This window comes from Lynx rufus, unplaced genomic scaffold, assembly GCF_022079265.1.
Source record: "Lynx rufus isolate CCGP_SWC_20201006 ecotype Redwood Valley unplaced genomic scaffold, mLynRuf1.p SCAF_1, whole genome shotgun sequence".
NCBI classification, from domain to species: Eukaryota; Metazoa; Chordata; class Mammalia; order Carnivora; family Felidae; genus Lynx; species Lynx rufus.
In genome coordinates, this window is record NW_025814823.1 from 119003819 (window position 1) to 119147997 (window position 144179).

At 39.6% G+C, this 144179-nt stretch overlaps 1 protein-coding gene across 7 annotated transcripts; it reads right to left on the bottom strand.

Moving 5' to 3' along the window:
• Window positions 1-252: 252 nt before the first annotated feature.
• On the bottom strand, window positions 253-118009 carry NR3C1 (nuclear receptor subfamily 3 group C member 1). Of its 7 annotated transcripts, XM_047086403.1 has the most exons (10): window positions 115976-116396; window positions 112299-113513; window positions 28469-28635; window positions 24185-24301; window positions 19534-19812; window positions 18384-18528; window positions 14365-14495; window positions 4995-5152; window positions 4277-4446; window positions 253-2374 (listed from the first exon to the last, which is right to left on the bottom strand). In XM_047086403.1, exons 2-9 carry the CDS (start codon window positions 113495-113497, stop codon window positions 4294-4296), a joined length of 2349 nt encoding a protein of 782 aa, XP_046942359.1. In that variant the 5' UTR covers window positions 113498-113513; window positions 115976-116396; the 3' UTR covers window positions 253-2374; window positions 4277-4293. The 7 variants fall into 7 exon arrangements, with proteins under 7 accessions (XP_046942359.1, XP_046942346.1, XP_046942329.1 ...); XM_047086390.1 differs by lacking the exon at window positions 115976-116396 and adding an exon at window positions 117942-118009 and having other exon boundaries at window positions 253-4446; XM_047086373.1 differs by lacking the exon at window positions 115976-116396 and adding an exon at window positions 117170-117278 and having other exon boundaries at window positions 253-4446.
• Between the last annotated feature and the right edge of the window lie 26170 nt (window positions 118010-144179).

Below are 144179 nucleotides of genomic sequence, written 5' to 3' on the forward strand. Positions count from 1 at the left end.
AGCACCCTTTGCAGTAATGGGTGTAGGACCATTTGAGGCACGAGTGGGATAGTCTTTGGCGCCAGGGTTAAGCTCCCTTTGGACTTATGCCATGATTGCATGCAGACAGGGCCACACTGACCTGTAAATGCCCACTTCAGCGTCCTAGGTTTCCTGACGTGATGACGCTACCTTCTGTAGAGGAAGGAGAAAAAAAAAAAAAGGAAAACTGGGAGTGCATGAGTTCTACAAATGCATATTGGAGTCACATAATGAAAAAGCAGGTTTTTTTATTATGATGTTTCTCCATATTTGGCATTGCTGTAAATGGCTAACTAACATTTACTGCCAATTCCATACAAATGTGTGGTTTGGTAATACCAGAACAGCAAATTTAAATGAAAAATAAAAGTTAAACATTTCCACACGAGATTTTACAGTCTGACATTTCACTGTGTAGGTAAAAAGACATTTTTTTTTCTTTTACTACAGATTATTCAGCATGAATAAAAAACTACAACTTTTATTTTTAAACAGGAGTCACTGGTTTTAATTTTTACACATTTTTAAAATTACTGTGATAAAAAATAATGAAAAAGCTTCTTAATAATGCCATACACAGTATAATATAGATTTGTCCCCATTATATAGCATTTGTTTAATATACAAAATAGAATATTGACACACTTGAATCTATATGTAGTTAAGCAAGTTATTGGAGGAGGGTATTTTCATACAGCCTTTCATCAGAAAATAGAATCCTTCTTTCAGGCATTTTCTAGAGAGAAGCTAATCCTTTCCTGAAAACCTGGTCACTAATCCCTGGGGGACCAGGCTGACTGATCATAGTCTGGAAAATGATGAAACTTGCATTCAAAGTGGTTAAAGCATCCTGCTTACACTCCTATTCTCCCATCCAACTCTCAAACCAGGCACATGAAAACACATTCATTTACTGCTACAGCCTTGACGGCGATGGGCCAAGACTGAAATCTCACTGAGGGCTGCCATGGTTCTTGAATTTCGACAGATCAGAGTATAGTAATCTTGTTCATTCCACAGTGATGTGGTTTTAGGGTGTTTGACACGAAACGAAGATAAGGCTTATCAATAATAGTAAAATTATACAGAAGTAAAATCGGAATTGCCCCTCCCCTCCCACCCACCAGTTCTGAAATGAGGCTGGCTTTCCTTTGCATGCACATCCCGAGCTCTCTGATGCTAATTATCAAGCTCTTCACAGACCCTGGTCATGTCGGTCTTCCCACTGGTGTGTCCATTTCTTTTTCTCTCCAGGAGAAGGTAGATGATCTTTTAGGTTCCCTTCTCCTAGTTTTAGACAGTTGGCTATATGTACCCCACAGGCTACTTGTAAGGTGTCCCACGGCAAGGCCTTAAAACACTGAGAAGGTCCTATTTTTCTACCGCTAATGAAAAATACTTTTCAGGATCTGCGGTGGCCAGTTCTCACTGAAGTTAGTACAAACTTAATCTGGGATGGCAAGATACCACATACACAGAAAATGAAGTTGCTTTCAAATAGCACCATATCTTTTCTCCCTTAAATTGTTAATTGTACTCAAAGGTAGTTAAGATAACCTTCTTCTTTCCCACTTACTCTAAAAGGGCACAACTTCTTTTTCCATTTAAGGTACAGCCTCCTACTTCCACGGATGTCAGTTGATTTTCTTTTCACAAAGTGTACATTTTTTTCACTGAGTTCTATTTTTTGAGAACCGAGATTGGGACTGAAATAAGATTAATGTGTGATGTGCTTTCTGGTTTTAACCATATAATATTCTATATTATATGAATAATTTACCTTTCATAAGCTCTTTTTGAAACTTAACACTGTCATTGATAATAATATCCAAGCGGTATTTCTTAGGCACCAAAAATTTCACATCCATCTGGGTTACAAACCATCTTAAAATACTCTGAGCTCAATTTATACCATTACAAAAGGAACATTCCCTTTTAGAGAGCATTCAAAAAGCAAATGATTACACTTGTTTATTAAATAATTTCTCCAAATACTGAAAAATAACAAGTAACATTCAAAAAAGCATTCAAAGAAAACACAGACGTGTACTCATTCTGTTTGGAAATGAACTCTTGTAGGATAGAAAGGAATTAGTGTATTATTTGGCAACCTAGGAGATTCTGCACTATTTACATATTGCTGGTACCTCTACGCATATTATTGCCAAACTTCTGAGGCCTCTGTGTTGATGACACCGCTGGAGAGGCTGTCTGGGAAAGGAACCGTGCGATCACGTGGTGCTCGGACTCGCGCGGGCACCACCTTTCTGTCCCGTTCGCTCGCACGCCTGCCCGCCAGGGGCCAGGGGAGACTCGGCAAACCGAACCGGCACACTGACCGACAGGCTCCCTGCTGGAATGAGAAAGGCGGTGGTTGCGGGAGGCAGAGGATCCGAATGGGAGGGAGCCTCAGCCGCCTCCCCCGCACACAGGGCCGGTTTCCATCCCCCTCTTCCCCTAGAGCAAACCCGTTTGGTTTCTGAGACCACTGCTGCCTGTATGAATGCTCACCCACACTAGAAATCATATAGGTTATCCGTCGACATTTCTTTGACCCCTACAAAAAATATATAGCATGTCGTGATAAAACAATCTCATCTAAAAATCGTTCTTATTTTACACTATACAAGCTATTTTACAATCATTTTAATAAATTGCATGTAAAGCTGCAGTAGCCCTTCCCTTCCCAGATTAGTGAATACCAATATGATATATATCTGAAACTATAACTAAATATAAAAATATATTAGAAGTTTCGTATGTTTAATATTAGATTTTCAGTTTTCTATTACACAAATAATTTGGCCACTTTGAATAGAAATCAGCTTTCTTGTGGCTTAGTAAATAGAAGTTGAGTTTACAGAAAGTTGGTAAGGTGCACACAGAAAGGGCTACTACAGCTCCTACTTTGTTTAAAATGATCTTTCTCAACAGCGAGGAGGAGAAGTTCACAAGACTTGTGTTAAACTCTATGGCACACGGAGGGATGTGAGGCATGTGGAGTTGCAAGAACATGGAAGTCTGACAGACAGTCCTAAATCACAAAAGTCAGTAGCTGAACTTTCCTGTGCCGCCAGGAAAGGTAGACCAATTGGTGACGGATGGGAATGTGAAAATGGGTGTCTGGCTACTTTTTCCACGTTGGAGATTTATTTTGGGGGTGAAGTTTAGTGACCGGAAATACTTGGTCTGATTCCAATCTCTCAGTTGTGTCTCAGCTGGTTCTTTGGAATCATCACTTTTAAGCAGGTATACAAACTACAGCGAAAGGTCCTGAAAGACAGTTTACCGACTTTCTTGCCATCTAACCATTGCAGAGACAGGCCATTAAGTACAAACAGGGCCTCTTGGTAGTTTTCGTGTTTGTTTGTTTTTAATTTCTTTTGCAACCATCATCCACGGTTTACGGAGCAGGTCACCGGACTAGGTGCTCTACGCCAGTTAGGACAGTTAATTTGCACAACCTATATATAATTCTCCACTGAAGCAGATATATACAAAATATGAGCTTTTTTTTTGACGAGAATACTGGAGATAGGAGTCAATTTTTGTGGTCTTCTGATAGCTAAGTGCCATCAGGTTAGAAGCACCAACCCATTTTCACACAGATGATTAATGTTTAGAGTTTATTTTGGAAAGCTATGAACTAGCTGCCCATCTTAAACAGCTGTACAATAACTTGAATACAAAAATTATGTAAGAAAAAATGAGCAAGCGTAGTTCACTGGATATAAAGGAAATTGTTAAAACCAGACAGTAATAGCTATAAAAGGCACAGCTTCCCTTTTCTGATAGACACTTGTAAACTTTTTTCAGGTTTCCATGCATAAATCAAAAAATGCTATCCTAACTATACAGGGGAAAATACACCAACAAAAAGTCTAGGAAATTTTGTCCAGCCAACTGTGAAAAGTATGAGCAGAAAGTTTGTCACGCAGACTTCGGGCACTGGCGGTTTAGGCGCCGTCCTTCTCTGGCAGGTGGGGGCTCCCCCACTGCGACCGCTGCTGATTCCCAGGACCCACCAACCATCACTCTCTACTTGGCCCACCACTGAAGAGTGATGGCCAAGGGCCTCTGTTGCCAAGTCTTGGCCCCTCTATAAACCACATGTAGTGCGTATTTAAAACAAAACAGAACAAAACCAAGGACCAGACGAAAACAAAAGAGAAAAAAATAAAACAGCAAAACTGCTACAGGACAAATTGATAGTTTGTACAACAAAAGCTATAAATTCAACTTTCTTTAAGGCAACCTTTCTTATTAAGGCAGTCACTTTTGATGAAACAGAAGTTTTTTGATATTTCCACTTGAATATTTTGGTATCTGATTGGTGATGATTTCAGCTAACATCTCTGGGAATTCAATACTCATGGTCTTATTCAAAAATGTTTGGAAGCAAAAGTTAAGGAGATTTTCAACCACCTGCAAGAGAAAATAGATTAACAGTTATTCTTCAACATTACTAGCAAGATCTCATGCTTGTTGGCTTCTAATTTTAAAAAACATATCTGACCTAGAGTATACCTGTCTTTGCTGGAATCCGCCAGATACAGAAGTTCAGTTGGATAAAGTGAGCATTCAGGTTACCAAAGACATTTTGGGGTCTTTAAAACTGTATCTAGAATCATACGGCCTTCAGCGCATCACTGTGACCCACACAGCACCGTGACATGTGAAGGACACATGCTGGTTTAATTGATTAGTCATATAGAAGAGAATTTGACTTAAAAGAATAGTGCCATTCTGTACTGGCATCATGCTGTTCTATGCACGTGACTAGATGAAATATTTCATAACTGGCATGAGGAGAGATGTGTGCCAAAGTGAAGCTGTCACAACGTGAACTCAAACCATCCACCAAATCCACCAACAGAAAGAACAAAAACAAAAACAATTGGCGTATAATTACATACACTAATCAGAAGTCCCAGAAAATGTTTCGGATATCTGGATTTCAGTTTGACACTTACATCATGCATGGAGTCCAAGAGTTTTGTCAGTTGATAAAACCGCTGCCAGTTCTGACTGGAGTTTCCTTCCCTCTTGACAATGGCTTTTCCTAGCTCTTTGATGTAGGTCATTCTAATTTCATCAAAAAGCTCTTGGCTCTTCAAACCTTCCTTAGGAACTAAAAGGTAAAGATGTTGTCACATAAAGAATTTTCTTACGGTGACTCTGCCATAGGTGCCAGCAGGGCCTTTTATGATTAATAGCACGCTTCTTGACATGACATACATTGTATATACACTCTGAATATATTCCATGTAATTACAAGCATTTCACAGGATCACGAGAGTGCGGCCAAGAGAGGTTAGGGGATAACAGAAAATTGGAGGATTTAACCTGGAGTTATAAGCCTTACTGGGGAGCAGGTATCTGCCTTCCCTTAGGCACTTAGAAAATATGTCACGGATGCTATAAAATCAGTTGTTTTATATTACTCTTCAAAATGTTACTAGTAGGAAGGACTGTGAACAGAAGGTTAATCATGCTTTCCATTAATCTTGTAGAGACAGACTTTTGTACACTGCTCAATTTTCTTAAAGTGTGCACCTAGGAACTCTGGTTCTGTGTGAATGGTTAGGGAAAAAAGGATTTGGTCAACATTGAAGCAAACCTAAAGGTTAATACAAAGTTAAGGAGATTTCTGGATTTCAGGATGTTTCAGAGCCAAAATTAAGCACTTTCTAGGGAGGGGGGTGTGTTGTTTCCCAAACTTAACTTCATTGTTGCTGGTATCTTAGAAAATGCTGGAATTCAGGAAGAGCAGTGGCTTTAGGAGCAAGAAGTTTTAATTTTTACTTGCCCTGTGGATTTGAGTATAACCTGCCTGAGCTGTGTTTCCTACTCGTTCTCATTGAACTGTTTAAAATTGGTTTACAAATTTAGATATAATTGACATATTAGTTTCAGGTTGTACAACATAATGATGAAATATTTGTATATATTGCAAAATGATCACAATAAATCTATAGTTAACATCCATCACCATATGTTACCATTGTTTTCGTTTGTGATGAAAACTTGTAAAATTTACTCTGCAACTTTCAGATATATAATATAGTATGAATAACGATAACCACCATGCTGTACATGAGATCCACATGACTTACTCATTTTATACCTGGCAGTTTGTACTTTTTAACCTCCTTTACCCATTTCTCCCACTCCCCACTCTCCCACCTCTGGAGACCACTAGTCTGTTCTCTGTGTACTTGAGATTGTCTTTGTTGGGTTTCCACATTCCACAGAGAAGTGAGATTACATGTTTATTTGTACTTGTCTTTCTCGGTCTGACTAATGCCCTCTAGGTTGATCCATGTTGTTGCAAGTGGCAAGATTTCACGATCTTTAATGGTGGAATAATATCCCATTGAATATATACACACCACGACTTCTTTATTCATCCATCCATAAATGGACACTTAGGTTGCTTCCACATCTTGGCTATTGTAAATAATTATGCAATGACTATGGGGCTACATACATTTTTTTTATGTCGTGTTTTCATTTTCTGTGGACAAAAACCCAGAAGTGGAATTGCAGGGTAATGTACTAGTTCTATTTTTAATTTTCTGAGGAATCGCCATGCTTTTTTCCACAGTGGCCGCACCAGTTTGCACTCCTACCAGCCGTGCACAGGGTTGCCTCTTTTCCACATCCTTGTCAACACTTGTCTTGTTTTTTATTATTACATATTTTTTAATGTTTGTTTATTTTTGAGAGAGAGAAAGACAAAGCATGAGCAGGGGAGGGGCAGAGAGAGGGAGCCACAGAATCCGAAGCAGGTTCCAGACTCTGAGCTGTCAGCACAGAGCTAGACGTGGGACTCGAACCCACGAACTGTGAGATCATGACGGGAGCTGAAGTTAGATGCTTTACCGCCTGAGCCAACCAGGAGCCCTTTATTTCCTGTCTTTTTGACAACAGACATTCTTTTTTTTTTAAATTTTTTTTTTCAACGTTTATTTATTTTTGGGACAGAGAGAGACGGAGCATGAACGGGGGAGGGGCAGAGAGAGAGGGAGACACAGAATCGGAAACAGGCTCCAGGCTCCGAGCCATCAGCCCAGAGCCTGATGCGGGGCTCGAACTCACGGACCGCGAGATCGTGACCTGGTTGAAGTCGGACGCTTAACCGACTGCGCCACCCAGGCGCCCCGACAACAGACATTCTAACAAAGATGAGGTGATCTCTCATGTGGTTTTGATGTGCATTTCCCTGTTGATTTGTGATGACAAGCACCTTTTGATGTGCCTGTTGGCCAGACAACTTGCAAGTATTTTCTCTCATTCTGTAGGTTGCTTTTTCATTTGATCGTTTCCTTCTGTGCATAGTTTTATAGTTAGACATGCTGCCATTTTTATTTTTACTTTTCTTGCTTTTGCTTTTGGTGCCAGATTAAGAAAATCCCCGCCAAGACTGATGTCAGGGTGCTAACTGCTTATGTTTTCTTCTAGGATTTCTATGGTTTCAGGTCTTACGTTCAAGTCTTTGATTCATTTTGGGGTTAATTCCTTTGTATGGTGTGAGATAATGGTCCAGTTTTTTGCATATGTCTGTCCAGTTTTTTCAGGGTTGTTTACTGAAGAGACTGTTCTTTCTCCATTATATGTTTTTTGGCTCCGTCATAAATTAATGCTCTCCTATCTCTCATTCATCTATGTGTCTCTTTTCTTGCCCATACCATGTTGTTTACAGGACTACAGCTTTGTAATAGAGTTTTAAGCCAGGGAGTTTGATGCCTCCAGGTTTGTGCGCCATTCTCTAGATTTCTTTGGTTATTCTGGGTCTTTTATAGTTCCGTACAGAATTTAGGATTATTTGTTCTGTGAAAAATGCCATTGAAATTTTAACAGTGATTACAGTGAATCTGTAGATTGCTTTTGGTAATATGGAAATTCTAACGATATTCTTCCAGTCCATGAGTATGGAGTATCTTTTATTTATGTCTTTTTTAATTTCTTTCACCCGTGTCTTACAGTTTTCAATGTACAGGTCTTTTGCCTCCTTGGATACATTTATTAATTTTTCTGCTAGCTTGTTACTGGTATCTAGAACTGCAACAGATTTTAAATAGTGATTTTGTATCCTGCAACTTTACTAAATTTGTTTATTAATTCTAACAGTCCTTTTGTGGAATCTTTAAGGTTTTCTATACATAAAATCATGTCATCTGCAGTGAGTGTTTTATTTAGTCCTTTTAGATTTGGAAGCCTTTTATTTCTTGTCTAATTGCTCTGGCCAGAACCTCAATAGTGTGTTGAATAAAAGCGATGATAGTGGATATCCTTGTGTTACTCCTGATCATGAAGGACAAGTTTGTCGCTTTTTCACTACTGACTATGACGTTAGCTGTGGATGTGTCATATATAACCTTTATTTTGAGACATATTCCCTCTATCCTAATTTTAAAAGTTTTTTTCATAAATAGACATTGAATTTTGTCAGTGCTTTTTCTGCATCTGTTGGATTATTATATGATTTTTTACCTTTCTTTTGTTAATGTGCTATATCACTCTCCCTGGATTTTGATTAGGGTTAGGCCAAAGAACACATACGAAAACGTTCTGATTCTAGAAAGCACTACTTGGTACTTCTAAGATGTCTGTATTACTGTGAAAACAAAGACTACTTAAACAGGAGTGGTAAGAGCCTACCATGTTAAAAATGGGCCTACGTCAATATATTACACATAACCTAATTATTGCTAATTTTTTAAATATTGAAATTTAATATTTTCATTGATTGCTTAACTTTAACTTTCTCCTGCATGTTACCCAAATTCTAAAAGTAATTGTGGGTGGAGCCCTATTCACTGCTTATGTTTAAAAGAATCTCATCCATCTCAAATTACCCCTAATTATCTTTGTAGCTCTGTCTTTTTGCTTTATGTGGTTGGGCCATATATTTAGAATTACTTTCCTGATAAATAAAATGTTTTATTTAAAGAGTATCTTTACATAAAGAACTGTTTTTCTTTCTGCTTTAAAGTCTGTGCTGATAGCAATGTAGCTGCTACCAATTCCTTTTAGTTTAAGCAGTGGTCAGCAAACCATGACCAGCAGTCTGTGTTTGTAAATAAAGTTTTATTGGCACACAGCCCTGCCTTCTCTCCTTACATTGTTGAGGACCCTGTTCATGCTGCAGGGAGCAGGGCTGATTAGCTATGACAGGGAGTGTAGGCAAAGCTGAAAACATTTACCATCTGACACTGTCCTGCACAACTTTGCCATCACCAGGTTACTCTATGCATAGGCTAGATGGTCTTGTATTTCAGCCACTCAGTATCTTTATTCAGATACTCTCATGTAAACAGCCTAACATTGGATTATTATTTTTTTAATCCAGCCTTGCACTTTTTTGTGTGTCTTTTCACCTTGGAGCCTTGTAGCTTTTATCCCCTCTTGATGTAACGAAATTGCTAATACATTTATTTGTACGATTTGTTACTTTCCCTTACCATGCTTTAGTTTATGCTCCCCCCCCCCCCCCCCCCGCTCCTTCTCATTCCATTTTTTTGTATTGCTTTTCCTTCCCATGTTTTCCTCAGCTGCTGCCACCCTGCGACTCAGGGCTTTGGTCCTTTGTGTAGTTTTTCCGTCTTTAGCCATCATTACTGAAATGTAAACACTCATTCTTATCAAACTCCCCTTCTTGTTTATATGTAATTATTGTGTCCTTTGGTTCTGTTTTTTAAACCCTCCAAATTGCTGTTATTTTATACAGTAAATGTTAGCTTAAATGTATCTACATATTTTCCACTTTCTTTGTTCTTTTTTCCTTCTTAGAGATGGGATTACTTTCACTTATCCTAAGTATATCCTTTAATTACTTCATTCAGGATCTATGATGGCAAACTTTCCTTTAAAAAATAGATTACTGGTACATTTAGACTATTGAAATGTAAGGTGATGTTTGGATTAATAGCTACCCTGTTTGTAACCGTTTTCTACTCAGTGCACTTGTTCTTTTTTTCTTTCGTAAGCTTCCTTTTTCTACTTTCTCTGGTTTTCACTGAATATTTCATATGATTCTATATTCTTTCTTATCAATTAATGCTCATTTTTAAAAGCTGTTTTCAGGGGCACCTGGGTGGCTCAGTCGGTGAAGCGTCTGACTCTGGATTTCGGCTCAGGTCATGGTTCGTAAGTTTGAGCCCCGTGCCAGGCTCTGCGCTGACAGCACAGAGCCTGCTTGGGATTCTTTCTCTCCTCTCTCTGCCCTTCCCTCATTTGTGCTGTCTGAAAATAATTTAAAAAAAAAAAACCAACCACCAAAAAACTTTTCAGTGGTTGCCCTACCCTTCCCCCTATACATAGACGACCAATCTACATCTCCTTTACATCACACTATTGTACTCGATAGGGAGGGCAGGTACCTGCCAGCAGTATTCCTAGCCCCTCCCTCCCACTGGTTTGAACCCTGCTGCCATTCATTTCACCAGTATACCTTACACCCATCCCGTGCACGGCTGCTGTAATTACTCCACAGTTGTGTTAAGTTACATCAGCGAAGAAGAAAAAGGAAATCTTATCTTCGTTGCTTCCTTCTCTGATGCTCTTCTTTCCTTTATGGAGACCCATGTTTCTGGACTGTGTCATTTTCAATTCCTCTGAAGAACTGCCTTAAATGTTTTATGCAAGGCAGGTGTTCTAGTGACTAATTGTTGGTTTTCGTTTGAGACTCGCTGTTTCGCTCTCAATTTGGAAGGATAATTTCCCTGGATATATAATTCTAGATTTTTACTTTTTTAAGCACTAAATATTTCACTCCACTCCCTTCCTGCTTGCATGGCTCCTCTGTGGGTAAGCTGCTTTATTTCCTCCTCGGGCTTCTTTCAAGATTTCTTCTTGATTTGGTTTTCTGCATTTTGAGTAAAACATGTCTAGATGTAGATGTTGTGGTATTTATCTTTCTTGGAGTTTGGGAGTTTCCTGGGTCCGTGTTTTGGTGTTTGTCATTAATTTTGGAAATTTCTCAGTCGTTATCACTTCATATATTTCTTCAATTCCTTTTACTTTGGATATCCCCATTACTTGTATGTTACACATGTTGTTATGGTCCCCCCACAGTTCTTGAATACTCTGTTGCATGTTTTTTTTCACTCTTCTCTTTGCATTTGAGTTTGGGAGTTTGCCACTTCCGGTTTACTGATGAGCTAAATATCCCATTCCATTACAGTAATTCTCATCTTTATAATATCTCCATCATATAATACTTTTGTTTCTTTCCTAGAGTTTCCACTTCTCTGCTTACATTACCCAGGTGTTGTCATCTTAAATTCTCTGATAATGACAACATCTGTGTCATGGCTGAGCTGGATGCGAAGCTTGACTCTTCAGACTTTTTTCTTGCCTTTTAGCTTGCTTTTTTTTTTTTTTTTGCTGTTGTCAGAACTGAGGTAATTATGCTTTTAGCATGAGGTTTGATGTTCATCTGGCTAGGAGCTATGCTGTGTTTCATGCTAGCCATAGGTGTTTAATGGAAACTAAACCTGTTTCCTTGTTTTTCCCCTCTTGTCTTTGGGTTTCCCTAAGAACTCCTTCTCAGATGGTTGTGTTCTACAGTTCTAATCCAGTGGAGCCCTACTGATATGGTGGTAAGGTATTGGTGATGTGGGGTGTCTGATCCTTTTTGATTAAATCTGTTTTGTCCTGAACTTTAGAAGTGTTTCCGAACCACAACCTCCACCTTATATTCCTGTTTCCCTTGCCAGAGATACAGGAAGGAAAAGGGGGCTGCCCTGACCTATTTCCCCTTTTCCTCAGGTCAGATAAATTTCTTTTACAGAGGCTTCCCTCAGAGGGCAACAAACAGAGGGGATCTTTTCTCTGATCTTCACTGTGAAAACCTGGTGGGGCTTATGCAGGTAAACCCCCAAAAAGTGTGGGGAGGCAACCCCCTTAGTTTTTAATTCTCAAGCTCTTCCTAGGTCTCCAGCAATTCATCAAAATTACAAGTATTCCTAACCAGGTACTGGCTCTAGAAGTTTCTTTTCCCAGTAAGCTGATCATGGCTGTGCTTCTCTATATCTGTCTGTCTCTACAGATTTTGACATGGTCATTTGCCTTGTGACCTCAATTCATTGATGGCTCCAAGAAAAGTTAACTGATTTTTAGTTCAGCTTCTTACTGTTGAAGATGGGAATGGCAGTGTCCAAGCTGTTTACTTGTCAGAGATGAATGGAAGTCCACCTTCGTTTCTCAATATTTTTTCCTTAGCATTACGAAAAAATCCTTCCATTGTCTTCACTCCTGCTACATAGGTTATTAAGTTGCTTCTCCTTTGAGGGTTTTTTTCAGTCAGTTGGATTTTACTTTAGGTAGAATTCATTGAACTGCCTGGATAGGGCAGGAGAGTTTTCAGCCATTCTTTGCATAGTTCCCTTCCCTATTCTCACTCCCTTTCATTTTGGATCTCTGGTGATTATGTGCCACCAGAGCTTTTGTCAACTGGCATACCATGAATGGTCACCCATGTGTCAGGATACACATTTCATTTACTCTCAGTCTGCTTTACTGTAGAAATGATTTTTATGTTCATTAAAGCACTCTTTCAGCTCTCCTCCCTCAGTCATGCCTCTTGTTACTTATGTACGTGATACACACATATACATATCTATGCATTTAAAAACTTGTATTCTGGCTAATTTCTTCTCTCTCCAAATGGGTCTGATCTGCTTTTACAGACATCCCTTATTTAAAAAATTTCACTTAGGTTTCCAACCCCTGTCTTTAAACTTATTAAATATACCCTCTTAGTACGGCTGACTTCTTTGGGTTCCTGCCTGCACTTAGTTTTTCCTGCTTTTAGTCTAGCGTTTTCAGTGGGAGGTTAGGGTACCTCTTCTGGTATTCTGATAGGCTAGAAGTCTGACTGTATCTTATGGTATCTATTTTATTCCTTGTGATTCTATTCCTTTTTTAAAAAAGAACCAGTGTAAGGTGCCTGGGTGGTTCAGTCGGTTTAGTGTCATGATCTCAAGGTTCATGGGATCAAGCCCTGTGTCAGGCTCTGGGCTGATAGCGTGGAACGTGCTTTGGATTCCTTCCCTCTGTTCCCTCCTCAGTTTGCACTCTCTGTCAAAATACACATTTTTTTAAAAATTGAAAAAAAAAGGACCAGTGATATGTACTAGTTCAGTTTACTTTTTGTATTCTCTGCAATGAAGAATCTGATATGTATAAAACTTAAATCACCAGTGTTTACAAATAGGATTGCTTAGTGTTTGGTGCTGATCTGTACCTGGAATTATGATCAGAACTTCAACAGTTTATTGAAATAACGTCAAGCTCATTTCTTTAACACATGTGCTGCATTAGGTAACGTCAAAAAGTCTCTAGCAAATGAGTTGTGGAAAATTCCTGTCTTGACTAAAATGTTAATGGATTTAAATATTAATAATATAAAAGAACTTTCTGTAGAACAAGGTAGTATGAAAGCATTAATGATAGAGGTGTCTTGGAAAAGCTGAAACAGATACAGTCACATGCAACATCCATCACTTCGAATTACTTGGCAGCTTTGAAACCAGAATTACTCATGGAAAGACTTTTTGAAACCCTGCAACTTTATTTGTATATGAAAGAAGGGTTCAGTCATCAACTTAGTATTTTATAAACACTACCTTCATATGGGATTTTTATTGGTATCATACAATTTTAGCCTATTCCAACTATTCACACACCTTCTACTGGTTGTTGAAAATGCCACCTTTTTACAAATCAGATACGTTGTATTTTTCACAAGCTTTCTAGGTTTACTGAGTAGTGCCTTCGCCAGTCAAAAGTAGTCTGACTCAAGTTGACATACCAGTAACTTTAACTAAACTTTGAAGACGGTTTCATAAACTCTTGCTGCTGTTTTCCAGATAGAACACCTCTGTCCAACAGTCTGGCAACCGTGCTGCATCATGGGATGTTCTAACGGTAAGCGCGATGTACTTTTGTCTCAATTTCTTAGACACAGGAGTATTCCTTGGGTAACTAAGTTGACCAGGTTACAACAGAGCACAGAAACTAAAATCATTCTAGCTGGCTTTGTTTCTCCCTGTTTCCCCCGGGGAAGGAGGTGTGTACACATTCCAGACCCACAGAGGCTCCTGCGTAGCTCATGTACTTCTCTGTTTCCCAATGGTACCCAACTGTCTTCCTAATCTTAGCATCACTGGCTGGGCCTTTATAAAATTTTACATTTATGAACAGGCTCAACTATTTGAGTAGCGGGAAATAACCGTGGACTTGGTGCTATGTACACAAACAAACATTTGTTTCTGTATTTCCTATTTTTGACATACTTAGAAGTGAATTTTAGACGCAAATAGGTGTTCTACCAACCTGAAGAGAGAAGCAGTAAGGTTTTCATACAGAGATACTCTTCATAAGATACCTGAAGCCTGTGTAACTCAGAGGAAACATACAGCATATGTTTACATTGTTCATACATGCAGGGTAGAGTCATTCTATGCCTGTGAAAGACAAACATCAGTGTTTGAGTTAGGAAAGAAATAGTGCTTGTTCCCCTGCCCGAAGGTAGACTTCTTTGTTTTTATTTTGAAAAACTATGAACTTAAAAAGGAAAAGCTAACTGTTGCTATTAATGCTAATTCCCTACAGTTAAGAACCACGACAGCACCTAAAGAGACTGCGGAACAATCTATGTTTACACTGGAGAAATTATTCTTCTGTTGTGCATGCCACTTACTAAGTGTTTAGAATTGATTCATGCAGAACTTTACCAGTTGCTCCTTTAATTCAATGTTTCTTTTAATCCAAAGTTTTATGGCAGCATTTGCATTCAGGCCAGTTACACAAGACAGTTTTAGGTCTTACCCATTCAAAATCAAAATTTTTTTTTTTTTTTTCACAGCATCACATCCTGAAAACAGTTATGTGTGATTCTGTTTATAGTTTTGCAGAGGGTCAGAAGTACACTAGAACTCAACTCTGGGATTTCTGAAGTTTCTTAACTTTTTTTGTTTTTTTAAAAAAACTTATTTTGAGAGAGACAATCTCAAGCAAGCTCTGCAGTATAGCTCCAACCCACAACCCTGAGATCATGACCTGAGCCGAAATCAAGAGTCAGACACCTGACTGACTGAGCCACCCAGGCGTCCCTGAAGTTTCTTAACTACTTTAATGACACTAAGAGCCTGAAACTGTGCTTGGTTCATGGTTTTTCCAGTACCTCAAGATTTTTGTTTGTTTGTTTCTGACAGAGAGCGATCTTGGATTTAGATTAAAAAAAGGTCACTATTTTTTTCTACTGAAGATACAGTTTGTTTCTTTATAGGATAAAATAATTCTGACAGGAACGGTATGCTGTGACAGTGATGACACAGGAGCTCACAGGACTCTTCAAATTTAAAATCTTCTCTTCCCAAAGAGGTACCTTCCCAATCTCCCAACAGGAATTAAGCATAAAATAATTCAGTAGGCTGTTAGAAACTATTTTTTACAACAGTAAGCCCTAAAAACAATGGTGAGGCTACGTGATAGCTACACGGGCAGATTTGGGGTGAAGTGTACCTTCAAATTGTGCCTGTCAGACGATGCACCAGGATGGAAACCAGCGGGCAGAGGGAACAGAGCAGCACAGACCCCAGAATGGGGAATAGTAAGAACGCCCTCTACAAAACCACTCTTCCCGTCTGCTGTCTGTCCTCCAGCATGGCAGAACCCTGAGAAAAAGTCTGCAATTCCCACCTCGTGTAACAAATGCGTGCAGCACTCTTCAGGTTATGCTGTGACTGCTTACCTCTAACTTTGAGTACCCCCCACATAAAAACCCTGAATGAATTTCCTAAAATAGAAGGATAAGTTGGTGTTTCATAGAAGTCTCAGTTCACAGTTTTAAGCCCAATACTATGAGTTCAAATTACTTTTTTTGGGAAGGGACCGTAAATAGCAAATGTTGCCAACATGATGTTTTTAAGTTAACTGTGGTTGGATTCCGAAATGTGCAACCAGTACTCAGGGAGTTTTGGTGTCTGCATTAACTCACAAGATTTCATGTATTCATTTGCTAATTAAATATCTGATCAAACAACCAAAACCCTGTTCCACTGGGATACAGGAGTTTGAACAGCCCTCTTGCTGGCAATTGAAGGTGACGTCCTTCTCTGACACAGATTCCTAGGAGTGTGGGTCTGTCCAGGTCTGATAGGGCCCGGGGAGGGGACATCTGGCCCCTTCTGGGAATACGAAGAGGCGGGTCACTGCATGTACATTCCCCATGCCTCCTGTCCTGTTGCTTCTCAGTGTGAAGCCTTGTCCTTCCCCTTTAGGTTTAACTCACCTCTAATTACACTTCCTCCCAGAAGCCATTAGCCACTTTATCTGAAATAGACCCCTCCAGTATAAACTATCCCAATCTGAAATTATTTTATTTGGTAGTTACCTGTATGGAGGATATAAGCAATACAGGTCGGGAAAGCTTGTCTGTCTTGTTCTCAGCTACTCTGTCCCAGGCTTATTAGGAAGGAGGAGTCAGTGGTGTTCCCTCTCATCCATCCTCCACCATGTTATCCTGTTTGAAAGCCTCCACTGGCCGCGGCTTCTCCTAGAATAACATCTAAACTCTGTTTCATGGCCTACAAGCCTCATATGGTATTTCCAGCCTTTGCCCTCACTTCTTCTGTCTGCAGGGCCCCACCTTTCACACACCCTGTGCTTCTGTACTGTGTGATGCCCACTCCCTGGACCGGTCTTCTACGGTCCCTAAATCTAAAGTAGCAGGTGCCTGTCACTGCTCCCTTTGCCCAGGCACACTTTTAGACCATGGTTCTCTAAAGTAATTTTGGTTATCTATTTCATTTTCCCCATTGGAATGTGAGCGGGTGCCACATCTATTGTGCTATTACAGCTCAAGCTCCTAAAAGAGAGTCTGGCACTTGGTAAGGACTCCTATCACTGAGAGAATACTGTGCTGGAAAATAAGTATCACCAATAGAGAAAGAACACCAACTTTAACTCAGGATTCATTTCAGCCAGGATTTCTAGACTGGTTTTCTATGCACCTAGCTAGCCTGACGGCAGAAACGTGAAATCTCTGCTTTAGAGATTTCTGTCACAACGCCCAAGAATATCTTCAAAACTACCTGGAGCTAGTGTTATCCAGTCTCCTCTAAAACACTTAAAATAATGTGAGCTCACCACATTGTAAGGCAGGCTCTCCCACTGAGTACTGCTCAAATAGATGTTTTTCTTGAGCTCCTACCCATTATTTCTGTGCCTGGCACACCCATAAGACAAAACAGTATGTCTGTAGGCTGCCCTCCTCCATACCCTCCCTGTTCACTGACCAATGTCAATTTCCATTCTCCTTGCCCTCCTGGACATATTTAAAGTTGTCACTCCTAATTTTAATATGGCATCCAGTTCTTAACACAAATTGCTCACGATGGGTTGACTCATATAGGGTGCAATGGGATTATTCTAATAACAGGGTTTAAGGTTTACATTGATTCGTCTGACCCCTGGTCAAAAGCACCCAGAGCTCACAATTAAAGAAATCTTCATTTCTTACTCTGCTCTGACCATAGGTATGTGTGGGAGAACTCCCTGTTTTCATTCTCATAAAAGAGAGAAGCTGTAGGCACAAAAATTGTACTACAAGGTGGACAGTGATAAGAACTAGGGATATATAGCACAGAGGTCTTATAAGGTGCTAAGAACATCATGAGTTAAGGGTATGCTTGAGGAACAGGTCATCTGAGTGGGGATGCCGTGTCAATGAAAGAAAACAGAGAAAAGAAGCCAGGTTCTGGAAAGCCAGTAACCATGCTGAACATGCATGGCGTGGGCAGGGAGGACATCTGGGTGTTGCGGAAGTATGTGATGTGATCAAACTGTACCGTAGGAAGAAAAAAATCAGAACATGATGGAGGGCACATCAGAGGCAGAAAACTAGTCAGGAAAAACTGCAATGAGGTCAACAGAACAGACACCCGAAATAGTTCACAGATAGAAGCATAGGCCTAGAAAAGCATAGTTGGCTGATTTATCAAATCCTACAAGTCATAAACATGGAGTAGGCCTTGCCTCTGGGTCTGTACCTCCCACCTCCTCGGCCAAGATGTCCTCATCTATAGTCGTCCCTATTGAATGTGAGATCAACTGACCCCAGAGATGCTCACTGTATTCAAAAGTACCCTTACATGTGTCCTGCCCCATGTACATCTGGTCTGCCAAAATGTACTGATAAACCACTCTCTTTCAAGTGTGCCCTGTTCCAAGAAACCTGATAGAATGGATTCAGTTCTCAATGATCATGATAGCAATCCATCAGGAAAACATCAGCGGGATAAAAAAAAAAAAAAAAAAACACAAAACAGACAGACTCCCAAATAACTTACTCATTAATAACCAGATCAGGAGCAAAACACAGCATGTTTGCACTTGATTGTCTATATGATCTCCACCCCAGGGCAAATGCCATGAGGAACATCCATGAATATTGCAGTAGGGTCATTTGGTCATCCAGGTGTAAGTTCCTGAATCCTGAATTAAGAGAAGTAAAGGTTATGAGGAAACACTCGGTGCTGAAGATCATCTCTTTGGGAACTGCCACAGACCAGAACCCCTAAGAGACAGAGGAAATGAAGTAACACCAAGGGGGCACAGTTCTCCTTTGTCATCCAACATGTCAAGACCAAAGCCTTTGGTGCTTTTTAACAGCATCCGGTACAATATAACTTACTGTCACTTTTTCCCTATTTAAACAATATGAACTAAATAGTAAAACAGAAAGCCCAGAGTTCTGACTTGGTACGTTACACAGTCAATGAATTTAATTTTAAAAACTCCCCCTGACAGTAACACCTCTTTCCCTCTTGACAGAGTAGAGATGACGGAGGTCAGGTGACTTCATTCTTGTCCTGTCTCTTTTCTGTGTGAACATAAGCTTATTGATTCTCCTCTAGCTGTAAAGTCTGGGCTGACACTAATGTTGACCTCTTATGTCCCATCTACATCAAGTTCCCATAGGGGGACTTTTATCTCATATGATCCTAAAAATGAGACTAATGAAGATTTACATTCAACATATATCATGTTACATAGTTAAGAGTTAAAAATCATTCTACTTTACCTTGAGAAAGGGTCACGATACCGGATTTTTACAGATTTTACAAATAACCTGATTTTTTAAAGTGACACACTGAAGGAAAAGCAACTGAGTTCTTACAAGTACGCATTTCCCCCCCCCACTAGACCTGGGTGTAAAAGGAATTTCTGAGTAAGTCCTGTGCCCCTAGTTCTGATATTACACCATCCTGCTTGAAACTGCTCTGAGCAACAGTGTGAAGAAGCTGGGAGGAGCATACAAGTTTTATTATAAACTCTCCACTCCCAGCTTTTCCAGCCTCTCCCCTTGTTAGGCCCCAGAACTGAGGAAGAGAAAGCAGGACGCACAGTGGGAGCTGGCTGACAAACAGCCAGAGCGCTGCGTCTGTTTAAGACCATGCAAAGCTTTATACCTTAGCTGTGTCCTCCCCTGCATCTTACCTGGTATCGCCTTGGCCCATTTCACTGCTGCAATCACTTGCCTCCCGCCTAACATGTTGAGTGTGGTCATGATCCGCCAAGTCGAATCTGGCATTGAGCTATCATACCCTGCGTATAACACCTCGGGTTCGATGACCTCCAGCAGGGACACCAGGGTAGGGGTGAGCTGTGGTAATGTTGCAGGAACTACCGTTTTATTAGCAGGGTTTTCAGAAGTTTCTTGGGACACTCCTGGGGTGGCCTGCTGAATTCCTTTTATCTTTTTCTTTGTTTTTCGAGCTGTGGGTGTTTAAAAAATACATACACAGAGTCAGTTTTACTGGGAAGGTCTGGGTGACAGAGTTTATTCAATAAGTATTTTAATTTCTGAAACTATTCAGCAATTATAAAGTGAAACAGAAGGGGAAAAAGCAGAGTCAAGAGGAACCCATTTGTATATGAAGCCACGTCATACCGGATACAAAATTAAGTGTCTTTTGGGGTGCCTGGGTGGCTCAGTCGGTTGAGCATCTGACTTCGGCTCAGGTCATGATCTTGCAGTTTGTGAGTTTGAGCCCCACGTCTGGCTCTGTGCTGACAGCTCGGAGCCTGAAACGGATTCTGTGTCTCCCTCTCTCTCTGCCCCTCCCCCACTCACACTCTGTGTCTCCCTCTCTCTCTCAAAAATAAATAAACATTAAAAAAAATTAAATATTGGGGCGCCTGGGTGGTTCAGTTGGTTGAGCGTCCGACTTTGGTTCAGGTCATGATCTCCCAGCTTGTGAGTTTGAGCCTGCACCGGGCTCTGTGCTGACAGCTCAGAGCCTGGAGCTTGCTTTGGATTCTGTGTCTCCCTCTCTCTGCACCTAACCCACTGGCATTCTGTCTCTGTCTCTCTCAAAAATAAATAAACATCATAATTAAGTGTCTTTCAATGTTATGTGAAAACAATCTAAACAAATCACCTACATAGATTCTTATATGAATTTCTCACTCTCACTCCTAAGTGGAAATTCTCATCAGTTTGATAAGGCAATACTTTTACCAGCAGTTGAAAGAAAAATCCTAAGTTCCTAACAGCAGACTAGAAACTGTGGCTAAGGGTTCATCTACATGATGGTATATATAATGAAGACAGGCATACTAAAACCTAGCATAAATTCCCCTTCTTCTCAAGATAGTATTAAGATGACACTGCAGATCATATGCTAGAAGCACTATTAATTTCAATAGCAGAAAAGTCCGGTTTTTACATTTATATGATGGATACTGCTTAGGTCTAAAAACAGCTGGGAGATGAAGAAAAGAACTTTATATTTCTTTACATAAATTAGCAGGGGGGGATTTCCCTTTTGTAAGAGATTTATATTGATGACCTGATAAACCTAAAGCATCTACTTTGATATCATATACAAAGTATATACAAAGTAAAGATATCTTTCCATCTTTGACTTAGTCTGGAATAGTGCAATCAAATTACAACATGGATTCCATAGATTATTTAGTAAACATATACGTACTCTTAAACTTACGTGTTGTATGAAATTACGTGTTTTAGTAACAAATAAGAATTTCTTTTTTGGTGCACCTGCTGCTGAAGGGAACACAGTATTGTTCAACAGGAAGGTCTCAGAGATCCAAGGAAGGGCAATGAATATAATTCATATGAAAGAAGAAATGTACCTGCCTCACTTATCAGGGATACAAAACATTTTTGCTCAGAGAAAAGTAAATACTAATCACCTTTTGAAATAATTAGTAGATTCTTTGCCCTTAAAATGATAGAATGGTCTCATTATTGTGCATTGTGTTGAATATGCTAGTGAGAAATTAGAAATTTTTGTGTCACATCTCAAAACAGAGAAGGGATTGGGACAGGTCCATTCTTATTTTACCACGCTCTGTTGAAACACACTATGGTGTAGTAGTAAACAGCATAAATCTGAAACAATCATGGCTGAGTTTAAACCCTGGCTCTGCCATGCAGTAGCTGGGATCTCACAGTTACTCCCTGGGCCTTAGTTTTCCTCTTCTACAAGATGAGGGTAATATTGGTACCTTGCTCTGAGGGTGGTTGAGAATTAAATCAGTTAAGACACGTACAATGCTTAGAACAGGTGGTGGCACACACCAAGTGCTACCGAAGGACTATCATTACCTCAACTGGTGGCAGAATATGGCTTTAGAGTATTCTCAATGTAGACAGTAAAAGTACACAGAGGAGCAGTACAGTTTAAAAAAGCAAGTGCTACAATACATAAGGAAACACGTGAAACAACCAAAGGTTTAGGAAACCCACATTTCAAAATCCTGGCAAGTACTCCATTGAGAAGATAATGACAGAGAACATCCTTTCCCAAATCACACTGAAACAATAAGCTGAAGACCTCAATTAACCATGGCTCAGAACCTACACTCCGGAGAACAGGAGAAAGGACAGTGACAAACTGGTGGATTTTTAAAAATCTTCTGTGCTCAGTTGATAATTTCTTACTGTTTAGCTATTGCCCTAAATGAGAGAACTAAGGCTTTTGAATAAAGCTCAAAATACTGACTAGAGCAAGAATGCGTGCTAATATGTTTTCATAGGACTTTAGCAAGAAGTTGTTAATTGAATTAGTTAAGCAACCACTATTGTCAAGCACTTCGCTAAGATTTCTACTCTATATAATAAAGTTTGACTCCTTGTTATATATAGATTATCAGTCAATTTCTGATCTCTACAGAAGTGTTCAGAAGTCTGTGACAGTTGAAAACTTAGCTTAAGTTTTAAGTTTGGGAACATGTGGGTGGCTCAGCTGGTGAAGCATCCAAACTCTTGATTTTCGCTCACATCATGAATTGAGCCCCACGCTAAGTGTAGAGCCTGCTTACGATTTTCTCACATGCGCTCTCTCTCTCTCTCAAAAAAAAAAAAAGGTATGAAATCTGATAATGTCACAAACCTCCTTGCCTGTTAAGTTCCACCTGACTCTTCATACCAAAAATAAAACTAGGGGCGCCTGGGTGGCTCAGTTGAGCATCTGACTCTTGGTTTTGGCTCAGGTCATGATCTCAGGATTAGTGGGATCGAGCCCCATGTGGGGCTCTGCATAGGCTCTGTGGAGCCTGCTTGGGATTCCCTGTCCCTCTCTGTCTACCCCTTTCCCTGGTCACACTAGCTTTCAAAATGGATAAACTTAAAAAAAAAAAAAGACAACTATAATTTGGAATGATTACGATATACTTTAAAATGAAGTTAAGAAAACATTAAGGATTACCCTTAAAAAACTTATCTGTACTCAAATGCCAGGAACTTTAAGCACTGAAGAAGGCTGCTTTATAGCAAATCTTGAGAATTACTTGGTATAGGAACAACAGTACCAAAATACACCACTTCTGGTATTAAGTTACATTTACGAATTTCATCTTTTTTGCTACTGAAGTGCTATGAAAAAGTGAAGATGATGCTGTGTATGTGAGTTGAGGAATTTAGACTCTTCATAGCCATACCCATGAATCTACTTCATATTTAAAAACAGGTGCACACATGGCTTGTGCAGATCATGCCAATGGTCAGTCCCTCTTTTACCAAAAGAGCCACACACTTGCTGTTCTCCCTCCAACATCGCAGTGTGTTATTTGGATTACTTCTACAGTCATTCAATTGGTCCCTCTCTCTCTGAGATCAGTCTTTCTAAAATGTGAATCTGATTGTGTCCCACTTTGGTTTTTACATAACTGCTTCTAACTCAGCTTTTCTAGATTGAGTCTTGCTTCTTCCAAGGAACCGTTCTCAGCTTTCCAGGACAGAAGGAGGTGACCCTCCTCTTGCTCCTGCTCCAGTTCCTTCTGTAGCGTGCCACACCATTTTGTGATGGACTCTGCAATCTAAGTCGACAGTGACTCCTTAAAACAGGCACCACTTTATTTGACTGATGTGCACCGCCTGCCTCCTTGGCAGGTTCGAGCAGGAAAGTGCTACTGTCACAGCAAATACGAAGCACATGTGTGATTCTGGCACCACCACTACCTTCATGGAGTTTGCCCTGTCAACTAAAGGAGAATTCCAAACATTTTTCAAAGGGAAGTTTTCAAATGCTGAGACCAATGTTAATCATACAACTTTATATAAACAGGGCTATGAAACTCAAACTTACAACTAGCTTCGGGTTTCTTCTTTACTTGAAAAACAAAACAAACAAAACCCATCCAACACCTCCTTGAGGAGTTTCCCTCAGCCCAGGCAGATTTATCATCTACCTGCATCTGTCTAGCTATAGAGCCAAGTAAAAGGTAAATGATACAAAACGCACATGTAAGTACATCTGACAGAGAAACATTTTCAACTCTCGGGAACAGTTTTGAGGCCGAAGAAAGGGAGGAGAGAAAGCTGTAAGTAATGTTGCTTCACGTGTTTAAGTTTCATTTTTTTACCTAATTTACTTGCTCAGTGGACAGTCTGGCTATAATGAATTCCCTGTGTGTAGTACGAGCTGGTGAAAAAACTCAAGTGGAATATGAAATATTCACAAAAATCCTACTTAATAAAGCAGTAATATAAAATGATGTTAGCCAAGCACATATATATTGCAACGACTAAATTATTACTTTTGCTCACTTATATCTTAAAAAGGAAAATGACGCATTTTTATATGATGCAGAGACATTTCCTTTCAGGCGTTTACATTACCTTCCAGGTTCATTCCAGCCTGAAGACATTTTCGATAGCGGCATGCTGGACAGTTTTTTCTTCGAATCTTATCAATGATACAATCATTTCTTCCAGCACAAAGATAATTGTGCTGTCCTAGACAGAAAACAAAGGCACTGTTAAAATTTCCCAGGTTATAAGGGATCTTTTTATGGTGAGACTCATTGCCCTTTTGTTTTGGGCTGACCACGGGCAGGGACCACAGGCAGTGATGAAGAAAGATGTACTTGCTTCCACTCCCATTACAGAGTTGTGAGGTCACCTTAAAAATGTCTCTTTCTTATTCCGCTCAACAAATAAACATAGTTCATGAAAAATACTGCAGTATCCATAGAGAAACATGCACAGATTGTTAAGTGCAGCATCTCCTATGTTTTCACAAACTGAACACCGCCATGTAATCGGCTCTCTGGTCAAGAAGAACAGTACCCCACCAGTAGTCTTCTAGGCCCTTTCCAGTCACTACCCTCCTCCAAGGCAACCCTGTTCTGCATTACAGGAGAAACTGTTTAAAGTACAGTTTGACAGAGAGGATGTCTGAAGTCACTATTTCATTATGACTTCTGACTTAATGCTAAGGAAGGTTAAACAAAGAGGAAACTGCTTTCAAAATACTCAAAGAACCCCACACGGAAAATGACTTTCCCTCAACATTATGCCACCATATGCAAATGGAGCGTGCTCCCCCTTCAAGTCTAAGTGACAGGGAACAAACTTCATCTTGAATGTTAAGACTGCCAACAACTAGTTAGGGAAATCACACACCTGGCAAACTAACTACCGTATATAGATCTCACAGATATTTGTTCATTACGTCACATGCACTGTAGAATGTAAGTGTTTAAATCCACCACCGACTCCAAATATTAGACTGTCACTGTCCATACAATCTTCTGGCACCTAGTATTTAATAATGCGTGGTAAGAGGTACAAAGTGCAGTTTTCACCTGGCAAAAAAAACTAAAATGGAAAGACTGATACCCTTACCTACCCCAAAAAGCGCATTCTTGTAGTTTTCTCTTAATCTGGCTATTGAGTGTCAAAGAAAATATCGCAGGATCTGCTGGCCCGGCAGAAACTGAAAAGAACCTCCTGCACAACACCACTGTGGCTATGCACAGGACCACAACAGGGCATTTCTCTTCTCAAACAGAAATCGCATTCAGAGAAAAGAGAAAAATCATCAGCTCACTAGGTTGAATGTATCTTGTTCTGATTTCTGGGAAAAGATCCCTTCTGCACAGGACTGCCTACTACTTGGATGGAAACAAACCATATTCCCTTCTTCATAAGAGGATAAATCTCAGTGCTATGAGGCGTGCATTTTGAGTAGATGGTTAACTATATCAGGTTCAGTTCTTTGTGAGGAGTAGGCCACCGGGCTGACCGATGGCCTACAGTTGAGCTTTGTTCCAGAGCTGCTCTGCTCCCCAATGCCCAATGTCTTATACCAGCTGTCACCGCCCCTGGAATCCCAGCTCTACCACTTGAACTCTCAGCCTCAGTTTCCTTGATCAAATAGGATCAGAACAGCATTTAAGAGCTCACAGAGCCCTTAATTCAATGGTATGATGTACATAAAACATAATGCTTGGTCTATGGGACATTAAAGGTAATGGATGCCTATCATCATTATGACCCACCAACAAAGATTACATGTACTTTTGCGTACAGGGGATATAAGTAAAAGGGACTTGGTGGAAGGGGGGACATCACTGAACTAGTATACATGAAAAGACATGAAGCTACCCAAAGTTTTCTTCTGTATGTAGAGAAGTGACTCCCAGAATACAGACTTAAAAAAACTCAAGGTATCTATCCTTGATCTGGGTTGTATGGATAAAACTTCTTAAAAATTGTTGAAATGTTCAGGTATTTTATCCTATGCCAATTTGGGGGGGGGGGGTAACCTAGTATTTCCAGCAGGTGCCAAAAATGGACTGCTAAGTATGATACAGACTTTAGAAACTACATCTCTGTAATGAAAACATCTCCATCCTGTGTAGAGAGGAAAAGTAGAACTGCTCCGAGTTAGGTTGTCAAAGGATTACAGAATTTTAGAGCTGGAAGGGACGTTGGAGAAAATGAAAGTCCAAATATAGGATTTACTTAACATAGTTCACAGTTAAACCTTCCCCTACTAATTATGTAATTGTTAACTGAAATACTTAAACGCTAAGTAAACATTTTGAAATGGGACAGCTCATATTCTATGAAATTTTTACCTAAAAACAAGCATAAGAATTTAATTCTAAAGCAGGGGGAAGCCCTGAGGGCATATGGCCTGCAGTGGTATTTTATTGGGGAGTTAGGTTTAGCTTTTTTCCTTTTTTTTTTTTACTTTTCTTTTTTACCTTTTAAAGGGTATTGAAAGCTTTCAAAGTAAGCTTGCACTCTCTAACCTTCCTTGCCCCAAATGTCTTCTATTTGCCAGAAGGACACATACTTGGTCCGTATAGGCATTTACATTTATAGTCCTGTTTTAAAGAATTTTTCATTCTCCTCCATTTTAATTAAAATATTTTTTTTTCTTCTAAGGTTCCACAGTCTCTTTCTGAATTTCACTTGCAGAAATTAATTTGCCAGTATTATTATATATTGGATTACCTCTATCACTGCATTTATATCATGGAGATAACTCAGGACTTAAAGTGCTGAGACAGGGGCACCTGGGTGGCTCAGTCATTTAAGCATCTGACTTCGGCTCAGGTCATGATCTTGCAGTTCATGGGTTTGAGCCCCACGTCTGGCTCTGTGCTGACAGCTCGGAACCTGGAGTCTGCTTCAGCTTCTGTGTCTCCCCCTCTCTCTACCCCTCCCCTGCTCCCATTCTGTCTCTCTCTCTCTCCTCCTCCTCTCAGAAATAAACAAAAACATTTAAAATAAAGTGCTGAAGTAAAGTGCAGACAAGAAAAAGCTTCATTCTCTTGGGTCCGTGGTGAATAAGGTCTACTTTGTTAGAGGCAGTAGAGTGTGCAGGGGTGGGCTTTCCTTAGCGCTACTCAACAGTTGGGGGCTCCTACCTGGTCAAAGCCTGCCTCCCTGTGCTCCATGTGGGGTAACAGGAGGAGTTTTAGTTTGCTCATGGATTAAAAAGTAATCCAAACAAAAGAAAATGACTCATCTAACTCTTAAGGATATGCAAACAGAACTTGAGGCAAATAATAATAATCTTTCTCATACTGTGGATGGATAATTACACTTCTTTAAAAATTAACATACTCAGAGCTTTAGGTAATCCATTCATGCGACACCACCTTCAAACAGCTTTATAAATAACTAAAGTACATGATTTTTTTCCCAAGAGGATTTTAGAGTAATTTCCAACACTAATTTGCTATGGAATGAATTTCTCTTTAAGGAGTTGATGTGACTGCCCTTGTCAGCAGACTGAATCTATAACCAGGGTACAGTTTTTATTAGTATTCATATAGTGAAATCAGCTTCTCTACATTACCTTCTTTCTCGATCTCCTCAGGCTGTTTATCACTTGCTTCTTACTACCACCTCTTTCCTGGAAACTTTGAACTCCTCTCTCACTTCAAGCAGACCGTGACCACCCAGAGGGTGGGGACCACATCTTATGTGGACTTGATACCACTTAGCACAGTGCCTGGCTCAACAGGAAGAGAAACCCACCCAGATTTTCCCCTCACAGTTCTTACTGACCTTCATTTTTTGTCAGACTGGAATAGTTGGTGGTTTTAAAACCAACTACTTCATGAGAGTTAAAGCCCATGATTCTCATACAGTGAACATTAGGTTTGGGCAGTAACGTAACACCATTTCCCATGACAGCACTTTCTTACCGTTACCTTCTGTTATCTGACCAAACTCCCTCTCCTTAATTTATACTTTTCTATTTTATTCTAGTTCTGCTTGTGTTGTTGTTTTATTCAAGTTAGTTAACATACAGTGTAGTCCTGGATTCAGGAGTAGAACCCAGTGATTCATCACTTACGTGTAACACCCGGTACTCATCTCAACAAGTGTCCTCCTTAATGCCCATCACACATTTAGCCCATCCCCCCACCCACCTTCCCTCCGGCAACCCTCAGTTGGTTCTCTGTATTTAAGAGTCTCTTATGTTTTTTGTGTGGGTTTTTAAAATCTCTCCATTTAGAAGGCCTCCGAGCCAACCCCCTGCACCTGACTTTACTGACTTCCAGCCTTAATGGGGTTCGCATATACCAGAAACTTCACAATCCACCTTGAGAGACAAGAACCAAGTAGAGGAAAAATAAAACTCTTCAAAACACACACTACCTTCCACTGCTCTTTTGAAGAATACTTTACAGCTTCCACAAGTCAAGACCCCGTAGTGACACCCCGAAGCTTCATCAGAGCACACAAGGCAGAGTTTGGGAGGTGGTCCCGTTGCCGCTGCAGAGCTGGATGGAGGAGAGCTTACATCTGGTCTCATTCCAGGGCTGAAGGAGGAGAGAAAGCAGTGTCAGGATCCACTGTCATGACCTTCAAAGAAACATCGAACTACAGCTCTCTTACCTCCTCACTCCCTAGGGAGCATGTTCACACTGAACTCTGGCTTCAAGTACTAGCAAGCATTACAACAGTCTATTCAAATATTTTCAAATCATGTTTTAATCTTCTTTTAGACAAAATTAAGAGTGAGGTAACTTTAAAAAAATTTTTTTTTAAATATTTATTTTTGCGGGGGGGGGGGAGAGATAGAAGCAGAGTGCGAGTGGGGGAGGGGCAGAGAGAGAGGGAGACACAGAATCCAAAGCAGGCTCCAGGCTCCGAGCCGTCAGCACAGAGCCCGATGCGGGACTTGAACCCACGAACTGTGACATCATGACCTGAGCAGAAGTCAGACGCTTAACTGACTGAGCCACCCAGGCACCCCAAGAGTGAGGTAATTTCCTTTTAAGCATTCCCTAAAAAGAATGATGAATACATGCTTCACTTTGAAACTGTCATCTGTAGTTGCGTAGCATTTGTTTACATTCATGATCACCTTTATAAAGGGGTCGCTTCAATATCATTCACCATTTGTAAGTGAACCACTGACGAGTTTGGCTAAACGGATAGTAGTGCAACTACCACCAGGATCCAGAGATAGTAGAGACATCTGTCACCTCAAGAAGATGCGTCCTACCCCTTTAATTGTTTGGGACATCGAGTTAATTTTTGTCATTTTAAGACCTTGTACAGGCCTCTCTCTAAACTCAGTGTCTAAATTCAGTCAATCCACATCCTCCGCTAGAGTCAAAACTTCATAGAGTATTCGAGTTTGGGCCTACATCTCTCAATCCCAGTGCTGTCAGGTTTCTCATTATGGCCTACAAAGACTGATGCGAAACATCACTGTCTGTCACCTTCCTGTGTGGCTCACATCAAGAACGGAAAGGGCAGTGGGCTTTCAACAGGAAGGAGCATTCTGTCCTCTGCACCGAGGCCGGGTGTGGCCTCAAGAAAAGGACAGGAATCTGCTTCTCCTACCCCATCTCGTGGTTCATTTTGCAGACTTCTCACCACAGTGAGTGCTGTTGTTGTGTCTCTAAAGATACTCTAGGCCCTAATTTGTTTTGAAACCTTTCAGCAAGCCCAAAAGCTCCCCTAAATCCTGTCCTCGGATGAAGCTACTGCACATTGCCAGTCTTCCATTCGAGAGGCTTTGTCAGGTGGACGGTGTTGCCATCACCCCAGTTCTGGGAACAGGCCTCAGGGTTTTACATGTTTTCTGAACATGGCCACAAAGTTCTGGATGCTTCCGTATCACAAGGTGTTGGTTCCCTGCTAGGTGGGGGACAGCGGACGATGGGAGAGGACAGACTGAAATGACCGTGCTGTAGGTCTGGCGTGAGCCACCCGTGATGAATGGAAGCTTGTGACTAACGCGGAGGAGCTGCTCTAGGCAGTATTTTTACAGAAAGGTAGGAAGGACTTGGTGTGAGTGAACAGAGCGATGTGTCAGGGAAGCAAAAACTTCCTTGGCTTGTGGCCTGAAGATGCGCCTATTCCTGCTCAGCCCATCTCTGTCATCTGACATCTATTTTTAGGGACCAACCAGTTGTTTATGGAAAATGAGTATAATATTTAAAGATCTGAAAGGTTACTTCTGAAATGCTTCCTCAACCAATTATATATATATATTTATATACAATACACACAAAAACATAGGCATATGTAAGTGTTTAAAAATTTTTTAAAGTGGTACTTTGTAGTAAAGGCATACCTCACTGATACTACAGGTTTGGTTCCAGACCACAGACAGCAATAAAGTGAATATCGCAATAAAGCAAGTCAAATGACTTTTTTGGTTTCCCAGTGCACATAAAAGTTATATTTACACTGCTTTGCAGTCTGTTAAAGTCTGTAAGAGCTTTATATTTAAAAAAGAATGTGTATACCTTAGTCTAAAAATACTTCATCTGTGTTTTCAGCGAGTCGGAAATCACAGTAACAATAATGAAAAAATATGAAATACCAAGAGAATTACCAAAATGTGACACAGACACACACATAATGAGCAGATGCTGTTAGAAAAATGGTGCTGACAGGCTTGCTTGAATTAGGGTTGGCACAAACCTTCAGTTGGTAAAAAATGCAAAGTGCAATAAAGGAAAGCACCATAAAACTAGGTGTGCCTGGACTTTGTAGCTGTGAAAACACTTTCGTGAGTAAAATCTCGTCTAGCTGCTCACCAGCCCCGTGACAAGATGGTATCACCTCCAGATGAGGCCAACGCAGTAAGAGGAGGGTGATCGGGGGGGTCTATTTGCAGTCAAACTGACGTGCTTCAGATCCCTGCTCTCCCCATGGAAAGTCTGTGTGACCCTGGGTTGCTGTCTACCACTTTGAGCCTCAGTTTCCTCATGAGTGGGAAGGACATCATCTGTGTGTGTGCTGTGAAAACAGGAGAACACACAAAATGTAGCATGTAGTTCCTGCATAGAACAAACACCCAATACATTTTCCTCCTTTCCTATTTCAGAAAAAGTAGAGATTTTATGAGACAGCATTATGTAAGTAGAAAGTTAGTATTCAGTCTGAAACCCAGGATGGTAATCACAAATTCTAGCTTATAAATGAGAGCATTGGCAAAATGCATTCAGGCCACTCAACCATGAGCTACAGATGGCAACAGGGAAAGCTAGGAACCAATGGATGGATACAAGTGTAGCTGAGCATCTGTAATTTAAGTCAGCCTTTTGAAATCCCTTCAGTCATTCCAGGCTCCATCAGATAAGAACGGAGTACATGGAAAACTGCCAAGTATACCACAGACATCGGTGGGAAAAAATCCATTTCTGTCACACAAACACGAGGACTAGGATAGCCTAGGACGAACACCATTGGGGAACACGGATGAGTACAGCACAGTTTACAACCGCAAATGTGACCCTGTGCTACTGCTGAAGGGCTACAGGCCAACCAAACTGCTAGAACTACAAGGAAAATCATATGGAATCACCATCTTTTAATATGGATACATGGCAAACACATGACAGAAAGAAAGAGAAAGCACACAGGAATGAGAGTGTATATGACATCTCCTTGAATGGAAAAGCTGAAAAGTCTGGGTTCTTTGATCAGTGTGTGCGGATGGCTGTGCCAAACTTGGAAGACAGTAAGAGGTTCCATTATGAACTGACCATATCCACGGTGAGTGGAGACTCATAGGAACAAAATGCCTTGCTCCAAGTGAACACTCAAATGCTGTTCCCCACTTACAGTGGACAGCGTGCTAAACACCAGCTTATTCCTGAGGCGACGGAGTTTCCGTGAGAGTTGAGAAAGAAAAAACAGACAAAAAACAACGCGTTCAAAGCTGGGTTTTTCTGTCGAGTTCTACAAGAAAAGCAAGTGCTGAGAGGGGGCTCCCGGACGGATAGTCATGGATGGACTGTGAGAATTCATCCCACCCCTTGAGGAGCTTATAAAATGTACAGGTAAATGACATCCTTTCATTTAGCACGTGCTCACGAATCCGGATTGTCAGGTGTTGTGACGACACAGAAGTCATTTCATGTATGTAAGTCTTATTATGCGTGGAATACATCACTGAAATAACGAACCTTGAAACTCTTGCCAATATTTTTTACCTGCCTCCTGTGACATGGGACCACCTGGAGGATCTCAGGTGAAGGCAAGTGCCATAAATACCCTTCCCTCTGAGCCAGCTGAGGGTTAATGATCCTCCAAGAGCTTGAGTTCAGGTAAATGTAGATATTCTTTGTGATTCTACCCCAAAATAAAACATTCTGGTTTTTTAAAGGTCAGTATTGCAGTGCAGAATCTGAAACCCTATCAGGGAACTTTTTGAAACACTGTTACATTAAAATCCATCTGTCTGTCTTGCGCTTCGAATGGTCCTTTTACCCGTGCATGATTTTGTACTATCCTGCATTAGTCATTTGGAAAATATTGGCTCACTGAGTTGGGCAGATTTTCTAAATGTTGACCAGTCCATTATACAATATAACAGTCACATCTATGAAGCTCATAGTGGCAGACATAAGTCTTTCAAAGTTCTAAACTGTCTTCCTTGAAGTGATAAGCTCACTTCAATCATTTTTGAGATAACATCTGGCAAACACCAAAGGCTAAAGACCATAGTTTATCCATGGTATGTCATGAAAAAGGTGGCTTGTTCAATGTGCAACATAAACAGTCTTACACCTACTCCTCTTTGACAGAAACCTAAATGCTATGTGCAGCGTAAGTACGTAATAAGCTTCAAGCATCTTCCCATTTTGTCACACAGATAGTAAAAGGACATTGTCAAAGGTGGAGATTTAAAAGAATATTTTGCTTCCTCAAGGATATCCTTTTTTTAAAAAAAAAAAAAAACTTTTTTTAAAGTTGAGAGAGAGAGAGAGAGAGAGAGAGAGAGAATATATCCCCAAGCAGGATCCTTGCTGTCAGCACAGAGCCTGACACAGGGCTCAAATCCACGAACCATGAGACCTTGACCTGAACAGAAACCAAGAGTCAGATGCTCAACTGACTAAGCCACACAGGAATCCCTCAAAGATATTCTTAAGTGGAATTGGCTTTCCTTAACTTGGGAGTGCAAGGCAGTGAGTACACTTACTACTGTACCCTATGAGGCCAGCAGTTTTACTCATCATTACTTTTGTACCATCTCTGCAAATGCCAACACAGTGAGAAAGGCAAATGAAGACTGTATATTTTTATTAATGTACTTCTGAAAGGGTCCTGGGGACACCCAAGTGTCCATGGACTACATTCTGAGAATTGCTGTTACAGAGAATAGTAAGGACTCTAAGTCAGGCAGGCTAGAATTCATAACCTAACTGCAGTGTAGTAGCTTGGTGACCTTTTAATCTCTCTAAATCTCAATTGCCCTATTTCTAAATGGGGACTGTAATGTACCTGGCAAGATGATACAGTATTGCTTAGTAGAGGCTTTCTCCCAAAGACAAAGAAGCAGAGATGATAAACATTACAAATCCAAATGGTGCTGTTGGTTTAGCCTCCAAGTTAAGTGAATTAAATCAATGAAATGCAAGGAACCCATTTGGGAGAAAACAAAACAAAACAAAACAAAACAAAACAAAACAAAGCAAAAAGGGTATCACCTCAGAAAACAAGTATAATTAACATGGGGAAAAATCCTGAAAATAAAACTGGATTAATTTTTATCAAGTACACATGGAACAGGTGTTTTCTCATTGGCCAAATATTGTAAACCAGTGGTTCTTTGCTCCTGGGGAAGAGGGGTGTGTGTAGGTGGGTGGGGGGAATACTTGGTAATGGGTGGAGACATCTGTGATTGTCAAACTGAGGAAATGCTGCTGACAGCTAATGACAAAAGACTGGAGTGCTGGTCCACCCACATGCCATGGGTACACAGGACAATCCCCCACAACAAAGAGTTACCCAGAGTTGACTGTCAATAATGGTGAGGTTAAGAACCCTTGCTATACACATAAAGCTTTAGGCAACACAGAAAAGAAAACAATCCAACAAGGTCCAGAAACAGATTTTAAAACCTTTGAACTATCTTTAAAGGGAGCAAGTGTCCTACTGAAACAGGCTTAAATATTCTTTGATTCAAGATGAGTCCAAAAAGAGATTCAAAACAGAGCTGACACCAGGGACTACAGAGGTCTAGTGATTACTTTGAGTCAGTAATGTATTTGTCCCTCTAGGGCTAGCCTGAAAATGTGGTTTTTACACATTAAAATCACCTGCATTTTTCTTATCTTTTTTCATTAGGCAAAATGTAAATACTCAGCTGCACACACCAGGTGATTATGTTTTCTGACTGTCCATTTATCCCTGCATTAGCTAAAGGATTACTGATTTGTCTGATAATAAGCTATGGAATAGTTTTTAAATCAAACAGAAAAATACTCTGAGGCAAGGCTTTCGTGATATTTCTGTTAAACGGTTCTACCAGAACACATGTTCTTGAAGAAGTCGAAGAAACACCGATTATTCTCTTTGCTTTGCATTTGTTCAGAGAGGTTTCTAACTTGTTTTAGCTTTAGGTGCATATTAAGACAGTTCCCCCAAACCGTGCATCATTTATCCTCACTCATCTTAGGGAGAAGGTTAGACAACACAAACTCTAATAAGACAGGAACATTTTCAGTAAAGGGTAAATGAAGGAGGAAATGCCTTTTTCACATCTCTGAGACACCAAGGGCCTGCCACCTAATGTCTCTGGGCTTAGTTTCTGTCTGTAAAACGAAGGTCTTCCATCACTAGACTCCAAGAACTTGTCCACATTTCCCAAGGTGGCACAGGGGGTATAGGCAGGGAAGAATACATCTGGGCCTCTAAAAGGCTTCTTTGGTCCTGTGTATTTATTTCTATGAAGAGAGAACATGGTCACCTTATCTGAACTTGTTTTCTAAAGTCTGATCTAACATGTTTCACAGAAGAAATGTATTTCTTTCTCTTTGGAAGGATCAGTCCTCAGTCTGGTCACTGTATTAGCTAACTTGAGACCTTAGGCTGCAAGTCCTCTGCTCTGTTTGCTCAGACCTGCATTAGGGGACATGAATTTTAACAAGTACTGATGCTGTGGAGTGAGGATGTGTGTTCCTCACTTCTTGAAAGCACACAAGGATAATTATGGTTTGATACACACGGAGTTAGGAATGCCACATCTTTCAGGAATACAAGAACATGTCTGAGACAATGGTACGCTCATACCTTCTTCTAATGTATGTCCCACTATATATCTAGGGGTGAAACTGATGGCTGTGGAGCTGTGGTTCTGAGCTCAAATCTCACCTGTAATGTTTTTCCGTCTTTTCAAGACTTGATTTTTCACAGACGTTGATCCAGTAGGTATCCTCCGTGGCAAGTCCATAGGTGAACGCCATTGTTATTACAATTATTTGTGACCCCACGTAAGCTTGAGTTTAAGCTGGTACCAGCATCTTTGGGAACTGTCTCGGGTTTCAGTAATGTACGTCTAGCTTGCAAGATTAAGTAGACTTTATCAGCTACGGTCTACCTGGGGTTTGTAGTTTAATTTAGAATTGTGGCAAACTGATGATTTGTATTTGTCTTCATTTTACATTAGTTTTAAGTATTTTTGATTATGGAATTTTTGATTATGGAATCTGGGGTTGCAATGATATATAACGAAAGGGAGCAAATTCCCTGTGCGTGCTTCCAATCAGGATCTGCAAATCCAGATTTTTGTCCAAGTAAGGGTTGCCAAATAGAGGGAAATAGGGAAAAACAGCTGCCTTAAAATTGTGCAACAGTGTACTGTTGGACTAAATTTTCAAATGATCCACAAATTCATACTTATCTCATTCTGTACAATGAACACAATTCCTAAATCCTTACAAAGATGTTTTGTAAAATCACACAAATTCAGAGCAGCTGGGTCCTTATTCAACTTTATATTAGTATAAAGGAAGCAACAAAACACTCAGAACCAACCTCAATTTGATCTATGGCCACACACTTCCTCCCTGACCTCAGCCAAAAGTCAAGGATTGATTCTTCAATTCTCAGGTTCTTTTATTACTGTGAAAACTTCTTGGTTTCTCTGTCATGCCCGTCTACCCGATGAGAGGTTTTTTGGTTTTTTGTTTTTTGGCTGTATGCATTTCCCTTGGGTTTTGGTGATGATGCTCTCACTTCACACCCTGGTTTCTAAACATCCACTGAAATAGCTTAGAGGAATAATTCTAAGTATTGAATTAATAGCAAAAAGAATGGGAAACTTATCTCCTGAAGAGGATGGAAGACAGAAGAAGTCTTATCAGGCAGGCAGACGGAAACTTTAAGACGAGAGGTTCTTAGGAGGGGACACAAAACACTCCCATCATAGTAATGACTACAGGGTACACTAGTTAAGTGATATTTTAATTCTACATGCCAAACTCCATGGCTAGGAACTTTAATAAATACATGACCTCTAATAATCCTTCCTCCTAGTCCATTTTACGGATGACAGTTAAACCATTTGTCTGCCCATAGTCACATGAGCAAAACCTGGATGTGAATTCAGCATTGCCTTATTCCAAAACCTGTGTTCCTTACCTTCCTAACTGTGCTGCCTGTCAGGGACCTGCAGGGTAATATCCATTCAAGCTTGACACAATTTTTTAAAACTTGTGTGAGTCATCAAGTAGATCGTCTTGAGGTAGGGTTAAACTTTAAAAATAATTTCTGATTTTCTTTCTTCTATCATTACTATCACAGTAGAATAGAAATTGCCTATAATTAAGACATTCGAGGGGCAGGAGGAGTAGGGGATCCTGGTCTCATGTCCTCCCTTGGACACACCAAAGTGTGCACCTACAAGTGGAACAAGTATCTCAGAGTGAACTAAAGACAAGCAGAAAAGATCATACCCAACTAAGGATGGGAGCCAAAGTGAGATATATAGGAGGTGCAGACACAGTTTAGTCAGGACCTGCATGCTTAGTGGGGAGGCCCACAAGTGGGAGGGAAATCACAACCACAGAGGCCTCACTGATGAAGGAGGGGTCTGAGCCCCACACCAGTCTCCACTGTTCAGGCGAATGGCACCAATAATAACAAGCTTTGAAAAGCAATGGGGTTTATAGCCAAGGGAACCAGAGGACAGTAGGAAATAGAGACTCCACTCTTTTTTTTTTTTTATAAAGTGTTTATCTCTTTATTTATTTATTTTGAAAGAGAGAGCATGTGTATAGGGGAGGGGACAGAGAGAAAAGGAGAGAGAGAATCCCAAGCAAGGTCTGCAGCATGTAGCCCAATGCAGGGCTCCAACACACAAACCGTTGAGATCATGACCTGAGCTAAAATCAAGAGTTGGACCCTTAACTGACTGAGCCACCCAGGCGCTCCTAGGGACTCCACTCTTAAAGAGCATGTGTGCATTCTCACTTGTGTGGAAGCCCAGTGCAGAGGCAGCAGTTTGAAAAGCACCTGGGTTACATGTGAAGGAAGTACTTTCACTAATGGCTGGGGTGTGTGCCAGAGACACAGGGATCACTTGGAGCATTCCCCAGGGACAGTGGCCCTGGTGGGCACCATTTTGTTCTTGTCAATTCTACCCACCTGGACCAGCATTGGTGGGCACCATTTCTAATACTTTCTATCTATCGTGCTAGCACCATAACTAGCACCTGTGTTATACCCCAGTGTTTCTGGGGAAACATAGCCCCAGTGTTTCTCTGTGAACTCACTCCATCCAACCAACTTGGAGCCCTTCCCAGGAGGCTTACCACCCCACGTCTCCAGCAGGTACTACAGCTCCTCCCAAGCATCCTGCCCTGGGGTGCCAGCCCAGCAAAGTAAAATACTTACAACAGGTGTAGCCAGCTGTGCAGGAGGCCTGCCCTGCCTACCAGCCTGGCCGTACTGCTGCCATCGGGCATTGCAGTCAGCTCCTGCAGCCAGCCCCACACACATCAGCAAGTCCATATGGATTGGGACCGACCACAACAGGAGGTATACACAGCCCACCCAGGCATCAGTCCTTGGGCACCTGGGTCAGGTGACCAGAGCATGTTAGACTCCTGGGCCCCACAGGACACCTTCTGCATAAAGCCACTCCTTCAAGACTAATAGATGTAACTGATCTAGTACCACATAGAGAGCTAGGCAAAATGAGGACACAGAGGAGTATGGTGCAAATGAAAGAACAAGATAGAAACTCAGAAAAAAAAACTTAAATGAAACAGAGATAAGCAACCTACCAAATAAGGAATTCCAAGTAATGCTTATGAAGATATTAACTAAAGAGATGAATGGATAAACACATAACTTCAACAAAGAAACAGAAAACATAAAAAAGAACCATTCAGAGCCGAAGAATAACTGAAATGAAAAATATACTAGAAGGAATCAGCAGCGTATAGGATAATGCACAAGAAGGGATCACTGATCCTAGAAAGATTAGTGGAAATCACCCAACAGAAACAGCACAGAAAGAAATTTAAAAAGCAGGAAAGTTTAAGACTATCCTCTAGGATGACATCAAACATACTAACATTTGCATTGTAGGGGCCTAGGAGAAGAGAGAAAGAGACAAAACCTATCTGAGGAAATAATGGCTGAAAACCTCCCTAACCTGGTGAAAGAAACCTATATCTAAGTCCGGAAACTAACAATCCCAAATGAGGTGGACCCAAGAGACCCATATCATGACACTTTACAGAGAATCTTCAAAGTGGTGAGAGAAAACTTGTTATATACAAGGGAACCCATGTAAGACTACCTGCAGATTTTTCAGCATAAACTTTACAGGCCAGAAGGGAGTGGTATTAAAATATTCAAAATACTAAAAGGAAAAAAATATACAACTGAGAATATTGTACCTGGCAAGATTATCATTCCAAATTGAAGATGAAATAAGGAGTTTTCCAGAAAAGCAAAAGCTAAAGACATTCATCAACACCAAACTGGCCTTCCAATAAATGTTAAAGGGACTTCCTTAAGTGGAAAAGAAAAGGCGGTAACTAGGAATAAGGAAATTATGGGAAAAAAAAAAACCCTCTCACTGGTAAAGGTAAACATATAGTAAGGGTAGTGGATCAACCACTTCCATAGCTAGTATGAAGGTTAAAAGACAAGAAGAGTAAAATCATCTAGACCTACAGTACTTAGTCTGACAGTGAAAACATAAAAGGGAGATAAAAAAGGTAGTGTTTTAGAACATGCTTGAACTTAAGTGACCATCAACCTAAAAGAGACTGCTGTATACAGAAGATATTATATATGAACTTCCTGATAACCACAGACCAAATACCTACCATAGGTACACAAAAAATAAAGAGACAGGAAATCAAACACAACACTAGGGTAAGTCACCAAATCACAGGGAAAAGAACAAGAGAAGAAGAAAAGAGCAGGGAACTATCAAAACAACTGGAAACAATGAACGAAGTGGCAATACTTCGATACTTTGATACTTACTTATCAATAACTATCTTTTTTAATGTTTATTTCTGAGAGAGAGAGAGAGAGAGAGAGAGAGAGCGAGCAAGCGTGCCTGAGTGCCCCATGTGGGGCTCCAACTCACAAACTGTGAGATATGACCTGAACTCAAGTCGGATGCTCAACTGACTGAGCCACCCAGGTACCCCTATCAATAACTATGTTAAATAGACTTAATGCTCCAATCAAAAGACACAAAGTAGCTGAATGGATTAAAACAAAAAACAAAAAACAAAAAGCAAAAAGACCCATCTGTGTGAGTCCATGGAAATGGAAAGAAAGTCAGGGAGCAATACTTATGTCAGACAAAATAGACTTTAAAACAAAGAGTGTAAAAAAAGGACATTACAAAATGATAAAGGGATCTATCCAACAAACAGGTATAACACTTGTAAGTATCTGTGCACCCAACCGAAGGTCAGTCACCTAAAGAAACAAAGCAATTATTAACAGACATAAAGGGAGAAGTTGACAATAATCCATTAATAGTAAGGGAGTTTAACACCTTACTTACATCAATAAATAGATCACCCAGACAGAAAATCAATAAGGAAACACTGGCCTTAAATGACACATTAGACCAGATGGACTTAACAGACAGATACAGAACACTCCATCCAACACCAGAAGAATATGTATTCTTTTCAATTTCACATGGAATATTCTCTAGGATAGATCACCTGTTAGGCTACAAAACAAGACGCAATAAATTTTAAAAGACTGAATCATAACAAGCGTCTTTTCACAATGGTAGGAAACTAGAAATCAATTATAAGAAGAAAAGTGCAAAAAACCCCACAAACCCATGGAGGCTGAACAACATGGTACTCAACAACCAATGAATCAAAGAAGAAATCAAAGAAGAAATAAAAAAACATCTTGAGACAAATGAAAATGGAAATACAGCAGTCCAAAATCTATGGTCACAACAAAAGCAGATCTAAAATGTATATAGCAATACAGGACTACTTCAAGAAGAAAAATTTCAAATAAACAATCTCACTTTACGCATGAAGGAAATAAAATCAAAAGAACAAATGAAGCCCTAAGTTAGTAGAAGAAAGAAAATATATTAAAGATCAGAGTGGATATAAATGAAATAGGGACAAAAAAGCAATAGAAAGAACAATGTGGGGTGCCTGGGTGGCTCAGGTGGTTAAGTCTCCAACTGTTCATCTTAGCTCAGGTCTTGATCTCAAGTCATGAGTTCAAGCCCCGCATTGGGCTCTACACTGGACATGCAGCCTATTTGATGACTTTTAGCCAGCATTATCAACATCAAAAAAAAAAAAAAAGAGTGGAGGGCCCAAATAAAATCAGAAATTAAAGACGGTATGTTACAACCAATACCATAAAAATACAAAGGATCATATAATAAGAGTTCTACAAACAATCATATGCTAACAAACAGGATAGCCTAGAAATGTTAAGTCCTTAGAAACAATCTTCTAAGACTCAATTAAGAAGAAATAGAAAACTTGAACAGATCAACCACTGGTAACAAAATTGTTGGGAGGTTTTGATTATTGGTTCAAACAGAAGTCCAGAACAAGACAGCTACACAGGTGAATTCTACCAAATATTTACAGAAGAGGTAATACCTATTCTCAAACTCCTACAGAACACTGAAGAGGAAGAAATGCTTCCAAACTCATTCTATGAGGCAAGCATTATGCTGATCCCAAAACCAGACAGAGATACTACAAAAAAGGAAAACTGGAGGCCAGTATTCCAGATGAACATTGATTCAAAATCACCAACAAAATACTAGCAAACCAAACTCAATAATACATTAAAAGGATCGTATACCATGACCAAGTGGGAATTACTCCAGGGATGCAAGGATGGTTTCAGTGTCTGCAAATCAATGTGATACACTACATTAACAACAACAAAAGGGTAAAAATCATATGATCATCTCAGTTGATGCAGAATAACTGTTTGATAAAATTCAACATCCACTTATAATAAAAATTCTCAAAAAAGTAAGTATAGAATAAAGATGCCTCAACATAAAAGGCCATACATGATAAACCCACACCTAGCATCATACTCAACAGTGAAAAGCTTAAAGCTTTCCTCTAAGATCAGGAACAAGATAAGGATACCCAGTGTTACTACTTTTATTCAACACAGTAATGGAAATCCTAGAGACAGCAATTAGACAAGAAAAGAGAATTAAAGGCAAGCAAATTGGAAAAGAAGTAAAACTGTAAAACTATCTGCAGACAACATGAAACTACATATAGAAAACCCTAAAGGCTCCACCGAAAAGCTAATCAGAGCTTATAATAAGTGAATTCAATAAAGTTGCAGGATACAGAATTAATATACATAAATCTGTTGCATTTCTATATACTTCTTAGAGAAAACAAGAAAATAATCCCATTGACAACTGTATCAAAATGAATAAATTACCTAGGAATAAATGTAATCAAGGAGGGGAAAGGCCTATATGTTGAAAACTGTAAGACACTGATCATGGAAATTGAATATGTCATGACATAAATTGGAAGATATATGGCGCTTATAGCCTGGAAGAATTAATATTTAGTTAAAATGCCCATACTACCCAAAACAATGCAATGCAATCCCTATCAAAATATCAATAGCATTTTTCATAGAACTAGTACCACCTAATCCTAAAATTTGTATGGAACCACAAAAGACCCCAAGTAACTAAAGCAACTTTGAGAAAGACCAAAGCTGGAGGTATCTTGCTGCCTGATTTCAAAGTATACTACAAAGCTGTTGTAATCAAAACAGTATGGTTCTGGCACAAAAACAGACACACAGATTAATGGAATACAATAGAGAGCTCAGAAATAAACCCCATGCTTATACTGTCAATTAATTTATGACAAGGGAGGCAAGGGACAAAAGATAATCTGTTCAGTAAATGGTATTAGGAAAACTGAACGACAGGCGAAACCATGAAAGCAGACCACTTTCTTACATTATACCCAAAAATAAACTCAAAATGGATTAAAGACTTAAACGTAAAAACAGAAACCATGAAATTCATAGAAGAAAACATAAGCAGTAAGCTCTTGGGCATCAGTCTGAGCAACATTTCTTTGGATTTGTCTCCTCAGACACATGGAACTGAAGCAAATAGAAACAAATGGTACTATGTGAAACAAATCCTTAGGCACAGTGAAGGCAACACAAAGACAAAAGTAAACAAAACAAAGACAGCCTACTGTATGGGAGAAGGTATTTGTAAATGATACACCTGATAATGGGTTAATATCCAAAATATATAAAGAACTGACACAACTCCGTATGAAAAACCAAACAATCCAATTTAAAATGGATTCAGAGGACCTGAATAGGCATTCTTCCAAAGAAAACATACACATAGCCAACAGACACATAAAAAGATGCTCAACATCACTCATAGTTAGGGAAACAAGTCAAAACCACAATCAGATATTGCCTTACACCTATCAGTTTGGCTATTATTAAAAAAGACAAGAAATAAGTGTTGGCAAGGATGTAGAGAAAGGACAACCCTGGGACTCAGCTGTCGGGAATGCAAGATGGTGCAGCTACTGTGGAAAACAGTATGGAGGTTCCTCAGAAATTTAAAACAGAGTGACCATATGATCCAGCAATTTCACTTCTGAGTATTTATCTAGAAAAAAAATGAAAATGCTATTTCAAAAAGATATAGACACCCATGTTCACTGCAACATTATTCACCATAGCCAAGATACGGGAGCAAACTAAGTGTGCAATGATAGATGAATGAATAAAGAGGCTGTGGTGTATGTATATATGATGGAATATTACTCAGCTATAAAAAGAATGGAATCTTGCAATTTCCAACAACATGGATGAACCTGCCGATTACTATGCTAAGTGAAACAAGGCAAAGAAAAGACAAACACTATATGGTCTCATTTATATGCAGAATCTAAAAACCAGAATGAACAAACAAGACAGAAACAGACTCATACAGAGAATAATCTGATGGTTGCCAGAGGGGCGGAAGGTAGGCACATGGGCAAACAAGGGGAAGGGGATTAGGAGACACAAAATTCAAGTTATAAATAAGATAGGGGGATGCAATGTACGGCATAGAGAATATACTTAATAATATCGTAACAACTCTGTGTGGTGACAGATGGCAGTTAGATCTATCTTGGTGATCAGTTCAAAATGTATATAAACATTAAATCACTATGTTGTATATTTGAAACTGACATAATATTGTGTTCTAACTATAATTCAATTTTTAAACTATGTTTATTCATTTATTTTTGAGAGAGAGAGCCACAGCACAAGCAGGGAGGGGCAGGAGACACAGAATCTGAAGCAGGCTCCAGGCTCTGTGCTGACAGCTCAGAATTCATGAACTGTGAGATCATGACTTGAGCTGAAGACGGACACTTAACCGACTAAGCCACCCAGGTGCCCCTATAATTCAATTAAAAAAATTTTTTTAATGTTTATTTCTGAGAGAGAGACACACACAGCATGAGTGTGGGAGGTGCAGAGAGAAAGGGAGACACAGAATCCAAAGAGGCTCCAGGCTCTGAGCTGTCAGCACTGAGCCCGACGCAGGGCTTGATTCGAACTCACAAAGTGTGAGGTCATGACCTGAGCCGGATTAGGAGGCTCAACCGACTGAGCCACCCAAACGCCCCTATAATTCAATTTTTAAATTTTTAAATAATTCCACATTACCTCCACTTTTTTAGATTCTAGTTGCATTAATTTAAATCTCAAATTAGCATATTCACATTCTAAATTGTTAAGATACTGTAACAGTAACCATTAAAGACTAAATTACCTGGCAAAATATTAAAAAATATGAAAACAGAAACAGAAGTGTTTTATATATTTGCAACCATGTATGAAAAATATGAAAATGATATGGGGCGCCTGGGTGGCTCAGTCAGTTAAGCCTCCCAATTCGGCTCAGGTCATGATCTCACAGTTTCTGAGTTTGAGCCCCATGTCGGGCTCTGTGGTAACAGCTCAGAGCCTGGAGCCTGGTTCGGATTCTGTGTCTCCCTCTCTGTGTGCCCTACCCCCGGTCGCTCTCTCTCTCTCTCTCTCCTTCAAAAATAAACATTAAAAAAATTTTAGAAAATGATAGAAATAGGAATGTTTTGCATATTTATAATACCATTCTTGCCCTCAGAGGAGTTTTGAAGACATTATGTTTTAACTTAAATATAGGAGACCTTAGACTGAGATATATTTCATTTTGTCCCAGGACACTGCTCCATCAAAGTATCCTGTTGGAGATACATGATGTCATAAATAGTAATTATCGTAGTTTTTGGCAAATGAGTAAGAGTTGCTTTTAGTAAAATGAACTTGTTATTACACTGCCTTAACTAGAAAGGTGCTATCTAGTCACACTACCACTTTTATAGATGGAAGGTTTATATCTATTGGCTAGAATAAATTATGGGTGTAAATTAAATTGTCAACCAATGTTTAAAAGACAAAACCAAAAAAACTGTAGTTATTCAATTTAAGAGCACTAAAATACTGTAATTATATATTTAATTCAAGTTATATAATAACAGCTACTACTTATTTAGTACTTTTTAGGTGCTAGGCACTTTTGATATACATGGTTTATAATCTTCATCACTATCCTGAAAGATCTCGCTAATCCCATTTTATAGATGCAGAAATTAAGATTCACAAATGTAGAGAATTAGTCCCAGGGCCCTATAAAATACTAATGAAAGGCAAAGTCTAAGTTTGAATTCAGGATTCCAAGTCTACTACTTTTTTAGCGCATACCAGTAATAACTTTTGGGCTAACTATATGCTAGATTAAATTAGAGCATTAAAATGTTGGAGCCCCTGTTTCATAGAAACTAATGTCCAGTGAGGCCCAAAATAACAGTTATCCTAGATCTAGGATTAGTACTTTGCATCAATAGCCATTTATTATCTATGTATCTTGCATTCTCCACATGCAGATAACAAGACTGACTACATTTTTTAAAATACATGTGAATTGTTTAAATTCTGTACTTTCCTTACATCGAGAAAACCCCTTTGTATATTATACAATTACATCAGTCAAAACAAACTAAATGAAAAACATACTGGGGTAGTGCACATTGTGTATAGGTACACCAATTTAAACATATTTGTACACATGTATTTTCTCAACAAAATTTTATAAAAACAGTGATGAGCAACAGAAGCTATCACGTAGTTCCACTTTTGCTAACGTTAGCAATAAAAAAACCAGCAAGCTTTGGTTTTCCACAGTCCAACTAAGTGTAGATTACTGTATTCTAGAATATTCATTAGAAAAATAAGTTCTGTTTCTTTTAAAATGGTATCTTCTAACATTTTAGAAACTATATAGGAATGGAAAAGAAACTTTGAAAGCAAGTGATGACATGATGTTTGTTGTAAAGTCTTGGGGATATTTGGAATGTAAAAATTTCAAGGGCACAAGCAGCACTTTTTGGAGGATGGATAAATGGTAACTACTGCAGTGGGAAATTTGCACTCTGGAAGCTTTGAAACTGATAAGCATTTATGATCAAATAATACTAGTTCTATTTATAAAATAATTTGCAGATTGAAAAACAACACCAATACTGTATTCTCTCAAATTTGTCTTAAATGCTCTGTCAAAGTTTGTATTTTCACGGAAGTGTTAAATCGTTATTTTAACGAAACCAAATCCCTTGCTTCAAAGAACTCGAATGTGAATAGTCAGCCATTAAGAAAGCATCTTAAAGTTGAGTTCTTATGTAAGCAGTCGGTTGTGTATGCAGGAAACAGAACCTGCTGAATACCACGCAGATTTGACATTCCCGTCAAAGGACAGCTCCAAAGTCTAAGAGAAATGCAACTTCTGAAACTAAAGTCCTCAGTTTAAAATATCTAAGTAGTTTTCAGACTTGTTAATTTCAATGAAATCATCACTTCAAACAGCTTCACAATTCAACCAACAGGGAAATGGCCAGGTTTTGAGGAAGGCAGGGGAGAAAGCGAACCCATACAAACAATGACTGACAAAATTTTCACACAGTTTAAAACAAAACACACAAAAAAATCTATCTGCCAAAAACATCAATCGCAAAATTGATAAAGTCATTAATTTATAGCATAAATATCTGACAATTCTGAACTGAGGGTTCCATTGTTGATAAAAGATTCTCGAATCCTAAAAGCTGACATGTTGTAGAGCAGTAAACAACACGTCACAATGTGGACCGTTGACTGTTAAGTAGATAATCAATGCGTGAGCTGAGCTGAATCAGGCTTATTTTAAGACTGTTTGGACACCCTGAGTGTTCATTTTGGTTTCTGTACTTTCTCTAAAAACCACAGAGTGAACTTTAACACCCGAGCCATAAGAAGTATGGCTGAGAAGTACTGAGAGCAAGATGTTATAGCCAATCTCTTGAAATTAAATGGAGGTGGTTGGCAAAAGTATGCCTAGTTAGCTGGAATAAGAAATCGGCACCTCTCCCAAAAAAGGGGACAAACGGGCACACACGAATAGTAGTTGAGAACATCTGTTTGAAATTTTAATTTTTCTCACAGTACTCCAAAAGAGTGAAACAAAATAAAGTATAACTTTTTGTGATTTCTAAAATGTAGTATAAACCCTACACCTGTAAAGAATGAGAAATAGCCACTAAGGGAAACTTACAAGACAGAAAACAAGGAGGGTTCGCACTTTGTTGCCACTGTAGTGGGTAGCTGACATGACTCAACGACTGTTTATGGGCCTGAGGCTCTCATTTGGGATAGGAAGCCATTCCCTTCTCTCCCTGCTAGAATGTTACGTACTAAGACAGCTCTAGATGTGGGCTGCCCCATTTTTCAGTCATGGGGAAAAGAATGTAATTATTGTTACCATACTGGGGAAAGCTCATTACCATGTCGATAAAGACCCAACTATTTTTGTCCTGGTTCATTTCTTTATCTCTAATCCATCACCTACTCCAAGATCATTGTTTTATAGTCCCTTAGAAATATACAAGTAGATATAATAGAAAAGTAATCTGGCAAATAAAACTGAAACACAAGATATTTTTTAAATCATAAAAGTAATAAATATTTAGTTAGAAAATTTAGAAAATACTAGCAAACTTAAATTAGAAAATAAAACCATCATACTTTTATCAGAAAAAAACAGGAAATACTTTTATATATATCTTTAATCTTTTAAAAGATTATATATATTTATTCTGGGTATAGTATTCTACATAACTCTTTTGTATCCAGCTTTTTGTAAGTGAGGCACTGTGCATTTGTTCATTACTTAACAACATTTTGAGAAGATTTCCTGTGTCAATAGTTTATCTCTTATTACATGATTCTTTGATGGTTACAAAATACTCAGCAGTAACTTCAGCATTCCCTCATTATTGGCTATTCTTTGTTCCTGTTTTTTTTCACCATAATAAATTTGCATAAACCTTTGCAAACATTTTTGATTATTACTTAAGTTAAAATCTTAAAAGGACAAGGAAAGCCAATAGACAGTTTTGGGACTTTCCATACATACTGTTAAACTGCTCACCCCACCTTGGTTCAGAAAAGGAGATACATGCATTTCCCTACATTTGTTCCTCACAGAAAACACATCTGGTCAACTATCACTTGATGAACACTATTTCCCTAGTGGGGTGTTGGTCCTCTTTGGATTTATAAGAACATTTTGGACATTAAGTATTTCAACACTTAGTCCAATGAGGACATATCTACAAAGCCCTGAATTTTAAATCAAATTTTAAAATATTTCAAGTCTGATGAAATAGCCCGTGTTGTTCAGAGCCCTCAATTATATTGCTCGTGTGATACTTCTTTTAGCCACATTACTGCTACAAGTGTGATGTGAGTTTGAAAATAAAATGACCAGCCACATGTAGTTCTGCTTAAAGATGGTGCCTGTAACACATGCTTTAATTTCAGCTTCCTCTGGGAAGTAAAACGAGAGTAATGACATTTGTTTTCCAAGGCATGAACCTCTAAGACTTCAGACAACAAGAGAAGTGGTGTTTTGTCAACTAAAGCACAATAACACAGGAGGAAAAAACAGAGATGATAACTAGCAAAATTTTACACTGGAATGAGCATTCTGGGGTCTATTAAGTTACCAGTGGGGAAAGCTAAGAAGCAACCTAATATGACAATTTTCAAAAGGCTGAGAAATTGGGGATAAAGGTAGGGGTCAAAATCAGGGGGAATGGTTCAAAGTCTGCTTAAGAACATTTACAGGTTTCTTTTTATAGAAATGACAGGCCAGGTTATGGGGGGCAACGTGCCTGTCAAAATTGAAATGTTAGCTAAAAAATGTATTTGAAAAATCCTTAAAAGCACCAATGTGCTGACAAAATGACAGGGTTTTAGGCTAAAACCGAAGGGAAAGGACCCTAGCCACCTGTGCTCTGATAATATTCACAAATTTAGACAAATGTAGCTTTCAAATAAAAGGAAAGAAAACCCATTGGAAACACGGACAAAAATTATACAGCTATTTTAGGAACTAGAACTCCAAATGGCCAATAAACATACAAAAAGTTACTCAGCTTCATTAGTGATCAGGGAAATGCAAACTGAAACCACCACGCAATATCATTACACACCCACCAGACTGGCAAAAATTAAACATTTGACACTAAAACGTGTCTGAGTTTAAAGAGCACATCGCCCTGGAAGACCGTGCGGCATTATCCAGTAAAAGGCAAGACGAGAATATCCTGCGATCCAACAGCAACACTTGACATACACTTAAAGAAACGTATACTCTTTAGGAAAGTGATGTGTAGATACAGTAAAATGTGTCAGAATGACAGTTTTTGTAGTAAACCAAAACTAGAGACTAAGTCAAGTGTTCAAAACAATGGGAAGGATGTATCAACAGTGGTACAACTGTATAGAGCAGTGAACTACAGTTATATATAATAACAGGGATGAAATGTACGGGTTAGAGGGAAAGCAACAAGATACAAAATAATACATACAGTTTTTTTCATTTCTATTCTATTTATTAAAGTTCAAAGCATGAGAAGTAAGCTACAGTGTTTAAGGATGTATATACAGGTGGTAAGGAAAGAAAGAAAATGATTATTCAGTCAGGATAGTGGTTACCTCTGAGAAGGGGGAGCAAAATGGGACCGCAATATCGCAAGGTCACACTGGAGGCCTCCATGGTGCTACCACGTTATATGAATAGTTACAAGAGTGCTAGTTTTGTAATTATTCATTAAATTGTGTGTGTAGGTTATTCTTATGTATTGCTTTGTGTCACAAGTAAAGAGTTTTCTTAACTCTAAAAAAAACCAATAGGAAAAGAAGCAGATAGCTCATCCCTACATTACCTTTTCTTTTCCAGTCACTTATGATTTCCTATACTGGTCCTCTAACTTTCTTATTTTCTCTCCTATATTCCAGCTGTGTGTCTTTCTGCTCTTATTTCTGGGTTATTTTCTTACTTTTACTTCCCAACCCTTCTACTGAGCTTTTCATTCATGCTATAACCTTTTTAATTTCTAATAGTTTGGTTTTACTGCCTAAAAATTCCCTTTATATTTTTATTTTTTGTCCTCACCCACCTTTCCCTGGAATTCCCTTTTTTAAACACCTTACTCTTATTTGGTGGATACACTATTTTTCTTATCTCTAAGCATAGCAACAGTAGGTTTGGGAGAAATTCCTTCTCTCTGCATATTTTCTATTGCCTCCAAGGTGGGTTTTTCTATTTTTTGTTTTGATCTTTCATTAGAAGCTATCCTTCCTTTCACCTTATCCATCCCCTTCTTCTAGGCAGAAGGCTGGAGACCTCTCTCTGGGAAGAGCAAAACAGAAGGACCCTGGACAAGAATGCTAGACACAGTTGAGGGTAGAGGTATCTTTTAAAAAACAGGAGGATTAAGTGAGCTGTTCTATATCCAGTATCAATGTAATTCATGTGGCCTGAGGAACAGAGAGGAAGAAAAGACTGAAGGAAAATTAATAGTACTTCAAAGACCTGAGAGACAATATTTAACGGCCCCACATAAGTGCAAATGAAGTTCCAGCCAAAGACTGTGAGAAAGGAGCAGGCAGATATTAAAAACAAAAAACAAAACTAAAAACTAAAAGGAAATTAGAATCCATGAATTCAGCATGGTCACTGGGCACAATCTTAAAAAAAAAAAAATCAACCTTCCTTCTAGATACCGCAAACAATTCAAAAATGATATTTCCTGTCATTCATGATAGCAGCAAAACACAAACACATATACACGTAAAACAGGAATAAATGGGGGAGGGCAGGGATGCAAGAGCTCTGAGGGAAAACATAAAACACTGGTGAAATTAGGTAATGAAGATCTAAGCAAATGGAGAGACAGCCAACATTAGTTTTGCCCATTCTTCCCTGACCTGCAAATTCTATTACTGGTTATGATCCCAACAGGCTTTTTTTGTGTACAGAAACTGACAGGCTGATTCTAAAATTTACGGGAAATTGCCAAGACAGAGAAGATCTTAAAGTTTGGCTCTGTCTTCTGGGGGAGGTCTAAATGTCTTGAAAGATGGTATCATTCCTTTACCAAATATGTTAGAGTACCAGGCATTAAATATATACAATGAATGCAGCTCATCCATGAAAACAGCAACAATTCTGGGGCACCCGGGTGGCCTCAGTCAGTTAAGGGGCTGACTTCAGCTCAGGTCACGATCTCACGGCTCATGAGTTCCAGCCGCATGTCAGTCTCTGTGTTGACAGCTCAGAACCTGGAGCCTGCTTCGGATTCTGAGTCTCCCTCTCTCTCTGCCCCTCCCCTGCTCGCATGCTCATTTTCTCTCTCTCTCTCAAAAATAAATAAAAACATTAAAAAAAATAAGAAAAACTGAAACAATTCTTCAACCTGTGGGCATACGCAAACTCTTCTTTCGGATGTTTTTATACACGCTCTTAGAATTTCAAAATAATAACCTATATTCCTTGGTTTGTTCAAAAGCCTGAAATATATTAAACAAGTCACTGCTCCAAAGAACCAGCAAGTGAATAAAGGAATGTTAAAGGAAAACCAACCAGCTTAAAAAAAAAAAAAAACTTTTTTCTTTGCCAAAGGCTTAGTTGGATGTGTTAACTCAGAATTAAAGGTATTCTTTGATTTATGAGGTTCTCATTTGAGTACTTTTAAAAATTAAAGGTAAATATTCTGATGCCTTACAGCAAAATGAGAGGCTTTACTTAAGCAGTCATTAGGACAATAACGAGTTGGAGAAGAAGAGGTGAAAACAGAAGCCAATACTCGGCAATCAGAATGCGGGGGGCGGGGGTGGAGGGAACGAAAGTAGAAAGAACTATATCCACCATTGGTCTTTCTGGGGTCATCTATATACACCGTCCACAACTGCCCTGAGGACCAGGACTTCCCCATGTGAGAAGTCAAGTCTTCTAGTTGCCAGAACTCTTTTGACAAAACACATGCATCACATCCTTTAGTTTTTGCCTCTAGTTATTTTGTTTTACAATTAGAATGTTAATAGTAAAAGGACATTAAATATTTAGTATAAGCCTGTTCTTAAATATTCTTAGATAATTTATTCTTTCATTATTAAAGTAGAAAGAAAAGATCTATTTCAAACAAATTGTGACAATACAGAATTATTCAGTGTGCGCGACAGATAACATATGCAAATGCCCTCAATTTTTATTATGAATTGAACTGAAACGTTACTTCTATGGGCTTGACGTGAATCAAGTTTGTGGCAAAGAAAACACAGAGAAGGAAGAGGGGAAAAATGAATGCCTTTCATCACATCATGTCCTGGCTCACATCCATTTGATGCCTGTCCAGGATGACGTGATTGTTGAGTCATACGCTATTCCACTGACACTGTGTTCAAAATGACAAACTGGTCTCTCAGACCTTCAACAGGAATCCAGAACAGCCACAGTCAAAACACTATGAATAACAAAAAGGTGCCATGCAGGTGTTCCACAGGGGGGAAAAAAAGCCTGAAACATACTATGTTTCAAGAATAACAGAACTTCTTTCCTTTTCATTACCTCACTTAATTTGTTAATTAATTTACAATTAATTGTTGCTGACTTCCATTTAATATGTGCCAGACACTGAATCAAATGCTGTATCACAATTATTTTGGTTACTTTCATCCTGGAGACATCTCTGAGAATGGGTTCTCTTACTGTCCCCACTCTCAGGATAAGGAAAGAAATGCAGGGTGGCAGCTCACAGAGAATGAGAATCCAGATTCTCAGACCTCTGGCAGAGGAGTTTCTTGACGGGATTCTGTTGCTGCTCTTTACTTTGATGACATATGGGTAACATTTCCTGTGGATACACTTTGAGGAGGTGGAAAAGCCATCAAAAGGCTCACAGCAGTAAGAGAAAATGTTGGCAGAAACCACGAGAAGGAGATGCTCCAAAATGTTTGCAGAAGGAACATGAATGTCCTGAGCGAGGAAGGAAGGATGGTAAACTAAGTTCTCAACCAAGACCTAGGAAATGTGCTGTGTACTTAGGATTGTAATTTTAAGATGGACAGACACAAATTAGGTTTTCATAAGGCTTCTACAGTCCATTGTAGGAGAGACATACAAGGATATGGGCAGTTATAATACACTGATCACACTGCCATGGGAGAATACGGAAGGGTCTTTAGGTAGAGACAGCAACCAGGCAAGTCTACCTGGAGGAGATGGCATCAAATGCCAAACACTGGAAAGCTAAGCAAGAGAGGGAAGTTGAGGGAGACAGGATAACATGTACAGAGGGGTTTTGGTACACAGAGTAAGCTCTTCTGGGAAACTGAAAGGCACCAGAATAACACCAACAAAAATATTAAAGAACATCAGAAAATTTTGTCCAACCAAGGTTCCAAAGTGACCTTTAAGTCATAGGTTAAACTTTATAAGGTGCAAATTTAAGACAGCATCTAGGGAAGGGAAGGTAATACAATAGAAATTTTAGTAATACAGTGGTCCTAGCGCTATTTAGAATAGCACAGCATTCTAGTGCCCAGCAGACCCCCACCTCCACCCCACACTGACTAGAAATGGGCAACTAGAGAGATTTCAGATGTCCTACCACCAGCTCACTGGGGGACCACCAAGAGCTCACTCAGCATCCCTAGACTTCAAGATCCCTCTCCCGTTAATCCTAAGATAAAGACACTTACATTGCAGGGGACAGGATGCTGGACCTCGTAATTTTCTCAGGATTCTTTTAATTCTAACATCCATGATTCTCTAACTCAGTTACATGATGGCACATAACCAGGGACAACGACAATAACATGAGAACCAGTAACAGTAGCGAACACAACCTGAACGACATGGGCATGAACTGCACGGGACCACTCAAGCATATTTTTTTCAATAAGTTCGTGTGAAAGTTTTTGGAGATTCACAACAATTTGAAGAAACATGGAGATGAACTGTAGGGTTTACAAATATCAAAACAATTCAGAAAAAGGGATGTCATGAATGCATAAAACATATGTAAATACCAGCCTATTTTATCATTTACTACCATAAAATATATACAAATCATAACAAGTTCAAATTTCTCAAATTCGAGAAATACGCACACGCGGACTTACAGCTCACACATGGTACCACTGACAGTCGAGAGAAATGCAAACAAATGCAAAGATACCGTATTCAATCATAACTGCATGAAATTAACTGTAATTCATACTGTACTACTGTAATAATTTCACAGCCGCCTCATTTTTCTATTATCGTCCTAAAACACCATGTGCCACCCATCATCTCTATGTGAGAAGCTCATCTCTCCAATAAACCGTGTGTCACAGTAGAAAGTGAGGTCTTGTGGTTCCCACGTATTTTTCATTGTGGTTTGTACAATACTGTAAACCTTGAATAACATCACAGAACCCATAGAGTACCACTAGCGATGCTGGAAGTGCTCCCAGGAAGCAGAAAAAGTCAGACATTGTAAGAAAAGTTGGGGACGCCTGGGTGGCTCAGTCAGTTAAGCTTCCAACTCTTGATTTCAACTCAGGTCATGATCTCATGGTTTGTGAGATCGAGCCCCACGTTGGGCTCTGCACTGACATCAAGAAGCTTGCTTGGGATTCTCTCTCCCCCCCGCCTCTGCCACTTCCCCACTTGCACTCTCTCTCAAAATAAATAAATTAAAAAAAAAAAAAGAAAAAGTGGAACTGCTGAACTATAGATTGAGGTCTACGGCTGTGGTTGCCTACCATTTCAATACATGCGAGTTCGGCATTAAGGACCACTGAAAAAAAAAAAAAAGAAAAAAGACAAGGCAAGGAAATTCATGAAGCTATCACTGCAGCTACTTCAGCGGGCACAAAAACCTTGTACTTTTTATGAAATGCCTTTTTATCTCATGTTGAAATGCAGCTTTTATGTAGGTTCAGGATTGCTACAATAAAGACATACCTATAGACCCCATTATGGTTCTGGAAAAAGTAAAGTCATTATACAACAACTTAGAGCAAAAGGAAGGTGAAGGATTTAAAACTAGAGAATTTATATATATACAATGGAATACTACCTGGCAATGAGAAAGAATGAATTCCTGCCATTTGCAGCAATGTGGATGGAACTGTAAGGTATTATGCTAAGTGAAATAAGTCAGTCAGAGAAGGACAGATATCATATGTTTTCACTCATATGTGGATCTTGAAAAACTTAACAGAAGACCATGGGGGAAGGGAAGGGGGAAAAAAAGTTACAGAAAGGGAGGGAGGAAAACCATAAGAGACTTAAATACAGAGAACAAACTGAGGGTGGATGGGGGGTGGGGGAGAGGGGAAAGCGGGTGATGGGCATTGAGGAGGGCACCTGTGGGGATGAGCACTGGGTGTTGTATGGAAACCAATTTGAAAATAAATTATATTAAAAAATAAAAAATAGTTTAAAAAAAACTAGATAATTTAATGCCAGCAAAGGATGGTTTGATAATTTTAGAAAGAGGTTTGGCTTGGGGCGCCTGGGTGGCGCAGTCGGTTGAGCGTCCGACTTCAGCCAGGTCACGATCTCGCGGTCCGTGAGTTCGAGCCCCGCGTCAGGCTCTGGGCTGATGGCTCAGAGCCTGGAGCCTGTTTCCGATTCTGTGTCTCCCTCTCTCTCTGCCCCTCCCCCGTTCATGCTCTGTCTCTCTCTGTCCCAAAAAAATAAATAAAAACGTTGGAAAAAAAAAAATTAAAAAAAAAAAAAAAAAAAAAAAAAAGAAAGAGGTTTGGCTTAAAAAATGTCCGGATAACGGGAGAAGCAACTTCTGCTGACCAAAAGTCAACAGACAAGTTCCCAGCACCATTAAGAAAATCAATAAGGAGAAAGGGTGTCTGCCTGAACAGGTTTTTATTGCAGACAAAAGTGTCCTATTCTGGAAGAAAATGCCAAAAAGGAAATGTATTAGTAAGGAAGAGAAGCGAGCATAGAGGATGCGAGGCAGGAAAGGGCAGGCCAATTCTACTTTTTGGTACAAATGCAGGGGGGTTTATGATCAGAGCCGCCCTTATCTATGCCAAGCCCCGAGCCTTGAAGCAAGAAGATAAACACCAGCAGCCAGTCTTTTGGCTGTGTAATAAGGAGGCCTGGACAATGAGAACCCTTTTTCCTGGATTTGTTCCACTGATGCTTTGTCCCCGTGGTCAGGAAGTACACCTTGACAGTAGGAACAACCTCTTAAAGTTCTCTGTATACTGGACAATGCCCCTGGTCTCCCACAATCTCATTAGTTCAACATCAAAGATGCCTAAGTGGTGTACCTGCTCCAAACACAGTAACTCTAATCCAGCCTCCATATCAGGGAGTCATAAGGACCTCTGAAGCTGATTACACAAGATACTTTATGGAAAGGATTGTCAACACTATGGGAGAGAACCCTGACAGAGAGATCACGACTCTTGTCAGTCTGGAGGACACCACGGAAGATGGCATCGTTGTTACAGAAAAAGCCGTGAGAGCCATCAAGCCCAAAACGATAATTCTGGCTGAAGAAAACTGGGGTCCAGATGTTGTTATGCCTGACTTCACAGGATTTACGACAGAGCCAGTCAAGGAAAAAAATCATGAAAGAAATGGTGGATATGGGGGGGGGGGGGGAAGGAGGGGATGAAGGGTTTCAAGATATGGATATTGCAGAAGTTCAAGAGCTAACAGACAGCAGAGGAATAAACAGAAGACAACTTGCTGGAGATGAGTGTTTCCAAACCAGTGCCAGACAGTGAGGCAGAAGAGACAGAAGAAGCAGTGCCAGAAAGTAGACGGACGTTAGACAGTCTGGCTGAAGCATCCTGATGATTCAAGACTGCTTTGAACTTTTACGACAAGGACCCTTCCATGATATAAGCACTGACACTAAAGCAAGTGGTGGAAGATGGGCTGGTATTGCAAAGAAACACTTATTGATAAACGAAAAAGCAGAAGAGTCAGACAGAAATCATGAGGTATTTCCGGAAAGTTACACCAAGTGTGCCACGTCTCCTGCCTCCCCTTCTGCCTCCTCTGCCCGAGACAGCAAGACCAACCCCTCTTCCTTCTCCCCCTCCTCAGCCTACTGAACATAAAAACAACAAGATCAAGAATGTTATGGTGATCCACTTCTGCTTAATAAATAGGAAACAGTCATCAGGCCGCACAGTTAATAAACTTATCTGTTGTGCCTGTGAGTGTCCTGGTGTGGAAAAATCTAGTAACTGTACGTCAAGAACTGGAGGACAGGTTTCTGCAACATCATCATCACCACCTAAGTATTCAGTGTGGAGAACATCACATGTAAGACCTGTATGGAATTGGTTAGCCTATCCTTACGTATAGGCATTAGGTGAGGGATACTTTTTTAAGATGTATTTGAAAGAGAGAGAGAAAGCATGAGTGGGGGAGGGCCACAGAGAGAGAGAGGAGCGAAAGAATCCCAAACAGGCTCCCCACTGTCCATGCACTGTCCAACACTTGGCTCGATCTCACAAACCTTCAGATCATGACCTGAGCTGAGATCAGGTCAGAAGCTTAACCAAATGAGCCACCCAGACGCCCTGGCAAGTGATGTTTAATATACAATTAACAATGTGTTAGTTTTGTTACTATTTTATAGCTTTGCTTTCAAAGAACAGCATTAACATACAGTATGTGTCTGTCTCTTTCTCTCTTGCCATCAGAGAAATAGAATACGAGCCTATCATCACAAATTTTTTTTAATGTAACATTTCCAATACTGTGTTATGAATATGACTGTGATACTGAATGCCACTAAAATTTTATAACCAGTCATTCATTAGTGTGTAGGCTAGCCTACCATGAGGCAATCTTATCAATTATGCTGGCATACTATAAAGACATCACATTGTTGCTTCTTCATTACCAATGCACTAATTATGATACATGTAAAGAAGCATGAATTTCTTTTTTTTCACATTAACTTTTCATTTTTATCGTGTAGTGTTAGTAACATATAAAACACCTACCTTGTTCTGTATCATGTAAGACAGTACTGACGTAGATAGTGACAAATGATTCATCTTGTAAACAGATGATGTACACTTATGATATTAATACAGGATGATATTGTAAATATGTTTTCTTAATTGTTAAAGATTTTATTTTTAAGTAATCTCTACATCCAATGTGGGGCTTGAACCTACAACCCCAAGATCAAGTCACATCCTTTTGATTTATAAAAGGTGGCTTATGCTTTATTTACCTTTATAAATCAGTAATTTTAGGCTAGCATTTTTCTAAATTATAGTTTTATGATGCTCTTGAAGATAAACATGAGCAATCTTTAAATTACTTTCCTGTGATATAGTACTTAGCATTTGAATATTATATTTTGCTACTTCTCATTTGGGGAATCCAGGCTTTAAGCAGACTAAGATAAATTAGACATGAAAGAGAGAAAAGCAGACTCCTGACACAGTCTTCTATATCTGTAATTGTATAAAACTCTGGTTTTCTCTAACACGAACTCATTTCTTTTTTTTTTTTCTTTTTCTTTTTAGAGAGAGAGCACATGAATGAGGGGAGGAGAGAGGCAAAGGGGTAGAGAGAGAAACAGAGAATCTTAAGCAGGCTCCACACTCAGCGTAGGGCCAGGGCTTGACCTCATGACCCTGAGGTCATGACTTGAGCTGAAATTAAGAGTTAGATGTTCAACCAACTGAGCTACCTAGGCCCCCCCTCTAACATGAAGCCAGTTCTTGAACTTCATTTCAGTATGTCCTGGTAGTGCACAGGCGAACCAAACAAGAACTACATCAAAATAATACAATCAGTAATCAATACTAAGTATTTACTATGTGTTATACACCAGTCTAAAATACATTGTAAGTATTAGCTCATGCTAATCTATAAAAATTCTCATTTTCTTCAATCCTCACTACAACCACTTGAAGCAGATATTATTATTATCCCCCAACAATCAACCAAACTGCAAACTCAGAGAAATTATCCATCCAAGGTCAAAAAACTAATACGTTTTGTAAGTAAGTTATAAATCTAGGAAATTAAAACTAATAGTTAGCTTTTTAATTTCTCATATGCTTTAGCCCCATTTTTTGGATGAAGAAATTTAGGCTCAAAAAGGTAAGAAAATTTTATGAAATAAAGCCACACGACTAGGAAACAGCTGTATCTGGAGCCCAGATGAGGCAGACCACTGTGGATGCCAAGCTCTTAACAGCTACGCTAAACATACGAGGTTAGGCCTTTAATAAAAGGCAGATTATTGCAAGGCACGTACTGCAGGCTGTCAGAATCCCGAATCTGGATTATCAAAGTTACTGTAAAAGCTAGAGATAATTGGCAAGTAAGTGACTGAGCTATATCCACTAGGTTAAATGACCTACAAGCTGTGCTCAATCAAGGCACTGGGTCAGGGTCACGGCTTCACAGTTTCCTTTCCCTCTCCCTTACAATTCCATGGCATCTGCCATTTCAAACATGACACAGCCTCCTAATGTGTTCCTGCCTAGGTCCCACAGACCTCAGACCCTCCATCTGTACACAGCAATCTCCAGAAGAAAAGATGAGACAGGACAGAAGAGGAAAATAGGCCCCTACCCAGCTACTTAATGAAAGTCAGTATTTTTGCCTTATTGTAGTTCATGATTTTCCCATCTATCATGCCATCAGTACTTGAAAATAATTTGACAAGAGGCCTAGGACCTTGAAGAACACATAGGAAAAATGTTTTCTGTGGTTTTGTAAGGAAGTTATAAATCTAGGAAATTAAAATTTCCCAAATTAGAACAATTTCTGGATTACTAGGAAAAGATCACCACCAAAATGCTTTTCAGATCCAAGGAGAAACCAAAATGAAACATTCTTATAAGATGTTAATAAAGTACAACAGCAGGGCGCCTGGGTGGTTCAGTGGGTTAAGTGTCTGACTCTTGATTTCGGCTCAGGTCATGATTTTGGCTCATGTCACGATCTCACGATTCTTGTGATTGAGTCCCATGTTGGGCTCTATGCTGACAGTGTGGAACCTGCTTAAAATTCTCTCTCTTCCTCTCTCTCTCCTCCTTATGCTCTTTTGCAATCTTTCTCTCTCTCAAAATAAATAAAAAAAACCAAATAAACAAACAAACAGAACATATGGTACTAAAATGTAGCTTTTATGCAACACCTGAAAAACCAAGAGCTTTATTTTGTAGAGGACAAAGTCTCAATTTCCTCACTTAGCAAACACAGCTCCCCCCAGTCTGTGCACAGTGTGCCTCTCCAGGTTGAGCTCTTTCTCCTTTAAGTACACACTGCCGTGTCAGCTTTCAACCTCTGTCCTCCAGCCAGGTTATCTGAATCCCTGTGTATCTTCTGCCTTGTGGGTCTGAGGCCTGGACCCTCAGAATACAGGTCGCCTGATAGCATTATCCTGTACACAATTCTTCAGTATTCAACTATAATATCAGGGCCTCCGTGAATGTTTAAAATTCACTTGTAACTCCAACATTAATACTCATGTTGCTTTTTTCGCCATGTGTGGGGAAGCACAGAGTAAGAAAAAAACTTGACTTGCCTGATGTGCATGCTCCCAGCTGTGGTCAAACAAAGTGACATTATGCCTTCTTGCTTCAGTTCTTATACTGTAAACAAGTGTCCTTTCAGTGGTACACTTAGGGCCATGTTGTTTGCATTTTTGTGCTTTTTGTTGGTGATTTCCCTCTTTACAATGGCCCCCAAGCATAGTGATGAAGTGCTTCGTATTCCTCAGCAGAATGAGGGTTTCATGTACCTTAGGGAGGAGGTGTATCACACAAGGTTGGATCAGGCATGATTTAGGGTACTGTTGGCTATACGTTCAATGTTAATGAATCAAGGATATTTATTAAATAAAGAATCTTTAAACAGAAACACATGAAACAAGATTGTATAATGATGGGCTGGCAAAACTACTATGACCAGAGGCTCTCAGGAACCTAACTTCATATTTCCCCTAGGAACAATAGCTCAGTATTTACTAATTCAACATTCACTGAGGTTACTGTAGAACATAACAGAGTGAAAAACAGAACAGCCTATATATCCGTCTGATGAATACTGTACACTACCTATTAAAAAGGATGATGTGGGTTAGGGGTCAGCAAATTTTTTTCTTGTAAAGGGCTAGGTAGCACATATTTTAGGCTTTGCGAACCATGTGTCACATATTTTTGTTTCTTTGTTTTTACAACCCTTTAAAAATATAAAAGCCATTCTTGGCTCATGGCTTCTGAAGGGCTGGGTTTAGCTTGTGGGCATTAAGTTGCCAGCCCCTGATGTGGTACCTAGATGCATTATCCCTATCCATCCATTATCTATATCCATTATGTTTATCAGTGCATCTATTCATAAATAATATATATATATATATATATATATATTTGCAGAATAGTAATTGATTTTCCTTTTAAAAAAATTCCAAGAGCTCAATTTAAACATTTTATATAAGTATAGAAAGAGAGTGGGTCTTACTATATTTGTACATATTTCTATATAAATGCACCTTGGAAAGTATCCAAATAATTACTTTTCTCTCCATACATGCCATCCTAGTGAAATTTTATACAAATTCCTTATTATTGCTGAGTAAGTGGGGGTTGGGTGGGGGAAGAAGCCTCGTAAGTTTTTCTCTTCTTAGCTCTCCAAATCCTTGAGAAAGGATGGGGAGAGTCAAAAATGATTATACTGTCTTTCTGTGGTGTTGGTTACAAAATGATAGTACAGTTTTTTTTAAATTTTTTTTTAACATTTATTATTGAGAGACAGAGCGTGAGTCGGGGAGGGGCAGAGAGAGAGGGAGACACAGAATCCTAAGCAGGCTCCAGGCTCTGAGCTGTGAGCACAGAGCCTGACATGGGGCTCAAAAACACAAACCACGAGATGATGACCTGAGCCGAAGTCAGATGCTTAACTGACTGAGCCACCCAGGTGCCCCGATAGGAAAGTTTTCTTTGGTTGCACTGGTCTACAGAAGACCCGCTTCCCCACTGTCATCATTTCCCCCACAACCCTAAGGATGGCTGCTCCTCTAACTACTTCAGTCTGAGAGACTCAAAACCAAGAAGAGGGATCAGAAATCTCCTCCCTCACACAACCACTGCTGTTACTCTCTTCCCATGGTGCATCACCCCGCAGGTGTGGGGTCTACACATGCAGTAGGTTCATCTTTCCATCCCCTAATTCTTCCAGCTGCCATTTCTCACTTTAGAGAAGTCTGGAACCTGACTCTCTTCCTCTCCATCCTGGTACTCATGACTATCCATTCTTTGGTGATTCTACTCACACCCAGACCTCGGTTTTTTGCTTCACATATAGTGGTCTAAAATACAGTGTTTCCTAAAACAAAGTCAAGTATTTTTTCACCTCCTAACCCGGGCCTTTCCTACATAGTCTTGTTTCCTTGCCTTCAAACTTCATCCCTCACCATTCCTGTTATTCATACATTTAACAAATATTTATGGAGTACCTATCCTATGCCAGGTTCTGGGTTTAACTCTGTGAAAAAGATAGCCAGGGTCCTCTACTCTCAGAGAACGTCTAGAATGGACGGACACAGAGACAAGTCAACAGGTGGTTGCACTACAATGAGATAAATGCTAGGATAAGGAAAATGCTTGGTGCTGAGGAGAGGCCTGTAACCCAGATGCTGTGGCGGGGAGAGGGTTTCAAGGATGGGCTTGCTTGGGGATATGATGTTTTAGTTGGGCTTTGGCTACTCAGGAAGAAGAGCTGGCTCTATAGGTGGAAAGGTCAGAAGTGGGCTGAAATATAGGCAACAGCATTATGCAAAGGCGCAGAGACAACAAAGAGGGAAGGAAAAGCAGTTTGGAAAGGTTACACAACGAAAAGCTTACCAGGTCATCAAAGTCCTTATAAGCCACAGTAAACTGTTAGACTGTCCAGAGGCAGTGAGGATGCTGAGGTGTTATAAACAGGGGAATGATCTGATCATTATCTGTATGTCTGACAGCTTTAGCTGCACTACAGAGTGCAGACTGAGGACGACAACAAGAGAGTCAGTCAAGATGATGTTGCACTTAGCCAACTACAAGGTTACAGCAGCTGGAACTTAAAGTAAGAAAAGGGAAGATACTAAGTAGATGGGTTTGTGAGGTATCTGTCAGTCACATCTACAAGCCTTGACAACTAAAATATGGGGTTAGAGGGGAAAAAGGGGTAAGTGGGGATTATGTCCAGATTTCTACATTGGGGAACAGGACTGACCAAGTACCGTACTCAGGAAGCATGGCATGGAATAAGCTGATGCATCACTTTGGACATGGAAGACTTTGGAAGATACTCAGTAGCTGATTGGAACTAAGGGTCAGGATGTCAAGAGCACATGTCTGACCTAGAGATACAGAAAATACGGGCGTCTGGTGCATACAGGCACGCTGTAACGGATGTGTCAAAAGAGGGTAAGATTATTCAGGGAGAGGGAGAAAGTGAGAAGAGAGCCCAGGACAGAGCTCCGAGAAACTCTAAAAGGAAGAGGAACTTAAAGAGGCCAGAAAGGTAGATGGAAGAAATCTCAAGAGTACTCTGTTAACAAAACCACAGGAAGAAGCCATTACCAACAGGATCCTGGTGTGGGCTGCTGCACAGTGGGTCACTGGACGGGTCCACTGAACTAAACAAGAAGGTATCTGGTAACCTTGGAAAGAGGTCAGTGGAGTGCAGACAGAAACCAGTGATTTTCCAAGCTCAAACAGGTGCCTCGTATCTTCCAAATGGCTCTCACATCTATCCCTAGATTTCCTTCTCCACTGCTACCATTCCGGTTCATGCTTTTATTCCTACTTGCCTTGACCTTTGCCAATGGCTTATATACCTACCTTACTATGTAGTCTTTTTCTGCAACGTCCTCTTCCTTAAATAAAACACAGCAATATTTAACATGTTCTCCACATGACTGCCAGAGTGATTTTTTTAAGATGCAGCTTCAAACAAACCAATCCTTAGCTCAGAAAAGCAATGGTTCTCCTTAGCAAGGGTACTCCAAGGGTACTCCTTAGCAGGACAAAGACTTCCATTATCTTGTTCAAATCTGTGCATCCAGCCATCTTGCCTACACTTACTTCTAACAGCCCATGCTCCACACACATGACTTTAAAAAATGCTAATCCTAAAAACATTTTTTTTAACATTTAAAAAGTCAACAATTATGGGCATGTAGGTGAGAGTAATTTCTTCTTTATTTAAAAAAAAGAAAAGAAAGGTCCACAGTTGTCCTTTATTTTTCCTCCACGAGTAACATCTGACAAAGAACTGTCATATAACACAGATACTTCCTGTTGTGTTACGGCATGAAATACATAGCTTAAAGAGAGAAAAATGCATTTTATAAATACTAATCTTTTATAGAAAACATATCCATCCTATTATCAGCTTACTCATTCAATTAGGTTCTTAGCTAAGTAAAATGACAAGGAAAGAAGACAAGAGATAATGGCTTTGCTTTTTGTTTTGTTTTAAGGATTCCTCTTACCAGCCTTGCAGAAGCTATCCAGGGGTTTCTAACTGGAAAAGGGAGCTTGTACATACAATGTCCCCCTTATCCACTGTTTTGGTTACCTATGGCCAACTGCAGTCTGTAAGCAGATGATCCTCACGCTGATGTATCATCAGTAGGTCAACAGCAGCCTAACCCTACTGCATGATGCCTGTGTCATTCACCTCACTTCTTCTCACGGAGGCATTTTATCCCCTCACATGATTGTAAGAAGGGTGAGTATAGTAAAGTAAGGTATTTGGGGAGAGAGAAAAACCACACTCACATAACTTTTATTATAGTTTAGTGTTATAACTGTTCTTATTAATTGCGGTTGTTCATTTCTTACTGTGCGTTATAAATTAGACTATCATAGGGATGTCCCTTACAGGAAAACATTCTTTTAGGGTACTATTTGCAGTTGTAGGTGTCCCCTGGGCATCTCAGAACACATACACTGGGGCTAAGGGGGGACTGCTGTACTGCACTAAGCCAGCAAGTGTCCTAGCTTTCCAGTTATACACATGCTTATTGCAAGTAAGTATATGGGTCAAAAGCCATTTAAGATTTTCAGATTAGTTTTAATCTAAACAGATCACAGAGGGCTGTGACACATCTGAATGATATGTTGAAGATGACCCAACACATCGAGCAGGTTATGTTCTTTTAGGCAGAGCTGCATCCATCACAACATTCCTGTTCCTTTTTGTTGTTGTTGTAGTTTTCTAAGATTTTTACAATCACATATATGGACAAATAATGCAATGCAGTGATGATAAAATATGCTTACCAAAGATGTTGCCCTTTTATAATTTACCTGCTAGCTTTGGTGCTACATTATAATACATGAATAACTTATATGTAAATATATGTGTGTATTATATGAGGATATATAAGTGATATATAAATGCAAAGATCCCAGGATCAATCATCAAAAGATTACTGTTCACTTTATAAATCCTACACCCAAAATAAATGGTATTATGAAGAATTTTACTAAGATTGATAAAGAAAAAATTTACCACTGTCAACTTAAAATTTCAATTACAGTTAATACTTAGATAACTTCTGCCCCCAAAACTAGTAATAGCTTGTTGACCAGAAGTCTTACTGGGAACATAAAGTCAATTAACACATACTTTCTGTATGTATTATATATTATATTCTTACAATAAAACTGGAGAAAAAGATACTGTTAAGAAAATCATAAGGACAAGAAAATTTATTTGTAGTATTCCACTGCATTTATCAAAAAAAAAAAAACCCAAAAAAACAAACAAGCAAACAAAACAACAACAAAAAACCCCTGCTTATAAGCAACCTGCCCAGTCCAAAACAAGTTATTCAAGGGTCAAGTGTAGTAGCGTGAGGTGATGAGTTGATTATCCCAGACACATCTTTCATGTTTGTGGAGAAATGCCATGAAGTCTGTTCCCCTTCTGTAGTTGTAATTTACCATCAATCCTAGGCAAATGGAAGTTAAAAAAGTTTAGGGTGCCTGGGTGGCTCAGTGGGCTAAGCATCTGACTTCGGCTCAGGTCATGATCTCATGGTTTGTAAGTTCAAGCCCTGCACCAGGCTCTGTGTTGACAGCTCAGAGCCTACGGCCTGCTTCAGATTCTGTCTCTGTCTCTCTCTCTGCCCCTCCCCTGCTTGCTCTCACACACACACACACACACACACACACACACACACACACACACAGTCTCTTTTTCTCAAAAGTAAATAAACTTTAAAAAAAAAAAAGAAAGAAGTTTATCACCACTAAAACAGCCTTAAACAAAGGGAAATTCTTTAAATGGAAAACAAAAGGCCATAATTAGAAGAAAATTATGGAAGGAAAAACTTTCATGAGTAAAAGTGAACATACTGTAAAGGCAGTTGTGTTTTAGTAAAGACAGACATACAATAAAGGACTAACAAAGCTAGTATGAAGGTTCAAAGACAAAAGTAGCAAAGTCAACTATACCTAAAAAAAAATTAGTCCAGGGGGCTCACAAAATAAAAAGATGTAAAATAGAACAAATACATAAAATGTGGAGGGGGGGGAGTAAAAACGAAGTTCTTTTAGAATGTGTTCAAACCTAAATGACCATTATCTTAATACAGACTGCTGCGTATTTACGATGTTACATAGGAGCTTCGTGGTAACCAGAAAACAAAAACCTGTAATAGATACACAAAAAATAAGGAGAAAGGAAGCCAAATGTAACACAAAAGAAAGTCATCAATCATAAGAGAATAGGGAAGAGGAAAGGACAGAGAATGACGAAAACCAGAAAACTATTAACCAAAAGGCAGTAAGTACATGGCCATCAATAAGTACTTTAAACGTAAATGGTCTAAAAATGCTCCCCAATCAAAAGACAAAAATAGAGAGTGTTTGGGGAAAATGGCAGGAGTAGATGATCCTGAGCTCACCTTCTCCCACAGACAACTAGGTGATAGCTCCGTATGTGCAACGGACAATGTCCTGAAGCTGCCAGAACAGACTGTCCACAGTAAACTGAAGACAAGAGACAGCACGGAAAAGGGTACAAGGGCTGGTGACATAGTTAGGAACCAAAGCCCCAGCTGGCTCGGTTGGCTAAGTGTCTGACGTTGGCTCAGGTCATGATCTCAGGGTTCAGGAGTCTGAGCCCTGCACTGGGCTCTGCCGTCAGTGCTGAGCCTGCTTCGGATCCTCTGTCCTCCTCTCTCTGCCTCTCCCCTGTTCACCTGCACACGCTCGCTCTCAAACATAAATAAACTTTATACATAAAAAAAAAAAGGACTACCCACAATCAGGAGGAGCACCATAAGCACAGAGAAGCAGGAGGTTCAGAACCCACACGAGGCACCCCAGGTACTGGAGACCTGTGGAAGAAGGTCTGCATAGCATCTGGCTTTGAAAACCAACGGGTTTAACTCCAGGAGCTTTTAAAATCTTAACTTTTAAAGTACTTAACTGCGTGCACTTTAAAAATCAGGAGGCTCGATGAAACAGAATACTGAGCCCAGAAACAAACCCACAAGTACATGGTTCATCTATGACAAGTGAGGCAAGAATATACAATGGGGAAAGACAGTCTCTTCAATAAATGGTGCTGGGGAAACTGGATGGCTACATGCAAAAGAATGAAGCTGGATCACTTTCTCAAACCATACATAAAACTCAACATGGATTACAGATCTAAATGTGAGACATGAAACCATAAAACTTCTAGAAGAAAACATAGGCAGTAGCGTCTTTGACATTGGCCTTAGCAACATTTTTCTAGGTATGTCGCCATGGGCAAGGGAAACAAAAGCAAAAATAAGCTATTGGGACTACGCCAAAATAAAATGCTTTTGCACAGAGGAAGAAAACCATCAACAAAACAAAAAGGAAATGTACTGAATGGGATAAAATATTCAACAAATGACATATCTGATAAGGGGTTTATAACCAGTATATATAAATAATTTCTACAACACCATCCCCCGCCAAACCAAACAGCTGGCTCAGTTGGTACAGCACGCAAGTCTTGATCTCAGGTTCATGAGTTCAAGTCCCACACTAGGTGTGAAATCTACTTAAAAAAAAATAAAAATAGGGGCGCCTGGGTGACTCAGTTGGTTGAGTGTCTGACTTCAGCTCAGGTCATCATCTCGCAGTTCATGAGTTCGAGCCCCACATCAGGCTCTGTGCTGACAGCGAGCCTGGAGCTTGCTTCGGATTCTGTGTTTCCCTCTCTCTCTGTCCCTCCCCCACTCACATGCTGTCTCTCAAGAATAAACATTAAAAAATAAATAAAATAAAAATTTTAAAAAAATTTAAAAAATGGGCATAGGACTTGAACATTCTTCCAAAGAACACACGCAGATGGCCAACAGGCACATAATAAGTGCTCAACACTGCTATCGGGGAAATACAAATTCAGACCATAATGAGGTGGTATCTTACACCTGTCAGAATGGCTAGTATCAAAAAGAAAAGAAACAAGCACTGGTGAGGATGGAGAGAAAGGGAAGCCTTGTGCACCACTGGTGGAAATGTAAGTTGGTGCGGCCACTTTCCTCAAAAAATTAAAAAAAGAATTACCATACGGGTCCAGTAATTCCACTACCTGGTATTTAACCAAAGAAAACAAAAACACTAATTTTTTAGTGTGTAAACACCTCTGTTTACAACAGCATTATATACAATAGCCAAATATGGAAGCAACCCACATGTCCATCAGTAAATAAAGAAGATGTGTATACACGTACAATGCACACGTACATGCACACCCATGTGCGCGCGCGCACACACACACACACACACACGAATATTACTCAGCCATGAAACAGAATGAGGTGTTGCCATCTGCCACAACATGCACAGACCTAGAGAATATTATGCTAAGTGAAATACATCAGACAAGGAAGGACAAGTATCATATGATTTCACTTACATGTGGCATCTAAAAAACAAAACCAACACACCAAAAGCAGAAACAGACCCATGATTACAGAGAACAAACTGACAGTTCCCAGAGGGGGTAGGCTGGGGGTTGGGCAAAATGGGTGAAGGGGAATAGGAGGTATATGTTTCCAATTACATGGGTATGGAAAGTACAGCATAGGGAATCTAGTCAACGGTACTGTTAAAGCATTTTGTGGGAACAGGTGGTAGCGACACTTGTGGTGGGCATAGCCCAAATATGTTGTATATATGAAATTAATGTAAGATTGTGTCAGTTATACTTCAATTTAAAAAAAAAGCATGCTCTCAACTAGAGAAAAAACATTTCATTCAGATTGCTGAAATCTCAACATCTTCTATAATATACATTTATCTCTTTTATGTGCTGCTATGTTTATTTTTCAGCTATGATATATTAATATCAAACTACGATAGTGTACTCTTCTATTGTCTGCAGCTATCATGTTACCAATGGTTCTCAGAAGCATTTGGAGGGCTTTATCAAAATATAAACAAACAATTCCAACCCCCAAATTCAGATTCAGTAAGTCTGGGACGAAGCCTGAGAGATGATTCTGATTTGCTGATTAGTACCCATTCTGTACTCATCATAGTCTTTGTGGCAGTCCAAGGGGACAGAACATGTAATTTATGTGTTACATACTTGGGGGACACAACATAATTTCTATTTGGAGCCTTTGTCATTGCTAATTATTTAGTTTAATTCAAAGATGAATGTGTTGGCTTAAATTTTTTTTGGTAAACTGCCATGGATACTTTTTAGAGATAACAGCCAATTTCTTAGTATTGTTTATATAATGAACTGTTCTAATTTTTAGCCTGGTGCTATAATTTAAATTAAATAAAGCATCACTGTATGAAATGGCAAATGTTAATCCCAGTTTTGACTTCCTTTTTTAGTTTTCATGAAGAAAGGAAATTCACATTGAGTTGCTTAAACACTGGTAAAAATAGAGATATTCAAACCTAAACTTTATAGGTTTTATTCTGTCTGCAACATAGAAAGCACCGCTACTTACTAAGTTCAACTAGGCCCAAAGAGTTTTCCTCAAACGTAACATTAAAATATTACAAGTATGTGTGTTTCATGCATTTTTTTTTCCCTTGGGGAAAAAGCTACTTTCATGGTCCAAAAAGCTTAAAAATACCGACTCAGGAACCAGAATTAAACACACAAAAAATTATTTTTCTATTATAACAATAAAAGAAGGGCAGGCTATCGAAAATCAAATGTCCTTCTGTTTTTGGCTTGCTATCAGTTTTAAACTTGCTGAAGGAACAGACAGGGAAACACATGTCAACTCAGTAAATGTCTTTTGCACCTACAAAAAATTTACATTGTCTTAATCATAATCAGGTTTTACATCATGCAGGTAAACCCTCCCCTGAAAGACTTTCAGATATGGAAAGGTATTTAAAGACATAAACCATTATATTACTGTATTCTCAAGTGACAGTATATAAAGTTTTACTGTTAAGAAACAAAAACATTTTTCTTACAATTTTTAAAATGAATTTTAATTTGGATAAAATTCCCTTCTTCATATAATTTACAAGTAAATAAAAATCTTCAAGTATCGTTTAGAAACCTTCTCCAACCAGTAATCTGACCCCACAAAACTGTTCTAATCTTAATAAAGGAAAAAAAAAAAACAAAACCCTAAACACAGGCATTTGAGTTGTGAATACAAAAGAATACTTAAGAAGACCTTTAGGTCTCGACCAGTTTTTCAATAAAAAATTGTACAGAATTCGGCAGCCTCCAGTCCTCATGCAGGGGTGACAGCTGGCTCAGGTGGTTCAGTGATTCACCAGCTCCAAACAAATGCTTGGGGCAGAACACACACTGAGAGATAATATATTTTCTAAGTTTTTTTTTATCTTATATAAATAAAAAAATAGAATAAAAATAATTCAATTTTAATATCATACAACATTTTTCCTGCAAACAGTGTTGGACAGTAAATACTTTGACAGTAGGTCAGAGGAATTCCCAAATATAATCTCAAATAAATCTGACAAGGTAAGGGCAAGCCAGTTTGAAAAATTCCTTTTAATTTAATTAAAACTGTCTTTTAAAAACTTGTCATTATTATAGGAAAGTCCGGGATATCAATACTAATGAAATAGCACTAGTAACTTCTGGGGATTGCTAAAAGATTTGTAAGCCCTAAAAGATCTTATGCAGTCCTTAATAAGTGAGTATAGCTGTGCCTTTTTTCCAAGCTTAAAAGAAACGGAAATGAACAAGTTAAAAGGCATTTTCCTAACCCTGACTGCGAATCACAAGCCTGATGTTACTTGAAGCCAGCTGGCATGGTGCCCATTTACAGTAAGTTGTTTACTCCCTGTCCACCAATCACAATCACATCACAGAGAAAAAGTGCCTCCAGCCACAGTCAGGGTGTCTTTTCAAGACAGAGTGACAGAGAAAGAAGTTTATAAGCTTTATTAAATTCTTAGAGGTATTATTTTTAACGCTGTTCCCAAATATTCCAATCCAATTTCCATAACCTCAGCATTTTCAACTCACATAATTGTCTCTCCACAGCCAATCTGAAAATCACAGTTCATCAGTGGAATGGGCAGTGTCTTCTTATCATTTTTAAGTGCCTTACTAACTTTTAAAGGCCACAATATCTCCCTTAAAGTGGATTTTAATTTAACTAGACTGAAACTTTTAAATGAGCAATATTTAGCATAAAAACTGAGAACAGTAAAAGAAACAATATCCAGGGGAACAGAAAACAGAAAGAGTGAACTCTGATCATCAAAAGAGAAATGAAGAAAACACAATGATCCAAGTAAGTGATGCCTGGACTGCCCCCAGAAATCACGTTTGGTGCTTAGCCCTTGGAGAGCCTCTTGTCATCCATGCTGGCCAGCTCAGGGGAAAACTAGGTAGTAAAATACCTATTTTCATGGACCAAACTTGTCTACTATAGCTGTTCCCTAAATGACTTCCTAAGTGACATGCCGTCACTGGTATCAGCTGCTTTGAAAAGTTCAGAACCTACCTTCCACTCAGTGTGTTCAATGAGTGTTCAAATGAGCAAAAGATAAAAAAGGGAATGTCTCAGGCTTTCTCATCAACATCTACTTGATCCTAGAATCAAGTTGAGATCCTTTTTTTTTTTAAACCAATAGCAATACGATTTTATTGGAATATGAAATGTAAACAAATATTTTCTCACAATCTAACCTCATAAAAATGTATGGCATTACTAAATAGTTAATAAAGAAATCCTAAAGTATGATGTGGGCAGACACCTTCAGCTCTAGCCTAGCTGTGCAAAGTCCCCAAGGCTGTGGCAGGGCTCTGCAGCTGGGGAGAGGGGGCTGCTTGCAAACTACCTGGTGACAAGTCCCCAAAATGAAATCAGCCCTATTTTTCACTTTTTAAAAAGAATCTAGCTTCCTTTGCTAACATGAATTTTGACCAAAGCTCAGCTCAAAGGGCACTAGGAACCAAAACTTCTCTTTAAGCCACACATCTGGGTTGTGTTTCCCCCCACACCTTGTGTTTCCCCCCACACCTTATTATGCCCAATAATCTTGGACTTTTAGTTGCTGCAATGTTTGCTTGTATAATTAGTATTTCTTCCGTTACATCTTTTACTTTTGTGTATTTCTCATAATTCCTGTTTCTTCAAAAAAAAAAAAAAGATGATGTGCATATTCTATCAAATAAATTAATAAATTATCCTATACTACTTTTCAAATCTATTTTTGGGGGTGGAGGTGCAAGTTCAATGTTAATGATCATCACACTTAGTTTAATTTTCTTTTTTTGAAGCCCAAACAACAAAAAATATACACAGTACTGGGAGTTGTTACAGGTCAAAGGGCATGTTATTTCTAAGGGTGTAAGGTTTTAATTAGACTTCATTCGGAAAGTAAAGACCAAAAATAAAATTCTATCTTTGTTATAGCAGTTAAAAGCTGGAAAGGTGCCAGACTCATGGCCTTGGAGATTATTATATAGTTTATAAGCAGGATTTCAAAATAATGCTAAAGCAGTAGTGCTTTTTCTCTTCCTCAGTCACTTCTGGGTCCAAAAGGGGAAAAATCATCAACTATTCATTAAGTTGTATGTTTTATTTTGTAAGTGTAATGTACTCATAGAGCTTTTGCTACGGGAAAGCAAGTTGATTTGTCAACACAATGACAAATATCTTGAAAGTAAGATTATACACAGTACTGACAAAGGAAATTCAAATTTAACAGGTTGATAATGGTCATAAATTATAATTAATAACTATTAATTAATAAATTTTACAGTAACAGTTCCATTTCTCAAATTTCCAACCTCCACTTTTCCTTTCAATTTTAACCAGTGAAAAATACAAAAACAAAAAGCACTATTTTGTTAGTTTAAGAAAACTATTCTATACAAAATTGAGCATCAAAGCATGAGAAAGGTGAACTCCAAGAAAACCAAAAGATGCTCATTCTACCTATGAAATGAAAATTCTTGAATTAAAAAATTCAAATGCTCGGGGCACCTGGGTGGCTCAGTCAGTTAAGCATCCCACTTCAGCTCAGGTCATGATCTCACGGTTCGTGGGTTTGAGCTCTGCGTTGGACTCTGTGCTGACAGCTCGGAGCCTGGAGCCTGCTTTGGATTCTGTGTCTCCCTCTCTCTCTGTCCTTCCCCTGCTCATGCTCTGTCTCTCTCTCTCAAAAATAAACATTAAAAAAAATTTTTTAATGCTCAACACAATATTCCAAACCAAATTCAACAATACAGTAAAAGGATCATATATCACAATAAAGTGGGATTTATTCCAGGGATGCAGGTTGAACATTTGCAAGTTAATCTATGTGATTCATCACATTAATAAAACTTAGGATAAAAATCATATGATCTAGGGGTGCTGGGGTGGCTCAGTCAGTTAAGCGTCCAACTCTTGATTTTGGTTCAGGTCATGATCTCAAGGTTCATGTGATCAAGCCCCGCCTCGAGCTCTGTGCTGATAGCGTGGAGGCTGCTTGGGATTCTCTCTCTCCTCTTCTCTCGTCTCCTCTGCTCATGTGCATGAGTCTGTGCACTCTCTCTCTCTCTCACAATAAACATTTTTTTTTAAACAGTATGATCATCTCAATAGATGGAGAAAAGCATTTGACAAAATTCAGCATCCATTCATGATAAAAACTCAACAAACTGGGTAGAGAGGGAACATACCTCAACATAATAAGGGTCATATTTGACAAAGAGCTAACACCACACTCAACCATGAAAAGCTGAAAGTTTTCCAAGATCAGGAACAGGACAAGGAGGCCCACTCTCCCCACTTTTACTCAATATATCAACTGAACTCCTAGGTAGAGCAATTAGGCAAGAAAAAGAAAGAAATGGCATCCAAATGGAAAAGAAGTAAAACTGTCAATATTTGCAGTTGACATGATACCATATATAGACAACTCTAAAGACTCCACCAAAAACCTACCAGAATGTATTCAGTAAAGTCCCAGGATACAAAATTAACATACAGAAATTGGTTGCATTTCTAAACACTAATAAGAAGCTTTCATAAAAAGAAATTATGAAAACAACCCCATTTATAATTACATTAAAAAGAATAAAATACCTAGAAGTAAATTTAACCAAGAAGGTGAAGTACATGTACCCTGAAAACTTTAAGACACTGATGAAAAAGTTGGAGATGACACAAATAAATAAAACGATATATCATACTCCTGGACTGAAGAATTAATATTGTCCATACTACCCAAAGCAATCTACACATTCAATGCAATCACCATCAAAATGTCAAGATCATCTTTCACGGAACTAAAACAAAGAATCCTAAAATTTGTATGGAACCACAGAACATCCTGAATAGCATAAGCAACTTTAAGAAGAATAGGTGGAGGTATAACAGTCCCAGATTCCAAAGTATACCACGGAAGTGTAGTAATCAAAACAGTGCTGGCACAAAAACAGACACATAGATCAATGGAACAGAACAGAGAGCCCAGAAATAAACTCACACAAATATGGCCAATCAATTTATGACAAAGGAAGCAAAAATATACAGTGGAGAAAAGATAGTTTCTTCAATAAATGGTGCTGGGAAAACAAGACAGCTACATGAAATAAATAAAACTGGCCCACTATCTGACATCATATGCAAAAATGAATTCCCAATGGATTAGACTTGAATGCAAGACCTGAAACCATAAAAACCCTACAAGAAAACGCAGGCAAGAAGATCTCTGACAGTGGTCTTGGCAGTATGTTTTGGACCAGTCTCTACAGACAAGAGCCACAACAGCTAAAATAAACAAATGGGATTACATCAAACTCAAAAGCTTTTGCATGATGAAGGAAACTATCAACAAAACAAAAAGGCAACCTACTGAATGGGAAAAGATACATGCAAATCACACATCTAACTATGGGTTAATATCTAAAATACATAAAGAACACACACACAGTATTTTTAAAAAAACCTTATAATAAAATTGGCAGAGGACTTAAACAGACATTTTTGTAAAGAAGATCTATAGATGGCCAATAGGCACATGAAAAGATGTTCAACATTACTTGTCATCAGGGAAATACAAATTGAACCACAATGGAATACCACCTCACACCTGCCAGACTGGTTATCTTCAAAAACCCAAAAAAATAACAAGGATGTAGAGAAGAGGGAACCATTATACACTGGTGGTGGGAATGTAAATTGATAGAGCCACTGTGGAAGCCAGTATAGAGATTTCTTAAAAAACTGAACACAGAACTTGCATATGATCCAGCAATTCTACTCCTGGGGATATATCTGAAGAAAACAAAGTCACCAGTTCAAAAAGATATATGCAGTGTAGCATTATTTATAATAGTTAAGATGTGGAAACAATTAAAGTGTGCACTGACAGATGAACGAAGACAATGTGATACATATACACAATGGAATATTATTCAGCCATAAAAACTAATGAAATCTTGCCATTTGTGACAACAGTGATGGACCTAGAGGCTATTACACTAGGTGAAGTAAGTCAGACAGAAAAAGACAAGTACCACATGATTTCATTAATATGTGGAATCCAAAAAACAAAACAAACAAAAAGCAGAAAAAGATCCATAAATATAGAGAACTGATGGTTGCCAGAAGGGATGGGGTGGGGGATAGGCAGAATGGGGAAGGGGAGTGGGAAATACAGGTTTCCAGTTATGGGATGAATAAATCACAGGGATGCAAGGGACAGCAAAGGGAATAAAATCAATAACATTATAATTTTTTATGGTGACAGTAACTAGACTTATTATGGGGGATTACTTCACAATGCCTAAAAATACTAAATCAGTATGATGTACATGTGCAACTAATAGGATACTGTATATCAACTATACCTCAAAAAATACAAAAAAAATTTTATTTACTTTTTAATTTTTTTAAATGTTTGTTTATTTTTTAGAAGGGGCAAGCAGAGAGAGAGGGAGACACAGAATCCAAAGCAGGCTCTAGGCTCTGAGCTGTCAACACAGAGCCCAACACGGAGCTCCAACTCATGAACAGCAAGATCATGACCTGAGCTGAAGTCAGATGCTTAACCAACTAAGCCACCCAGGTGCCCCCAGAAAAAAATTTTAAAAGCATTCTGTAATCTCCACCTTGTAGATGAACTGAGGAAAGGTAATGTAGGTAGACACCATGAACTACAAATAAAGGAATGCCATGCTTCCTTTCCTCCCTTTTTCTTTACCTCTTCCATTATTTTAAGTTTTCCAGAATAGTAACTTAAGAATGGCATTTTTAACATTCAGTAAAAAAGAAAATTCTATGGCAATATATTAGTTGCCCTCACTAATATATAACCTTATGATTTCATTGTCCTAAGTTGGTACTTCTATTCATCTTTTTTTTTTAATTATTTATTTTGAGAGAGAGTGTAAGAGAGCTTGTGAGCCTAGGCAGGGAAGGGACAGAGAGAGAGACAGAGACAGAGAGAGAGAGAGAGAGAGAGACAGAGACAGAAAATCCTAAGCAGGCTCTACACTGTCAGCACAGGGCCCAACATGGGGCCTGAACCCCCAAATCATGAGATCATGACCCGAGCTGAAACCAAGAGTAGGACGCTTAAGCGAATGAGCCACTGAGGCACCTCTGGTACTTCTCTTCCTCAAAAATCCTCTCATCTTTCCCCCATTCCTCACCATCCCATACACAGTTGTTAGACTTCCCAAACTAAAACTAGCTCTGAAATTTTGGTTAATAGTTAACCGAAAAACCTGAGGTAAACAAGAAAAAAAACTTAAGCAGATATTTTCTTGAACAAATATCTGTTCAAGCCAAATGAACAGTTCTTTCATCCAAAAACATTTAAGTTAAGATGTCTCAATCTTTAGGTTATTACATGCTACTGAACAGGACATTTATTTTCACTGAAGTATGTCAGGACTTGACTAAACGGGGCTCCAAGAAAATGAAGGTAGGTATCTCTTCTCTTTACATCCTCTTTGACCATTCCCCATACCAGCTCTTCCCATTCCCCGCCCCAGTGAACAAAACATGTACGTAACTGTTGTTTTGCTCTTTCCTCTTTATTCATCCTTTGAAATGTTTTGCTGCCATTCTCCAAAAGCCATTATTATTTAACATTTGCTATACAGAGAACTCTCCACCACAGATGTTTTTCTTAATCACATTCAGTAAGACCCATGTTAGCTCAGCAGTGTACAGGGCCCAAGAGGATACTAGAAAGAAACAAAGGTCTGGGGACATCAACATTAACAGCAAGTATGCCAAACAAGTTAATGATTTAGTTCTGAAGGGGAAGAGCCTTAATGTCACTTTGATCACGAGTCATGAATATGATACCTTGGCCATTATAACCATCTAATATCAGACACCAGGAATTTTACCATGTAAATAAATGTTGGCAAAGAATTCCAAACACAAGAGCCTCCTAACAGTTTTCTTCGTCTGAAGTTTTAATCTGCTCTAATGAATGTCTTCTAGCAGTTTTCAAGCCCTTAGCAGCAAAATCCTTTCCTTTATGAGATTAAAGCTTATGCAGAACCCTCCAATACATTAAAAAGATAAAGGGTTATTATACTGGGAAAGCGTACCTTTTAAACACATACTTACAATATTAATTTTGTACAGGAAGCAATCAGTGAGATCTGTAAAGTTTTGATGAAATCAGTGAAACTGAAATTGGAAATGTCAAGCATAACATCAAACTTTGTATTTTACACAGAGTTTGGAAACCACTGCCCTAAACCCTCACTTTATCCCCATTATCAGCCCCAAGCCCCGTTTGCAAACTTTAATCAAATTTTCTGATAAAAACCAAGCCCAAAGGTTAACAAGGCCCACCTAAAACTCAACTACAACATTATCCCTCACCAATTTCTTGCAGGAACTGTCTTCCTGTCAGTACGTTTTCTCAGTGTCCCTCAATACACCACTTCATTCATTCATTCATTAACAAATATGTTCTGTGTACCTTTAATGGGCCTCTACAATTTTGCTCATTCTGCCCTTCACTGCCTTAGAATCTTCCTCAACCATCCTCAACAAAAGCTTTCTCCTCTTCTTTCTAAAATACTCAATGATTCCTGCCACTCAGAAATCCTGAAGTCACTGTCTTTAATGAGGAATAGGCCACATGGTATACAGTCACGACCACTAAGGGAGAAATGTAGTAAAATACACAACTGTTTCCTCAGTTTGGATTTTTAAAAACCAAGCTATTATTTCTACTGAAGAAAGTAAAACTCATTTCTGGCCTTCAAAACTGAAGACTTTAGTCCTATGTATTTTATAGAAAAAGAATAAATGAGCACACACAATTTAAGTTGTATTTGTGGTTTCAGTTTTTCCTGTTTAATAACTAAAAATTTAATTTTTTTAATGTTTATTTTATTATTGAGAAACGGAGAGAGAGCATAAGCTGGGCAGAGAGAAGAAGAGATACAGAATCCAAAGCAGGCTCCAGGCTCTGAGCTGTCAGCACAGTGCCCGACACAGGGCTCGAACTCACAAACCATGAAATCATGACCTGAGCCGAAGTTGGACGGTTAACCAACTGAGCCACCCAGGTGCCCCCAAAATTAAAAATTTAAAGGCACAGTTTGGCATACAGAAAAGTTCCCAGGTTGGCGTTGGGCGAGGGGGGGGGGCACATTTTTCACATACATGATTAAAGAATAATCATCTTAAGTGTTTTTCACAGCATAATATTTGACCAGAATTTTGAAACATACTAAATGCATGAATTCTGATCTCTACCACTATCTATAAACTTAGTAAAACTACTTCTATTGGCTTGTATATGATTCAGTTTTGAGAGATGTTTAAGTTCTTTCTTTGCAACATTATGTACCTTTAAGCTTTTAAAAAAAAAAATTCACAAGTGAGCCTGTGATATGTTTCAGAAAGGACTTGAGTCAGCTTTAAGAGATATACAAAATTCAAGATGGTAATTTAAAAGAGGAAGAAATTTTCAAACTTCCCAATTACACTACTATAGGAATACATTACTAGATCACTGTGATTTGCAAGCACAAAATATTTGAGATATCCTCAGACTTTCACCTTTCTTTACTGATTAACCTAAGTCGAGTCTACAGTTTTCAACTGCTACATAAAAGGAACAACGTCAATATAAGAATAAAGTAATATGGATGTTTCATCACAATGATGCCAAAATTGGTACTAGGCTTTGCCTTACCTATAACATTTAATGAAACATTAATGACACTGCTCCACCTACTGACGTTTCTATGGTTTCTGTTATCTTATTAAAGGACTCCTGTAAAGCAACTGATAAATAGTAAGCAGAGCGACTTCCAAGTTAGATACGTGTAAGTGCACAGCCTAGCTCCATTCTAAATCGTCTCCACTCTAAGCTGACAGCTACTGCTGTAGGGAATCCTTTAACGTTTTGTCAGAATCTATCCACTGAGAAAAAGAAGTCAACAAAGCACACCAAAGTTACAACATACTGAACACAATTTAAACTGAAAGAAAATATTCCACGGGAGGAGGAATGGGAATGAGGAAAAATAATCATGTTGCACGCTTGTGCACTGAGCAGACTTACAGCAACTGGAGAGTGTACTGGGTATTAGTTTGAAAAGAATTCAAGGTCATTTTTCTAAACTTAGGCAATTTCCTTTTTGACTGTTAGATTAAGCTAGTTTTAATTACTGTAAGTAGGAAGCACTGCTGAACGACAGAGGACAAAATAGAGAGCAGCAAGACAGGAATTAACTTCAGTGGATTAAAACCTTGCTCTGGATTACAGCATAACTAAAAAGTGTTACATTTTAATAGCTTTATAGAAGGAAAGGAAGTGAAAGATAGGTTAATTAGCAAAACTTTTCTATGAATTATTTCCTAGACAATGGAGAGTCTTGATTCAGTGATAAATGTAGGCATTCCCTACCGCTCTAAATGACACATTCTTAAAATCACTTGTGACAAGCTTACAAGGAGAGTGGGGGAATGTTCTATTCCAAGAAGAGTTAAAATACATTACAGAATCCTTCTGTGTATTTCATGCTGAAGACACAATATTCGGTGATGCACTTCTATACTTCACAGATGTTCTATGATCTTTTCCCCCTTTGTTACTGGACAAACATTCCACCTGATTAAGTATATGGGACCACAAAGGTGAAACTAAAGATTGACTGTTTCGTGCATACTCATAATTTGTATTGCTGTCCTAATTGTATTAAATATAGGAACCCAACATTAATTTTTCTATTTCCAATGAATTTCTATAAAAACCATATAAATGCAATAAAATATAACAAGTAGCATTTTAATTAATTTTTTCAACCCCAGAATGCTTTCTTCATAGGAAAGCATTGCTGGAAATGTGGTATATAGTTAAGAGCTGGATAGAGTTCTCTGTGCTTAACTCCACCTCTCCAGGTTACACTAAAGTTCCCAGTAGCTCTTCAGAGTCATCTGAAAACCACTGTAATAAAATCATCACTTGCTCAAATGCCACCGTCCAGATAAAGATGCATACTACCGAAGCTGTTGGCTGGCAAGTAGTACCACCATACAGTGACTTGAAATGTTTGTCAGCTGCTGTAAGAAATTTCTAGATTTACTATGAAAAGTGTTTTTGTGGATAGCACATCAATATATGCTTTTCAAACAATCACAACTTCGTTACCAAGAAACTCATTTGTTCCGAAGTTGAACTTCTGACAGTTCAAGACCACCTGTACGTTAGACAGTATGGTAAGACTCAACAGATTCTGAAGTTAAACAAACAGTCAAACAGTCTGCCAAAGCTCTAGTACTGGGTTTTAGCCAATATGAATTCATTTTCCAAACCAAAGGGCCATAATAGTATTTTTCATTATTCAGAAGTGGAGAGACTTTGGAAAGAAAACATTTGGGTTTTATAAAAAGTGCTTTTAATATAAGAGAGTAAAGTCAGCAAAAATGGTGGAGTAAGGAACTCCAGATTCTACCCTTCCATAAGAGCAAAGCAAAAGGCAAAAACTGTCAGAATCAACTTTTTTGGAACTCTGCAAATCAACCAAATGCTTGCGGCAACCCAGAGAGTGCTTATTCCATTCAAGACCCCCTTCCATTGGCCTCCAATACATACAATGATTCTTGGTAAGAACAGTGAACTTTGTGGTGTTTTAAGTAACTCAGTCGTAACCCCTACTCCCCAGGCTCAGCAGTAGCTATTAAACTAAGAGCCCACATTCCTGGTACCAGAGGTAGCAGAATGAAACTCACCTGCAAGGAATTATAATTAACTATTTGTCTCTACAAGACCACCTCAAGAAGAGCGTCTTGATTTTGCCTAACTCAGAACTGGCCTAGTGTCAAAGTGCTACACTTTTGGGGTGGGGTGGGGGGTAATTTTGTTAAAAGCATTCATGATAATATCTTAGTTTGCTGCTGCCTGAGGTGATGGACAGAGGTACAGTTGGGGGCAAACAAGAGACTAACCAAAAAGCTCAGGAGGAAAGACTGGAGCTTTGAAAAGGTCTCACATGTTCCTGGGAATCTAGAAGGCCATAAGCTGAGTAGCACTGAGTATGTGCTCTGGAAAGATCTAAGAAGTCACTAGGCTTTCAACTCCTGTTGACCTTGAGGTTCTATTTGAGCTGAAGGTAAAGGCTTAGGCAGAGTTGCAAACTGCAGGGATGAGAATTAAAGACCTGTCCTAACACACAATGAGCCCCTGAGCAAAGACTGTGAAGATATTCTGGCTTCCCGATATTTAATAAAATCTCTTTGTAACCATCAGCTGACCACTAAGCCAATGGAACAGAGCCTTCGGGATCCACATGGACAATGAATACAAACTTTATGGAATTACTTCAGAAAAGTCACACAACAAAACAAACAACATTCTATAACACACGACAACAAACACTTCAGAGGGGAGAAAATCTGATTTCCAGAGTTGTTACATTATAATATTCAAAATGCCCAGTTTTCAACAAAATATTTGTAAGACACGCAAAGAAGTAAAAAAGCATGGCACATGCACCGGAAAAAAAAAGAAGCTGCTGGAGGAAGCCCAGATATTGTACTTTCTGGATAGACTTAAAATCAGGTATTTTAATGTGCTCAGTGATGTAAACAATGTCTTAAGAATTATAGGAAAGTTAAAAATAAAGTCTCATTTATTTGAGATTAATAGAAATATATTCTAAAACTAAACTACAAAATTTTGGTGGAAAAGTACAATAACTTAAATGAAAAATTCACTTGAGAGAATAGCAGAGGTGAGCAGGCAAAAAAATCAGCAAATGTGAACATAGGTTAATTGAGATTATCCAGGCTACAGAATTCAAAGAAAACAAAAAAGAAAAACCCAGAGTATCGGAGACCTATGGAACACCATCAAATATACCAACATATGCATAATGGGAGTCACATAAGATGGAGAGAGAGAGAGAGAGAAGGGGGCAGCAAGAATATGTCAACAAATAATGGTCAAGAATATGCCCAATTTCATGCAAAACATCCAAGAAACCCAACACATCCCAATGGGAGAGATTAAAAAAATTCCAGACCTAGATACCATAATCAATCTAGTGAAAGATGGAGAGAGAGAATCTTGAAAGCAGCAAAAGAGAAGCAACTCCTTATGTGCAGGTGATTCTTAATAAGACTAATACATTCCTCATCAGAAATTATGAGGGGCAGGCCAGAACACAGTAGAATGACACATTCAAAGTGCCTAAAAAATTAAATGTCAACCAAGAATTCTCTCTCTGGCAACACAATCCTTTAAAAATGAAGCGAAAATTAATGCATTCCCAGAAAACAAAAACTGAGGTAGTTCATCATTAGGAGACTTACCCTTCAACAAAAACTAAGAGGAGTCCTCCAGGCTGAAATAAGACAACACTCAACAGTAACTCAACTTCACATGAAGAAATAAAGAACACCAGGAAAGGCCACTCACTACTTAAGTAAATGCAGGAGACAGTATAAATATATCTTTTGTTTTCAACTCCTTTTTCCCCCTATGTGGGTCAAAAGACAATTGCATAAGTAATAATTATAAATCTAGGTGGATAGGCACACAGTGTATAAAGAGGAAATCTATAACAATAAGAGTGTAAAAGGGAGGGAGCAGAGATGTATAGGAACATTTCTGCATACTACTGAAATTATACTGGTATTAACCCAAACTAAAGTATCCTTATTAAGAGGTTAATGTAATCTCCAGGGCAAACAGTAAGAAGTAATTCAAAAAATACAGTAAAAAAAAAAATAACAAGGGAATTGTAATTGTCACATAAACACTATTTAATACAAAAGAAAGGAGTAAGTAATTTAGAAACAAAAAAGACACAACATCAAGAAAACATACAGCAAAATGTCACAAGTCCTCCTTATCAATAATTACATATCAATGGATTAAACTCTCCAGTTAATAGGCAGAGACTGGGAGAACAGATTTTAAAAAAGAAGAAGAAAACATGGTCAAACTATATGTTCTTTAGAAATATTTACCCTGGATTTAGACACAAATAGACTGAAAGTAAAATGATGGAAAAAGATATTCCATGCAAACAGTACACAAAAGAAAGCTAGAGGAGCTAAACTAATAACAGATAAACCAGACAACACAAGGATCACATGGGTAGCTGAGTTGGTTAAGTGTCCAACTCCTGATTTTGGTTCAGGTCATGATCTCATGTTAGTCAGATCCAGTCCTGCATTGGGGTCCACACTGGGCATGGAGCCTGCTTAAGATTCTCTATCTCCCTCTCCCTCCTCCCCTCCCCTGCTCACGTATATTCTCTTTCTCTAAGGAAAAAAAAAAAGACAACACAAAAATCATTCCGAGACACAAAAAGGACACTATAATGATAAATGTGTGACTGTGAGATATAAACATATATGGAATAGCAAAGCCCCAAACTATATGAGGTAAAAACTAAGAGAATTAAAAGAAAAAAATAAACAATCAAATAACATTAGTTGGAGACTTTAATACTCCATTTTCCATAAGAGAGCTAGATAGAAAATCAGCAAGGAAATAGAAAACTTGAACGCCACCATATACCAATTGGATCTAAGACATATCTATCGAACACTTTGCCTAACAAAATAAGAATACTCATTCCTCTCAATTGCATGTGGAAACTGTCTACAATAGACACTATATTAGGCCACAAAACAAATCAGATAAAATTTAAAAGGCTAAACTCACATAAAGTATGTTCTCTTGACAAAATGGAATGAAGTTAGAAATAATAACAGAAAAAGATTTGGAAAATTTACAAACACACAAAAATTAACACACTCTCAAATAACGAAATAGATTAAAGGAAAAAAAAATCATAGGGAAATTAGTAAATACCTTGAGACAAATGAAAAGAAAATTACCATACACCAAAAGTTATGGGATGCAGTGAAAGCAGGGGTAAGAGGGAAATTTGTAACTATAGATGTCTACTTACCTTCTAAGGAACAAAAAAAAACTCAAATCAGTAACTTTATTTTTCACCTTAAAAAACTAGATGAAGAGCAAGCCAAATCCAAAGCAAGTAAGAAAATACAGATTAGAGGGAAATAAATGAAATAAAATAGATAAAAGAGAAACAATAGAGAAGATTGACAAAATCCAAAGTGACTTTATTAAAAATTAACTTTAGGTAGATTGACAAAGGAAAAAAACAAAAGATAGAGGACTTAAATTACCAGAATCAGAAATGAAACAGGGAGCATTACTACTGATCTTGTAGTAGTAAAAAGGATTGTAAAGAAATACAATGAATAAATGTGTGCCAAGCAATTACACAACATAGATGCAATGGACACATTACTAGAAATACATAAACTACCAAAGCTGTCTCCAAGAAAATTGAAAAAATTAAGAGACCTATAACAAGTAAAGACAATGAATTTAGTAATCAAAATCATTCCAACAAAGCTCAGATGGCTTAGCTTGTGAATTCTACCAAATATTTAAAGAAGAATTAATAATTACCCTTTACAAACTCTTCCAAAAAATAGGAGAGGAGGGAACACTTAACACTTTCTAGCTCAGTCTGAGGCACTATTATTCTGATATCAAAGCCAGACAAAGGTATCACAGTGAAACGAATGACCAAAATATCTTATGAGGATAAATGCAAAAATCCTCAACAGAATACTGGCAAACTGAATCCTAAAAGTACACAAAAATGATTATAAACCATGAGAAAGTGAGATTAACCCCAGGAATACAAGGTTGGTTCAATGTACGAAAATCATTTAATTTACCAATAGATTCAAAGACAAAAACCACATGATCATCTCAACAAATGCAGAAAAAGCATTTGGCAAAATCCAACACGATTTCATGATAAGAACACTCAACCAATAAGGAAAAGGATATTTCAATCCGATAAAGGACATCTGTGAAAAAACCAAAGCTAACAACATACTTAAACTGAAAGTATATCCCCCCCAAGATCAGGGCCAATACAAGTAGGCTTCATTACTCTCACCACTGTATTCAGCATTCTAGTGGGGGTTCTAGCTGAGGCAATTAGACAGGTAACAGAAGTTAAAAAAACAAAACAAAAAACAACAACCCAGATTGAAAAGAAGAAAGTAAAACTACCTCCATTGGCAGAAGACAAGATCTTATATATGGAAAATCCTATAGCATTCACCAAAAAAACCTATTAGAGCTAATAAATGAGTTTAGCAGTTTAAGGATACAAAGTAAACACACAAAACTCAAGTGCAAAAAAAATCAGTTGCATTACTGTGGAGGAGCAATGAACCATCTGAAAACGAAATTAAGAAAACAATTTTTTAATAGCTTCAAAAAGAATAAAACTTCTTAAAATAAATGTTTGTTTAGGAATAAATTTAGCCAGAGAAGTATAAAACTTGTACTCTGAAAATAATAAAACTACACTGCCGAATAAAATTAAAGATGTACACAGATGGAAAGAAATCCTGTGTTCACAGACTGAAATACTTAATATAGTTAAAGACTGCAATACTCCTCAAACTGATCTATAGATTGAATGCAATCTCTACCAGAATTCCAAGTGCCATTTCCCCAGAAAAAGAAAAGCTGAACCTAACATTTATATGGATTTGCCAGAAACACAGAATAGCCAAAATGATTCTGAAAAAAGAACACAGCTGGAGGACTGACATTTCCCAATTTCAAAATGCAGAATGAAAATACAGGAATCAAAGGAGTGTGGTACTGGCTTAAGTTAAACATATACACCAGTGGAACAGAATTGAGAGTCCAGAAATAAACTCATACGTTATGGTCAACTAATTTCTGAGAAGGTATTGAAATCATTCAATGAAAACAGAAGTCTTTTCCACAAATGGTGCTGAGACAACCAGCTCTACACAAGCAAAATAATAAAGTTTGACCCTTGCCTCTCACCACATACAAAAATGAACTCAAAATGGATCAAAAAACAAGTGTAAGAGCTAAAACTTAAAAAATTTTAGATGGAAAATAAGTGAAAACTGGTGACACCGGATGAGACAACCTTTTTTCCCTTAAAGATACAATACCAAAAGTACAAGCAATCAGAAAAGAAAAAGATAAATTGGACTTCATTAAAAATAAAAACCTTGGAGTCAAATAACACTCTCAAGAAAGTGAAAAGACAACCCTTAGAATGGAAGAAAACATCTGTAAATCTTATCTGGTAAGGTTAGAAAAACCCAGCCCAATTAAAAAATGAGCAAAGGATTTGAAAAGACATTTCTCCAAAGATAAGCCAACGACCAAGAAGCACATGAAAAGATGCTCATTATTATTAGTCACTTGGAAAATGCAAATCATATCCACACGGAGATATCCACACTCATTCAGACGGCTATTACAAAAAGAAAGATAACAGCAAGTATTGGCAAGGACATGGAGACAATGAAATTCTCACACATTGCTGGTGGGACTGAAAAATGGTACAACCACTATGTAAAATAGTTTGGCAGTTACTCAAAAGGTTAAATGTATGGTTACCATTTGACCCAGCAGTTTCCCTCCTAGGTATATCCACAGAAACACCGGTATATGCATGTTCATAACAGCATCATTCATAATAGCCAGGGAGTGGCAACAAGCTAAATACCCAACAGCTGATACGTGGATTAAAAAAATGTGGTGTATTTATACAATGGGATATCTATCATTCAGTCATAAATAGGAATGAGATACGGTTAAATGAGACAACACAGATGAACCTTTAAAACATGTTTACTGAAAGAAAATTCCAGAATAAATGAATCCATAGAGACAGAAAGATGAATGATTACCAAGGATGCTACCTCCTACAATGGAGCCGAACCTCCCAGGATTACTGAGTTCAAAATGTCAATGGTGCTGAGGTTGAAAATCTCTGCTCTAAGGTGAAGTTCAATTTATTAAATGGGAAAAAATAACCAATCTGGTAAAATTATATTCATATAATTTTCAAACACAGTACTCCAAACTTATTAGAGCTGTAGATCCTTGCTCATTTTGACAATATGAAATAGGTTGGTGAATGAGTGTTCTCTTCTGGGGGCAGTCTCAAGTTTAGCGTGTACCTTAAAAGTTGCCTATTTTAAGACATCTTTAAGATCTTGCAATTCAAATAAATTTCTTTTCTGAAAAGAATTCAATCAGATTAGGTAAGAGGATTTTGGGAAATCCAAATGTCATCACACTGTTATGAGAACCTGTTTTAAGGATGTTTCTTTTCTAGATATCTCCTTCCTGGAGTACATTTACATCCAGTCACTGGAGAAGATGAGATGACGGCTTTTGAGACTGGGATCGAGGTCTTCAAAACCGGGTTGGACATATAAGGTCAGGTGTGTTGCTGTAGATGCTCTACACAATAACGTGTGTAACTGTTAAGAAAGCTGTGAACATGCCGGTACTTGTGCGTCTTTTCTGATCTTTTCCCCAGTACTGGAACCTGACCAATCACTAGTACTTTTATTCTTCTTTGAAAGATGAGATAAAGGTATCATTCACAAAAGCTTTCAAAGGGGGCTCCTCGCAAATGAAGGTGTTTGAAAACCAGGAACATGGGCAGAAGTGCGTTAATTTACACAGATGTGCTTGCAAAAAACAGGAGAAGTCAACATTCACAGGTCTGATTCCGGGAAGCAGAAAGCACTGAAGTACAGTGGGAAAAGGTACAGAATCGGAAATCATGACCTAGTTTCAAATCCTGTCTCTGCTGAATTAACATCCAAGTCACTTAAGCTCTCTGGACTTGTTTTCTTATTCCAAAAAATTGGGATAATTTTATATTTGCCCTAAGTATTTCACCAGATTAGACAATCAAACAATAATAACATTAGTAACACAATTTGTACTTACCTAATAAAAAACGCATTTCACTGTAGGTTTTTTTTTTTAATGAAAAAAATAAAAATTCATGGAAGAGAAAACTGAGATGGAATCTGGGTCTTCAGTTTATTATAATACTGAAGCAGCTCAATGGATCTTCCTAAGAGTAGTCCCTCTGATCCTTTTCTCCCAATCCCTAAAACAATGGTTTCTGGTATCTCTTAAAAATTAAGAGCTCCAAATAAGAGCTCCAAATAGGTCTGATCATCTTGAGGATGCTATCAACTTATCAAGCTTACTCTTTTGAGTGGACTTTATGTCATCTTGGGCTGGCAGCCAGGGGTCAAAAATAAGATGGTTCCCCTTGCAGAGCCACCAAACAGAGGGAGCCTACTGAACTTTTGTTTTTTAAAGACCTGAAAATGTTAAGTCTGAGGAATAATGTGCATTATCATATTTCTTCTCGAAAGCCACTGACTGTAAATATATGATTATTATTTAGCCAGCTTTACTTAAAGTGAGGGGATAAATTAATTTTGAAAATCTCTCTTCTGGGGCAGAATGGTAACTTGAATTTCTTAAGCTGTAAATTTAGGGAAGGGAGTCTTGAGACATGACACCAATATGTTGAGAACACTGGCTACAGATCTGTATATTACAACACCCTGGTCCTCCCAGGCTTTAGCAGTGACTGGCATTTAGCTGAGGGTGTACCGGTCTGACTTTAGGTTATTACTGGGTCTACCCCTACTCAAACACCTACCTCGTTAAAAGAGTAACTGAAAAAGAAAACCTAAAGTGTAAAGAAAGTGAAATGAGGTCTGCACAAAAGGAACTTGTCAGGAACAAATAAATGCTTGGAAGCTTAGTATCTGATAGTGAAAGCAAAGTGACACTAGAGGTGAACAACTTAGAATAAAGCTATTAAGTGTGTGCACGGATTCTTTAGACCACAGCCAAATGAAAAGTGAAGTGCAAGGCATAGAGGGCTATTAATAAAAATAAACAAATATAAGAAACTAAAGTTTTCTAAGAGTCCCACTCTGATAATTAAATGAGATTCTAAATGACCAAAGGCCAGAAAGGGGAAAACTTAAGATATCGTAGTAGTCTCTAAAAATATAATGTTTGGCGGCGGTGGGGGGGGGGAGGGCTGGGTGGCTCAGTAGATTGAGCATCTGACTCTTGATCTCGGCTCAGGTCATGATCCCAGGATCGTGGGATCGAGCCCTGCACCCTGCGTTGGGCTCTGCGCTGAGTGTGGAGCCTGCTTAAGATTCTCTCTCACCTCTGCACCTCTCCCCTGCTCGCTTGCTCTCTCTAAAAATAAAATAAAAGATAAACAAAATGTTTGGTTTTCTTCCATTATGTGGATAGCCTCAATTACTTTAGGTAGCCACCTGACGTTATCAGACAAATTAGCCATACCTTAAACACCAGAATGAAAGAATGAAAGGGGGAGTTTTTTTTTTTTTAAAAGAAAACCCAATTCGAATTTTGAACATTACATGTCATTTCAACTCTCACGTTTTTATTGTTATGAAAAGCGCCCTTGCTTCTGACAACAAAGGTAGATTCTTAGTACACAGTCTAGCGTTCCACAAGAAACCATTTTGATTGCGTCTTATTTCATATCATTCTCTCTCGCTGTTCCCTAAGACTGTGAGCTCCCGGGCAGGAATCTGGCTTCCTCATTTTAGTCTTTAGCAGGCCATGAGAGTGTTCAGAAGGCTTGCTGGACAGACGTTACTCTGATAGCAGACACTGCAGCTGTGATTATCAGGAGGCAGCAAAATATGAAGCAAGTTCTGGGGGCGTGGCCAGAAGAAACCTGAGGACACACTCCATCTGTGTCACTTGCAAGATGGGTGTCTTTGGTCAACCTGCTTCACCTCTCTTACCTTTGCCTCTTTATCATTAAAGCAGTAGGTAGATGATACTTTTCCTCAAGCATTATCATTAAACAAGATCACAAACGGGAATGTTCTGTAAATGTTAAGAGTTCTGTGTGACTGTAACTTACTATCTCTGCTTGCTCTTGCTAAGGTAAAACACAAACCCCGTTTTTTGTGTGCTTTCCCAGTAACTGGTTGCTTACCCTTAAACTGCGGAAGTGACCCTCTCCAATGCTTTTTCCACCTCTCTTACTCAGCCTTCTTTCAGCAAGCACTTAACAGTAAATCTCAAAATTTCCTACACAAGTTCCTGATGTTCTGTCACAGCTGGTCAGCATCACACTCATCTAACATGAGTCTTTTAACTCGGGGGCAACCACCGGCATACAAAAGTTGGGGAGACTGAAACTGACCCACAATTATCTCTAGTACAATCATTCAGAAAAAGCCTACTGTCACTCTATTCAACAAGCCAGCACAAAAACTGCTCTGACTTTCAAACCACACATGCATAATTTAGCACACTAGTTTTATTCACTGAGGCAGAGTAGCTCCAGAAAACTGAAAAAATTTTCCTTTTAGGCACTTTTGTAACCAATGTTTATTCCAAGTCCTACTCTCAATTTCTACATTAAAACAAAAAAACCCTACTTTGATTTTTAAATATATATATATATATATTTTTTTTTTTTTAAATCGACTTAAAACAGTACTGTGAAAAACCGAAATGTAATTACTTGACACCCACCACATTGGCACAAAAGGAAGAGCAGCACACTACCACACTCTGGTGAGGATGTGGGGCAAAAGGAACACTTCTAACACTGCTTGGTAACAATTTCACATTCTCTGTAAATTGTAGGTACATGCATATGCCTTATGACCTGGTTATTCCACTTCTAGATTTAATTCCCTAAGAAAACGCTCTTACAGTATACACCAAGAGACATTTTCAGAGCAGCGCTGTTCAAAATAGCAAAACAACAACAACAAAACCTGGAAACATCCCAAATGTCCATTAACAGAAGACCAAATAAATGTGTGTACTACTATATTCATTCAGAGGCATAGCACAGATCTGTATTAATAAACTTCAGCCTACATGCATCAATCTTACAATGCTGAGTAAAGAAAGAGAAAAAAATAGGCACTCAACATGAACAATTATGTGAAGTTACAAAACATCTGGAACTAAGCAGAGTGATATATATTCAGTGATATATTAAAAGGTAGTCAAGTCACAAAACTAGGCAAAAGAAAGATCAACACAAAAGTCAGTATTGCAGCTCCCACAGGTTGGGAAGCAGAGGACGTGCTGGGAAGGGACAGGCGGTGAGCTGCAGAGGTAATGTAACAACCTCTTCCTCACGTTTGGTGGTGGGTACAAAGAAGTGCCTATTTCATTATTAGGTAAATCATGTATGCAAGTTATAGATATTTTCTATGCGTATGAAATAATTCATTAAAAAACACGGTGCCTATGGTAGAACGAGATAACGTGTTTTCAAAATAGTTCATCAATTCACTTTCTCTTTCCTGTCTTTCGGCTTCTACAACTGTCTCATTCGGCCACTCTATTAACATATAAAACATGCTACTGCCTTTATAGGATGTTCCCTATTCGGTATTTATATTGTTTACCTTCCCATACTCTAAACTGTTAATAATCAGCCTCAGCCTCATATCAGCCTGGGGACTATTTTTCAGAGCAGTAAATGAAAACCAAAAGATGAAACACTGAGGGACTGAGGGAGAATCACAGAGAAGAATGGAGCTGAACTGGGGGCCTGAGAGTTGAATTCTCCAGTCGTGATTTATTTAGTATGTAGATTATGCTAGCTTCTTCTCTCAAGCTCCTTGGCTCCATACCCTATCTTCACAGGTGCCATCTTGCAACCTGGGATGGTTACCGTTACATGAGGAAAACCACAAATCTCAGCAATGAGACGTGGGCACACAGGCAGTCGCTAGACTCAACACCCCACCTCGCCAGACTGCAGGCTTACATCACGTCAGCAGCTATATTTGCACACCCGTCTCCAAAATTCTTCACAGGCCCTCACTCTTTCAGTAAGGAAGCCTAGTCAGCCCACCTAGGCTTAAATTGAAGATTTCGGGAATTTTACCCAAAAGTACTGAAAGCCAGTCACATGGATAACACATAATTTTAAGTTTATTTATTTATTTATAGACAGAGGGAGTATGAGCAGGCTGACGCACTGCCAGTGCAGAGCCTGACATGGGGCTCAAACTCACGACACCATGAGATCAGGACCCGAACCAAAATCAGGAGTAGGGCGCCTCGCTAACTGAACCACCCAGGTGCCCCAGTGTAACGCCAGTCTTGATGGATTCACACTCTGGGACTTCAGGCTTTCAGGGTTTGGAAGCAGTGGTGGTGTGGAAGACTGGAGATGAAGAATGGCCAGGGGAAGAGGAAAGCAACAAGCAGGCTTAGTCGGCTCAGTGAGAAACACAGGGAGGACTGGCTTCACGTTTATGTGAAGCAGGTGCCGTGACTGACAGACACGGGGAAGGCTCTTTCGCCTCAAGTTATCTCACTAGCATTTTTACTAAAAGAAAGGAAAATGTCTTAAATCCCACCCCTAGGATTTCACTCCTTCGTTAAAGTTGTGTCATTTGGTAAAATACAAATAGCCCTCAGTATTAAATTTTCGCTGATGGAGCTAAAATTCATTTGCTTCTTTTTTAATAGGTCACTAAAACAAAGCAGGTTTGAGGGCAGCACCATATCCCTTGTTCTGGAGCGGGGGAAGGAAGGGTGCGCCCCCACCCCCCTAAAGGCCATGACTCAGTGTGGTGGATTTTGCCACGTGCCTCAGGCCAGCTTTAGGGCTGTATCTAGAAGCAGCTGTGTGCCTGGGACAAGACTTGACCCGCAAGGAAGGAAGGATCTGCGTAAGCAAGAACCAGTGATGATGTACTAGGATGACCCTTCTCCCACACTTGCCTGACCAGTCTGTGACCTCCTAAAGATGCTTCAGCACCTGTCACAGCTAACTGTTTCTTAATTATTTCATGGATCTGGCACCATGTCTCCCCAGCCAGATGCAAGCTCCTCTGAGATCAGGAAGAACGTATGATTTCTCTTTCCTCGCCAGAGCACAGACTCCCACACTCAACAGGTGGAAAGTCCTCAGTAATACCTTTGTCGACCCGCCATATGAGCAGGTGATACTGGGGAGAAACACTCTTCTACTGCCATCTTTTGACGACCCCTCCTTCTGAGCACTGAACTTGTCAAATTTTTCTCCTTTCCAATTAACTATCCTTGTAAACTAAAGTTCCTTTCTCAGCATGATCTATTTTTATTGGTTTTTGCAAACATGTAGGAACATGAAATTAGCACTGCACATTCTGGGAAAATATCCCTGCATTTCAAATATGTTTGGAGAAGATGAAGTTCACCTTTTTTTACAGTTGAAAATGGTCTTTGTAAGGAATGGAACGGGAAATGTTGATCAAAACAAAAACAAAAAAAAATGCCGCAAAAAACGCAAACAACAACAAAGATTGAAATCCATAAAAACCAATATAATCTTTAAAAAAAAAACAAAACCACTAACGGCTTCTAAGCCACAGACTTTTACTGTCCATACTAAAATATCTTATTTATCAAAAATGTGTACCCAACCTTTCTGAGAATAGAGTATAATTATCAACATGAAAGGGAACTACGGGGCTAATAGCAACTGACTTGCTTGGGTTCACACAATTAGCTAACACCAGAGATGGTTCAGTCAGTTCTCAGTTCTTTGAGAACACCTACCTAGGACCTCTCCTGAGAGAGGCAATAAGAACTCCAGTTAACATTTCTGATTACCTGCATTCTGGAATATGAGGCTCTTTGTGTGAGTATTGTACGTGACCTTTTCCATTTCCTACTAGGAGGATGGAGAAAATTAAGTGATTTCTAGGTGTGACAAACCCCCAATCTAGTGTTAAGGCACTTAGTATGTCTAAGAGGGGCCAGAATTCTTAAAAAAAAAAAAAAAAGACAAAATCTAGATTTGGATTATATCTTATGTTTCAACTCTCATCCCATGAAACATAGTGAATCCTACCCAAGGAGACCCAGGCCTTTTTATTTCTTAATAAAATGGGTCTCAGCCATTCTTTTCTTACAGGAAAATACCCAGCGAGGAGTCAGTTCATTTTGAGGCCACTATTAGTCAATTTCTCCTCTTTCCTAACACACTTTTCCTTTCTTTTAATTCCAAGGAAGGGACTGAGTCTTGCACCTTGACTAGAGGGGGGGGGAAATAGGAATAAAAGCAATTTCTTCTATTTTGCATGAATAAAAGCAAATTTACATACTTAACAGAGGCCTAGCCCTTTCTTTTTAATAAATTACACATGAAGAATCTGAGGTTCAGGCGCAACAACCATTATGAAGTGCTTACCAGGGAGGTTAAATAACTTGTGCAGAAATAAGTGATGGAGCTGGAATGTGAACCCCAGTTAGTCTCTAAATTCCAAGCTTTTATCCTTTTGGTCATACTGACTCTGCTTTTCCACCCTAGGAAAGTTTCATAAGCAATCAGAATATCAACAACTAAAAGGTTCAGAATTTCAAATGCACCCAATTCCTATAACTACAGTGACAGATGGCCAAAAAAAAAAAAAAAAAAAAAAAAAAAGACACCCCCCAAGCCCTCCCAATAGTCATGCCTTTGCCACTCCCTCCATCTCCTGAAAGCAGACTGGTTATGTGACCTGCTTTGACCAATGGAACCTGGTGGAAGTAAGACTTGTTCCAAGCCTACATCTTAAGAAGCTCTGCATGCTTCTGCTGGTTCTTTTGGATTCTTGTTGTGTACTGTGAACAAGCTCTGGAGAGCCTGCTGAAAAATGACACGTGGCTGTCAGCCTTCACCTCCACAGTCAACCAGCCAGCTGCCACAGACACACTGGGCCTAGCTGACATCAGGTGAGCCTTGCCAGTTCAGGAGAACCACCCAGCTGACCTGTAGACTCAAGACGCATACTAAACGGTTATTATTTAAATCTCCTAAATTTGGGGGTGTTTTGTTATAAAGCAAATACTACCTGACACAACCACCAAACACTTTGAACAAATGGAGAAAGTTGAACAAAAAAAATTATTTCTAAAAGATGGGCCTCAACATGGAAACTCCTGTTGATATTAAAATATGAGAGATGTAACTGAGAACTGAAGGTTGGTGGGGGGTAGGGGGGGGTAGGTGATGGGTATTGAGGAGGGCACCTTTTGGGATGAGCACTGGGTGTTGTATGGAAACCAATTTGACAATAAATTTCATATATTGAAAAAAAAATTTTTTAAATAAAAAGTAAAAAAAAAATAAAAAAAATAAAATACAAGAGATGTTCAACGAATCCTTAATTACATGACTTAAATTTGCAAAATAAGGTTAAAATATGTGACTTGATCAATTCAAGAACTTGCAAGGCGCTTCAGTCACATGTAGCAACTTCAGATATGGACACGAACAATTGTGTATTTGAAAATCTACATCCAGAAAGTCCTTTTCATGGTGGGATTTAATTCAGACTAAATCATAAAAAAAAAAAAAAAAAAAACAAAAACCAACTAATTTTGAGGTCCTTCTGTGAAGAGGTAGAAACTGTGTATTGTAATAGGACTCTCAGAAAGCTAATGTTCTCTTTAAGAAGAAGCCAACGATAAACAAAGAGATCAAATAGGAGCAATGAACTCATAATACCCCCAGAGTTTGTCAAAAAATAAGATTGCTCCTATTCAGACATTGACTGCAATTTACCTTAATCAAGGTCCTAAGGGGTTCAAGTAGTAGAACAGGAACACTGGTGAGGATGCGGGGGCAGGCAGGAGTGGGAGAAAGCCAGACAGGAAGCACTCAGGAGGCTTCTTAGCAAAACATCAATCACGTACGCATTTTCCAGTTCCTCCTCAAACTTATGGTCAAAAAAAAAAAAAAAATCTGATAATGGTTCCAGAGGTTAAAGTCACCATTACATAAGCATAATTACTTAGCATGAAAGATCATGATGAAGCCAGTTAAAGAACTATCAGTTAATGAAAAAAAAAAAAAAAGCTTAAGAATAGGGTGGTATGGGAGCACTTGGGTGGCTCAGTCAGTTGAGCATCCAACTTGGCTCAAGTCGTGATCTCACGGCTCGTGAGTTCAAGCCCCATGTCAGGCTCTCTGCTGACAGCTCAGAGCCTGGAACGTGCTTTGGATTCGGTGTACCCCCCTCTCTCTCTGCCCTCCTCCACTCATACTCTTTCTCTCCTTCAAAAAATAAATAAACCTTAAAAAAAAAAAAAAGAATAGGCTGGTATGGCACAATGGACAGAGTTCTTGAGCATCAACTTTGACAACAAGGAGTTATCTCATCCTGTAACTGCCAGACACCTGCTAAAGCAGTTTATATACATTATTTCACTGTGTTCATTTCAAAGGTAAGGGAAACAAGGATTTATAGGATTATGAACTTGCTCAAGGTCACAGAACTGTTAAACAGATTCATACCCAAACACACTGACTGCCATTCCTAATTATGACCCACAGCCAAGTCAGAGAAGAGAAAAGCCTCCAGAAGCCCCACACCCCTGCACTTCCCCATCCACACATGCACACCTGTCATCTGCCTGCAGGGCCCCTCAGGGCGCACCCCCTAGCCTCTCACCCAGGCACTGCATGCAAACACCATGCTAGCTGCCCCTTCCTGACCTGGGCACCCCTGGCCCTCCCCCTTCTCTCACCTCCTCTGTCTGTTCGGAGCACCCCCCCCCCCAGGAGAGGGGGTGGGGAGAGTGAGCTTAGCCAGGAGCAGGGGGGAGGGGTGGTCCCAGAATTCCCTTTCTCCCCTTCCCGAATAAAGATGAGGGTGCTCAAGTTGTCTTGGTTTTTATTTTTTTTCCTTTTTCCAGTATACTAGTCTTTTAAGAACTGTACCAGGCCTTAGTTTCCACAGGTGAAAAATAAGGATGGGATATCAAGATTGGCTCCAGTTAGAATTCTAGAATTCTGTGACAGGGACAGGAACACACTCCTTAGTGGTCTGTGTGTTGGATAGCAAGTAGGATTGCCACCTTTTCCTAAGAAGGAATATGCTAACATTAACCACTCTATTCCCCTTTGCTTCTATACTCAGGTACAGAAACGGTTTGGGAAACAAGTCTGCTATGCACAAGCAGTTACCCTGGTCCATTCGCCACCTTGCAACAAAGGTCTGGCTGCTCCTGGGCTTTCTGTCAAGTGCCTGGCCGAGCAGGCATTGAACAAATGGATAAATACTCCATGGCCTCTGTTGGAAAGAAGCTGAAATCCCTTACCACTGTTTTAATGTAACCTACAAATCTTTAAATGTAACATCCACAGACCAGAAGGTCTGCAAGGACAGAGGTAACACAGCCTTGTGCACGGCTCCATCCTTTGCAACAGCTCAACACAAGGGCTGTTCTTATTGCTGCTACAGGATTCTTACAGTTCCAATTTGCCCTTAAATGGCTAAAATATATGATTAAAGGCAAGGCCATGCTATTTGCTTCCTCTTCTGTAGGAGTTCTTTGTTCAAAGAGCCAACCTAAATTGACTATCTTAAGTGCCAGTGGTGTGGTGAAAACAGTCCTTGTCCTTATGAACACATCTAGTACAAGAGTTCAAGAAAAAATATACAAGGAGAGGTGCCTAGGTGGCTCAGTCAGTTAAGCAGCCAACAACTCTTGATTTCAGCTCAGGTCATGATCTCATGGTTTGTGACATGAAGCCCAGCATGGGGTTCTGTGCTGACAGCACACAGCCTGCCTGAGATTCTCTCTCTCCCCCTCTCTGCCCCTCCCAACTCATGCACATGTGTGCTCTAAAGTAAACATTTTTTTAAAAAAAATATACAAAAAAAAAACAGTATTAACAAATATTTATTGTGTATCTACTATGTGTTAATCACAGAGTTAGGTATAAAGAACTGTATGGTGAGCAGTATATAACACACAGCACATAAAAGTGTAGAAAGTGGGGGTTAAACTGGTCTAGAAGGCTACACAGTGTTAAAAGCAGAGAGAAGGACTCTGAATTTCAGACCACAACAATCCTCAGTTCCATCATACAGCACACTGGTATGCTGTGATCAATTTTAGGATTTGTAGCAAAAATGTTAGTAGTAACCACTTGTATTTTCATTGTAAAAAATATATACATAAATGCTGCCAGTTTAGACTGTGCTTTGCTGTAATCCCTGTGAAAAGCAATTTAGAGATAAATATATACGGGGGGGGGGGCGCCTGGGTGGCTCAGTCGGTTAAGCGTCCGACTTCGGCTCAGGTCATGATCTCATGGTACGTGAGTTCGAGCCCCGGGTCGGGCTCTGTGCTGACAGCTCAGAGCCTGGAGCCTGCTTCGGATTCTTTGTCTCCCTCTCTCTGACCCTCCCCATTCATGCTCTGTCTCCCTGTGGCTCAAAAATAAATAAATGTTAAAAAAAAAATTAAAAAAAAAAAGAAAGAAAGAAATATATACACCACTGACTCTGCAACCAGACCTTGGTAGGAATCCATGCTTCAAAACAAAGTTGCTACACGTTAAGTATTCACAGAAAAGGGTGTTTATTGGAGTCCTGTTTGTAGTGGCAAAAAATCTTTAAACAACCTGCATTGAATACTGTACAACGATTAAATAGAACAGGATCCATATCTGATCTGGAAGGAAGTTCAGGGTGTACTGCTGGGTGAGCACAGTAACCCGCAGACAAACTGGTGTGTGAGGATTCTGTACTTATTTACCAGCAAACAACCCAGAATACCTTGCATGTGTGTGTTTACGCTTCTAAGATTACACAGACATGTGCCAGATAAGGGGACACAGGCAGGATGGGAGGAAGAAAGACGAAAAAAGAGGTGATAGAAGTTTATTTATCCATCAGTGTTTTCTTGGTATAATTTTACTCAAGTTAATGAACACATTTTCACAAATTTTGGAAGCGCTTTTGGAGAAACAATAATGACTTTTTAAAGTTTATTTTGAAAGAGAGCAAGAGCAGGTGAGCGAGCGGGAGAGGGGCACAGAGGAGGAGAGACAGACTCCCAAGCAGGCTCTGTGCTGATGGTGCAGAACCCGATGGGGGGCCCAAACTTAAACTGTGAGACCATGACCTGAACGGAGATCACGAGTCAGAAGCTTAACTGTACCACCAAGGCACCCCACAAATGATAATAAATAAAAACTATTTAAAAAGAAGCAGTCCACAGACTCTCCCTGTGAATTCACTTACTTGCACTCACATACGCTTTCCTGGAGAAGACAGAACAGCAGAGTTGTATGAAGTTGTGCATAACCCAAATCCTCCAAGGGTTCTGGAGTATTCTTGTGGCTCCTTGCCATACACCACAATTGGCATAAGGGTTGCAGTGGAAAGAACATGGAGAACCACTAGGCCATGAGCAACAGAACCACAGACATTTTTGGCTTAGGGGAATAATACTGAAAGCAGTGTTGTAGGAATAATCTGGCAGTACTGATGGAGAACGATTCAGAAGGGAGAAGAAAGAACAAGAAAGCAACTAAGAGACTACTGAGGTGATAACAGTTCAAACTAAGGGATGGCCAGATTTGTGTTCTGTTGTGTTGGCTTTTCAAAGTTTATTTATTTGGGCAGGGAGGGGGGGCAAAGAGAGGGGGAGAGAGAGAATCCCAAGCCAGACTCCATCCCACAAATTAACCGACTGAGCCACCCACCCAGGTGCCCCTGTTGTGCTGACTTCTTGGGGAACACAAACTTAAATTTCTTCCTCGTTTCCCGCCTTCGTGTCTTACCCCAACCCAGTCTTAGGGTCTCTGTGGTCTCAGAATTATATTTCTTATAATCCACTTCAACATGTTAATCTAAATTCCAGAAACTGATTGGGCTCTCCAATATAGGGTTTATTCTTTAAAACAAGAAAATTACAAACTAATCACCAGCTCTGTTGTTCCATTTAGGGTTTCACAGATTCTCTTTGACTTCTCAGAATGTTTACATAATTGCAAGATGGGCTTCAACAACAGTTTCTCGCGTTGAGGATACTCTGTTCTCTCTCCTGTACCAGAGCTGACTTGACAGCAAGAACTACTCTGTCCCCACCCCCGATTTAAACCTGCTGCCTCCTAATTCTCAAGCTATTCATTCACTATCTTTTGTGGCTGCTCTCTTTGGATGCCTTCCAGAGCCCTGTCCTTGGTCCTCCCCTCTTTTTTTCCTAAACCCTGAAGCTGTTCATTCTTAAATGACCTCATCTGATTTTCCAGCTTTAGCTAATAGTACTTACCTTGCATTTTCTCTTTCCTGTGACTGTCTTGACCATATTAGGCTGAACTCTCCTACAACTCTTAGAAGGGATAACTAACTCATCTTACTAACCTTTTGAATGGCTGAAATATACTACAGGTAGAAGTCAAAACTATACACACAATAAGTCAAATCTAAAACATAAATACGCTGGAGAAAGGGAATTTAGAATTCAAGCAAAAATAAAGTACCTTTCAGAGTAGTCAGTAATTACACACACTTACATGAAAAATGGGCAAATCAGTTTCTTGCCTGACTTTCTGGATGATCAACACAAACGTGTATGCTAGATATCTGCTAGAATAATGCCAATTCTTATACAACTGAAAAACATAAAGAGGACAGCTTCTGCTATAAATGGTTACTATCTTGGGGGTACCTGGGTGGCTCAGTCAGTTAAGGTTCCGACTTCAGCTCAGGTCATGATCTCAGGGCTCATGAGTTTGAGCCTCAAGTTGGGCTCTGTGCTGACAGCTCAGAGCCTGGAGCCTGCTTTGGCTTCTGTCTGTCTGTCTCTCTCTCCCCAAAGTAAATAAAATAAACATTAAAAAAATTTTAAAGGTTACAATCTTGAACAAGATAAATAAAACAAAACTAAGCCTCAAACTTTATTGCCAAGCTTTGGCTACCCTAAATTGTTCAATTGTAAATGTACCAGAGTTTTAAGAAACTATGAAAAGCAGTGCATTTCAAAGTCATAAAACAAATTTATAGGATGTCAACAATTAAAAACACATTTGCTTAATGTACTCTGACTCTGTGTATACAAAAACACATGTCCATCTTAAAACCAGTTTCCTCTTTGGAGGGGATGACCTGTACAATTCCTTTTAGTGATACTCACTGTCTGCTGATACTTCCTTTTCTCTGCAAAGACAGAGGTGCATTCCATCACCACACATCACCTTGGTATATGTGTCAATTTTGTTTATTTATATATTCAACACATCTTTGTTGAGGACTTACTATGTGCTAGACACTCTTCTACTTGCTGGGTACAGGAGTAAGCAAGACAGACATTATCACTGCTCTCATGAGCTTACATTCTAGCAGGTGAGAGGACAAGACACAATCCATCTCATATGGAAGGGAAGGAAACTGTGTGTGAAAGATGCTACTATTTCAGATAGAGCAGTCAGGTGGTGTCCTATGGAGTTGACATTTAAGTGGAGACCTAAATAAAGCGAGGGTATGAATGTGATAAATGACCGAAATAAATGTCCACATGCACAGATGTTCACTGCTGCTTGTATAAGAATTGGCATCTTAGAGGTAAGTACACCTCCCACTCTGCTCATCTTCAAGACCTCCTCTCCCAGAACATGCCTTTGCAGTTCCTCCTTTTAACACCATGTGGCTAGGCTGCTTATTTAGGATTTCCCAGTGTTCATACAGAGACACCCGGGCCCAGAAATTTAACCGGATGCTGGAAGTGGGATGGAGAAATTTCATTTTCTTTTTCCATGAGTTTCTGAATTCTAACTTTTCCTCCACCTTCATTTACTGTTTTCTCATTTAACTATGTCTGTGGTAGCTCCAAAGCACTGTGTATACAGTTCTGTTAAATGACACTACCAATTAAAGGGTCACTCATGCCTCATGTATGAAATTAGAGATTGTTTCACCTACTTTTCTTACCTTCCCTTTAAGAGTACTTATTATATTTAAAATCTAGTGCCCATAAACTTCATGGACACCAAACCTTAGTAACTGCTTAGTGGTAAGAAATATTTTTTTACCTAATAGGAAAACAGAATGTAACAGGATGGTTATAAAAGGTATATACCTTATTATGAATTCCACTGCATAGATCTTTACAAATTCAAAGGCCGGGATCTACTCCAATCTTAGCATTTTGTAAATAACAAACACCGCTAAATTTAGAAAATAGTGACAACCAAAATTCACTTCATTTTTTAAAGTATTTTCACTTCAGGGGGCACCTGGGTGGCTCAATTGGTTAAGCGTCTGCCTTCTGCTCAGGTCATGATCTCATGGTTCCTGAGTTTGAGCCCCGCATCGGGCTCTGTGCTGATAGCTCAGAGCCTGAAACCTGCTTTGGACCCTGTGTCTCCCTCTCTCTCTTTCCCACCCCTGCTTGCACTCTGTCTCTCTTGGTCTCTCAAAAATGAATAAAAGTTAAAAAAAATTTTTTTTTAAAGAAGTACTTTTACTCCAAGCAGGACATTTCTTTTTAGATTATAAGGAATAAGAGATAATATGTAAATTAGTATGTGAATCTTACATTGGAGCTTTAACTCTCTGTTGAACTCTTCTATGGGTGTAAGTAACTGTAGTGTACTTGGAGTTGTTCTTGCCATAATGATGGTCAAGTAGTTAATTCCTTGATACACTGAGGACTAGAATGAGAAATTAAACCTTTGGGGACATGAGCAATTACATGTAGGAACTTACATTTATTTTATATTTCCTGTCATCAAATTCCCTTCAACTCCAAGGGAAAGAAAGGTACCTTATTTGAACATAAATATGAAAAAATCAGGCTTACAGGTGAGTAATATCTTTTTTTTTTCGTACTATGTCAAGAAAAGAGAACATAGAAGCTGTTAGAATAGAACAGAAGAGAATATAGAAGGCTCTTGAATAGCTTAAAGAAAACAAATCTTAACTGTAAAGAAAACAAAACACCTTAACCACAGAGCACCATCCACTTCAGACTGGTCATTTGGGAAGCTAGGCATTTATGCCAGGGATATTTGAGACACATTTAAACATCTATAGAAATACCTACATGGGTTCTTTTAAATAACCTCAATGAAAACAAATGTTATAATGTGAGAGAAGATTAAATTTCTAAATTTCTGGAAATACTGAAATCGTTTGGAATCACATAAATAAGGTAAAAGGTAAATGATCAAGTTAACGAATAAATACATCTTCTGATTAAGAAAGAACATTCAGGCATTACCATAGTGTAATGAGTCCAGTTTTCCTTTATGGCTTACAAGGTGGGTCTGAAGGCAATTTCAAAAGGGGAATAATACATACGCTCTTCAAAGGTAGAAGCTTACAAATACAACATTCATTTTGGTTTTCTGTTAAAAAAAAAATCAATCTATTTTATAGTCACACTTTGTCCTTAACACAACTCAGCTGGATTCCAAATGACAAATTCCACATAAAGTTCTAATTAAATTTTTTAATGTTTCCCTTAAAAAAAGCTGCCTATGAACTTAAGTTATATTTTACACTGGTATGTTTACCCTTTCAAACTGCCATTTAACTTGTCTCTGTACTTGGTTCTTTGTGATATAAAAAAAGTTAATTATAACTTTGGTTTAATCCATCAAATTTGTTTGTTTTACCACTTGATCAATAAAGAGTTATTAACTGTAGTCAAAGTGAATTACATAATCCAAATTTATGCACTTAGGATAAATTCTGGTATTCAATATAGTCAGAAACTCTTTTCACACAGCTTTGCTAAACAAATGTGAAAAAAATTAATGCTAATAACTTCATTCTCATTTTCAGGAAAATTAAAGTTTCTTAATGAAATTTTAATGAGTCTTCACATGCTTGATCTTACAAGAATACCAGATAATAAAATATCAAGGGGGCATTCTACCATTTATTAATAAAAACCTAACAATGTCGCTGAGGTTATCAATATGCTATTAAATTTAAATGACCTATCTAATTAACAAAATGCACTGACAAGCTAACAAAAAAACAAAATTAAAACTAAAAATAATAATAATGTAAATACAATTATCTTGGCCCTTGAAAGCTTTAAATACAGTAGTCCTTATGAAATTGGGATCCATGACCCTTTAAGGATCTCACACAGACACTGTAAAAGTCTTAGAGCCTGATGAATAGGAAATACCAACACAGGCACAGATGTCCTCATGTACTTAGCCAATGAGGGTCATGCTGGTTTGAGCTCAGGAGACTTGGCAGAGCTTTAAAAATCCTCCCTTGAATTTTTATAGTACTTTTTAATTTTCAAAGTAAACATCCACGCACAAATCCTGTCAGGCAAAAATGCTGGGTGTTCTTACTGTTTTACAGAAGCTGAAAGTGTGACAGAAAGCTGTAAATGACTATACAAATACGTACAGGAGAGCAGAGGCTTGATCCCATTTCTCCTATATATATTGTTTAAAGAGTCACAGATGACAAATAAAAACTCCTAAAGACCCATGGGAAATTTCTTACACAGTATTAAACATTCCCCTTCAGATGAGTATTAAGTTTTTCTGACTATTCTTTTCTCTCTCAATGTCTCATTTTCCCACCTGTAAAATTAAGTTAATAACACCGGTCTTCCACGCTACATAGATAATGGCACAATCATTAATTTAATACAGAAACTACAATTACAAACTTCCACGGGTTGCTCAGAGGTTTAAATGAGATGAACGTATATGAAGCCCTTAGCATGGTGCTGCCACATCATCCATGCTCATCACCGATGGCAGAGAAGAGAGTTAAAAAATAGTTAAGAATATGGATAGTGTACATTTTTTCAAAGCCGAGCTAGGTGATTCACAGCAACTCTTATAAAACACCTGGCTAATCTGTATTAAGTGTCACGTCTCTAGAACTAGAGACCGGATGTTAAGAGAAGCCTGCGAGGGAACTCAGACAACTGAGAATTAGGATAGTCCTCCCAGCAACACAACTATTTCTGCGATGTATCTCTAGACATTTCCTATGGGTCTCATTTCCTCATCTGGAAAAAAAAAGAGTGTGGGAGCAGATGAGCTCTCAAGAGCCTTTAAGCTCTAATCTAAAATCACTGTACCCAACACATAAAACAAGCTCGGAGAACTCAAGAGCCCCACCTTTCTAGCACAACCGACAACAGTACTGACACAGTATTTTCTCTTCACCACCACTGACATTATTTCTTACAAAAATACCAAATCCAAGTCCATTTTTCGTCTTGTACATGACAGTAAACACAAAAAATCAAATGACCAAATTTAGTGCACTATTCCCTACCCACGGTGATCGGTTAAGAGGAATGTAGAATTTTAGAAACAGAAACACACACACGCATGTTATGAAAATAATTCATATGTAATTATAGGGAAAGTACTTTGACTCCACAATATCTAATCACTAGAGGTCAAAGACTGGCTCTGCTCAGCCTCAGAATTCAAGTCTTCTCATTCTAAGTCTAGTTCTTTTCCACGATTTCTATCACTAAATAATGCAATCAAATTGAAAGGAATTTGAGTGTTTTTTTTTTTAAGCCACAAAAATGCAATTTAAGTCATCTTAAAATTAAAGAGGCCCTAATCCCCAATAATTACAAAACAAAACAACAGAACATGAAAACAACAATAACAAAGTCTGTCCATAACAAACTGGTAGAGCTTTAATGTTTGACATGTGATGACCACAAGGTCACAAGTCACTGCATTGCCCCAATAGCATGAAATAATAAATCATGAACTAGATGCCATTTCACAACAGCTTTAAAAAGTTGGCTATCAAATATGTTTTCAGAATAGTCAGTTAAATACTATGGATAATTACGAAAACAACTAGAATAGAGGCTCTATTTATTATAAAAATGGACAAAAGTAACATTTATTGCAACAAACTATGTTATAAATATGGCATACTCAAGTTGAATGCCAAAACGTTAATTATAAAAATAAAATTTCCTGGGGCACCTGGGTTGCTCAGTCCGGTAAGCATCTGACTCTTCATTTCGGCTCTGGTCATGATCTCACAGTTCATTAGTTTGAACCCCTATTAGCGCAGAGCCTGCTTGAGATTCTTCCTCTCCCTCTCTCTCTCTGCCCCCCCCCACTCTCTTGCTCTCTCTCAAAATAAACTTAAAAAATAAAACTTCATGTAAGACAATAGTGCTAAATAAACATCTGCAACTAATCATCATTAAACCTTTCTCTTACCATATATACATACACGTGTGTGTATATATTTGGTGCCTTATACCATGAACTTTTAAAAGAATTCTAAAATAAAGAGGTACTTTGCCTAAATTTACTGCATTATTAAACACTATCAATCTTATAATATTTTGAAACTGGCTCAAAAAGTATTTGAAAGCAATAAAAATTAATATTTGAGTTACTCTGGAAAAGTATGTTTAAAACATGCAGCTCTACCAAGATAACATATTAATATTTAAATTAGCCAAGAAATAAAATTAGGGGATGACACACTTCCATTCAAAATAATTAGCTTTAAGGACTATATTTGCAATATAAATAGTTTAAATGACTATTTAGCAATTGCAAAACCCCATAATTTATTCTATCTATGTACTGTTGAATAAGAATTTAATTTCCTCAATATTCCAGCAGAAAAACACACAGCCCCTGAAAGTACATTACTAAAACAAAGGGTTGCATCCCTTATCAGATGACAGTGAATGTAAAAGTGTACTAGTAAATACAAAGTGGTTTCATCAACCTAAGATCATCATTATTTCAACTCTATTGTAGTAACTAGATTTTCATTGATTAAAGAGATTAAATAAAAACGGGACAAATATGGACTTGATCTTAGCTGGAATAATGTAAATGGAACTAAAATGTCTACTCCATACCTTTTTTTTTTTTTTTTTTTTTTGGTAATAAAGCACAGCAAAAGACAATAAAGTAACCCTTAAAGAGTTAGGGCTATATTGCTATACTTGGCTCCAGAGTTCTACCTCAAATAAAAGAAGCTAAATTATAATTCTGATTAGTGCCCTCCCTTGTACATAAACACAACCCCAGATTTCTCCTTTTTAGTTCTCTGAATTTCATGACAATTGATACAAACTTCTGGTTTTCAAAATCGTTCCTGATACTTCTAAACTTAGCCTCCACATTCCACACTTCTTCTGATCCTCCCTCTCCTGCCCCCCCCCACCCCCAACCCCATTAATTCACAAACTCCATGGGAAATCCTGCATTCAAGGGACATTTGTGAGGACAGTTAGGAATAAAGTCAACAGCGTATATTTTCTAAAATATGCACCTTAATGTGTGAAATGAAGGTAAAAATCACCATTAAAAGTCATATTCTAATCCAGTTCAGCATAGAAATGATCACACACAATTCAAAGGGAAAATGGACCTTTTCTTTCTTTAAATGAATAAACCAGAAGAAAAGAGCAGTTGGATCTCTGAAACTACAGAGACAAGGAAAGCAGGGGCTTTTAAACTCTTCTGTAAGGTTCAATAATCAGGAATTTGTATTTTTTCATTTACAGTTTAGTTCAACAAAATACTTCTTGAAAACTCTTATGCAACACACTTCACCAATATATGTTTTACAGGACTCAGAAATATGGAAGCAGGTGTCCATTAATTTGCCAAATACCTGTAAATACTACGTTATACAATTACCAGGGTGCTAATTAAAATTAAAATTAGGTGTAATCTTTTAAAGTGAGAAAAAATATGTTTTAAGAAATATGCCCCAGACTTACGGTAAATCTAATGTAAATTAAGATTTCCTAACAACTAGGCTACTTCAATCACCTGCAGGCCAGAGTGGATTAAGACTTATATAACCAACCAATTAATACAGATGCTCTTTCACATTAGGTACTCATACTAAAATAAACCCTTTTGATCCAATCTCTCCACTAAAATCTCAAAAGGCCCCTACAGTAATCTCCACCCACATACGAATTTCATTTTTAATACAATTTGCACTTAACCTACATTTATGCAAGGTATGTTTTAGAGCAAGTTTTTCATAAAATGTATAAACATTCAATGATGTATTTCAAGGTGTTTGACTCAAGTATCTGTTACAGCCATAGACACAACCAAAACAGCATCACAATACAAATTATGTCAGCAACTGTACAAACATAATGGAATGGCCGAAGAAACATCATAAGAAGTTATTTCAGTAAAACCTCACCACATGCTAATCACACATTTCTGTATCTGAGGCCTTCCACACTAAACTGACACACCTGAATACACAGTGTGTTTTATCTTTTTCTTTTACTAAGACAGCCATAACAAAGTACAGCGTTAAAAAAAAAAAAAAAAAGAAAAAGATTTTTATCATAAAGCTAAAAATAAATATGTAAACACCTAAAGCAAATCTCCTTTAACGTACAGGAATCAAATTCTATGAGTAAATATTGTAAATATTAAAACCAAAAAAGACCATGAAATGCTCACCGCCAGAACTTTCATAAGGATAAGAAAAACAGAAGATAGGAAGTAAACCAAGTATCCATTAAAAAAGGAGTAAATCATAACCAAAACAAAATCTCTTCCTTATGTCCCTTCTCTGAGAAAACATGCAGCACGGCATTCATAGGAAAAAAAGAGAAAGGGGCAGAATTTGCTTCACTCAACCTGTGCACAGATCTTCAATATTATTATGTAAATACAACTGGACGCAGATGCAATTAAAAGAGATGTTACAATCTACATAAATTTTCAGAGCTTTGTAAATTAGAGCCCTAAATTGTCCCTAAGCCTGAGTTTACAAATTAATCCTCCATCATTCTCTCTCTTCAATAATCTTAACCCTCAAAAAAATGGTCAACTTTTTAACACTCAAGTTTCAACATAATCCCAATAAAAACTCTAATTCCACCTATAACCATTCACTCCCCTGCCTCTCTTCAGAAGTTTCACCATTAATGTGTAAGTGAAACAATGCTGAAAATCAAATTATGCAGAAATGTGTTTTCATCAGCATTACAAGTGTATGCTCAATTTGTCTAATTTCAGTATGTAAGAAGCGATTTCAGTTAGTAACGCTAGTTTGTTTTACTTAAAGAGTATCTTTGAATGTCACTAGGTTTTCTCCTGTTCCACTATCACTGAAGGAACGTAATTCTTAAAAAGAAAATACTTGATTGACTACGCTCAGTCAGGATAGTCATAATTTTACAAACAAATGTGAACTGGATATTAAACTATGTTGACACATTAGGAGTGACTGCCCCTGGCAAAACAGAGTATAAAACATATTTTTTAAAGCATTTTGAGAAAAAGCAATTTTAAGTGACATCTTAAAAAGTCAATTCATGCTTTTTTTTTTTAATTAAAAAGGAATGCAAGTCAAGTTATTAGTGGCATACAGCATTTTTATACCTAAAGTCAGAAAGTCAGGATTCACTACAGTTGTGATCTCAACCTGTTCATCACTTGGGTCACTGCTCACTGTTTGGCCAGAACCATGTAACATATAGAGGAGAGAAAGCAACCAATTTTAGTTATATCAGGGCTGTTGTTTGCAAACAATAGACTATTTCAGTGATGGTGAGAAAAGAAACATTGTTTGAATTTACTTGGAAGAAGCTTTGTTCTGGGTAATCACAGTTCCCCGTGTTAAGTTAATGCCGTAAGGTATAAAGTTTTCAAATGTTAGCCAATTATCCTGTATATGACACCTTTTCATTAGGACACAAACTACTGGTTGTAATTACAAATCACACACCAGCATAAAAATAATCATTTCAATGGTTATTAAAGAATCTCAAAAGAACCACATCATCACTCCTTTGCTAATCGCCATAAGGTTGTCATGAGGCTCAAATTAAAAATAAGTGAAGGCACTTTACATGTCATAAATTCCTATAAAAGGCATTAAAATGATATTTAATGATTTAAAGTCACCTATGTTCATCTAAGACTTATGCTCCAGACCCCAGAGTTTACAAGGCTTAATGAAAATTCACTATTAATGAAAAATCGGTAAGTCTTGTTCTATGTTTTTTTACAGTAAGAAAAATGAAAACAGTACTGTGGTAATTGCTAGAACAAAATGCATTAATAATCCCCAAGAGTTTCCTAAGATATATTATGCTTCTTTGTACAATTACATTTTATAATTCAGTAATAGTTTCCTACAGATAACTTAGTCAAATCAACAGCACTCTTTAAGACAACCAAGCACCCCGAATCATTAATTACATTCCCAAAATTTTGATACTGAAAAATTTAAAACACAGCATGTCTTTTAACATTTAGACACAACTAACGCATTAAGAAATATCTCAAATTTCCTTACTGAAAACCTGTTAAGCCTTCCATTCAGAATGACAACAAAAAGTTGAAGTGGTATTCTAAAGGAAAGATTATTTACACAATAGATTAGTAGGCAGTTTACATGAAGGCATACAAGAACCAAGTGAGCCTCTTAAAGGAATAGAACCTAGCCTAAATCTAGGTCTGAATTTTTTCCCCAACGAGAAAACCTTCCTCCTTCAAGAGGATAGAAAAGAGACAAACACCATTGTTAAGATAGATCTTTAACAGAAAAAGTGTTTTAAAGAGAGTTTTAAATAAAATCTTCAATGACTAATTAGGAACAAAGAAAACCACCAACATTAAAAAAACAAAAAACAAAACAAAAAACCTTGAAAGGCTCATGTCCAAGTAAATCACTGTCTACTCTGCCTTTCAAACAAAACAAAACAAAACAAAACACACCACTGATTAATCAATCCCGTGTCTCTACAATCACATTCTTTTATTTCCTTCACACCTAAAATGTGACATACAATCTGAATTGGGGACAGGGATACAGGATAGAGACCTTAACCCCTATCAATAGATCCATCTCAGTTTAGAACGTTTTCCTGTTAATTTCATTTTAAGAGACCTTTTTGAGGTCAAAAGGAAATGTCAGTATACTTATAAATGTCTGAGGAAAAAAGGGGAACAAATCAAATGACAGCTGAGAATTGAAGCCATCAGGTGTCTCTTTGAGAACTTGGAGGAACTCTCTGGAAAGGGAGGTTTTGTTTTGCACCATTTTGGCACCAATTCCTTTCTTAAGAAGGCTGAACAGCAGTCCCACCTCTAGGGCTACGGTCAGGTACACTGCTCACTGCTTTAGCAATCTCCAAACTCAAATTCCTCCACAGAAGCTTCAGTCTGGAGAAAAGGCTCATTGTTAAATCTTCTAATTTTAACCCTTAGATCTCCTCAAGCTACTATTTTACAAGTGTACAAACCCAGAGCACAACTTTTGATTTTGTGAAATATCAAGGGTACATTTTACTCTAACATAACAGCGTACTTCAAAGCACACACAAATATTACATATGAAAGCCCTCTTAAGTTTATGTAATTTTTACTTAAGATACCTGTTAATGAGCAAAATTGTTTAGAATTTTTTAAATAAAATCTTCCACTACCGGCCAGTGGGATACCGGATGCCATTACTTCAAAGAAAAGTTGAAATGCTTATATACAGATACATCACTTAGGCATGATTGAAAGACCACCTACTTTCAAAGGACCACTTAAAATTTAGTCACACGAAAAAAGCACAGGAGTCGTTGGAAGACAAACACAAATTGTTGAATACTGAAGTCTATCCATCCATCTTACGTCCATTCCGAAGAGACAGAAAACCATCTGGCTTACCTTGAATAGCCATTAGAAAACACCGATCGGCCAGGGAAGTTCAAAGTCCCCAAGGAAGCCAAGTTGTCATCTCCAGATGCTTGACACCTATTCCAATTTTCTGAACCAACAGGAATTGGTGGAATGACATTGAAAATAGGCTTCTGATCCTGTTGTTGCGAAAGGGATGCGGTATTCATGTCATAGTGGTACATCTGGCCCCCAGAGGTACTCACGCCATGAACAGAAATGGCAGACATTTTATTACCAATTATATTTGCCCCAGAAAAGCTTGCCTGACAATAAACTGGGCCCAGTTTCTCCTGCTTAATTACCCCAGGGGTGCAGAGTTCAATGAAATCTTCTTTTTCTGTTTTCACTTGGGGCAGGGACACACTGTTGGGGCTTGATAAGATCAGATCTCCATTATCCTTAATTTTAGGTTTAGTGTCCGGTAAAACGAGAGGCTTACAGTCCTCATTCGAGTTTCCTTCCAAAAGGAATGGATCATCCTCTCCTGCCAAAGGAGAAAGCAAACAGTTTTCATCTATCAAGAGGTCTGATCTCCAAGGACTCTCACTTGTCTCTTTATCTGGGGACCCAGAAGAAAATTCCAAATCCTGGAGTTTTTTCCTCCAAATGTCAAAGGTGCTTTGGTCTGTGGTATACAACTTCACATTGCCCCCGGTGGTGCCAGTCTGGCCCTTCAAATTTTGCTGTTCTGAAGAGACATCAGAGAGTGTTTTTGGAAACTCCTTCTCTGTGGGGGCAGCGGCAACAGCAACAGTCGCTGAGCTCTTGGGGTTCTCGGGAACACTGGTCGACCTATTGAGGTTTGCGATGCTTTCTTCCAGAAGCTGAAAGTCTGTTTCCCCAGAGGAAAGGCTGATTTGGCCCTGCTGTGGGAATCCCAGCTCATTTCCCATTACTTTTGTTTCTGTCTCTCCCATATACAGTCCCATTGACAGCGAAACTGCCTTGGACAGATCCGGCTGCTGTGCATTGCTTCCTGAGCCTTTTGGAAAATCCACCAAAAGTCTTTGCTGCTTGGAGTCTGACTGAGAAACAGCAGCCAGTGACGGTGAAGATGCAGAAACCTTCACAGAAGCTCCTCCCCTTAGGGTTTTATAGAAGTCCATCACATTTCCCCTCTCCCGACCAAGCACACTGCTAGAGATTTCTTCTTTACTGGGGGGGCTTAATGATTCCTTGGAGTCCATCAGAGAATATCATCAGCTACCAGGGGGAAAAAAGAAAAAAAAAAAGAAAGGTGGAGGAGACATAATAAGCTATAAAGTCACATTATCTCAGTGATCTGATTAGTAAGAGCCAGTTAAATGAACCTTTTAGTTAACTCCGACTCTTAACTCCTTGTTTAAAGTAGCTTCTGTCTTCCAGAATAAAAAAATCCGCATCCCCTGCCCCCATTCAGTGTGGCACATTTAAAAGCACAATGCAATTCAATTGCACAGCGGAGGGCAAAATTGTATCAAACTAAGCTTGGCTATTCATCCTGCCACTCACAGAACTGTAACTTTGTTAATCACAGACATTATAACTCATTACATCTGATTATCCTAAAGGTTCAAACTGATGTCAAAGTATTTAATTTAAAAAGAGTATGATCATTAAAATTCCTACTTCCTTTCAATCAGTCAAGGCTGTTTGCTTTTCTGAGAACCCATACACATAAAATTTGCTAATTACTATGTTAGAATTCTCTCTCAAATCGCTCCCAAACTGGCCTCCTACCTGCTAGTCACACATCCAAACCTTTCAGTACAATCTAGGATGAACCACGCACATTAAAAAAAAATAACTAAATAAACAATGACGATCTGCTCATCTTCCAATACCATAAAAAGGACATGTATATTTAACCCCTATTTCTTACTAAATGTGTCTGTTTCAAAGTGCCTGCCTTCTTCAAATTTTGGACACAGGAAATGAAATATGTTCTATACAGGCCAACTAAAATTTGGATTTTAAAAAGCAAAAGAAAGTGCAGCAGCTTCTCGCTACAAGTTTAGCTTACTTAAAAACAAATATAACTCTCTCAACCCTTACAAAACAATAGACTCCTAATGAAGCTTTTTTTCAAAATTGCTTAAGACCTTCAGGAGGAAACACTATTTTATCCCTAAATTAAGATTTTTTTCCCTTTCCATATCAAGAGGTACTGAAACAGAAAAAGCAACTGTGGAATCACGTTCATATAAACGCAAATAAAATAATACCCAATGAAATGCTCAGAATAATTTTCTCGTGTTCTAAACCTTCACCAATCCCAATTCGGAAGCTGTTCTCGAGAGTCTTGGGTTGCTAGTATATTGTCTTTCATCACGATGTTATTAACAGGCAGCCCAAGACTTTGGTAAGTAGATCTGGGACATTACAGTCAGATCCTATGCAATGGAAGGAAACTTCTGCTGTGCGGAGAGACCTTAAGCATAAACTTCAATGGCCCTCACGGGAAGTGCAGTGTGATGAAGGTGGAGACGGGGCTGGGGACCTGCCCCTACACATCTTTAGGGTAAACTGCTCGATCTCCCCGCCCCTTCGCCGTGTTTCTCGGATAAGGATCTGTAAACACAAGGTATCAAATGGAGCCTAATGAATTTCCACGCGGCTTTGACAGCTGCCTTCCAACTCGAAACCAAAACAATACTTCAAAAAAAACCGAAACAATCTCTCAAACCACTTTATCCCCCAGTTTAAACTGCAAGTAACTGTCACATTCACCGGCCTTAATGAACCGTGGCAAGGGGTCTTAAGTGGTATTACAAGGAGGCAGTTACCAAGCCTGCAGCCCCAAACGTCAAACTAGCGCTTGACCACAGAAGGATTCCGGCTAGGGAAGGTCTTTTTCTAAAAGGGACCACTTAGAAGCGTCAGGCGCGCAATGATGCCAAGCACGGAAGAACAAACCCTCTCCTGGGGGAGAAAAAAAGTGCAAGGGTAAAAGAAATGTGTCCAGACCTGTTGAGTTCTTTCTCCGACACGCCCACTTCTACCAGATAACGCCAGCCCTGGCCGAAGTCTCCAAGTTGCAGGCTGTCAGCCCCCTGCGTGTGTACACGCACACACACACACACACTCTCTCTGCGCGCGCGCGCGCGCGCACACACACACACACACACACACACACATCCCTGCGCGCCCTCCAGAAAGGAGACGCACTGGAGCCTCGACAGAAACCCTGATCGCGCTCGGGCGCACTAGGGTGGAGTGGAAGTATTCGGTCGAGGAGCATTCAGACACGGCTTGGTGTTCACCGTAAAAAAGAAAAAAGAAAAAGAAAAAGAAGAAAAAAAAAGGGAAAATGACGGGTGTTTGGGCGGCCCCCTGGGAGGGCACCGAGGGGGGACTTGGGGCGCCGGGAGTGGAGAAACCAGAATTCCGCGCCCGGAAAGCGGAGCACTGCAAGCCGGGGCAGCTCGGAGAGGCTCCGCTCGGACCGAGCTCAGGTTCCTCCCCCTTCAGCCCGACCCGGGCACCGCGGCCGAGGGAGAGGAAGAGGCCAGCGCTGTCACCCGCGCGCTGCCCTTTCGTCACCGTCACCCGGCCCTCACCAGCCCCCACCCCCACTCCCCGAGGCTAATAAAAGTTTGCAGGCTCCCGCCGCGGCCCCCGAGCCGGCCTCGCGTCCCCGGCCCGCACCTCGGGGGAGCGAGCCCCGGCCCTTCCCCACCTCTTACCTCTGGAAGAGGCGCTGCTCACCCGCCACCGTCCGCAGCTCCCACCGCAGCCGAGATAAACAACTTAGCGTGTGAAAGCAGGAGGAGCAGGAGGGAGAGATTTTTTTTTTTTTCTAAAAAAAGGAAGTAAACAGCCGCCCCCTTCTCCATGGGGGGGAGGGGAGAGCCCCTATTTGAGAAAGTCTCCCATTTCCCGGCTGACAAGCCAGCCCCCCGCCCCTTGCCAGTCCCCGCGAGCCGGGCTCCCAGGCGCGCGTCCTCAGTCCCGGCGCCCCGCCGCTTCGGCTGCTCCGGCTGTGGCGTCTCCTTCCACCCACTAGAATCCGTCCCCGACGGGCGGGCAGTGACTCGGGCTCCAGTCACAGACTCGAGCTCGCAAAATGGAGGAGGAGGCGGAGGAGGGAGGGAGCGCGGACACGCGAAAGGGCCGCCCGGCCGCGACGAGCGAGCGGGACCGATCGGGGGGCGGGCGGAGGCGGCGCCACGGCGCGCACACACTCGCACACACACGCGCTCCCACTCCACCCCCGGCCGCTCCCCGCCCGAGGGGCCGCGCGGCGGCGGGGAACGGTGCAACCTGTTGGCGAAGCTCGGCAACTGCAGGGGCGGCCGCAGCCCCCGCCCCCACGCCCTCCGCGCTAGCCCCCGCCACCCCGGCCCCGACGGCGCCTGAACGCCCCCGACCCCCGGCATTGCCCCGACCCTAGCGGCCGGCCGCCGCCCCCCCTCCCCGAGCGCGCGGGACTTCTCGCGCCCCCACCCCCCGAGAAAAGGGAGAGGCGGCGGCAGCGGCCAACCTGGTCTCTCTGGGGCGCGCTTGGGAGGGAAGCCGAGTTTCTCTAGTTTCTCTTCTCGCTGCCTCCTTCCCGCCCCCGCCCAGCTCCGCGACTCCCGACCCACTCCGGAGCTGGCCCAGTCCCTCGGCGGCAAGCGCCGTCAGCGCCCCTGCGGGTGACAGCGGGCTGTCTGGGGCGGGGGGGCCGGGGCGCGGCCCGCAGCAGGGCCGCGGGAGTGGTCCGCGCCGCCGCCTCGGAGCCGAGTTGCGCGAAGTGTGTCACTTAGCACGGGGCTTACGAGGGTTGCAAGGAAACGGTGCCGCAGCGTCTCGGCAGCGCTCGGGGCCGGACAGCCAGACACGCCCTCTGGGGAGGCTTAAGGAAGGGAGGGCAGAAGAGGGGGTCGGTGCGTACATACTCTCGACTCGGAGGTAGTCGCGTGCCGGCAGGTCCCCCACCGCTGCATCGTCTGGGCGGCCCCGTCTGCAGCCGCCGCCGCCGTCGCGCTCTCCCACCGGGAGAGAAGTTGCAAAGCAGAACCCACCCTCCCCCGCGCTCCGACCGTCCCCCACCCTCTTCCCCGAGTCTGCGAGGCGGCGGCGGCGGCAGAAGGAGGCGCCGCCTGCCAAGTTCAACCCCCACCCCTCCCTCCCTGCTAGCGCGCTCACACTTGAAGGAAGTTGCACGCCAAATGCAAAACCTCCGGCGTGCTGAATTTCTTTGCACTTTTTATTATTATTTTTAAGGAAAGCAGGGGGTGGCAGGCCTAAAAGCAAGTTGCAAGCGAAACAGTAAGTTGCTTGCAAAGTACGCCCTCCCTCCCCCGCAAACTCCTGACCTCTCCTTCTACCCCCTCCAGGACCAGTGTCCAAGTTTCCCGTGAAGGCCCCTCACCCGAATATTGACATTTGCTGCACTCCACTCAGTGCGTCGCCCACCCTTTCGTGTCCACGGGACCCCTACCCCTCCAAACAAAACAAAACACACGCAGCTTTAAAATGTCAGCATTTAACTCCCTCCAGCTGTTCCCGTTACGCGCCTCCCCCTCAGTCCGAGGGAAACACGTGGCCTGTCCCCAAGGAGAGGGGCGTGGGGCTAGGGGAGTCCGCGCGGGAGACGCCCGCCCCAGCCCCCTGCCCCAGCTCGCCGCGTCCGAAGGGCTTGGGCTTTGCCCGGACCGAACTTCCTACCTTGTGCGACACATATTATGATTTTTGTGACTCGGGGAAAGGTTGTGCTGTGTTGCTTTAGGGTTTGGGGCGGTAACTTTTGCGCCCCCACAGGTGACAGCGCTTGCCAGCTCCTGACGGGGGCGGAGGCTGCCGCAGCTCCACCTAATCCCTGCCCCGGCGCTCGGCAGCAGCCACTCACTCCTCAGGCAGCGCTCAGACGCTATCCGTGGCCACCTCTGCTCTGACTTCTTGAAGAGGATTGGGGAAACGCGGGCCGGAAGCCGCTCCCCGCCATCTTGGTAAAGGACGGTGACGCCTGCCCGGCCTCGCGTCCACCATCTTGGCAAAGGTTCTAGATCGCGGGCTCCGGAAGAAGCCCTTTCTGCGTTCTGAAGGGTAGAAACTGCCCCATGTGTTGTCCGTCGTGAAAAGAGAGAACGAAACATTTTAGTTACTCGCTTGTTCGGAGACGACCTACTCGGGCCGCCTCCAGACCATTCTCAGGCCGCCATCTTGGAAAAGAAAGAGCTGCCCTGTGCCTCAGAAAAGGGGACCAAAACCATTGCCAACACAGAGCCCTGAGCAACCCAGTTGTTAACAGAACCCCCTTATGTATCTAGAAGAGATGACTCCTCTTTTCTTTTCCCTTGGTGCAAGTCAGCTGGAGGGAGGCCCTTGCCTTGGTGCTCAAAGGGGACACAGAATTTACTTCAAGAACGCTACTTTGCCTACTTGGCGAGTTTTTCCACCTTAGAAGCCCCAGTTACTAAAATCAAGGTTCTTGCATGGATTGGTCCCCAAATCAACAGTTTCATGGGGAAAAAAATCCAATACCCAAATTTAATATCGTATGCGTATTTTAAAAGTGGGTTCAACAACTCATACCAATATGATTATCCTAATACATCTACTTAAAAGTTATGCTAGGAATTGTATATATGAATACCTTATAAAAATATAATAATTTGCATATATATGTAAAGAGACAGTAACAGATACCTAATAGAAAACTTCTCCCCACTACATAAACCTATCTCAATTGAATCTCTGCTCTAAGATAACAATCCACTTCATCTCTTACCTCTTTAAATTCGGGTGAGGTATTATGTTTTTAAATAATACTTGACCGTACAGGAGTCCCCTTTAAGTTTCTTCCCACTCATTTTGTCTGCAGGTCCAGCAGATCATCTTGAAATGGAAAAGGACATTGTTTTAGGTTAAAAATTGTTACTGAAAACCCTTTCAATTGGGCAAAAGGGTGAAATTTTCAGTGGTTTAAATATGTCTGTTAATTTTGTAATTTCATGGAAAAAATTCCACATCCTTTAGCCTTTCACATTCATCTGAAAGCATGCATAAACTGTAGATTAACCTAGTGTCTGTCATGGTTAGAATTGTTAAGCTTTGTGGCTAATGTTTATTGACCATTCTGTGCATCTTTTTTTTTTTTAAATCATTCCCATTGAAATAATCCAAACCTGACTTCCAGATTACTCTTCCAGAACATAATTACATCATGCCATGTTCCTGCTCAAGTATCTACAATAATTCCCTTCCATTGTATAGAGATCCCAACTCCCATTTTGAGATTTAAGACCACTAGCTTTCACCTGCCCATTTCTTGAAGGCAAAGCCTCTTAGCTGATGCAACTGGACTCATATTTAATTAAACTAAAAATTCAGTTAAAGCAGAGGAATTATTTTTTAAAATCATACTTGCAAATGTGAAGTTTTAAAACCTAAAACTGAACATTTATGTCGTACTTCTGTGAAAGCTTTTGTGAGCCCACTGACTGGAGTTCCCTGTCTTCATTTGTGTATAAAATGTTCCCACATTGCATCAGTACAGCACAGCAGTTACAAGCAGACTGGCTGGCTGACCTCCACCACTATGAGGAATATAACCTTAGGCAAGCTAATTCTTCGTGCCCCAGTTTCCATCATCGGTAAAATGGGGATGATAATAATACTAACCCAAGTTACTAGAAAGATCAAATGAGTTTCAAGTATGTGAAGTGCTTAGACAAATTTCTGGGACATATTAAGTGTTTAATCAGCAGCAGTCATTAATATATATATATATATATATATATATGACCTCACCCCAATCTGTTAAAATTGGCTTGCATACACCTGATTTGACAGTGATTGTTTATATAGCATCTTTCCATTTAGATTTTCTAGAACAACTACTTTTTTAATCCTAGTTCATCATTTAATGAATTATTTAAATTAACTAATTATAATAACAAGCGCAAATGGAATAAATATGTTTTGGGGGAAAAAAACAGAAGGAGCCGGTGTAAACGTATAGGTTAACTGGAGGGAGCAGAAGTGTGGGGAGTACAAGAAGTAACCTTGGCTCCAATGTTCAGCATTCCCTAGGCATCAGTCAGTATGTTTTCCAGGGAGAATGGAGGACTTGAATTAGTTGAGATGAATGCAGTGAGTAGTGTCAATTAAGAGGAATCCATCCTGTTGAAGAAAGGGCATGGCATATACAACATCCATTCCCACCTCTATCATTGTTTATCACATATATTTCCTTTTACATAAAGATACCTCTTACAGCCCATGAGTCTTTGTCATGGCTCTATTTTCCACCTATTCTGTCTCTTCTCCCCCACCCAACACACACACGCACACACACACACATACACACACACTTTAACTCTATAATAGTAAATGTAAATTGGCATCAAATAAATACTTATCACATTTATGTGTATTAATAATTTTGAATATGATTATTGCATACGTTAATTTTATATTAAGGCAACACAAGCAACTTTTGTGGGTTGTCAGAACTTTAAAAAATTGTTTCGGCAGCTATCATAGCTATTAGATGCTTCTTTACAATAATATCTTGACTTTTCTTACAATAATAGTTCTATTCTTGTTTAACTTTGTGAGGTAAGAGGTACAAGAGAAAACTCAGCTAAGCTTTAAATGTCCCATCTCTTTCTGCCTCAGTATTTGCATTTTACACCAGACATGTCTGTTATAAACAATTCACACTTAGTACAGCAAGTTCTTAATCATAATGAATTCCACTTTGGTACTTCTCTTTGTAATTGGAATTAACATTCCCACATGAACTGGGAAATGCTAAATTGTTACCAGCATCCCTGGTGTTTTGCTGCTTCTCATAATGCTTTCAATGATTTCATCATAAGCAACCTAAAATATCACAATTTGTGCTCATAGGCATGACATGCTCTGTGGATGTCCTGTTCAATCTATATTCTTTATGCTGACAGAACTTAGTTTGAGTAGTACCTGATTCAAGAATGAGGTTAATATTGGCAGATAAATGAGGGAGATGTTGAAATAAGCAAGAACCTCATGTTTTTCGAGTTTGGAGACATTAGATCAAGCACACTGAATGATTGTAACAAATATTATGTACTTTGTTTTGCATTTGTGGCATTTGTGGCTGGCCATTATGTCATTAGCTTTCTTCCTCTTCTGATTTAATCTCCTTTTCTGTCCCATGTTCCTTTGGTAGAGATTGTTTCAATCTGCTCCATTTCTAGGTGGAATCCATCAGTGAATTTTTGAGAACCTACATTTCCATTTTGGTGCTTACACGTTATTTATTTATTAGGTCATGCTGGGTTATGTTTTGTTTTTAAGCTAATTCAGAAATAGTGGAGTTTAAAAGATCAAAACACCCTTGGTATAAGAATCCCTTAACAAGATATGAATGTATTTGATATCAGACTCTGGAGTGTTACAAAAGACATTTGTTACATTTTTAGAAAACTTTATCTTGGTATTATTCAATTAAAATTTCTCTAGCCCCCTGTTTAATTTTCAATATAAGACCTGGGTTTGAACTCCTGTTTTGCCACTTAACTGAATGAGCTGGGCATTTCACAATGAACTGAATGAGCAAACAGTCATTTGCTCCTTTGTTTTTCTATCTGTACAGGAAGGATAATAATATCTACCCTACCTATCATCTCACAGGAAATCTGTAAGGCTCAAATGGAATGATGCATACAAAAAGGGGTTTTTAAACATCAAGTTTGGTTCAGAAAACAGGCAGAGACTTGTAGAATTTTTGCATCATCAGTTCATCACAACAAAAATGATTACTAATTTTATTGAGAAATTGTCATTGCCTCTCACATTCCCCAGACAATCTGTGCAATGGGCAGCTTAAAAGTTTAAGTAGAGGAGTGACAATTCAGTAGAGACCTGGCCCAGCTGCATGAGCTTGCAAGAGGCGACTTAAATTTTCAGGAATTTTTCAGTCACTTGTTCTAGCCAACATTAAAAACTAAACTATTTATAAACTTACACTTAAATAAAATATTCGAAAAATGAAGGTAATAAATGCTTAAAACTTCATTTTGTAATTATTTGACTACATTTTGCTACTATGATTTAAAGTTATCTCCCTCTGTTCTTTAAAATGAATGTACTATATAGTGATAGGATACAGCATATCTCATCCAACTCTGCATTTGGAAATGTTCTTTTGATAGTTTGCAATCAACCATGGTTGTTGGAGTACATGGAGTATTTACACTACAGAAATGGGAAAACTACAAATCAGAGCTCAATTTATTTTGTTGATTGTCTAAGCTTAAGAAACTGATAGGAAAAATTTTAATAATAAAGGTTAAATTTTAAAACTGTGAAAATGCAAAAAATTAAAGAAATATTTTTCTAGAAGTTGCAAACTGTTACCTGATCAACAAAGTAGTCTCTCCCATCGTGGACAAACGACTATTGTCCCCATATACATCTTTGTTGTTTCTCTTTCATCTTGCTTGTTAATGTAAAAAACATCAACCGGCATTCATGTTTGAGCTTCAATGTCTGGAATGACTTCTTTGTTGAACTGGATTTTAATAAAATATTTATTTACGGTCTGCTTTTGCCAAACATGGTTGAATTCCAACTGTGGGTTGACAATGGCTGCGAGAGTTTGGCAAAAGTCGCCGAAATCATTCTGTGAAAATCAGTGGGCAATATAGAATTTCTGATAAATAGTGTTACCTCTTTTTTTTTTTTTTTTGGTAAATTGTGTGTTACACATCTTTTCTATCAGCAAAATGTGTAATGTATAGACACATAGATACGCCCATACTCCCTCCCGCCCCTTGCCTGGATAGCAGTTGTTAAACATTTATCCGTGTGCTAATGGACATAGTTTACTATTTGTAAAGATCACTCTGCAGTGTGGAGCCTGGGTGGTAGGAGCTCAGAGAGGAAGCAGGGAGAACAGTGAGGAGGCAGGTGCATAGGTCCAGAGAAAGAGGGAGATTCTTACTGGGTGGTGACAGTGGAGGTGAGAAGCTAGGATCCATTGGATAGCGGGAGCATTTGGAGACCAAAGGCAGGCAAACCGGTCATTCAGTAGCTCTGCGGAAGTCCTGCCCCCTGCCCTGTTAAAGGAAGGCCATGTGGTGAAGACTAGGAAGCCTCAAGGGTTGAAGGAAGGGAGTACATAGAAAGCCATACCTGAGAAAAGGAGCTGGGTGCTGGATGTAGAAGGAGGCAAGGAAAGAGAGGCAGTTCCAGCGTTTAAGTAAATATCTTTGAAGCACATAGAGAAAGTTAGGCTTGATTGCCTTACAGCGGGAGTGGGGAGGGGAAACCCCAAAAGACAGTAACATGTCATAACTGGAACTCACAGACTCAGAAGTTTTCTTACTTATCTAGACATTATATGAAGATTTTTGCCTACATAGCGGGATTATTTGTTCATCCCAATGCCTTGATCCTATCCCAGTGTTCAGTAGACTTTTTTTTTCTTAGCATATGTCCATTTTAATTACAAAACTCTCACCCAGTCACCCTGTGCTGCACAGATAGTGCTGCCTCTTTTATGCTTCTGATGACCTTGTTCTCGGTTTTTCTTTGTTATATCATAAATAAGGACATGACCATAAGGCACCCTGCTGTATTGCCTACGAGGTAACAGTAAGCTTCTGGCTACCACTGCTCTCCCTGCTGCTTCCTTTGCAACAGACAACCTCTACTCCACATTACAGGTTGTATGTTTTGGTTATAACATTTTACAAGAGAGGTTATTAAATTTTATGGAATTTCTGGGACGCCTGGGTGGCGCAGTCGGTTAAGCGTCCGACTTCAGCCAGGTCACGATCTCGCGGTCCGTGAGTTCGAGCCCCGCATCAGGCTCTGGGCTGATGGCTCGGAGACTGGAGCCTGTTTCCGATTCTGTGTCTCCCTCTCTCTCTGCCCCTCCCCCGTTCATGCTCTGTCTCTCTCTGTCCCAAAAATAAAATAAAAAAATGTTGAAAAAAAATTTTAAATATTAAATTTTATGGAATTTCTAAAACGGTAAATGTTTTTGCAAAAGAATGGACTCCCTCTTCCCATTCACCAACCCTGTTGACCAGAGAAAGGAAAAATTCTCAACAGCTACCGACAACTGACACTTTGAGGCTTCAATTTGGATATAGCGATTTGGTTTCCTTTGGGTCTTCCCTATCTACCTGTGTTATTGATGGTTTCAATTCATGGAATCATTATTAATAGAAGGGACTTTCTGAACTCATTTTCTTTCCCATGCATTCTTTTCTTCAGCAAAATACAATTCCATCAACAAAATAGCAACTACTACATATTAGGCCCCAGTATAAGGCAAGAGGGATATAAAAACCATTAAGTACAATATTTACTTTGGAGGAAATGGAGACAGATACAGTAATAAGTCATTCTCAAACAATGCAGACTTGTGTGAGCAATGTAGAAATGTGTGATACATGCATAAAGTACTACATATGCACCAAGAAGTCATCTGGGTGTTTAAGAATAGGGAGGTAGGTGTGGATGTGGAGATGGTAATCGGAGTGCTTTGGAGTAAGCATGACTGATTTGAATTATGAAGGGTCTCTTCCAGGTAATTTGGTTATTTCTGATAGAAGCAATACTTACAAAGAAAGCTTGTCATTAGTGTTCTAGCATGGGGTTTTGGTGCATTTAAAAGAAACCCAAATGTGAAAGCAAAAAGGAAGTTCATTGATTTACTTAAAAATCTAGAGGTTGTCAGGTTCAGGCATGGCTGGATCCAGGGGCTCAAATGATGTCAAAGGGTTTGGACTCTCTCTTAGCTTTACTTTCCTGTTTGGGCTTTATTCCTGAGAGGGCTATCTCCACCTGATAGCCTACAGAACCTTGATTTAAAACTTCCTACCAGCTTACTAACTTCAATAGAAAGAGAATTCTTCTTTTCTACGAATTTTTGTGCATGCTTCTGGGAGGGCCTTCATTAGCGTAGTTTGGTCACATGCTCATCCCTGCACCAATAACTATGACCAAGTGATGTAAGGGATGTATATAGTCTGATCAGCAAAACCTAGGTGGCGTTCTCACTACTGACATTTAAGAGTGGGGTAAAATGAGAGAGAAAGAGAGAGAAGAGATGCTCACTACAGTAGCTATTTATCAAAATATTACCAGTGATATAAACATCCTATTTTATACTTTAAGGGAGTTAATAGTGACTAAAATGTTTGTCAGCAATGGAAAGAACTCTGAAAGTTAGGCATAGCTGTTACGGGTCTTACTGATTTCCCTTCCTGACTTTAACAGAAAAAGAGAATGCAGATTTATACTTTAAAATTTTTAAGTAGTACACACATGGATTGACTATTGCTTTACAGAAATAGTACTTCTACTTAATTGGGCCCTTTTCAGGTGATATAGTGATGTTTACAACTTTGAAGCTCGTTTCATAATCTTTTGCAGAAGGAGTTTGTCTTGCCTGACGATGATTCTAACAAACACGATAGCATAGAGAAGGCTGCTGTGAGCCTCTGCCTACTTATTTTGCTACTTCTATCTTGACAATCTGAATGTCACGCAAATGTCTCCAGCCTGGGCACTGGGCAGGCAGGAAGCCAGAACCAGTAATAGAAGCAGGAGGCACTCTGTGAATACTTGCTGATTAATTTTAGCTCCATAGGCCTGATGGGTTTTCCATCCCTATAATTACCATCAGCAAATAGTTGTTGAATGATGTCCAGCATATTTTTATTCCTCTTTCCTTGGTCCTGATTTTCATTTTCTATTTTACCTCTCTGTGATTTCATGCCATGTGCTTCTGTTCATCACACCAACAGAGCCTCTTTGATCAGTTTCTAATTGCTTAATTGTATTCCATCTATGAGATATCTCCACCTATCTAAATTTATTTTTTTATAAAATAATAATAAGTTCTCTCTGGAACTAGTGAGGGGATAAACTGTGAAAAAAATAGGTTACTAAATTAATATTCTGGTAGTATGTTTCATACATGTTTTATAAGTCAGGTTTTTTTCATTATATTATTAGAAATAATGCCTAATACGGCTATATGTCCTGACTAGGTCACTCTATAGAGCAAATGGAGAACAGTGAGGAGTGAGGGTATAAGCTTTGAATATGACAAGGGGGAAAGATTTTACAGAAGGAAGATCAGGGGCTTCCAAGAAAACTGGTTATCACTGTGTAGATAGCATTAGAAGATTGAAACATATCTTTAGATAGATATTACTTCTGTCTTAAAAAAAACTTTAAAATAATCCATGCTAAAATATACATGCTTATTTTAAAAATCCAACCATTAAATGAGAGAAATGCATAAAGTCAAAAGCAAAAACCCCCTCCCCCACACAATCCCATTTTGCAGATATAACTATTTTTGAGTCGGTGTGCATCCTTTTAGAACTTTTTGTCTATGCATGTATACACACACTATTTTTTAAGCGGGATTTTACTATGCATATTTCTCAATTTTATTCATCAAATGTTTTTGGACATCTTTCCATGTCATTATTTTCGGGTAATAGCAGCATAGGTATCTATTGTTGGCTATATTATAATTTATTTAAACTTTTCCTTGTTGATGAATATTTGTTTCCAGTTTCTCACTATTGGAAGCCATGCTGCAATGAACATCCTTGTGGCTATATCTTTGCACCATTGTGAATGTATTTCTGTAGTATAGAATTAAAATTACTCAGGCAAATGTAATTGATAACAAATCATCAAGTGCCCAAATGTGCCACATTAGTGGGCTTATTGAAAATATGCTTGTCCATTACCAGCTCATTTTCTACTTTCATATTCCTTTAGGCATTCTAGAAAAATTCAATTAGAGGAAGAGTCATGGATAGCTGTGCCAAGCAGGCTTCTACCTGAAGACCCTCACGTGTTGCTTAGGGACCCAATTTTGCTAATCCATCCTTATGCTAACTGTATTATAACTTCAAGAGGATTCGTTTATATATGAACTGGGAAGAGTCACCTGAAAGGGATCATTTAGGGATACCACAATGATTGTGATGACCAACCTCCATTTTCTGTGAATGTCTTCTATGTCCTCTATGAGGACCAGATGGTGCGTAGATATTGTTTTGCCCGCCATGCATCTACTCTCCACATATGGTACTAGAACTTCAATTTTCTTTGGGAAAACTATCCTTTCCCCAACTTCAGTCCGTATATTTGTGGTGGGATTAGCCCCATCCCAAACTCTATGGATGGGTCAGGCCTGTCCTATCAGAGACTAAGTTTAGAGATGGGTACTTAACAGGCAAAAACGAGTCTTCCTTTTAGGTCCTTTGGGACTATTCAGAAACATGCCCTTTTCAAACTGATAAAATGCAAGCTTGGAGAACTGTATTGTACCACTTAGAACTTCCAATACAGTGAGGGTGGTAAAAAAAAAAAGGGGGGGTGGGGGAACCAAAGAGATCTGGAAATAGATTCCCAATAATAAAATTTGGATGTCCAGATCCTGAGACTAGGGCTACCCCTAGACTTCAACATTACAGATTCTGATAAATTCCTCCTCTCCTTTCTCACCCTCCCCATTCTTCTGTTTCCTTTTTTCTTCTCTTCCCCTCCCCTCACCACTACTACTTCTCCTCTCTCTGTCTCCTCCTCCTCCTCCTCCTCCTCCTCTTCCTCCTCCACCTCTTCCTCCTTCTTCTTTTTCCTTCTCCTTCTTCTTCCTCTTCTTCCTCTCCCACCTCTTCCCCTTCCTCTGCTTCTCCTTCTCTTTCTCCTTCTCCTTCTTTTCCTCCTTCACCTCAGCCAGTTGGAATGACCTCTTTAACACTTGCATCTGAAATGATCCTGACATAAAAATTCAAGGTCTAAAACATGGGTGCTGCTCCTTCTGAAACAAAGACACAGGCTAAGGTTACAGGGCATCTAGGGTGACCCTAAAAGAGAAGGGGAGGCCAGAGAGAGAAGCCAGTTGGATGTCTAAAAATAAACTTTACCTTCTTCAAGAGTTTGGCTACAGCTTCCTGTTAATGATTAACTAGGTGAGATGGCCAAACTGTTTCTTTAAAACGTATGTACCTAAGTGAGACTATCAACCTCAGTTCATTCTGCCTCAAATTTTCATTTTCAATTAATATAGAAATTGCTTCTCTATTTTAGGCTATGCTTTAAAAGAAAAAAAAAACCTCAGTTAATACTCCAAAAGAAATGTTTTACTTAGTTCCTCTTTAGGACAGCCTAAATTATTACTCTGCTTTCCATATCAATGCAGTCTTATATTTTATTGCTTTATTTATAGTAGACTTGATAATATATTAACTTAAATACAGTTTCTGTAACTATGGTCTAGTGAAGTATGTACTAAATATTTTAACGTCTTCTTATTTGTTTTTGATACTCAAAGCAGATAGCTGAAGAAAAAACTCTGCTAATATAAAAATATCAATCCCTTAGTTGAATTACATCCACAATACTTAACACAAATATTGCTAATGTTTTACATATATAAGCTTTACACTCCTCTTTTGTCCATTTCAGGGAAATAAGGCATGAATAGGAATATCATTAATTTGATTCAGTAAGCATTTATTTAGTTATTAATAGCTCCAGCTCAGTCTGAAATAGACTTGAGACCCTACCTCTTGGTAGACATGTGTCTTCAGACAAGTTACTTAACCTCTCTGAATCTCAATTTCTTTATCTGAAAAATAAAGGTAATAATAGTATTTGCTTTGTACAGATAATAAACTACTCTAAAAACCCATAAACTCTGACATTTCATAAGCGCTGTTATATTACATGATTATTGTCACTAAACCCTGTGCTAGGAACTGGCAATGTAAGGAAACCAACAAATCACAATCTCTGCAGAAAGTGAAAAGGACAGGTAGGCATACCCCAATTAGAGAACACACACACACACACACACACACACACACACACACCAGTAGGTTCCTTTAAACTAAACCACTTTCCTCTTTATATGATTAATTGCAAAGTGAGACTCACTGAGCACCTGCTGGGGTTTTTGTAAAAGAAATTCAGCCACTACCTGGACATTTTCACTATATGATTTATCAGGATCCCCACAGCTCTGGGGTCCTCTAATTCTATAAACCACACAAGTTACATATCCCTGTGGGATCTGATCGTTATGAAACCCAAGAGAACCATAGATTTTCCATATCCAACTGAGCATGCTCAAATAAAGAAAGACATTTAAAAGCGAGGAGGTTGATCTCATGCTCTTTAACCAACAAAATTCTATAGCCAAAAGCATGAAAAGCACAAAGAAATGGAATGATTTGTCTGTAGTGTGACTGACTTGCCAAGGAACCAAAATGAACATGCAAGCTTTCCTAACTCCTAGCTGAGTTCTCTACACGCTAAACACAGTGATATATTAATCTTCACATGTCAATATTGACTTTTTATGAATTTATTGCTGGTGATGTGTCAACCCACAAATTCATTTGTTTACTTATATCCATGCCATCAAAAACCCTTTCACTTTGCCACCAAAGTTTGTATAACATAGTAAGACAAAGCACAGAGCGAGGCAGCAGAAGACTGGGTTTTGATTTTGGCTTTGGGACTCTTTCCTGCTCCACACCCCCACTACCAGGGATACAAGTGACTAGCCACCTGATGTTGGCTTTTGCAGCCTCTGAGGGGAGAGAGCCAAGTGCCCTCAAAGTTCTCATAGTATTCCTAACACTCTTACTGGGGCTGGGCCAACAACAGGGGTTCAGAAGGGTGTGTGTGTTCATTTTGTTCAACTGAGAATGTGCTTCAAGTAGCTTTTCTGAATTACAATATTAATGGGCCTCATCCTTCATTATCTTCCATCTAGAAGCAGCATAGTGGTTAAGGGTACCAGCTCTGGGGCCAAATTGCCTGGGTTTGAATCTGGTTCTCCACTTGTTACCTATGTGACCTTGATAAACTTCCTAACCTCTGTGTGCCTCAGAGTCCTTACCTGTAACCTGAGGGAAGACAATAGTACCAGCCTCAGGAATGTTGTGAAGACTGAGTTCTTATATATAAAGCGCTGAGAACATAGCCTGGTGATGATAAGCAATAAATACACGCTAGTTGTTTGTCTTGTTTTTGTGGATCATTCATTTGCTCATAGGATAATCTTTGTGTTTTTTTTCATTTTTTTAAATGTTTATTTATTTTTGAGAGACAGAGAGAGTGAGCATGAGCAGGGGAGGGCAGAGAAAGAGGGATACACAGAATGTGAAGCAGGCTCCAGGTTCTGAGCTGTCAGCACAGAGTCCGACGCAGGGCTCGAACTCACAAACTGCGGGATCATGACCCAAGCCGAAGTCGGACGCTCAACGGAGTGAGTCACCCAGGTGCCCCACTCATAGGATATTCCGAAGTAGACTTTAGGTATGATATGGACTTAGTAAAAGGTACATGCGTTGTATGCAACAGAGTCACAGACAGGACCAACTGGGAGCCAGTGGTTGAAGTGGTATTCGTTGCTTGGTCCATTCTCCTCCTTGGTTAGACTACAAATAGCTTGTTTTTCCTACCCGCCACCCCCCACTTATCTTTACTAGTATCCAGGTGTCCCTTACTTTTCCTAGCTCTTCCTTCCAAGTATGACATCTCACCCAGTCTTCCCTGCTTTGACCCTCCCTGGTGTTTTATTTGGGCATCCTTTATAATGTTGTTTCCAATGGAGTTGTCCATGAAATCATTTGGTAATTCATTTAAAGTACAGATAACTGGGCACCACCTCAAACCTACTGAACCAATCTCTAAATGGAGAGCCCAGGGATCTATCTTTATTTTAGTCTTTAGCTGACAGGTAGCATGGTGTGTTTTTCAAGAAAACAACCAGGGAGCCGGGCTGCCTAGGCTACTTGCTAATTGTATGACTTTGGGCAAATTATTTAATTATTTGTCTTACTATCTTTAACTGTAAAGTGGGGATTATAAGAATACTTGTAAGGTTGCTATGAGAATGCATGAGATAATGCCTCTTTAAAACAATGTACGGAACTTTATAAACATTTAGTAAACGTTAGCTGTTTCTTTTCTCTTTCTCTTTTACTTTCTCTTCTCTCTTACCTTCCCACCCATCTTCCCTTCTTTGATTATTGCCTTCTTTCCTTCCAACAAACACACATTGGTCATCTACTCAGGGCATGACTTTGGGGACCTAGAGATGAATTAGATGTGATTCTAGTCCTTGATGGGGTTATAGTCTAATGGGGGAAATAGACACATAAACAAATAAATATAATTAAGTGTTCCAGGTGCTCCAACAGATATATTTACAGAATATAAAATATTTACAGAGTTATTTTCTTAGAAAGGAGAAAAGGTTGAGGAGAGGCTCCAAACAAGTGACTTTGGCATTCAGAGTTGGAACAGAGATAAAATTAATCTATTCCGTGCAACAAGCATTTTCAAAAGTACCTACTAGGGGCACCTGGGTGGCTCAGTTGGTTAAGCGTCCGACTTCGGCTCAGGTCATGTTCTCGCAGTCCATGAGTTCAAGCCCCGTGTTGGACTCTGTGCTGACAGCTCAGAGCCTGGAGCCTGCTTCGGATACTGTGTCTCCCTCTCTCTCTGCCCCTCCTCTGGGGCTCTCAAAAATAAACGTTAAAAAAAAAGTACCTACTACATACCAAGCAGAGGTCACAGTGCCTTTTTGAAAGTGTCTTCCCTTAGAGAATTAACTTGATGTTTTAAAGTTATTAACTCAGCACAGCAAAATAATCTTTAAAAAGAAGAGTAAATTCGGAGGGCTCACAATTCCTGATTTCGAAACTTACCACAAAGCTATCGTAATCAAAATAGTGTGGTACTGGTATAAATCTAGACATATAGGTCAATGGAAAAGAACTGAAAGTCCAGAAACCCACATGTCTGTTGTCAATGCATTTCTGCCAAGAATGTCAAGACTATTCAATGAAGAAAGAATAATCTTTCCAACAAATGGTGCTGGGGCAACTGGATGGTCGTATGCAGAAAAATGAAGTGGGACTCTGAACTCACACCACATACAAAAATGAACTCAAAATGGATCAAAGACTTAAATGTAACATCTAAAACAGTAACACCCTCAGAAGAAAACATAGGTGTACATCTCTGTAACCTTGGATTAGGTAATGGTTTCTTAGGTATGACACCAAAAGCACAACCAAACAAGGAAAAAGTTGACAACCTGGACTACATCAAAATCAACATCTTTTCTGCTTCACAGGACATTATGAAGAAAATGAAAAGACAACTCACAGAATGGGAGAAATACTTGCAAATCATAAGGTAGATCCAGAATATATAATGAACTTTTGCTGCTCAATAATAAAAGGACAACCATATGCTTTAAAAATGGGCAAATGAGGGGCGCCTGGGTGGCGCAGTCGGTTAAGCGTCCAACTTCAGCCAGGTCACGATCTCACGGTCCGTGAGTTCCAGCCCCGCGCGTCAGGCTCTGGGCTGATGGCTCGGAGCCTGGAGCCTGTTTCCGATTCCGTGTCTCCCTCTCTCTCTGCCCCTCCCCCGTTCATGCTCTGTCTCTCTCTGTCCCAAAAATAAATAAACGTTGAAAAAAAAATTAAAAAAAAATGGGCAAATGAAAAAAAAATGGGCAAATGACTTGAATAGTTTTCTAAAGAAGACATGCAAATGGCCAATAAACACATGAAAAGATGCCCAACATCATTTGTCACTAGGGAAATGCAAGCAAAAAACACATGAGATATCACTTCATACTCACTAAGATAGCTATAACTTAAAAAATGGGAAAAAAATAAGTGTAGGTAAGAATGTAGAGAAACTGGAATTCTCATATATTGCTGATGAGATTGTAAAATGGTGCAGCCACCAGAGTTCCTCAAAGAGTTAAACACAGAGCTGGCAATTCTACTACTAAGTGTCTATTGAGGAGAAACAAAGAAATTTACTTATCCACAGAAAAAACTTATACACGCATGTCCTTAACAGTATTATTCTTAATAGCCTAAAAATAGAAATGACCTAAATGTTCATCAGCTAATGAATGCATGAACAAAAGCATATCTGTACAAAAGAATACTATCCAGCCATAACAAAGAATGAAGTACTAATTGATACATGCTACAACACGTATCAATCACATTATTTCAGTAAAAGAAGAGAGACACACAGGGAGCCTGGGTGGCGCAGTCGGTTAAGCGTCCGACTTCAGCCAGGTCACGATCTCGCGGTCCGTGAGTTCGAGCCCCGCGTCAGGCTCTGGGCTGACGGCTCAGAACCTGGATGCTGCTTCTGATTCTGTCTCCCTCTCTCTCTGCCCCTCCCCTGCTCATGCTCTGTCTCTCTCTCTCTCTCTCTCTCTGTCAAAAATAAGTAAACATTAAAAAAAAATTTAAAAGAAGACAGACACAAAAGGTCACATGTTATATAATTCCATTTGTATTAAATGTCCAGAATAGTCAAATCCATGAAAATAGAAAGTTGATTAGTGGTTGCCTGGGAATTTGGGAAAGAGGGAGTGGGGAGTGACTGCTAACAGGTATAGAGTTTATTGCTGGAGTGATGGAAAAGCTCTGGAATTAGGTAGTGGGATGTACAAAACTAAGAATACAGTAAAACCCAGTGAATTGTATTTTTCTTTAATGGTGAAGTGTATATCATATGAATTTGATATCAATAGCAATAATAAAAATAAAAAAGTTATTAAGGCAAGCATACGCTTTCTGTTTTGTTTGGAATATTGATACATTGTTACAATTCAGCTGACATAAGCAAGCGCAACAGTTAGGCCATTGCTATTTGTTTTGTAAAGATATATATGTTCCACTGGAGGTGGGAAGTTAAAGTTCATCCAGATTATGATCAAGAGTAGGCAGGGGCCAAGGGAAGGCTGAGTTTAAAGGATCTGCTTGTCGAGACTTCTTTGACTAACTTCTAAACTCCCGTACGATAACTCGTGTTCAAAACAGCACTTTGAAAAAACAACTTTGATTAAAACTTTATGGTACACTAATTATTGGGTCAAGCCTTGTCTCAGAGGTACAAGTGAGACATGCCTGGATATGTGCAAGCTCTGTGGCTCACTATACAGCTGGGGCTGTATCTGGGGCTAACCCGGGGGCTCTGGTACACTCATTCATCCTCTCAACCTGTCCCTCTGCAAGACCGCACCAACTGTATCCGCTCTCTGTTCCTCACATGTGCTTTCACTTTTCTCATTCTTTGGGCAGAGCATCCATGTAAGTGGGTGTAAGATTTGATTTGCTCTTGGGAATATAATTCACAGCTCATATGGACTTAGTCTTGTCTATTCAAGCAGATCCTTCATTCATTTCTGTCTGCTTTTTTAAAGGAGTTCAAATGCGAATTCCCTCTCCTCAGTGAAGTCCCGAGCATACCTAGGCAACTGTAATATTTCCAGTCCTTGAGGTGGAGCCCTGGTGTACACACGTAGGAGGAGGGTAGGATTTTTATTACTTAATGTGACAAACTGTTTTTACTGATGATTGCATCCCAGATATGGCTTTTTCCCCCCCCCCCCCCCTCTCCGATGGAGATACAAATAAGGATTCTGAAGCAGTTTGCAGTCTTACTAGGCGGGGTTAATCTATCATGTTAGGGACTCCCTGGTGGTGGGGTGGGACCAAGGGAATTACCCTTGGAGTTTAATTATGAAATTCACATAAAATGGATGCAAAGTCATCTAAAGACACAGAAAGGCAGGTAAGATGAGACACAGAGGCAAAAGGGAGTTGCTAAAGCAAACCTCAGCAGTATTTCCTCCAGCCCCATCCATAGATAACAGGATTTGGGAATTCCTGTCCCAGCAGATAGGCCACCTCCTGGGGTGGAGGTGGATAGAGTGTTGTAAACCCAGGACTTCGGGCTGAGGACTTGCTGGCACTGCCTTTCTTAAGGGAGATGAATTTCTTGGGCCATGTGAGCCTGATGACCGTAAAATTGGATTTCCCTGCCTTCCTTTCCCCCACGGATTCGATATTCACTGGCAACTTTCCGAACATGTCTGCCTTCCACGGGACACCATGCTGTAGTGGTTAAGTGCCCAGGCTCTGGTTCATACCACGTGGGTTCAGCTCCCGTCTCTCACACTTACTCGCTTTGCCATCTTACAAGTTACAGAATCTCTGACTTTCTCTGTGAAGGGGGCTTAACCACAGTTTCTACCAAACAGGCCTCTTGTGAGGATGAAACTAGGTAATCATATAAAGGGCTTTGCACCATGCCTGGCACATTGTTAATAAATGCTAACTAACCACTGTGATTGCTGTTATGTTACTCAAATGTAGTCAGGTCTATGGGGAGTGAATAGGCTGCTTTGGTTTTCGTTGATGGTTACTCAGCTGGGCTTCTGACTTGGTATGTTAATCACATGGATTTAGTGTTAGTGATTCAGACGGGAAGAGAGGGGTGAGGGACTGAGATTCAGGGTTCTGATCCTGCCTGAGGATTGGAGCTAAAGCTGTGGCAACATGATGCCATGTTGTGAAACCCCTTGAGGCCAGCCTGCCAGTCTTGCCTTGAAGTTACCAACTTGATCAGGAGCTTGCTTAGGAAATTCACAGAAGAATATTTAAATGGGGTCAGTGGTTCACATGGTGATTGAAAGCTGAAACACTCATCCACTGGGCACTGGGTTTATATATATCAGGCTAAACATCTTTCTAAAACCTTCTGAAGCCTTCCCTCCTGCTCTGAGGATAAAAGCTACGCTTCACACTAGGGTCCACAAGGTCCTTCCCGTCTGGCAAGTTCTGTCGTTCAACCACTTGGTATAACCCTCCTTTGCTCCCCATGCTCTAGTCCAGGGGTGGGCAAACTACAGCAAAGTTTTGTGAAGTTTCATTGGAAAACAGCACACACATTTGTTTACATATTGTCTAAGGCTTCCTTCACGCTGCAATGGCAGAGTTGGGGGTAGTTGAGACAGACACCATATGGCCCACAATGTCCAATGGTAACGCCCAATTGCACTGCGCTTGGAAAATGAGGTCTACTTGTGCTTCCACGATGAAGAAATGATTTTGTTTGTCAGCTAACAATTCTTGCCATAAGAACAAATGTATGGCGGCACCTGGGTGGCTCAGTCAGTTAAACGTCTGACTTCAGCTCAGGTCATGATCTCGTGGTTCGTGAGTTTGAGCTCTGCGTTGGGCTCTGTGCTGACAGCTTAGAGGCTGCAGCCTGTGTTGGATTCTGTGTCTCCCTCTCTTGCTGCCCCTCTCCCTCTCACGCACTCTCTCTCTCTCAAAAATAAATAAACATTAAAAAAAATTAAAAACAAAACAAACAAACAAACCCCCACAAATCTATGTGCTGGGGGTCCTGAAGACCTAACCGCCCTTACCATTCTGATTACCACCCCATTCCCCATCAGAGGTCCCTCGGGCACCCTCTACAGAACTTATTACTTCAGGGCAAAAATTTTGAAAGACACTGACCTTACTAATTTGATTTGACACTTTGAATAAAGCTACTTTGTAACTTTGTAACTACAAATACCACCCATGCTTTAAAAACATTTAACAGGAAGCCAGAGACAGTTTCGCATTGAGTCTAAATTCTCTGCTTAATAAGAAGTAACAACAACAATAATAGTCACTAACACATGATGCACACTTTAAGGATCTTACCTAATCCGTACCTATGAGGTAGTGCTATTCTCATCCATTTTAAAGATGAGGAAGTGGAGGAAAAGAGAAGTTAAGTCACTTGGGCGAGTTACATAATAATACAAAATGAATGACAGATATAAGATTCAAAACCTGCAGTCTGACACCAGGGCACTGAGTAATTCGTGTTCCCTCTATAACCACATTATATGGTTAAACTCATACCTCATCCTTGCGTAGTTTGCAGTTTACAAAATCAATGAGCTTATCCTCATTTTCCAGGTAAGTAAACAGAGGCAGGACGAAGTTAAGTGATTTGATCAGGTTATGTCTCTACTCTCAGGCAGAGGAATATTGGAAACTACTGTCAAGATTTCTCCCATCAGGAACAAAAAGCTGAAGGGGCACTGAATGGCATTGCCTCCTCTTTGGCACAGTCACACAGCTGGAACCTTCTGGGCACGCAGTCAGAACAAAGTATCTTGGATGCATTTCAGCCGTATATATTAGTAGATGCCAAATACATACATCCCTTGAGAAAGAAATTCTGCTCCTAAGAATATGTTCTTCCTCACTGATAGGGGAGGCAGTGTAACGATAGTAAGAAAATGGAAACCACCCTAATACCAGCCAAAGGGAGAACGTTTAAATTAACTATGCTGCTTCCAGAAGACAGAATACTGCCCTCAAAAATCGTGTTTTTCTATCTGGGAAAATGCTCAAAAAAAATCTGTATATTCTTATTTATACTTATTAATATCTACTTATACTTATTTTACACATACATATACATGTGTGTATCAATTGCGTGTGTATAAGACGGCCTTTGCTTTTGACATATCTTTATGTATTTTATTCATTGATATTAGCTGTTTCCTAAAATACATTAATTTATCTTAAATGCTTTCACAGGAAATGCATTAAAATATTAACCATGGCTGTCTGTGGGAAGTGGATGATAGTTGATTATTATTTTCTTCAATATATTTTTCTGTACTTTTCTACTTTATCCCATTTTACGTCTATGAGAGGAAAAGCTTCACAATGCATGTTATTTTAAGGAACGGTGCTGGCACTCTGTACTTCACAGCCTGCCTCCTCAGTGAGGTCCTGCCCTATTTGGGAGCCTTGAGCATTTAAATGCAACCACTCAAAAAAACAGATCCCTGCTTTGAATCAGTTCTGAATTGCACTCAGAAACTCCCAGTTAAGCATCAGTACCAGCTAAGCGTGTTGTGAATTTAATCATCTGTTTCTTGCTGGTGCAGAGATACGAGGAGGGAAGGGGAGGTTTCGATCTTTGTGGTTTCATGGGATGTACTGTTTGGGGTCCCTTTAGAGCAGAAGAGGGAAAAGGTGCAGATATGATGTAGGACTGCAGAGTGCCAGGACTAGGTATGGTCCAGGGCTCTGGAGCTCCTCGAAGTGGGGGTAGGCCATGCCTGTCTACATTCATTTCTTCTTTTTTTTTTTTTAACTGTTTATTCATTTATTTTGAGAGAGAGAGTGCATGGGGGAGGGGCAGCGGGAGGGAGAGAGAGAACCTGAAGCAGGCTCCATGCTGTCAGTGCAGAGCTCCATGCAGGGCTCAAGCCCATGAACCCTGAGATCATGACCTGAGCTGAGATCAAGAGTTTGGACACTTAACTGACTGAGCCATCCAGGCATCCCCCACCCCCGCCCCGACCCAATGAATCCATTTCTATCTACTGAATTTCAACAGGGCTTACAAGCCTCCTGAGAAAAATCAAAATCTTGCCCACCGATGTGCAGAAACGAGGTTACTCCCACATGGAGGACAGATTGCTCAGTGGAACAGGTACCTCCAGGGAAGAATGAAACATGATCAAAGTTATCATTAGTGCAGAGTGGGGTTACAGATAGTATCTTAGCTGACACCAGAACTTTTCCTCACCCAGTCACCTCAGGGGCTTGTCAGCAGCCTTGGGGAACAAAAGGCACAGTGGCTGTGATACAGAAGAATGTTAACTCTGTAACAGGAGTAACACATTGGGGCTCAAATAACTTTGCCGTGGTGGCTCCCGCCGAGTGTGGCATGACACTGGCTTGGCAGTCACAGTTATAGTGGCTTGGGCATGGACGTGACCATCCCTGAGGTGTGGCTGCTAGCTGCAAAGATGACAGGAGCATTGTTTACACCTTGGAGGAGCAGTACTTCCGGAGCAGTGTCAGGGTATGGGGTGATGACTTCTCTGCGTGGCCACCTCCAGGGAGAAAGTCCTGCCACGAATCGCCATTACACCCGAGGTTGAACACATCTGCTGTGGGCCCCCCTCAGCAAGTGTTTAGCTCTTGCTTTGCTGCCTGGGAAGGTGACAAGGGTTCCCAGCTTCCCTGGCAGGTGTTCCAAATTTACCAACATAGGGCCTGCAGCATTTCCAGGTGGTGGTCACAGTGACAGCAGCAGGAACTGGGGACAGACCTCTAGTCCTGAGGGACATCTTTGTGGGAGCATTGGAGCCCAGGTCCTGTCACGGTGGGGATCCTCAATGGAATTATTTTCAATCACATGTTAGCACCCCTGGGCATTTCCAGAAATATTTAGGGGACAGGGACTCTTTAAAGGCTGAGGCAAAGAAGGGACACCCATAATTAAACAAGTGTGCAACGGGGACCAGTTTATTCATGATTCTCCATGAGTTCTATATTTTTCTAGAGCAATTTGGCTTCTGTACCTACTTGTTATAATTATTTCAAGGAGATATGCTTCTAGGACTTCATTTTTATTACACGAGAGAAACACCATGATGTCAGGCAAATCTGGACAACATTTTACTGTAGGTACAGTTTATTTTTGGAGGCCACTCTCCCAAGGAATCTTCGTCATCTGTCCACAGTATACTCAGCAACCCCACAACAATTGCCTTCTCTGCCCCATTTATTCCGCCCATTCTCCCATTCCCACTTAAGTTAGCTATGATGGCAGAAAAGCAATCTGATAGGTTTAATTCACGTAAAATGACAAATGACTGACAGTAGGTCAAATTAAAGTTTCTATTTTAAAGGAGGATGTCTGAGGTCCACCATGCCTTAACAGAAAGGAATCAGGTTCATTGTGAAATTCTTTCATCATGACAAACCGTTGGAGGGAGAATTTGGGGCAGGGGAACTTCCTAGAATCTATTAATGATACACCAGAGGCAACTCAACTGGCTCATAAAGCTAACTCTGATGGTGCTGATGATGGAGCTTATAATCCCTAAGCTTGTATTGCCTCAACTTTACAGAGTTTTGTTCAGCATCCTTTTGAAGTAGGAGGAGCGGACATGATCATCCCTGATTCACAGCTAAGCCACTAGGGAGTAGTGGGAGATACTCAGCTTGCCCTAGCCTCTCGGATGGTAGCAGGTGGAACCAGGACCGAAGGTACATGTCATCTTGTTTAGGCCAAAAGTGCCCAAGACAACAGTGTTTTCCAGGGCTCTGATGGGGATCCTGCAATGTTAAGCTGGGAGGAATTTATGGATCGGCAAGATTATCTGATCTGTAAAACTCTCTCTCTCATTTATCATTTCTAACCCTTCAGCAAATCCCGTTGGCTTTGCATTCAGAACGCTTGCTGTGAATGACCACTTTCCACTCCTTCCCACTGCCACATGCCTCCCCAAGTCCTCACCGTGTCTCCCATTAGAGGATCGCAAGCTTCCAGACTTCTCTCCCTGCTTCCCCCCTACAGTCTGTTCTCCTCACGCCAGCCAGAGGGATCCTGTGAAAACTAAGCCAGGTGCCTGGCAGTCCTTGGCTCTAACCCTCCATAGCTCCGCATCCCGCTAAGAGTTGAAGCCAACATCTCCACCCAGGCCCGTGGCTGCCTTGCTGGCCAAGTCTCCGGGCCTCTGCCCCGGGTTCTCTCTGGCCACGCTGGTCTTTTTGCTGTTCCTTAAACTTGCCAAGTGTTTTCCTCTGTGAAAGCCTTCTTCCTTGCTCTTCCCCTACCTGGAGTCCTTTAGAGGTCCACATGACCACATGACGTGCTCTGTCATTTCATTCAGAGCCCTGTTCAAACCTCACCTCCCCAGAGAAGCCCCTGCCCCACGCCATCCAAAACAGCACCATCAGTCACTCTACTCTCTTGCTACGTTTTTATTTTCTTCATAGCACTTTCATCTAGCACATTAGACATTTCGGAAGTGCATTGTCTGGCTCCCCTATCTAAATGTAAGCCCCATGTGAGGTTTGTTTTGTTCATTGCTCTATCCTCACTGCCTAGAATAGTGTCTGGCTCTTACTTGCTGAATACATGAAACCGAGACACAGAGCAACACATTTCTTTTCAGATAAGCCCACACACAAAAAGTGTTTTCTTCCTTTTCAGTTTAAACTACCCAGAGTATGACATAGTCCTGTGATCGTTTCTTTTTTCTTTCTTTTCTTTTTCTTTTTTTCTTTTTCTGATGCTCTGACCTCTGGGTGACCTTTAGCAAGTAACTTGACTTCAGTAGAACTCACTTTACCCAGCTGGAGAATGGGAATAAAAATAGTACCTACCTTCCTGAAATGAAGCAGCCTCTGAAAAGCCATCTTTGCTTTTTAGAGAGGGAGCCATAGAGATGAAAATTCTCACTCTGAAGTTACAATTAAAGCCCCAGGAGAGTAGGAGCTATGCTTTGCTGCTCTCCATTCCTGCCCAGAGGAGGCATTCAGTAAGTACTTATCAAAGTTAGTATCTGTGGGACGCAAACTGCACCTACTTCTGTCTCAGTCATCACGGAAACCGGCCCCCTTTCTGGGCCAACGCTCTGAGAGCAGCGGACGAAATCTAGCTTAGAAGTGACGCAGATTCCTTTTTTCCAGAAGAAGCATGACACTTGGTGGACAAAAGCTACTGCTTGTGTGTTCTGTGCTTTGAACATGAAGCAGGGAATTTCACAAGAAGAGAAAGAATTCAGATCAGAGGATTCTTTCTCTCAGATATAACTTGTTTCAGAGTGACCCTGATTAATACAGCAACTCTCCTAATTTTGGTGCATTTCCTGGTTCAGCTAAGAGCTACTGAGTCAGCAGATACTCCCCGCGGTCAGACCTTTGTGAAAACTAACTTGTAAGGTCTGGTGCTGGGAACTTTCTGATGTTTAACAAAGGATTTGTTCAATAGATGAGTGCGTGAATATTCACACTAAACAATGTGTTTCCATCCTCCCCTCTTTCTTTCTTCCCCGATTCCCTTTCTAACTCCTTTCCGTTCCTTTCCCATTCTGCCCCTGTGCCTCTCTCGGACATGCAGGCATTTTATGGTTCTGCTGGGCTTGAAAGTTCACTGATCCTCTAAAGCCCAATAATTTGGCGTCTGAAGATCTGAGTTTTCTCCTGGTCTCTACTTAAAGAAGTGTGTTGTAATTTCCCCAGCAGAAGTGAAAGTGATCTGCATCTCCTTGAATATCTGCATAGGCACAAGAATGAAAGGGGGAGGCAGCCAGAGAAAAGGAAGAGGGGACTTTTGAAGGGGCGAGAGCAAACCCTCACAGGCGTTCTGACCACCCTGTGGGAGGAAATGAAAACTTGTCTTCAAGGGCAGTTTTGCCATTGATTATAATTCTCTCTGTCATCAAACAGGTGCCAGGAAAAAAAATTTCATTTTGATTTTTATACGTTAATTTTAACAACTCATTTGCCTGAGGAGGGGCTATACAAGGACACATACTTTAGAGTTAATTTGAAGATGAATAAAATATTAACATACCTTTTGTTTCCCCTAGAACTAAACACCTAAACCAGCACAGTGCCCTGATCACTATACCACATGTGCATTTAACTTGTAAATGAGCTCCGTTTTAAGCACATTTATTACAGTTGAGCAAGTTGAGAAATGCATTACGTGGCCATGTTGATACTAATGATGGTGACCTTCAGAATTCTGCTAACCCCACGAACACCCACAGCACAGCCAATAATCCTGACTTCTTTGGCCCCGATCAGAAGGTTTCCATCTAGTGCATTTGGCTCTGATCGCAGCAGAATCGTTCAAACAGATACGTTTCCAGAAATCTTGCTTGACACGGGTCAAATGGCAGAAGTTACAAAGGATGTCATTGTTTTACATAAAGTATCTGTGGAAATTACACCTAGAAACTGTTGCCTTTTTATCCTACTAGCTGGCATAAAGAAAGTGACAGCTAGGTCAAATTGTTACCACAGTGGCAAGGATCATTTTATGGTACATTTGTGATAGTTCTAAAACATATTAACTTGAAATGAAATTTACCAGAATTAACTGGTGATGTTTTTTGCTTAAGAAGTGGAAAAGATGAGGGATGCCTGGGTGTCTCAGTCGGTTAAGCATCTGACTCAATTTTGGCTCAGGTCGTGATCTCACGGTTGCGAGTTCTGGCCCCGCATTGGGCTCTGTGCTGACAGTGGGGAGCCTGCTTGGGATTCTCTCTCTCTCTCTCTCTCTCTCTCTCAAAAATAAATAATAAACATTTTAAAAAGAGGAAAAGATGAAAAATTTATTAAGGACATTAGAAGACCTAAGTGTGAGACCTGAAACCATAAATCTTCTAAAAGAAAACTACAGGCAGTAATTTCTTGGACATGGGCCTTAGCAACACATTTATGGGCGTGTCTCCTCAGGCAAAAGAAACAAAAGCAAATATAAACTATTGGGACTACACCAAAATGAAAAGCTTCTGCAAAGCAAAGGAAACTGTTAACAAAACAAAAATACAACCTATTGAATGGGAGAAGATATTTGCAAATGACATATCCAATAAGGGATCGATATCCAAAATATAAAAAAACATATACAACTCCACAACAAAAAACCAAAACAATCCAATTTTAAAAATGGGCAGAGGACTGAATAGACATTTTCCCAAAGACTTACAGATGGCCCACAGACACATGAAAAGATGCTCAACATCTCTAATCATCAGGGAAAAGCAAATCCAAAATGGCTAGCGTCAAAAAGACAAAAAAAAAAAAAAAAAAAAACCCACCAAAAAACAAAAAGCAAAAAACAAAACAAAAAACAAGTTTTGATGAGGATGTGGAGAAAAGGAAACTCAGGCACTGTTATTGTATTTGTTGAAAGAATATTGTCAGGGTCTTTATGTGATGTGTGTCTCCATAGAACATAGTTTCTTTAGATTTTAGTCTTAGTTCCCACCATACTGCTGGTTTGTTTTAATCTTACAGAAACTGTAGGTTTTTATTCATGACCATATTTTCCTCTTTGCTTTGGTTGGCAAGAAGCTCAAAAACAAATTTACAAACTATCTCTAGTGACTCCACTGAACTTTACGTTTGTACACCTTTTTCTTTCTTTTCTGGAGGATGAGTGGGATTATACTAATTTTACCCTTGGCTTTATTTTTATTACAAATATTTTCTCTTCACTCTTATTTTTGCAATGGTTTTCCTTCCTCCTTTTCTA

Bases quoted from the DNA above. Each gene is read 5' to 3' on its own strand.
- NR3C1 (XM_047086390.1), bottom strand. From the start codon at position 113,497: ATGGACTCCAAGGAATCATTAAGCCCCCCCAGTAAAGAAGAAATCTCT. The intron at 14,496-18,383 runs GTAAGTTATTTG...TGTCTTTCACAG, and splicing joins CCTGATCTGGTTATTAATGA to GCATAGAATGACTCTACCCT. The intron at 4,447-4,994 runs GTAAGTGTCAAA...TTTCTCTTGCAG, and splicing joins TCTTGGACTCCATGCATGAT to GTGGTTGAAAATCTCCTTAA.